Source organism: Brachypodium distachyon, chromosome 1 (genome assembly GCF_000005505.3).
Source record: "Brachypodium distachyon strain Bd21 chromosome 1, Brachypodium_distachyon_v3.0, whole genome shotgun sequence".
NCBI lineage: Eukaryota > Viridiplantae > Streptophyta > Magnoliopsida > Poales > Poaceae > Brachypodium > Brachypodium distachyon.
In genome coordinates, this window is record NC_016131.3 from 28,490,490 (window position 1) to 28,624,411 (window position 133,922).

Consider the following 133,922-nt stretch of genomic DNA (forward strand, 5'->3'; position numbering starts at 1 on the left):
ACCAAAGATAGTTGAACGGTTAATCCCCCACCCAAAAGAAATGAAAGCAAACAACTCATCACGTCATATATCGAAATTGCAAAAGGAAGCAAGTCATTAGTACTCCTAGAGAAATAGAAGGACCACAAGGAAACAGCTCAACAATTCTTGTGAAGCTTCTCTTCGAAATTTCAGATAATTTCGAACGTGAAGCAAGTGGTTAATACATAGAACTCTAATACATATGTAATCCTCTAGAGAAACGAGAGGAACCTCACACAGATAGCTCCTCTATGTATTATTATATTTATATAATCTCCATGCATGTTTTGGCTTTAATTCTCATTAATTTCACTAGTCCTACCTCTCCTTTTTCACTGTAGATCTCAGAGTCTCTTAGCTTTTGAATCAAGAAATTTGCAAATAACTTGTTTGATTTGGAGAGGAGTCTGGAAAACCAGCAGAATTTGGTGGCTCGTGTCATGTTAATTTCTTTTCCACGGTATATCTCCATTTTATTCAAGTTTTTTAAGGTTTTAGTTTTGGGTCGTGTATCAATCAGAGAGAGAATAATTCCCCTTTGGAACTATTTTTCTTTTCTAGCGAGATCCAGATCTTGTGAAAATAAATCCGGATCTTGTCAAAGAGAGAGAAAGTCTTGGTCGTTTGTGTGTGTATAGGCGGATGCAAGGAGGAAGCATATCGGTGGAGGCAACATATGGTGTCGGTTTAGGTATAGGTGTAGACATGAGCAAGATGAGGAAAGGAGAACGTACCATGACTGAAGTAGCTAGATGCCTTACTTAACTCATGCATTAATCTTGTCACTGGCAAGAGGTGATCCACCACGCCCTTAGCCACCTTGGACTCGAAGATCTGGTTGCCATCCAGTTGATCCACCACATGGTCCTCCACCTTGTGGTTGCTGCAGCAGTGACGGGTGGACCGATATGGAACACCGACATCATGAAACAAGGATAGAGGAAGATTCACAGATTGAAGGGAGAAGTTGCTTCACCAAAACTAGGTTGAGGTGCCTAACCTTGGCTAAAATCAGGTCGTCCACCGGAGTTTGGAGCGTGACTTTGGGCTCAAGAAGTGGTTTTGAGAATTGGGGCAAGAATGAGATATGTGAAGGAGACCACAAGGTTACATTGGCCGCAGATGGAAAACAAAATATGTGATGGGACATGACGGCCTTTTAGAATACTTCATTTGTTGTCGCCACACACCTAAGGGGATGTATCAGGTGAAAACCTTCGTTAAGTGAAAACTTGAAAACTTTCAATCCTAGACATTAGATCTCAAATAGACCGGTTAGATGAAAGTTGGAACCTCTCACCACTTAAACACGTTTTATAAAAACCACCCCACTTGATTAGAGGTAAGTTTTTTTTTCATAAAATGCGCTTAAGTAATCTTTCATCTGATCCATTTATTTAGGATCTAACGAGTAGGATTAAAAGTTGCAAGTGTTCACTGAATAGAGGTTTTCACGTGATACATTCCCATATAAGTAAATACCTGCCCACATGTGGTACATATGGACATATTTACTAACTAAATAATTCATGAATGCTAGTCATGTACACATAAAAGGTGTCACCTAAAAGTGAACGTTAACAAGGTGGTTCCTCGCGCGTTGATGCGGAGTCGTACGTGTTAAATCAAATGCATAAATAGATGCTTAAAATTAACTAAAACTAATGGAAAACATATGTAAGTGTTCTTGTTCACATTAAAAACAATCAGACGTAAGAACTATGTGACAAAATTATGTATAAGAAAAGAAAAACTTTACCAAAAAATGAAACATGATTGAGTTGATGAGGTGAGATGGTTTGAATTGATAGATTAATGAAAAACGTAAATGAATACATGAAAAGAAAAGCATGAATGACTTAATGAGATGGCATGCATGATTTGCATGGCAATTGTATGTTGAGAGAAATCATGTAGTGGATCGAGTGCTCTCCTATTTAGACATAGAAGATTCTCAAACGGATGTTCCATATTGGAATACTATGATTAAAATCTTGATAATGCAGAGATCATCATAAGAGTGGGACAGTTTACCTCTCCAACTTGGACTATGATAACCCGAGGATATAACCCTGTTATACCAGATCCTGATCCTGCCCAAAAAGAAAAAGACAATCCATTTCAAATGAAGCATATTTGAAAATGTGTCGTAACCTTGGCAAACTGACGATGAACAAGACAAGCAAAAGAGAATATACCATGGTTGAATGAAATACCTTCCTTTAACTCATCTATCTTGTCACGTCAAGGTGATCCACCATGCGCTTAGCCAACTTAGACTCCAAGATCTGGTCACCATCCAGTTGATCTACCACATGGTTGTCTTCCTTTTGCTTGCCGCAACGGAGACGGGCGGACCGACGCAACACCGAAATCATGAAGAATGGATAGCGGAAGGATGAGGGGTGGAGCGAGGCTGGGAGAAAGACGGCGGCGTGAGGCTAAGGAGGACAGGGGGAGCAGAGGAGAGGCAGCGGCGGATCTGGGAAGAAGAGTGGACAGGGGAAGGGAGATGGGGCAGCAAAGGGGAGAACAAGGTTTTTATACCGCATCCTGAAAACCTAAAGCCCATTGGGCCCAAAATTTCCTTTCCAAGTAGGCCTAGAAATAACTCTTGGCAAACCGTGTCCTCTCTAAAACGCTTGGCAATGTTTTTACTTGTTTCTTTCTTTCTTGAAAGTACCTTGAAAATAATCATATTGATTTGTCTTATTTATCCAAATCTAATATGTACACCAATAATAACATTCCTACTTGGATATCTTAAAATGATTTTTGGCAATTTTTGATAGGCGCGCATAAGAGTGCCATGTTTTTTTTTCTACCGGTAAATGTGCACCTCTCGATGTGGAAATAATGGGCATCGAACCGCAGGAGCAAGAAGGTAAAGCTATATATTCTCTCAAACTTGAGTGTCACAATTCTAGTTATCTATGCACTAATTCCACTAAACAACTTGAAAAACATAACATAATTGATTAAATGCTTGGAAGTAAATTGCAAAGTAGTAAATGTAAAGTAAGTAACAGATGGCCCAATATTGTAATATGCAAGAGGACAATCCGGAGATTTACTCTTATGGAAATAATGAACCTAGGTTCATAGGTTCACTCATGTCTCTCTCAACATCACCAACTGTAAGGCCTCATTTTGGATTTTGAACATGGACCTGAAATTCCTGGTTACGGCCTGGTCACACACTGACCCCATCCCGCCTACTGCTTCGGCAGACCGAGGAGGAGACCCATGTAGCCTCAGTGTGTCAGCAAGCTAGTGAGGTACAAATGCGCTTTTTTGGGGAAGAGAGGAGACTCATATTATGGTTTTTTTGTTTGGGTCGTAGCTTCACGGTGGAGATTCTAGATGCAGCTCTCAAAATCAGCTGGCAGCGGAAAGATTAGAGCTATCTGAAGTCTGTTTGTTTCTGTGACTGGTGCGACACTGTGCGTGCAGCTGAAATGTGCTGAAATATATGACCTGAATGACCTTATAGTTCTGTCGATTGGGTTTAAATGCATGCTTAACTGCCGTAACAGTAAATGACACGTTTAAGACTTGATTTTACTACAGATCACCATTTTTTTACTGGATTTTACGGTTTAGGCAGCGTTCTCCTCTTGGAGTGTGGCTGCATGAACCACCTCCTAGTATTGCACCTCTTATGTTTAATGATGTAACTATTATCTCCAATGAATAAAGAGGTGTTTTACTGGTAAAAAAACATATATGTAACATGAAAATTCCCATCACAAAATCCCAAATCTGCAAAGTTTTTTTTTTGCGGGTAAAAGGGGATGGATTAATCAAGGCATAACAAAACACTCTTGGAGAACCAGATCCACCACAGGCGGAGGACCGGAACCCAGCCACATTTCTATGCCATGCTCAACCCTGGCTAAGTTGGCAAGCATATTGTAGAATAGGAAGATTGGATTGCAAGCACTCAGATTGTGCTGCCGTTTGTATTCATCTCTTATATAGTAAAACATGGGCCACATCATGGGACAGATCGTGTACAAGAGGGAGAGCTACGAGAGGGAAGACTCGGTCTAGACGGTTGCTATACAGGTGCTATCGCATGAAGGGAAAATACTCTAACACCCCGCCGCAGTTTGTATGTCTGGAGGCTGGACAAACAAGCTGGACCGAAACTCCTGGAAAGAAGCCGACGGGAAGCCCTTGGTCATGACGTCGGCGTACTGCTGTGTGGAAGGAACATGAAGGACCCGAAACTGACGCAGCGCCACCTTCTCTCGCACAAAATGGATGTCCAGCTCAATGTGCTTCGTGCGCCGGTGATGCACAGGATTGGCCGCCATGTACACTGCAGAAATATTGTCACAATAGACCACTGTCCCCTTTGGAACAGGGACATGAAGCTCGCCAAGAAGCTGTTGCAGCCAACAACACTCGGCCACCACATTGGCCACACCACGATACTCGGCCTCCGCACTGGACCGTGACACTGTTGGCTGCCGCTTGGAAGACCAAGACACCAGAGAATCACCGAGGAAGACGGTGTAGCCTGATGTCGACCGTCGAGTGTCGGGGCAGCCTGCCCAGTCGGCATCAGAGTAGGCGACGAGGTCCAATTTGCTGGAGCGGTGCAGCCGAAGCCCGTAGCCGGCGGTGCCGCAGATGTACCGAAGAATCCTCTTGACGACGGCGAGGTGGCAGTCCACAGGCGCATGCATGTGCAAGCAAGCCTGCTGCACGGCATAGGTAATGTCGGGTCGCGTCATGGTGAGGTACTGGAGTGCACCTACAATGCTCCTGTACTCCGATTCGTCAGCGACGGGGTGCCCAGAGGAAGAAGGCAGCTTGGCACTCGTGTCGATGGGCGTGGACACCGGCTTGCAGCCGGCCATGTTCGCGTGCTCCAGGAGATCAGCAGCATACTGCTGCTGTGAGAGGAGGAAGCTGCCGGCGTCGCGCGTGACGTGGATGCCGAGGAAGTGGTGCAGCGTGCCGAGATCCTTGATGGAGAATTCTCGCTGTAGTCGATCGATGAGTTGTCGAAGCAGGCCGGTAGACGATGCCGTCAGCACGATGTCGTCGACGTACAAGAGCAGGTATGCAATGCCGGCGGCGTGATGAAGAACGAATAGGGACATGTCTGACTTGGTGGACACGAACCCGATCGATCGAACGAAGCAGGCAAACCGGTCGTACCACGCTCTGGGCGCCTGTTTGAGGCCATACAACGACTTGGAGAGGAGGCAGACGTCGTTGGCGCGTGCCAGATCGACGAACCCTGCAGGTTGTTGGCAATAGACACGCTCATGTAGAAAGCCATGAAGAAAGGCATTGTTGACATCAAGTTGATGCACAGGCCAGTCCCGCGAGCAGGCAACTGTGAGCACGGTGCGAATTGTTGCAGACTTGACGACCGACGATAAGGTCTCGTCGAAGTCCACTCCTGGGCGCTGAGAAAAGCCACGGACAACCCAGCGCGCCTTGTACCGCTCAAGCTTGCCGTCCGGCCGAAACTTGTGCCTGAACACCCATTTGCCGCTGATGATGTTGGCGCCCGGTGGCCACGGCACCAGCGTCCACGTCTGATTGGCCATCAACGCTCGAAATTCCTCCTGCATCACTGCTAGCCAATTGGGATCACGTAAAGCCGACCGCACAGTTTTGGGCAGAGCCGAGAGAGTGTCGGTGTTGGCTGTGAGATTGGTGTAGCGTTTGTTTGGGAGGAAGATCCCCGATTTAGCACGAGTTTGCATCGGGTGGGAGAGAGGCTGGTGGACGGGAGCTGCAGGTGGACTCGACGGGGAAGAGGCGACTGCATGAGGAGAAGAAGCTGCCGCGGTAGGATTTGGGGCTGCCGCGGCAGGAGTTGGGGGTGCCGCGGCAGGATTTGGGGGTGCCGCGGCAGGATATGGGGCTGCCGCGGGAGGAGATGGGGGTGCCGCGGCAGGATTTGGGGGTGCCGCGGCAGGAGATGGGGGTGCCACGGGAGGAGATTTGGTAGGCGCGGGATCTAAGGAAATAGAATCGGCAGGGGAATAGATGGCAGGAGCGTGATCCGAGGAAGTGGGCCCCGCCGGACATGTAGCTGGGTTTATAAGGATAGTAGATATCGGGTAGTTCAAGTCAGCGAGAAAATCAAGGGATTCTGGTTGTTGGGATGACTCGGTGGAGCAGAATGGGAAGGTTTGTTCGTGGAATGAGACATGACGTGATATGAGGACTCGGTTAGTGGAACGGTTGAGACACCGGTAGCCTTTGTGCTCGGGAGAATATCCAACGAACATGCAGGGAACAGAGCGGGGCGCAAGTTTGTGATCGGCGGTGGAGCTTGTATTGGGATAACAGAGGCAGCCAAAAACTCGAAGGCCAGAATAGTCGGGCACAGCACCGTATAAGAGCTGAAAGGGGGTGAGAAGCTGACGTGGTCTACAGGGCGTCTGTTGATTAGGAAGGTGGCTGTGGCTAAGGCCTCGGCCCAGTAGGGAGGAGGCATATGGGCTTGGAAAAGAAGGGTACGGATGGTCTCGTTGATGGTTCAAATCATCCTCTCGGCACGTCCGTTTTGGGGCGAAGTATAGGGGCAGGAAAGACGGAGGGAGATGCCGTGAGTGGAGAGAAATTCACGGGCAGCGAGATTATCGAATTCCTTTCCGTTGTCCGTTTGAAGTGCCATGAGAGGAAGGCTAAATTGGGTGCTGGCAAAGGCATGGAAACGCTGAATCATGGCAAGTGTGTGAGATTTGCGACGAAGTGGGAAAGTCCAGACAAAATGGCTATAATCATCGAGCATAACTAAATAATATTTGTAGCCAGATAAACTTGGTAAAGGAGAGGACCAAAGGTCACAATGTACAAGCTGAAAAGGAAACAAAGATACTGTTTGGGAATGCTGAAAAGGTAATCGAACCTTTTTGCCTAAACGACATGCATGACACGAATGAGTAGACACACTGGAACTAGAGCGTATGGAGCGAAGCACGCGTGACAGGTTTGCGTGACTGGAGTGCCCAAGACGCTGGTGCCACACGTCGACGTGAACTCCGGCTTGAAGGCTGGTGGCAAGGCGTGACGGTGGTGTAAGCGGGTAGAGATCGTCGGAGGAGTCACATCGGAGGAGTTCCTGGCGGGTGCGGCGATCCTTGATAGAAAAACCGAGATCGTCAAATTCAACATTAATGGGGTTATCGCGGGTAAGAGCACGTACAGAAATTAGGTTTTTGACAAGAGAAGAGCAGACAAGAACATTGTTTACATGGAGAGGCTTGGAGGTCGTAGGGAAAGTGGTCTGCCCAACCTGTTCGATCGGTAACGTAGCCCATTGCCAACAACAATACGAGAGAAAGAACGAGACGGAGAGAGGGCTGAGAGATTACCAGACGTAGACGACATATGGGACGACGCGCAGGTGTCGAAGTACCATTCTGTGCCGGCCGGATGCTGCTGCTGAACGGCCATGTTCTGGAGCGCAGTGATGAGAGCGGACTGGTCCCAGGTTTGTGGCGGTGCAGGAGCCGACGGAGACGCGTAGGACACGAGAGGCACTGGTGCAGGCCCCGACGGAGGAGCGTAGGGCAAGGTGGCCGCCGGCGATGGAGCAACGAAAGCAGCACCGGCGTAGGGCGGAGGAGCAGCTGGTCGAGGGCCGAGCACGCCAGCACCTGGGTAGTGCGGGCGCCACTGGAACGGCCATGCCTGGACCATGCCCTGCCACGCCGAAGCGTGGGCGGGCTGAGGTGGAGCTGGGTTGCTGGGGGCGCCGCCACTGCTTGTCGTCTTGCCTCTCTGCCGCCCCTTGTTCTTCAACTTGGACGGCGTGCTGGTGGAGGTGGTGGAGGCTACAGGAGCAGCAGGCGCTGGTGCGTCGGGAGCAGTGGAGACGTGCAGCGCCGTGTCCGTCGGAGCGTCATTGTCGTCTTTGGCTGCCCGCGTCTCCTCCAGCTGAAGGAAGGAGCGGAGGCTTTGGAAAGACGGCAGTGGCACCTCACGCGTGATGATGGGGATGACGTGGCGCAGCTCCTTGCGCAGGCCGCGGAGAGTGCTGTGGACGAGGTCCTTGTCGGGCACCGCCTTGCCCAGCTCACGAAGATTGTCGGCGATCGTCTTCAGACGGGAGCAGTACGCCGTGACAGACATCGCGCCCTGCCGAATGCTGTGAAACTCGGAGTCATGACACACAGCATGAGTCACCTTGTTGTCGAGGAAGAGCTCCTTGATCTTGGTCCAGACGCCGATCGCCGTGTCGTGCGGCGCCAAGATGATCGTCAGGATCTCCTCGCTGACTGTAGTGTAGAGCCAGGACACGATGGTGCAGTCATTCTGAAGCCATGTCATAGAGGGATGCAGTGGGGCGAGCGTGGCGTCGACGTGGTCCTCAACAGCAAACTTGCCGAAGATGTTGCAGAAGACGGTGCTCCACAACGTGTAGTTGGCGGGCTGCATGGACAGGGTGGTGGAGATATGGTGCCGGATGGTCACGTGCTGCAGGTTCTGAGGCGGAGCCGGAGAGGGTGCCGGAGAGGACGCCGGAATGGGCACGGGAGAGGGCGCCGGCGCGACGGGCGGAGCGAAGGCAACCGGCAGAGCTGCTGGCGATGCAGTGCCGTAGTCGCGGAGGAAGGCCGCGAAGAGGTCGACGAGCGCCGGCGAATAGGCCAGAGCAGGGGGCGCGGCAGGGGCTGCCGCAGTAGTCACCACAGCGGCCGTGGCAGAGGCTGCAGCAGGGGCCGCGGGAGAGTGGCCGTCGCGGGATCGACGGTGGGCGGTGAGCATCTCAGCTAGGGCAGCGGAGGTATCCATTGGGAACGCCGAGGCAGACGCCGCGCGGGGGGACGAGAAGAGGACGCCCGCGGATTGAGTGGCGAACGGGCCACGGAGATCAGCGGCAGGTGCGCCTGGTGGTTGACCCATGGGCGAGAGCAGCGGAAGACGAAGATCGATCAGAGAAGGATCGTGGGGGTAACTGATACCATGTAGAATAGGAAGATTGGATTGCAAGCACTCAGATTGTGCTGCCGTTTGTATTCATCTCTTATATAATACAACATGGGCCACATTGTGGGGCAGATCGTGTACAAGAGGGAGAGCTACGAGAGGGAAGACTCGGTCTAGACGGTTGCTATACAGGTGCTATCGCATGAAGGAAAAATACTCTAACACATATGACTAGCACGGTTTTGTGATCTATCCCCTTTCACAAAAGAAAAGCATCTATCTTGAGAAACTAAGGCTCTAATCTCATGAACAAGAGTAGCAAAGCAAGATCTATCGGCCTCACGACTAGTACCAGCCTGTACGACCGAGGAACAATCCGTCTCGATGAGGACCGGGAGCTGGCTCCATTGCACAGCCAGAGCAATGCCTTCCAGACAAGCACACAGCTCGGCCTCCACCGGTTCAGAACAATGAAGGAGCGTCCGGCAGGAAGAGAAGATTATGTGCCCATGGTCATCCCGAAAGATCATACCCGTACCTGCCCCAAACGGATTGCTCTTGAAGGATCCATCAATGTTCAACTTGACCCAGCCCGGTGGTGGTTTACACCACGTCTTCATGACTGCAGGGGTCTTCTTAGAAATCAGAAGCGATTTGCTTCCCTTTAACAGGATCCATCAACGGGTTGATACCAGCAGTGAGGACATGTAGCTATCAAGAAACCGCCGGGAACCTTCAGTGCAGGGTGTGACATTTTCATGGTACCTGTTTTTTGGTAAATTTTTATTTTGGCCCACCAAGGCCCATTATGCTACATTTAGGACCGACATATATTTGCTGGGTTTGGCTAGCATTAAGAATTAGTCTAAGGCTCGCCTAGGTCTAATATGTTTCGCTAAAAAAAACCTAGGTCTAATATGTTGCGGTTAGTGTTAAGTCTTATGAACTCTAGAGAAACGAGAGGACCAAATATAGTCGAACGGTTAATCCCCCACCCAAAAGAAATGAAAGCATATCGAAATTTCAAAAGGAAGCAAGTCATTAGTACATATGCATATTAAGTTATTAACACTCCTAGAGAAATAGAAGAACCACGAGGAAACACCTCAACAATTCTTGTGAAGCTTCTCTTCGAAATTTCAAAACGTGAAGCAAGTGATTAATACATAGAACTCTAATACATATGTAATCCTCTAGAGAAACGAGAGGAACCTCACGCACAAATTTCAGAAAGAGATCTCGGTAGAAATCTATAACTGAGTACAAGCGCCCGTTCTCCCCTTCTCTGGAAATCAAGAACAGTTAATCCAACCAAGGAGGAGGCTTTTTAATTGGACAATCATGAGTTTGTTCAATGCAATGCATCATAGCACAGATATGATGTAGATATATACAGACACGCAAACCAGTGTCTTTGGATTGGAAATCTGTCAAATAATCAGTAGTACTAATGGTGCATCACGGGAGAGAGCGAGGACCATTGGATTGATCACCCTATGCCCTATGGAAGCTATGGCTGAAGAGGAATAAGCGAATTTTCCAGGACAAAGATCTCCCTCAGGCCCGCCTGCTTCAGAAGAATTTTGATTCCGTGGCTCTGTCCAGCTATGGGGAAAGGCTAGGCGAAGCCTTCCAATGCCGCCAGAGAAGTTTTTGGGTGCTAGGCCCTGGGCAGCTGCCCTTTTTTTTTTGTTTGGCTGCCGCCAGAGTGTTGTGCTCCTTACTTTGTACTGAAATCTGTTCATTTTTTTTTGAAGTTTAGCATGTGTACAGTTTCCCAACAATTTTTCTGAAGTGTGCAATTTACTTAATTTTTGTGCCATGCGCAGGACGCTCGATCGATTCCGTTACTCAGCATGATCCGTTTGAAGGCTATCTACGGAGAAGGAACTCGATTTCAGAGTATGATTGTTTATTACCGGTTCCCATGCATGCACAAAGTTTTGAGTGCACATAGTTCTGCCGAAGCACGTAATGAGCAACTCACACCTTCCACAAAACCCAAAGCCCTATAATCACTTTTTGGCAGGAATATTAAAAGTACTCTAGCTTAAAAGTAATAAGATGAATACTAGTGTGCAGACTTTTCCAACACCTACATGCATGCCGCACTAGCAATCTCATAAATTTTCATGTCAGAGCGCGAGAGCCGGCCCGAGAGATAATATAAAGCTTTGTCTTACGAAACTGATTACATGACTTTATCTCTCATCAAACCGTCCAAATTTGTTTTTTGCAAGCTCTAGAGTCTAGACCCCTCCATTATCTCCTTTTTAATTCTTCGAAACATTGCTTTTCCTGCACTTTTTTCAATTAATCTTGACATCTTGTTTTCCTTTGCGTTTTCTCCAAAACCAACACTAACCTCACCGTGCACCCAACCATATCTTCCAGAGCCTTCACCCGGTCCTATAAAACCCTAGTAGATCTATCATCTCCAGCATCGATCGCATCCATTACTACATAGATTTACAAGCAATTAATCCATAGACATGGCTAATAAGCTGCTCGTCTTCGCGGCGATCATCGTGGCCCTGGTGAGTGGTGGCCGCCTCTGGCGCCGAAGACGTGGCCGGCCTGAGCACGGCGCAGTGCCAGCATGAGCTCCAAGAGAGGCCGCTCGAGGCGTGCCGGGAGGTCGTGGTCAACCTGCTTAGCGATATGCCAGACTTCTCCCTGCGGCCGTTAACGCAGTGGATCTCAGAGGCGCCACGGACGTTGTGCTGCAAGCAGCTCCAGGCTGTCAGCAGTTCGTGCCGTGCCGCCCCCAGCCCATCAGCAGCATCGTCAGGAAGGGCCGTGCAATTTCGGGTACCGATGATTACGCCAAGCAGATGCATGCACAAGTTCATCCGTGAGAGGCTGGCGAGGGTGCGGCAGTTCGCGCCGCAGCTGCCGGCGATTTGCGGCTTGGAGAGCAGTGGCAGTGCCTAGCTAGCTTGCTACTCCGCCGGGCAGTGCTACTAGCTTGTCGCAATTTGCATGTTGTTCGGACAATTATAAGCACCCTGGCCTAGACTAGAAAAATAAATAAATATGACCCGTGGACTTTACTGCTGCCTTCAAACTACAATACACCGGTTGAATTTTATTTTTTAGCTTCTAATTTCCTTTTTGCGACAATCTCTCCCATTTAACAAAATTTCTATAATCTATCACATTTAAGCAAACTTGTAAACCTTATTTCTCCTGAATTATGACAGGCCGGGCAAACACGTGAGCCATATGTGTTCCCCCTGGCTTATTCTTTGAGCCCCCTCCCTGACCCGTGATCTCTGCACACCCCCACTGACGCCGATCACACTTTGGCGGGCCGCCACACTCGACGTACGGCCGGCGAGCTATGATGGATATGAGGTACTCCAATTGTTGAAATATCACGTGTATATAAACGCGATAGACATAGATACATCTATATTTGCGTAAATTTGAGACAATTAATATTAATTTGACTAAGGATCGGTGGCAAATAAGAGCACGACCGATGGAGGACCTCGTGGAGCATAAATACAGTGGAGATCAGTTGCATGATTGCACCCGGCCGCCTGGCGAAGCTGCTGTGTCTTAATTTTGTTTGCGACTGCATCATGCCCAGTCTCCTCACCTCTGCTTCTTTCTGACTTCATGTTTTCTTTCTTCTCTATCTTTGTTTCATTGTTTGTTGCAGTACTTCAGATGTACTGCATGCATGTAGTAGTGTTGCTGGTAAGTGGTCACGAAAGGAAGGGTTTGCCAGGCAGAACCGAATTAAGAATGCAGCGAGCGTAGGGAGAAGGACGTGGAAAAGACTAGACCGGGAGAAGGACGTGGGGAAGAGTCAGACCGGACATGTGGGCCCGACCTGTCATCACTTGGAAAAAATAGGAAAAAAAATTAGATGTGGTAATTTGTGTCACACACAACTCACAAGTTTTCTTGTAGATGAGGTCAGTTTATGATATATTTTTTTAAATGAGACATGTTTGTGTCACAAAATTTAAAATAGTGGTTAAAAAAATTCACTCGAATTCTAATTTTGCTCTATCTATTTTTGCATCAGTATAATTATTTCCTAGTTTTTTGCCAGACCGGACCGAGGGTGTGTTCCTTTTTTTGCGAAAAGCCCAAGGCCATATATTAAATTAACCAATACTTACGGAACCATCTTTAAAGTAAAAGAAAATTACACGCAGTGGGTAAACATTGTTGTCTTTCTCCTGCACTCGTCGGTGGCGTGTCATGAGCGAAGCTCGGTGCTGCCTCTGGACCTCCAAACCACGTCGGAGTCAGGAAAACGTTGTTAACGTAGCAGCCGGGAAGTCGCCTGTCGGAGCCAGAAGACGCCGGCGACAATGATCTGAGAGAGAGAGACCACCGTCTCGGAGAAGAAGATGATGAAAATGATTGGATGACCATCCCAGATCCGGCCAGACGGATCCGAGAAGACCTGGCCTCACTTAATCCACGATGAGGTCGAAGATGGCCGAGCCTCGCCGATTGAAAAAAGAACCAATAAACCGAAACACGTAGACTACCTGCAAAACAGAAACACAAACCAGGATCCATCGCTCCAGAAGAATAGCGACCAACCGCCCCGTACTAATCAACGCCACCGGCGAGATCGCCGTCGACGAGGTGGACAAGGAGTTGGGAAAACCTTATTCTTGACCCTCATAGTGATGCCATCACCACCATAGCGCCGCTGCTGGTTAACCAGACCCTAACTTTCACTACTACAGAAAACACCATCCATGATCCCCCTCCAGTGGCGGTTAAAACGGACCAAAAAACACACCGCCACTGGAGGCCTCTCGAGGCATCCACATACGAGGGCCACCAGTGGCGGTGATTATCACCGCCACTCGTGCCTCACCACCAGTGGCGGTGAATATTCTCCCAAAACAAGTCACCGCCACTAGTGGTCCATCATCAGTGGCGGTGATAACCACCGCCACTAGCGCTGCCCATGGTCAACCTAACAGCTACCAATGGTAGGCGTCCAAAAGAACCGCCACAGATAGGTGATCACCAAAGGTGATCACAATACCCAGTCGTCGGTATATTCCGTCAACGGCTGCAGCTCCAACGGAACGGGAAGACACTGACGACTCGGTATCAATGATCGATAAGAGGTGCAGCTGAAGCCTTTTTATGCTGGGAAGGCCATACGTAAAGAACCGAGGTGGGATTAAACCTCAAAATTGCATACCGCAAGAGCACCAGTGGCGGCGAATAAAAGAACCGCCACTGGTAGACCACCCGATACATGATGGTACTACTCAGTGTCAGTGACCTTCCCTGAACCCCTTAAGCACCGCCCGATCACTCGTTTAGAACTCAACCGAAACGGGGAACGCATTGAGCACTGAGTAGTAACCATCGGTAACTGGGCCGGCGAAATCCCCTTTATGCTGGTCGGAACTCATGTAAACTAGCGAGGTGGGACTACAGAGGGAAAACTGGTGGGAGAGCACCAGTGGCGGGTCTAAGGTTACCCGCCACTGGTGAGGCCTCCAGTGGCGGTTTATTTTTCCGCCCGCTGCTGGAGGTCGCCAGTGGCGGTTTATCCGTACACCCGCCACTGGTGACCTTCCTATATATAAGTACTGTGCGAGCCCGAAGCTGTTCGAGCTCGCGCGTCTGTCTGGGACCAGCTGCGGCTCTGCTCCTCACCGGTGGAGACGCCCTGCCAAAATTGATGGCGGGCCGGAAGGTAGCTCTCCCCCCTTCTCCTCCCTCTTCCTCTCCCTTCTTCCTCTTCCTATTCTTCTCCAATTTTGCAAAATGGCCATTAATGGCGCCTTAGCCATCGGCGGGAAATTCGGCCCCGATCTCTCGGTAGCGGCTCCCCCGATCTGCCCCCGCTCTATCCGTGGCTCTCCCGCAGGTGGTGCCGGAGGAATTTACGGTGGCGGTTTGTAGGTCTTCAGTGGCGGGTATTTTACCCGCCATTGGTGATCTCGGTGCAGCAGTGGCGGGTATTTTACCCGCCACCGGTGCTAAAACCTCCAGTGACGCAGAGTTGGTGGCAGGCGTGATCACCGCCACCAACCCCATTTTTTGACCGCCATTGGAGGAGTTTTCTGGAGTAGTGTTTTGAAGAACTACTATAGCATCGAGCGCCTGAGGGGCAAAGAAAGGAGATAGGGACGTGTTGCTTGCCTCCGGCCGGCCGTAGACCGAGATGCGATGGCGCCTAGGGCACGGGAGGCAGGATAAATTATTTTCTTTACCGAGGGTGTGTTCTGATTTCTGAAGTCCTGCACCTTTTCAAAATCCATCCATCTTCTCAACCCGATTCCAACGTCCTAGGAGCTAAAAACGTTCCACACAGCTCCTTCTTTCCTATTGGGCTGGAAGCCCATTAACCTAAGTCGGCCTAGCCAGTTCTGTGTTGAGCCTGTTCGCTTGGGGCGGAGACCGGGTCGGGGCTGCGATATTCTCAAAAAATAAAAAAAAATGCAATGGGGGCTGTGATTGATCTGGCGGGAGATCTGGGATGCGGCCGCCGGACCACTGCTGGCTGCTGGATGGGCGGAGCTCGTGAGCTGAGCGCCGTTAGGAGGAGGCCGGAACAGGACGTGGCAGCAATGGCGGCTGGGGGAGCGGCTCGTCCGGATCGGGTGGAGTGGCTACTAAGGAGATGGAGGCCGTTGCAAGGAATGGCCTCCCGGCAGCTAGGGTTCCAACCTCTTCCTGCCTTGTTTATTTTGTTTGAGATTCCCATCTTTTTTCTGCATGCAGCGTCACGACCTGTATGTCTGGGGCAACGAAGGCCTACCTTATCTTATCTCCCGACCTTTTGATAAGGAATCTACGATACCAATTTCATGTCATATAAGACCCAGTTAAGTGGATCTTCAGTAAATTAGTGGATCTTCTCTGCCAGATCAGTGTGCATCTTCCTGCGTCTTCAGCAACGAAGGGATCCATACATCCGTGAATGAACTGATGGTTTCTCTATCTTTAATTTATCTCTGTTCATAGCATGATCAACAGGGTCAATTAATGGGTGGCGGTACTTCTTCCTTTTAGCTTAGTTGTTCCTGGTATGAACTTGATTGAATTATATATCCATGGAATCTGATGCATAAATAAATAGCAATTTGATTGATAGCCATGGAATCAGAATGTTAAACCAGTACAGTGGATTGATGGAGTATCTAGTTGGAAAACTAGATTCAAAATGAATCATTCATCAATGACAACCAGAAAGATTACTTCATTGAATTATCTATCATTAATTACAACTGGAATCCTTTGGTGCTGGTCTCTTTTTGGTAAAAGAACCACATGATTGAATTATCTACGAGCAATTGATTATCCAGCCACAAGCAATGCTCTTTTACTAGTATATTGACATGGAGGTCTCCTTTTCATTAGTTTGGTGAATTTGCAAGGTACTAAATTTGATTGATAAACAACTTGTTCTGTTAAATTTTAGTAGAATTGGTACTGTTTTTATACAGTTTCTGTTATGCTAAAATAGAATCGGCAACGGCTAACACTTCAGCACCAGCGGCGGTGACGGCTACAACTTCAGCACTAGTGGCAACAACGGCAGAACTTCAGCAGAGGCGGCAAGGGGTGGTTTGGTTAAGATGTTTGTTTGTTTTTTCTGAAAAGAAGGATAACCCCTGGCCGCTGCATTGATTGATGCACAGAACCATATATATATTATTAAAAGTCTAGCGAAACCAGCCCACGAAGCCGAACAAAATTGATCAACGAAGGAACAAAGAAAAATAAAATAAAAACTAGGCCAAATGCCTCACGAAAGTGACTCCAGCATACTACCACTTACCGTCTAGTAAAAGGTCGACACGTCGTGCAATACGAATACGCAAAATTTCATATGCAGAACTCATGGATATGGAAGATAAATCGTTATAAAGCACCATCCAGTTACAACATAATTTAACTAGACCACATCCAGGGGTCCATCACAGCGAATATTGTTTTCTGATAGTACCTAAGTTGTAGCTAGGAGAGAAAAGGTAACCATTTAGAATTTGGAGCCAAACGCTAAGCAGCTTAATTAGTTTGGAGCTAGGAGCGAAAAGCGAAGCAATATAGAGCTAGGCCAAGGACCGAAAAGCTAAGCATTGTAGCGGACTGGCATTACAAGAGATCTAACTAATCAGGTGATAACAATCCACCCCCGAAATATAAATATTCATCAGATGAAGTTGGGGGTGTTGAATAAGTAAGTGCCTGTCTAGTTTGGCACAATTCGTAGCTCGCCATGTGATCCTCCATTCATAGCACCCATAGTCTCAGTGGTACCAGCCTGTCCAAGCTGCTTTTTATCATCACCTTGAAACCTTCCAATGACCACCTGAACATCGGTGCAACAAAGTATAATCCATTAAGAGAAAGCACAAGGTCTTCCCTAGTAATACATGTATATTTCGTCAAACGATGCAAATTATCCAAATAAGAAAGAAGCACCGAATAATGTCCACGTGGAAAACTCAAACTACAGGTGCCCGAACTTATCTCTAATTTTATACCGGTACAATAATCCACATGTAGTTTGTGTAATGTCATGTGGTAAAACACTCTTTTTCATGGCTTTCTCAACACAGGATGCACAGAACCTTGTATTATTCCAATAAAGAGAGCAAGATACAGAAATATGGAAGCTCTCAGATATCTGATATAATGAAATATCTTAATTAGCTGGACTTTTAGAAGCATGCTCATCAAGTGAAAGAGGGTGATTAACCTGAACAGGTGAAGCTGCAATCAGAGGTCCTGCGACTCCACCGCTTAAAAGACGGCCATCGGTGCAAGAAAGTATAATATTGAGTCCTCCTGTACCAGTGCTCACTCCATCTAATTCTATCGGCACATATGAGCCAGATAAAGAGAGAATCTCAAAACGACCCTGTACATCGAATGGAAAGAATTATGACATTATTCAGAATATATAGGAAGCAAATCCTGAGGCTAAATTGCAGCAATTCATTTGAAGAACTACAAAAGGTACATGCTTGCTTGTAACTTCATGTTCTAATTACCAATCCATCTTTCTTGCCAATTATGTATGTTCGATTAATTGGAGCTGAGGTGAAATTTGAAAAGCATACCACAAAAATAGGTATTTCAGGTGTATATATTTCAAGCTTAAACAATCGAGCGAACCTCATATGTAATTGTTTGAGGAGAAAAAGAAGCTGATGCCCGAACTGTCACATTGGATACGGCACCGATGGCAGACAGGATACAAACTGCCCATCCATTCCCAGAAAAGGACATGATTTTATTTGCTACATCCTGAAATCATAGAGGCTTGTTAGCATTTTGAGACACAAAGTATGGTTGAACATAGAACTTATTTTAGATAGTTAACTAGGGTGAGAAGCACAGAAAGCCAATCAGCAAGAGATCAAACTGAAGGAGATCAAATAGTATAAGAGGTTTTAAATAGAAGTTAACTAGTCATACTACGAAGGAAAAAAATTGAAAGAAAAAAGACTTTTTTGTTGCAGAGAGGCAAGCAACACAGTTACAGAATCATGCTAGGATAAAAACATAAATGTGGCCAGCCCAAAAGTAACATATTTTCCCACTTGATTAGAGGTAAGTTTTTTTTTTACAAAATGCGCTTAAAAGTCTGATCCATTAGGATCTAACAGGTAGGATCAAAAGTCGCAAGTTTTCATTGAATAGAGGTTTTCACGTGATACGTTCCCATATAAGTAAATACCTGCTCACATGTGGTACTTATGGACATATTTACTAATTAAATAATTCAGGAACGCTTGTCATGTACAAATCAAAGGTGTCACCTGAAAGTGAACGTTTACTAAGTGATGCAGAACCGTACGTGTTATCAAATGCATAAATAGATGCTTAACATTAACTAAAACTAATGGGAAACATATCTAAGTGTTCTTGTTTTACATTAAAACAATAAGACCTAAGAACTATGTGACAAAATTATGTATAAAAAGAGAAAAACTTTACCAAAAAAATGAAACATGATTGAGTTGATGAGGTGAGATGGTTTTTGAAAGTGGTTATGTGTTACCTAAACAATAATGTTTGGGTTACAATCAAGCATAACTTGGTGCGTCACACAGGATGGCACAGAATCATGCAAAACACCACCAATCGACACACTAATAGACCAACGAGCTATGAGGTGAGAATGCCTGAATTGATAGATTAATGAAAAATGTAAATGAATACATAAAAAAAAGCATGAATGACTTAATGATATGTGGCATGCATGGTTTACATGGCAATTGTATGTTGAGAGAAATCATGTAGTGGATCTAGTGCTCCTATTTAGATATAGAAGATTCTCAATCATGTTTCATATCGGAATACTATGATTAAATCTTGATAATCCAGAGATCATCATAAGAGTGGGACAGCTAGCTTACCTCTCCAACTTGGACTACGATAATCTAAGGATATAACCCAGTCATACCAGATCCTGATCTTGCCAAAAAAGAAAAAGAAATCCATTTCAAATTAAGCATATTTGAAAATGTGGCGTAACATTGGCAAACTGACGATGAACAAGACAAGCAAAAGAGAATATACCATGGTTGAATGAAATGCCTTCCTTTAACTCATCTATCTTGTCACTGTCAAGGTGATCCACCATGCGCTTAGCCAACTTAGACTCCAAGATCTGGTCGCCATCCAGTTGATCTACCACATGGTTGTCCACCTTTTGCTTGCCGCAACGGAGACGAGCGGACCGACGCAACACCGACATGACGAAGAATGGATAGCGGAAGGATGTGGGGTGGAGCGAGGCTGGGAGGAGGACGGCGGCGCGAGGCGACGGAGGACAGGGGGAGCAGAGGAGAGGCAGCGGCTGATCCGGGAAGAAGAGTGGATGGGGGAAGGGAGATGGGGCAGCAAAGGGGAGAAGAAGGTTTTTATACCGCATCCCGAAAACCTAAAGCCCATTGGGCCCAAAATTTCCTTTCCAAGTAGGCCTAGAAATAACTCTTGGCAAACCGTGTCCTCTCTAAAAACGCTTCGCAATGTTTTTACTTGTTTCTTTCTTTCTTGAAAGTTTACCTTGAAAATAATTATATTGATTTGTCTTATTTATCCAAATCTAATATGTATACCAATAATAACATTGCTACTTGGATACCTTAAAACGATTTTTGGCAATTTTTTGATAGGGGCGCGTAAGAGTGCCATTTTTTTTCTACCAATAAATGTGCACCTCTCGATGTGGAAATAATGGGCATCGAACCGCAGGAGCAAGAAGGTAAAGCTATATATTCTCTCAAACTTGAGTGTCACAATTCTAGTTATCTATGCACTAATTCCACTAAACAACTTGAAAAACATAACATAATGTATTAAATGCTTCGGAGTAAATTGCAAAGTAGTAAATGTAAAGTAACAGATGGCCCAATATTCTAAAATGAAAGAGGACAATCTGGACATTTACTCTTATGGAAATAATGGACCTAGGTTCATAGGTTCACTCATGTCTCTCTCAACATCACCAACTGTACATGGGCCTGAAATCACCAGCTGTTAGCATTTTGAGATCAGGGGTGTCTAGCTGTTAGCATTTTGAGACATACAAACTGCCCATCCATTCCCAGAAAAGGACATGATTTTCTCTGCTACATCCTGAAATCAGGGGTGTCTAGCTGTTAGCGTTTTGAGATCGGCAGAAAGTCTGGTTGAACATAGAACTTATTTTAGACAGCTAGGGTGAGAAGCATAGAAAACCAATCAACAAGAGGATCAAACTGAAGGAAAACAAATAATATAAGAGGTTTTAAATGGAAGTTAACCTTGGATACTACGAAGGGAAAAAGTGAAAGAAAAAAGAATTATCTGTTGCAAAGAGACAGGCAACAAAGCAACAGGATCATACTGGCCAGACCAAGATTAACTTATATTCAAAGTTTATAAAAATTCGAATAAAGAGATCATGGCCAAAATATGCCATGCCCTACAACCTAAACAAGCAAGGAAGAACTACTACCTGTCGCTGGCACCTTCGGCCCCTTCCTGCCGGTGGGGCTCGGTGGCCGGCCCCTCTTCTTGACCCGCTGCCTCGAATTCCCTGATCGTGCAGGCTGCAGCGGGGATGACAGGGCTGGGGGCACCTGGGGATTCGCCAGACCAGGGGGCAAGGCAGGGGCAGCACCAGCTGGCTGCGGTGCTGGCAAGATGGCCAGTGGCAGGCTATACTTGCGCGGATCAACGCTCGCGCTTTTGGCCGGCGCAGAGCAGGTCTGCAGCGGTGGCTCCGGCGCCTGCGCGGGGCAGTCGGCCGGGGCGCCGACGGTGGGTTGCAACTGCAGATCAGCCTTGGGCGGGCTCTTGTTCAAGTCTAGACCTAGACCTAAACCAACGCCATATGTTGCTTCCGCCGACATGCTTCCTCGGCCGAGCAGACACAAAGAACCTAAGAGACTCTGAGATCTAATAGACTCTGAGATCTAGGGTGAAAATAAGGAGAGATAGGACTAGCCAACAAAATGGAGAATGAAGAAAGCCAAAACATGGATATCTATTACTACATGCTAAAAGTACAACGGGCAACATATGTTTGTTGGGCTAGCACTAAAAATAAAATTGTTTTCAGACCCACCTAGTCCCATTATGCTACATTTAGGACCGAGATATATTTGTTGGGTTTGGCTAGCATTAAAAATCAAATTGGTCTAAGGCTCACCTAGGTCTAATATGTTTCGCTAAAAAAAACCTAGGTCTAATATGTTGCGGTTAGTGTTAAGTCTTATGAACTCTAGAGAAACGAGAGGACCAAATATAGTCGAACGGTTAATCCCCCACCCAAAAGAAATGAAAGCATATCAAAATTTCAAAAGGAAGCAAGTCATTAGTACATATGCATGTTAAGTTATTAACACTCCTAGAGAAATAGAAGAACCACAAGGAAACACCTCAACAATTCTTGTGAAGCTTCTCTTCGAAATTTCAAAACGTGAAGCAAGTGATTAATACATAGAACTCTAATACATATGTAGTCCTCTAGAGAAACGAGAAGAACATCACGCACAAGTTTCAGAAAGAGATCTCGGTAGAAATCTATAACTGAGTGCAAGCGCCAGTTCTCCCCTTCTCTGGAAATCAAGAACAGTTAATCCAACCAAGGAGGAGGCTTTTTAATTGGACAATCATGAGTTTGTTCAATGCAATGCATCATAGCACAGATATGATGTAGATATATACAGACACGCAAACCAGTGTCTTTGGATTGGAAATCTGTCAAATAATCAGTAGTACTAATGGTGCATCACGGGAGAGAGCGAGGACCATTGGATTGATCACCCTATGCCCTGTGGAAGCTATGGCTGAAGAGGAATAGGCGAATTTTCCAGGACAAAGATCTCCCTCAGGCCCGCCTGCTTCAGAAGAATTTTGATTCCGTGACTCTGTCCAGCTTTGGGGAAAGGGTAGGCGAAGCCTTCCAATGCCGCCAGAGAAGTTTTTGGGTGCTAGGCCCTGGGCAGCTGCCCTTTTTTTTTGTTTGGCTGCCGCCAGAGTGTTGTGCTCCTTACTTTGTACTGAAATCGGTTCTTCTTCTTTTTAAGTTTAGTGTGTACAGTTTCCCAACAATTTTTCTGAAGTGTGCAATTTACTTAATTTTTGTGCCATGCTCAGGACGATCGATCGATTCCGTTACTCGGCATGATCCGTTTAAAGGCTATCTACGGAGAAGGAACTCGATTTCAGAGTATGATTGTTTATTACCAGTTCCCATGCATGCACGAAGTTTTGAGTGCACATAGTGCTGCCGAAGCACGTAATGAGCAACTCACACCTTCCACAAAACCCAAAACCCTACAATCACTTTTTGGCAGGAATATTAAAAGTACTCTAGCTTAAAAGTAATAAGATGAATACTAGTGTGCACACTTTTCTAACACGTACATGCATGCCGCACTAGCAATCTCATAAATTTTCATGTGAGAGGGCGAGGGCCGGCCCGAGAGATAATATAAAGCTTTGTCTTACGAAACTGATTACATGACTTTATCTCTCATCAAACCGTCCAAATTTGTTTTTTGCAAGCTCTAGAGTCTAGACCCCTCCATTATCTCCTTTTTAATTCTTCGAAACATTGCTTTTCCTGCACTTTTTTCAATTAATCTTGACATCTTGTTTTCCTTTGCGTTTCTTCCAAAACCAACACTGACCTCACCGTGCACCCAACCATATCTTCCAGAGCCTTCACCCGGTCCTATAAAACCCGAGTAGATCTATCATCTCCAGCATCGATCGCATCCGTTACTACATAGATTTACAAGCAATTAATCCATAGACATGGCTAATAAGCTGCTCGTCTTCGCGGCGATCATCATGGCCCTGGTGGGTGGTGGCCGCCTCCGGCGCCGAAGACGTGGCCGGCCTGAGCACGGCGCAGTGCCAGCATGAGCTCCAAGAGAGGCCGCTCGGGGTGTGCCGGGAGGTCGTGGTCAACCTGCTGTTAGCTTAATCTTGATCTTTGTATCAGCATGTTTAGATTTTTGTTCATGCATGTAGTTAGGTGTTCGGCGAGCGTGCGATGCATGCGAGCTGAGTCTGGCGAAGTTTTCAGCTAGAAGAACGTGCAGGTGAGATGCAGATGCCCTCGAGCCGTGCGATGCGGTCGGAAGTAGTCACTGGTGCTGCTGTAGGCCGAGCGACTTGGCCGGATAAGTAGCTAGTCGTTGCATGCTACTAGGTGGCTATTTAAGGCATGCAATCGAGATGAAAAGAAGATGAGAAATGAACTGGCTGCGTGTGGCAGCTGGTGGCCAAAAAAACTAGTTGTCTCTTGTGTTCTTTTGTGCATACTACTTGTGAGTTGTGAGAGGCAACCCAAGGTAGAAGAAGGGAGCTCAGAGGTGCTGCTCCAACACCTGCTAGCAAGCGAGATGCCAGACTTCTCCCTGCGGCCGTTAACGCAGTGGATCTCAGAGGCGCCACGGACGTTGTGCTGCAAGCAGCTCCAGGCCGTCAGCGGTTCGTGCCGTGCCGCCGCCATCAGCAGCATCGTCAGGAAGGAAGAGGAGTCGCACTTTTCACCGGGGGACCTGGAAGGGCAGCCTGGGCAGCAGGGGCCGTTCAATTTCCGGTACCACGATGATACGTCAAGCAGATGCACAAGTTCATCCGTGAGAGGCTGGCGAGGGTGAGGCTGTTCGCGCCGCAGCTGCCGGCGATTTGCGGATTGGAGAGCAGTGGCAGACTGGCAGTGCCTAGCTAGCTTGCTACTCCGCCGGGCAGTGCTACTAGCTTGTCGCAATTTGCATGTTGTTCGGACAATTATAAGCACCCTGGCCTAGACTAGAAAAATAAATAAATATGACCCGTGGACTTTACTGCTAAACTACAATACACCGGTTGAATTTTATTTTTTAGCTTCTAATTTCCTTTTTTTGACAATCTCTCCCATTTAACAAAATTTCTACAATCTATCACATTTAAGCAAACTTGTGACACAGATGACCCTATTTAGTAAAAAGGGATTTTTATTTCCGTGCCCTCCATTGCTTAGTTCTACTCAGTTTTGTCCAAGGCTTAAAACGTTGCTCGCTTCTACACTTCATTTTTTGGCAAATGCTCGCAAATGTCCTCACGGCGGACCTGTTAACCGTCAAGGCCTTTGACCGTTACCTCCTGACGGGTGGGGCCTGGTTAAATCTTGCCGAGTAGGGCCAACCTAGCTACTGACATGTGGGGCTAAAGCAACAGGAAAATGATCCCTTTGACCGTAGAAGAAATGATTAATTTGCAAGTGGGTCCACCGTCGGAAGGAAAAATCAGGCAGTTTCTGGCCACTGCCTCGCCGATGCTTTGCCGTCACCGGAGTTGCTCTCCTGCGCGACACAGGCCAGGCAGGGGGTGGGGTGTCTAGCAGGCACAAGACCGCTTCATCCTGAGGTGGCGCTGGAACATCTCATTGCTGAAATCTTGCTGGCCGTGGGCTTGTGCGGTCTGCGGTGGCGGAGGGCGCCGCTAGGAGGTGGGGCAATATAGAGCACGGGAGAGGCAGGAAATGAGGGGCAAAAGAATGAGTAGGTCATCACGAATTTGACGGAGGTGTTGGAAGGGGTGGAGGAGCACTGAGCGAGCACCTCGATGCTGGCGGGTGGCAGGCAGAGAAGAGCAGCGACACGGGGATGACTCGGACCACGCGAGGCTCGATGAGAATCATCGGAAGGTTCAGAGTGATCAAGTGGAGCTGAGGGAGGCGGCGGTGGAGTCCGGAGGTCACCGGAGAAGGAGATCTGCTCAGCGGCAGCAACCGAAAGGAGCTGAGGAAGAAGATGGTGACGCAGCGATTGGAGGCACCTCGGGTTGATTACTTATGCAGGAAGGATTCTCAAGCCGATGCGGGTCTCTTGGGCAAGGTGGTGAGGCTCGTGGAGGACGCTGGCCATTAACCGAAACACATAGACTACCTGCAAAACAGAAACACAAACCAAGATCCATCACTCCAGAAGAGTAGCGGCCAACGCCACCGGCGAGATCGCCATCGACGAGGTGGACGAGGAGTTGGGAAAACCTTATTCTTGACCCACATAGTGACGCACTCAACGAGCTCGTGGGCTGCCGGCCCATAGGAGGTGGCCAGATCGGGGAAGCAGCTAGGCCGGAACAGGACGTGGCAACGACAATGATTTTCATTGTCTGTGCTAAGATGTGGCGATGTGGCTTGTAAGATATCAAACCACAACTATTAGTAACTACTTTTGATAAGGAATCTACGATACCAATTTCATGTCATATAAGACCAAGTTAAGCGTGGATCTTCAGTAAATTAAGTGGATCTTCTCTGCCAGATCAGTGTGCATCTTCCTGCGACCAATAAAAAAATTGGTGGGTTTTCAGTAATGAAGGGATCGATCCATCCGTGAATGAACTGATGGTTTCTCTCTCTGGTTAACCAGACCCTAACTTTTGAAGAACTACTGTAGCATCGAGCGCCTGAGGGGTAAACAAAGGAGATAGGAACGTGTTGCTTGCCTCCGGCCGGCCGCAGGCCGAGATGCGATCTGGGTCAGGGTGGCGCCTAGGGCACGGGAGGTAGGAATTTTATTTTTTACCGAGGGTGTGTTTTGATTTCTGAAGTCCTGCACCTTTTAAAAATCCATCCATATTCTCAACCCGATTCCAACATTCGAGGAGCTAAAAACGTTCCACACAGCTCCTTCTTTCCTGTTGGGCTGGAAGCCCATTAACCTAACTCAGCCCAGCCAGTTCTGTGTTGAGCCTGTTCGCTGGGGGCGGAGACCGGGTCGTGCAATGGGGGCTGCGATATTCTCAAAAAATAAAAAACTGCAATGGGGGCTGCGATTGATCTAGCGGGAGATCTGGGATGCGGCCGCCGGACCACTGCTGGCTGCTAGATGGGCGGAGCTCGTGGGCTGCACGCCGTTAGGAGGAGGCCGGAACAGGACGTGGCAGCAATGGCGGCTGGGGGAGCTGCTCGTCCGGATCGGGTGGAGTCACTACTACAGAAAACCCCATCCGTGATCCCCATCCAGTGGCGGTTAAAATGGACCAAAAAACACACCACCACTGGAGGCCTCTCGAGGCATCCACGAGGGCTACCAGTGGCGGTGATAGTCACGTCCACTGGTGCTACACCAGCAGTGGCGGTGATTTTGTTCACCGAAACAAATCACCGCCACTGATGCTGTAGCACCAGTGGCGGTGACTATCACCGGCACTGGCGCTGCTCGTGGATGCCCCATACGTTAGCAATGGCGGGCACCTGAAAAAACCGCCATTGGTGAGTCCGCACCTGATGAGTTAGCTACTCGGCCAACCGTGACCATCCCTTGACCGCTGCAGCACCAAACTGATCGCGTTTCGTACTCCAGCGGCCTGGGATGTAACCTCCCAAAATTTCAAACTTTTACATGTGCATTGCATCCATGAGCATCATGCCACAATTGCATGTTTGAATTCAAATTTTGAATCACAAAAGGGCTTTAAGAGATTTTGTTTACATCCCTGTAACCTTTGGATTTTCAAACCAATAGGGTTGATGTATAAAAAGGGTTTAGTGCATATATAAACTATCCCATAATTTTTGGATAATTATTTGGAGTTGAAAAAGTATTTTATTTAAACAGATATATGGCCATAAAGGCATTTACAGGGCAAATGTATATTTACATATTTTATTTTGAGGAGAAACTACTTCCAAAAGTTGTATCATGGTAGAACATGATTTTACAAATTTTCTGGATTTTATTTCGGCCAATTTGGAGTTCAAAATCAAAAGTTATCAAAGGATTGAGAAAAAAAAAAGAAAAAGAAAAGAAAAGAAGAAAACCGGACCGAACCGGCCCAGCCCGACCGAACCGGCTCGGACCGACCGCGTCCGACCGAGCCGGACCAGCCCGGTCCGCCCGCGCGCGCGCCCGGGCCGCTGACAGGCGGGGCCCGCCTGTCAGGGCCTTCTTCCCCGATGGAAGGCGCCGCGATCCCCGCACGCTTGCCGTTTTCGCCACCGCGCGCCGTCTCCGCCGCAATCCCCTCACTCCGTCCCGTTCTCGCAGCCCCGAGCGCGTCCCTATAAAGCCCTCGCCCCCGCCATTCTTTTTCCCCTGCTCGCCCCCGCTCGAACGCCGCCAGGCCGCCCCGATTTCTCGCCGTTGAAGCTCCGTCCGCCGCCGTTTTTCCTCTCTCCGACGACGTCGCGGTGAGACACCTTCGAAGCGGCCGCCCTCTCTCTGTTTCCCTCTCTCTCGCGCTTCTTCTGACGCGCGCGCCGACGTTTTTGGTCCACTGCAGCGCCCGCCGACCGCCACTCGAAGCCTCGCCGGAGTCCGCCGCCCGCGCCGTCGCGTCTCCGCCGTCCTAGGCAAGCCCTCCGGCCTCCCGAAGCCGCACCGACCCCGTCCCCGTCTCCGCCGTGCCGCGCTGCGCCGACCCCGGCCATCCCCGTGTCGCCCGCGTCGCCGGAGCACCCCGCGGCGCCGCCGCCCGTGCCGCGCCGTCGCCGGAGAAGGTCGCCGGAACCCTAGGTAAGCCCGAGAGCCCCGTCCGTCCGATCATTGATCAACGGCTCGGATTAGATCGGGTTAATTCCCTTAAGTGAACCGGTACGCGCCTATCAGAAGCTGCCACGTGTCACCCGGTTTCATAAAATAAAAATGTAATTTTAATTCCCCGGAATTAGTAAAAAGGCACTTTTGCAGACAGGCCCCTGTAACTTCAAATGATCACAACTTTAAATCTGTTTGGCCAAATTTAGTGATCCACACCTTTTTGGAATCCTTAGGAAATGTAGAATCTTTTGGCACTGTCCAAATTCAAATTTGAATATTTGAATCACATTCAAATTACAGATTAGGGTTTTATGCCATTTAAATCATAACTAATTATTTAGAAGTCCTTTTTGAATGAAACCAGTGCCCAAAATTTTGTTTTAATGTCCTCTGTCCAATGGGGCAGAGAAATAAATATTTTGAATTAAATTGTTTTGCAGATGCAAATAAAACCTCATTTTAGGTTTTAAACCCTAGATTTTGCTTTTGCTTAAAAAACCTAATTACATGTGTTTAATTCTCAAGACATTGGATCAGCAGATCACCCAAATAAAATAAACCAAACTCATGTCACATGTTTTGCATTGCATCATGACATACATATTCTTTTGCTTGTGTGGTGTGTTTATGTATGTGTATGTTTGCCTGATTGTATAGTTTTCTCGGAGAGCGAACTGTGTGACTATGAAGGGTGTTTGAACTCCAACTACTATCAAGGCAAGTTCACTTTGATCATTTACCCATTATTTTATTATGCACTAGATTTTATTAGTTGCATTGTCAGGATTATTATTGTATCTATGCTAGCTATGATCTATCCTACTAGTATAGGATACCTTTGCCATGACTTCACCACCAATTGCCATCGTAGTAGTAAAATGCTATGCTATGGTAATATACGAGGGTGGTATTATTACAATGTGATACTATTGAATTACAAATATAGTTTTCCTAGTGTATGGCAAAACAAGTAATTCAATGAACCGTCCTGGGTGGGCTGCTTTGAGTTTTCGGATGTCGTGACGTTAGGTCCATTTCTATGGGGCCCGCTAAGTCGTCTCTCCGTGTGATTCGGGAGCGTCCATGGTCGTCTCCCCGTGCAATTCGGGGAGCACCTGCGTCACAATGTGGGATGCCACCCGGGGTAACCAGAGACTGGACTAGTTTCCTGTTTAGTAGCTTCCAGTACAACCACATGGTATTATGGGCTCTGCCAGGATGGATGTAAGAAATATGAACCTGGATCCGAGGTGACATCGGTATGTAGCAGTGTAGGTTGGAACGCGTCCCTCAGGTGGTTTGGGGGAATATGTTCTGAAAATTCCTGTAATCGATGCCGTTGCTACTCTACCCTGAGGACAGCAAGGGATTAACACGTCGATTTCTTGTGGGTAAAGTGTACCACCTCTCGAGAGTGTCAAACTAAGTACTTAGCCGTGTCCCCGGTTACGGACGATTATGAGCAACTAGACATCGGAGCTGTAAGGAAAGTCTCACTCATTCCAATTTCCTAATAAAACGAATGGTTTGAACTGGGTAGGAGCATTGATGTTTCTACTCAATGTGCCTACGATAATAGGAGCATGGGTGTTTCTACCCCGTGTCCAATAGAATTCAAAACTATTTGTCTAAAAATGATAGGATTTGAATAAAGATGCTTTTGTGCAAAATAGCCCAAACCCCACTTAGCCAAACTATGCATGTACTTGGTAGGTCCTTCATAACTCTAGTGAGCTTGCCAATACATTCAAATGTATTGACCACGTAGTGGCTGCAATTAACAATGCAGGTGGATCCGACGATGAGTGAGGTTCGTCGTTTTGTCATGGGTCATGTGCTTACATTCCAACATGCTCTCTCCTCTGGGAGTAGATGAGGCCCCTTTTACTCTACTTTTCCGCTGCAGCTTCATGATACATTGTTGTCATGGTTTTGAACATTATTTGTTTATGCTGGCCTAAGAGGTCATGCAAATTTGTAAGTACAATTTAAGTTCTGGATGATACGATGTAATAAAGTACTTTTGACCTTTGTATCTTGGTATTACATCTTGAACTGTGTGTGCTAGTGAGTCGATTCAGGGACTAGCACAAGTAAGCACAGAGATCGAACCCTTGGTGAAGGGGGATCGCTTCATGGGAAGTCACTGTTGATTGGTTAGCCACCGATAGGATGGGCGGCCGAATCCATTTTATGTTGGTCAGATCGTTTGTAAACAAGAGGAGGTGGGACTAAATTTCTCAACAGTGGCAGTTGTTTCTTTGTCACCGCCACTGGCTGTCTTCTAGTGGCGGGTCCAATAAAATGACCGCCACTGGTGAGTCGGCACGTTATGGGACTACCCAGTCAACAGTGATCTTCCCTTAGCCGCTGCAGCACCAAACTGATCGCGTTTGGTACTTCAGCGCAAGGGGAAGACACTGTTGACTAGGTAGCCACCGATAGGATGGGCGGCCGAATCCCTTTTATGCTAGTCGGATCGTTTGTAAACAAGCGAGGTGGGACTAAAGTTGGGGAACTTGTGGGAGATCACCAGTGGCGGGTATAATCTTACCCGCCACTGGTGATGCCTCCAATGGCGGTTTATTTCTCTTCCCGCCGCTGGAGGTCACCATTGGCGGTTATTCAGTTTGCCCGCCACTGAAGACCTCCCTATATATAACCCCTGTACGAGCGCTAACTTGTTTGAGCTCACGCGTCTGTCTTGGACCAGCTGCGGCTCTGCTTCTCACCGGCGGCGAAGCCCTGCCAAAATTTGATGGTGGCGGCCGGAAGGTAGCTCTCCCCCCTTCTCCTCCCTCTTCCTCTGCCTTCTTCCTCCTCCTATTCTTCTCCAATTTTGCAAAATGGACATTAATGGTGCCTTGGCCGCCGGCGGGAAATTCGGCCCCAATCTCTCTCCGGCGGCTCTCCCGGGCTGTCCCCGCTGTCTCTGGAGCTCCCCCTCACCCTAGTGATGATCCTCCCTCTCTCTCTCTCGCTTTAATTTTGCTCGGATGAGCTCCCTCTCTCTCTCTAGATCTCTCTCTCTAGCTCTCTCTCTCTGCAGCTCTCTCTCTAGCTCTCTCTCTATATATAGCTGGTATGAGGGAGCTTAGCCCCTGGGGGTTAGCCCTAGGGTTAAGTTTAATCTCGGGACCGGTGTACGTGCATGTTCAAACATATTAAATGTGTGTTGACACCGGCCTTCGTGCCGTGTATTTCTTATGTGATGTGATACCGGCCGTCGTGCCGATGTGGGTGGGGGTAATTTGTTTTTGATGCAGGCATCGAATTTCGTAGTGCAAAATGCTAAAATTTTTTTAGCAAAGGTCATGCCGAAATTTTCCATTTTTGTCGAGCAAGTTGATTTGTTTATTTTTAAAAAAAATTGTGTTGTAGCTCGATGGGCCGTGCTTGGATGTACGAGGACAGGTTACGTCTTGAGTGGATAGAGCGGCTGAAGACTTTTGTCGATGCCGGCGTGGAAGATATGCATAGGAAAGGGGGTGATAAGATGTGTTGTCCCTGTGTGAGATGTAGGAACAGCAAGCTGTACGAGGCAGAGGATGTGGAGATGCACTTGCTCATGCGGGGATTTGTGTCAGGTTATTCAAGGTGGACTTCTCACGGGGAGGATGGCATTGAAGCCGATGGCGGCATTGAGATGGAAAACATGGAGTCTGATGACAAGCCTGGTGAAGAAGCATACCGTGGCGTGGATCCAGTACAGGACGTTCCAACCGGTAGGATGGTTGAAATGCTGGACGATCAGCATCTGCAGAATCAGTTGGATGACCCCGAGGATGAGAGGGTGTCCCGTAAGTTCGAGAAGCTGAGGGAGGATGCCGAGACACCGTTATATGAAAATGCCGGCGTGGATAAGAGTGTGCTAGAAGTAATGCCCGAGCTTTTGCGTATAAAGGCAACATACAACATCGTGGACTCGGGATTCACGGAGATTCTGAGTTACCTACGTACGGTACTTCCTCCGGGCAACAAGTTGTCTAAGAGCACGTACGAGGCGAAGAAAGTTACATGCCCACTCGAGTTAGAGGTCATCAGATACCATGCTTGTTCGCTGGACTGCATCATATATAAGGGCGACTACAAAGACATGCACAGCTGTCCAGTATGCAAAACATCCCGATACAGGAAGAAAGACCCCAATCCTGACGGCGAGGAGGAAGAATTGAAGCGTGGTGCGGCGGCAAAGACGGTCTAGTATCTCCCGTGTGGCACCGGGCTGGAGCGTTGGTTCCAGAACGAGAAGGAGGCCAGGTGGTTCATCTACCACGACGCGACTCAGGCGGATATCTATCCTGAGGGCGTGTACCGCAACGATGATGGAGTCCTCAGACACCCCGCAGATGCGGCTCAATGGAGGACTCTGGACGACGAATTCCCCGAGTTCGGCGCAGAGCCCAGGAACATCAGGTTCGGGATGAGTACGGACGGGATCAATCCGTTCGGAAACTTGAGCAGCAAACACAGCACATGGCCGGTGATCCTGTTCATATACAGCCTCCCCCCGTGGCTTGTCATGAAGAAGAAGTACATCCACCTATCAATGCTCATACAGGGCCCTAAGCAGCCTGGAGCTGATCTGAACGTGTATCTGAAACTGTTGAAGGATGAGCTCAAGGAGCTTTGGGAGAGGGTCGAAAGGTTTGGGACGCTCATAAGAAGGAGGAGTTCACCCTTCGAGCAGCTCTCCTGACATGTGTGCATGACTACGCGGCGAACGGGAACTCATCGTGCTAGTCAACACATGGGTACAAAGCGTGCACAAAGTGCGGGGATGAGACAGACGGGTTGTTCCTGCCAGAATCAAAAAAGATCGTGTACATGGGACACCGTAAGTGGCTGGAGATGAAGGACCCGTGGAGGGATGATAAGAAAAGCTTCAACGGGAGGGCAGAGAGGCGGCACAAACCGAGGGAGCTGACTGGACACGAAGTATACGAAATTGTCAGGGACCTCAAAGTCGTGGCCGGGAAAGCACAGCCGGCTGTAGGTCCAGATGGTGGCGGCCTTACGTACAAGAGGAGGTCCATGTTCTGGGACCTGCCTTACTGGAGGTTCTTACAGAGCCGTCACACCATAGACGTCATGCATGTCGAGAAGAACGTGTGCGACAGCCTGTTGGGCTTGATGATGCACCACGCGGACAAGTCAAAAGATGGACCAAAGGCACGGAAGGACCTGCAGTGGATGGGGATAAGGGAGAAGCTGTGGTCGATAGAGGAAGAGGCGCCGCAGGAAAACAAGGATGGTGAACGCACGATATATACGCGATGCAAACCTGCGTGTTACAGTCTGAGCAAAGCCGAGCTGCATAGAATGTGTGAGTGTCTCCATGGCATCAAAGTTCCATCGAACTACTCATCCAGCATCAAGAAACTCGTTGACATGAAGAGCCACAAGCTGGTTGGCATGAAGTCTCATGACTGCCACGTGATTCTCACGCAGCTACTTCCGGTTGCAATAAGAGGCTGCATGGAGCCATGGGTGAGAGAGACGGTCATGAAGCTCTGTGACTTCTTTGACACGATCGGCCAAAAGTCCATCACGGTGGACCGTTGCCTGCAACTGAGGGACGCAATGATACAGATATTGTGCGAATGTGAGATGTTCTTTCCCCCAACGTTCTTCGACATTATGGTCCATCTGATGGTCCACGTCGCCGATGAGATCTTGTTGTTAAGGCCATCGTTCCTGCACAACATGTTTGGGCCCGAACGATACAACGGGGTGCTGAAGCGATACGTTCGTAACAGAGGGCGTCCCGAAGGAAGCATCATGGAAGGCTATCATGCAGAAGAGTGCGTTGAGTTGTGCACTGATTGGTTGGCGGACCGCAAACCCATAGGGGTCCTCGAATCACGACATAAGGGGAAGCTAGAAGGTGAAGGTGGGCTTGGCCGGAAGGAGCTTCATGTGCATGCCCGCCAAAGAATGGACGACTTTATAAGAGCACACACAATGGTGCTGCAACTCACGCCAGAGGTCGAGCCGTTCATCGACATGCACATCGAAGAACTTCGAAACCTCAACCCTAACAGGAATGATGATTGGATCCAGCGAAAACACAATTCTACATTCGCCATGTGGCTGAAAGATCTTTGGTATCCGAGGGCTGTGGCGAATGAAGATGAGAAGATTGTCCAGAAGTTGTCACGGCTTCCCGACCGCAACGTCGTGACATACCGGTCGTACGCAATGAATGGGTATACGTACTACACCAAGGCTCAAGACCGTAAGAGTACGTACCAAAACAGCGGTATAGTGCTCGTAGCTGAGACGGGGACCGACAGCGAAGGCCAGACTGAAGCGTACTACGGCGTGGTCGAAGAGATCTGGGAGCTTGACTATACCTTCACCACCATCGCCATGTTTCGCATCAGATGGGCACGCGATGTCAGGCATGAAGATCATAGGTTCACAACAATGATTCTGCCAAAAGAGATTCCCCGTCATCAGGTGAACGTCAAAAGAATCTCGGCACTGCATGAACCATGGCAGTTTGCTTCCAAATGCAAACAAGTCTTCTTCGTAGAAGACCCGATAGCGAAAAACCGCGTAGTCATGAGGAGAGGTAAAAGGAGCAATGTTGGGGTCGATGGAGTAACTTCACAACAAGACTATGAAGGTTTGCCTGATCCCACGACCAAGCAAGAAGAAGAGGTCGCAAGACGGACGATCCAGACAAGAAAGAAGTCAAAATTACCCACACAAGATGGGGCCTACGCCAGAAGTAGCCACGATGAGGTCCAAACGTATAAGAGGAAAGAGAAGACAACCAAGAAGAAAGACAAGATTGTCCAATAGTTCACTATTTGTGTAGTTTTCAATGTAATTTGAATTCTAACGAGGTTCGAATCTTAACTTGTTCAAATTTGAAAACAAATGCCGTAAATTTGTTCGCAATATTTTTCTACTGTGAATGCATATTTTATTTGCTTGTTTCATCATTATAAAGGAGAAAAAAAAGTTTTTAAGCCCGCCCGGGTCAACTAGGCTGTTCGGGTTCGGGCCCAGCCAGGCGAACCCGGGAGCAGCCTACTACCTACTAGGCCAGAGGGGACCCGGGCCCACAGGGCAGTTAACCAAGCCCACAAAGAACATTACAGGCATCGGGCCCACGGGCCAGGCGAGGAGCACAGGAGACAGGCGAGATGATTAATCGGAAGCTGATGCACAGATGAGAGAAAGCCTTATATGTTGGTTGAAACGCGTGTAAACTAGCGAGGTGGGAGTAAACTCCCACCTCGCCTCGCGCGGAGCCCGCAGAAGGACAGCAGTGGCGGTTATTACAAGGAAAACCGCCACTGGAAGGGGACCGGTGGCGGTTATTACAAGGAAAACCGCCACTAAAACCCGCCTCGGTCCATCTCCACCCGCCCGGCGCATGATGTCTCCGTCGCCGCTTGGCGCCTCACCTGGTCCTTTCGACTACGAGCCCACGGAACGAGACTTCTCACCTGCGGCAGAGTGTAGCGACGACAATGCAGGCCAAAATCCTCCGTCGCCGCCCAAACCCGAAGCCCCGAAGCCATCCGCACCAAGACCCGTCCCTCGAAGAGCCGCAGCACAATCGGCCCCGTTGGAGAGCCGTCCAAGTGCCCCTACTGGGATGCAGGTCCCCCAGAAACCGGACAGTTCCAATTTCCTGAGACGTAGGAAAAACAAAAGGGGGACAGGCGGCAAGGCAAACAAGGGCTCCTCCAAGGAGGCGAAAGAGTCGTCTTCTACGGGAAGACAACCAAAGACCGCGCCGCAGATAGAAGGGATTTGGGAAGAGCGGCCAGACATTCTGAAGATGCCCACCCACCCCCGTGTTGGAGATAGATTGCCTGATGGGTCTTATTTCGTGGACAGGCGATTCTCCCAATTTTTGTTGTTCCACCCCGGACAACCGATGGTGTCCCAGGATGACCTGTATCACCTACCACGGGTGATGCAAGAGCTCCATGAAAAATACATGAACGTGGGATCATCAGGCGTAGACCTAACAAATCTGGAAATTAGGGTTCGAGTGCCAAAGCATTATGGCTTCTTTGACTCCAATACGGGAGAAGTTCAGAAGGAAAATGACGTTACCTTCGGCATTGACTTCCTCGACTTGTGTCACCTCTTCAACCGCAAGTTTCTCGACAATGCGATTTTAAAACTGTGGTGTGTACACTACACGAGGGAGGCCTATAGGGTGAAGCAATATGGGATGGCCGTCGCCGACCCCCTACTCTTCAACGCCACTTTGCTTGGTCCAGACCCATTGAATACCTCACTCAATTCATCTTGAAGCACAGAGACTGCCATTTCGTATTGATATTGTACCATCTACAGTAAGTGTTTTTCAATTCGCGTGAATACATAAATCTTTTTCCGTCGGAAGACTTGCTTGTTATATTATTTGGCTAATACAACGTGCCCTTTTTGTGAAACAGCGGCCATTGGGTGACAATCGCCATCTGCCTCGATATCAGAGGGGTCACATATTTTGATCCACTAAGACGCAAGGGGAATGAACCACAACACGACTTTGGGCCCATCAAATATGTCATCGACTCAGCCTATCGCGACGCGGTGAAATGGTACGGGATGAGTGGCTTCAGCCGCAATCCTGACGCTCCCCTCAGGCACAATTTCAACTTCCCCTGCGAGCAACAGCCTGAAGGATCTGTCTACTACGGTTACTACTGCGCGCACACTATTCAGCAGATGATCAACGACTTCAAGCCAAAGGGGAAGAAGACCTTCGAAGAAGTGAGGTATTGGTTTCTGGCCAACGCCAAGTTAGGGCACAACTCTGAAATTCTCGTGTACAAGATCCAGAAGGACATCGGCGAAATCCTCAACAAGGAGGTCCTCAAATCGAGCGGAGTTTACTACGGCGGCGGGATTGTCGCCAAAAGTGGCTAAATTGTGTGGAATACTTTTATTTGTGGCTCATTCTTTCAAACACTTTGTATACACATGCATGTGACTTGAATGTTTAACTCGTGTGGAACTTTGTCATATATTTGCTGTTATTTCTGTTTCTTTGGTGTTGTATATTGTGCTGCTGTTATTATCTGTGTTGTGCTGTATTCCTGCTATTTCTGTGCTACAAGAATATTTATTTTTATAAATAACTCATTTATTTATTTTCGGGAAAAAATAGTACCAGTGGCGGTTAAGAAGCACCGCCACTGAAAACATAGCAGTGGCGGTTAGGAAGGACCGCCACTGGAAAAAGTTCTAGTGGCGGTGGCCATAGACCGCCACTGGAAAATGTCCAGTGGCGGGTACTTCGCCCGCCACTGATCAGTGTGCATCTTCCGGCGACCAATACAAAAATTGGTGGGTCTTCAGTAACGAAGGGATCCGTACTTCCGTGAATGAACTGATGGTTTCTCTCTCTTTAATTTATCTCTATTCATAGCATGATCAACAGGTCAATTAATGGGTGGCGGTACTTCTTCCTTTTTAGCTTAGTTGTTCATGGTATGAACTTGATTGAATTATATATCCATGGAATCTGATGCATAAATAAATAGCAATTTGATTGATAGCCATGGAATCAGAATGTTAAACCAGTACAGTGGATTGATGGAGTATCTAGTTGGAAAACTAGAATCAAAATGAATCATTCATCAATGACAAACAGAAAGATTACTTCATTGAATTATCTATCATTAATTACAACTGGGATCCTTTGGTGCTGGTCTCTTTTTCGTAAAAGAACCACATGATTGAATTATCTGCGAGCAATTGATTATCCAGCCACAAGCAATGCTCTTTTACTAGTATATTGACATGGAGGTCTCCTTTTCATTAGTTTGGTGAATTTGCAAGGTACTAAATTTGATTGATAAACAACTTTTTCTGTTAAATTTTAGTAGAATTGGTACTGTTTTTATACAGTTTCTGTTATGCATAAAATAGAATCGGCAACGGCTAACACTTCAGCACCAGCGGCGGTGACGGCTACAACTTCAGCACTAGTGGCAACAACGGCAGAACTTCAGCAGAGGCGGCAAGGGGTGGTTTGGTTAAGATGTTTGTTTGTTTTTTCTGAAAAGAAGGATAACCACTGGCCGTTGCATTGATTGATGCACAGGACTTAGGGATTTCCCAAATCTTGTCCAACTCACCAGTGGCGGTGAGTTGTATGAAACCTGCCACTGATGATGATTTCAGAATGCACTATTATAATTCTATTCTATTCTCTGCGTTCCCAAAAAATATAACAGTTGTACTTTTGAGTGTATAGTAATATTGTTTGTTCCCACTACAAGTTTTAGACATTAATTTATAGTATTTCAAACAAATTTCTGTGATTATGTGTGGCTTTGGTGCTTATTTAATTCCATACAATTCAATTTTCATCAAAATGAGCTGAAACTTGGCATGAGAACACCTCTCAGTCTAATGAAGCCACATGGAAAAAATCAAACTCAAAGTTGTTATAATGTTACAATTTGGATGTTGGCTTAGAAGGTATCAGAGATATCTACCTAGATGATCCCAATTTGGTATTCTTATGGGCTTCATTTGGAATTTTGACACCAAACTTCATATACATATTGTTGTGTGAGAAGCCTCCATGCCAAATATCAGACCATTCTAAGCAATTTTGTAATTTATAATAATTTTTAACCACAGTAAATACTACAAAAGCATAAATATTTCATTTTCAGCAATGTATTTAGCATTGAAATCTTTAGTGAGACAAGAAATAATTATTATACACTTGAAAGTACAGGTGTCATAATTTTCAGAAAGACACAGAATATAATAAGAATATAATAATAGAGCCAAAATATTAACTAGTTGCACGTATATAAAATATCACCGCCACTGGTGCGTGCAACAGGCATGTGGTGAACCCTCACTGCTGTTCCAATTACCAGTGGCGGGGTTTCATATACCCGCCACTTGTGGGTCACCAATGGCGGGTATCCGGAAAAACCCGCCACCGGTGGTCTCTTGTACCAGTAACCCTAGGAAGGATCGCCAGTGGCGGGTATCAACGTAATACCCGCCACAGGTGATGTTCCTTATATATATTACAGAGCGCGACTTAGCGAAAAATTTCGTATCCGAAGTGCGCGTCCTCCCTGACCAGCAGCGCTTCCTCGACCTCCCCGATGGCGAAGCGCTGCCCAAATCTCGCGCCGCTGCCCTTCTCCCTCGCCTCCCCTCCCCTCCCTCGTGCCTCCCTCGCCGCCGCCCTTCTCCTCGCCTCCCTCGCCGAAACCCTAACCTAGCCGCCGCCGCCGCCATGTCACAGAAGGACACGAGCAGGGGGTCGCAACAGATGACGAGGAGCGGGACGCCCCTCGCCCCACAGGCCCCGCCATCGGATCCGGATTCGGCGACCCCGCCTTGCCGCCGCCCGGCCTGCATCGCCGGGGGCGCGGCCGGGCCGCCTCGACGCTGCCGCCTCCACTGGCCGCGGCCCCCGCCGCCACGGCGGCCGTCCCCACCCCTGCCGAGGTAAGGATTAGGGTTAGGTTTAATCTTCTTTTAAATGGGATCAAATTATTGTTTAGTTTGAAGAATTTGGTGTTAAATTGGTTCAATTAGATCAATTTGTTGATGTTTCGTGGTAAAATATGGTTCAATTTGATCAAATTGCTGCTGCTTAGTGTCAAATTATGGTTTAATTTGATTAATTTGCTACTAGTTATGGATTTGTTTGATGAAATATGTTTGAATTTGATCCTGACCATCGTGTCGGTTGATATGAGGAATGTGGGCCCGGTCATCGTGCCGGGTCGTTGAGAAGAGTCCGGCCATCGTGCCGAGGGGGTATATGTGGGTGGGAGTTTTTTTTATGCGGGCATAAAATTCGGGTAGACTCATTTGTTGTTTTACAGCAATGGTCATGCCGAATTTTTCCATTTTTTTTAAATTACTTTTGTAAGTGTTGGATAGGAACCTCAGGCTCACGTTGAAGAGTTGCCTGAGCAGCCACCGGTTGTGGAGGGAGAAGTCGAAGAAGAAGCGGGGGCATCTTCCTCGGGCTCGGAAATTGCCATGGTCGAAGAAGGAGCCGAGGAGCAGCTGTTCCTTGAAGGATCTGAGGAGCGGCTGCTCTTTGAAGGAGCAGCTAACGAGGAAGAAGCCCAGGGTGCGACGTCTCAGGCTACGGAGTCGACTACTCGGTCGAAATCCAAGCGGGGGGGCGAATAAGGTGCCGATGGAGTCGTGGGTCGTCACCAAGCTAAATAAAGAAAACTACCCGAAGGAACCGATGGAGGCTGCAGAAAGATTCTCGAACACATGCAACGCCATCGTACGGGTACGCGCTCGGATCTATCAAAGATGGAGCGACATCCCGGAAGCTGTGAAGCAGGACTGTTACGAGGCGGCATGGAAGCGGTTCGTGCCTGCAAATGATGAGATCAGGAGACAGTTGGAGTGGCGGATGCACCAAGTCATGAGGAAGGGCCAGAGCACATGGCAATATAACTGCAGGAAGCTCATCGGCAAAGACTGGAAGACAAAGGTTAACAAGCACTGGAAGGGGATCTCGGAGGAGGACTGGAAGAGGTTCAAGGTGTGGGTCAGGTCAGATGAATTCAAGGCCAGCCAAAAATGGTACAAGGAGCTTCGTGAGAAAAGGCCCTTCGACCACCGCCTTGGCAGTCGTGGACGCCCCGGAAAGGAGAAGGTGTGGGCGAAGGAGGACACCGCATTGGACCAAGCCGGTATACAGCCGAGGGTCCCAACTTTGCTTCGCGGTGAGCGCTCCAGCAAATGGCTGCGGTCGTCCATGACCCCAAATCAGTGGGCGGGCCTGGAGCCTATGTTAGAGAAGCAAGAGGCTGCACTCATAAGGCCTCGTCCTAACATCTTCTTTTATCGGTTGGGCTTCTTATACTCACATATAAGATTAACACCGAGCATGTTGTTTTTTGTATACAGGGTGCAATGGCAGAGTGGGAGTCGGATGGCTCCCACTCGTCTATCAACCAATAGTGGGATGATGCCATCAGCTACGCTCTGCAACGAAATGAGCACGGGGGCCATATGTGAGGTGTCGGTTCCGGGCCCTTTCACAGGCAGATGGCGAAAGAGCAAGGTTCCCGCAAACGCAGAAGGGCATCCAGCAAAGAACAGAGCTCAGAGGAATTAGATGAGAAGATCCGGGTGTTGGCGAGGGAGAAGCTCATGCGGCATGCAAGGGACCAGCGTGACGTCGACAACTTCATTGATCATGGTGTTCCCCACCGGCGCCCATCCAACCAACCCCAACCACACCGGATCCGTCCCCGCTACCCAATAAGAGCACCTCATGCTCCAGTACCGAGTGCCAGCTTGACCCGCTTGGGCCACCTGACGAGAACCTCACGGTAAGCGTCTTTCCGTGCTACGAAAAATAGTGAAATACCACTATCCTGCTCCAATATATTAATGATGTTGCCATGTTTGTCATGCGCAGAAGGGCGTCAAATGCCGGCTACACATGCCGACGGTGGGGAATCCTCTGGGCGCGCGCGGGTTGCTGATGCCGCATACGGCCGTGGTGCACCACGTGACCCTGCGAGACGACTTGGTCATGGTGCAGGTGGACTCCGTGCTCAAGGGCTTAGAGGACGAACCGGTCCCTTATCCTCCGCACAAAGAGGCGACGACCCTAAGTGATTGCGTCAACTCCTACCTCATCTGGCCTACGAGGTTGGTGTTCCTCGCTACGGAGCCGTCTCCATCTCCGTCGCCCCGCCTCGGTCTGTCTCCACCCGCCCGGCGCATGACGACTCCGTTGCCGCTTGGCGCCTCACCCGGTCCTTTGGACTACGAGCCCGCGGAATGAGACTTCTCACCTGCAGTGGAGTGCGGCGACGACAATGCAGGCCAAAATCCTCCGTCGCCGCCCAAACCCGAAGCCCCGAAGCCATCCGCACCAAGATCCGTCCCTCGGAGAACCACAACACAATAGGCCCCGTTGGAGCGCCGTCCAAGTGCCCCTGCTGGGATGCAGGTCCCCCAGAAACCGAACAGTTCCGATTTCCTGAGACGCGGGAAAAACAAAAGGGGGACATGCGGCAAGGCAAGCAAGGGCTCCTCCAAGGAGGCGAAAGAGTCGTCTTCTACGGGAAGACAACCAAAGACCGCGCCGCAGATAGAAGGGATTTGGGAAGAGTGACCAGACATTCTGAAGATGCCCACCCACCCCCGTGTTGGAGATAGATTGCCTGATGGGTCATATTTCGTGGACAGGCGATTCTTCCAATTTTTGTTGTTCCACCCCGGACAACCGATGGTGTCCCAGGATGACCTGTATCGCCTGCCACGGGTGATGCAAGAGCTCCATGAAAAATACATGAATGTGGCATCATCAGGCGCAAACCCAACAAATCTGGAAATTAGGGTTCGAGTGCCAAAGCATTATGGCTTCTTCGACTCCAATACGGTGGAAATTCAGAAGGAAAATGACGTTACCTTCGGCATTGACTTCTTCGACTTGTGTCACCTCTTCAACCACAAGTGTCTCGACAATGCCATATTAAGACTGTGGTGTGTACACTACACGAGGGAGGCCTATAGGTGAAGCAATATGGGATGGCCGTCGCCGACCCCCTACTCTTCAACGCCACTTTGCTTGGTCCAGATCCATTGTTGGCCGAAAGTAGAAGGTTGGCGATTAAATGCCTCATTCAATTCATGTTGAAGCACAAAGACCGCCGCTTTGTATTGATATTGTACCATCTACGGTAAGTTGTTTTCAATTCGCGTGAATACATAAAAAAAATTCGGTTGGAAGACTTGCTTGCTATATTATTTGGCTAATACAATGTGCATCCTTTTGTGAATGGCCATTGGGTGACAATCGCCATCTCCCTCGATATGGGAGGGGTCACATATTTTGATCCACTGCGACGCAAGCGGAATGAACCACAACGCGACTTTGAGCCAATCAAATATGTCATCGACGCAGCCTATCGCGACGCGGTGAAATGGTACGGGATGACTGGCTTCAACCGCAATCCTGACGCTCCCCTCAAGCACACTTTCAACTTCCCCTGCGAGCAACAGCCTGAAGGATCCGTCTACTGTGGTTACTACTGCGCGCACACTATTCAGCAGATGATCAATGCCTTCAAGCTGAAGGGGAAGAAGACCTTCGAAGAAGTGAGGATTTGGTTTCTGGCCAACGCCGAGTTACGGCACAACTCAAAAATTCTCGTGTACGAGATCCAGAAGGACATCGGCGAAATCCTCAACAAGGAGGTCCTCAAATCGAGCGGGGATTACTACGGTGGTGGGATTGTCGCCAAAAGTGGCTAAATTGTGTGGACTACTTTTATTTGTGGCTCATTCTTTGAAACACTTTGTATACATGCATGTGACTTGAATGTTTAACTCGTGGGAACTTTGTAATATATTTGATGCTATTTTGTTTCTTTGGTGTTGTATATTGTGCTGCTGTTATTATACGTGTTGTGTTGTATTCCTGCTATTTCTGTGCTACATGAATATTTATTTTTATAAATAATTCATTTATTTTTTTCGGGAAAAGATAGTACCAGTGGCGGTTATAAACCACCGCCACTGAACATATAGCCGTGGCGGTTAGACACCACCGCCACTGGAAAAGGTTCTAGTGGCGGTGGCCACAGACCGCCACTGGAAATGTCCAGTGGCGGGTACTTCGCCCGCCACTTCTGTACTCCACGTACTTTTCAGGTGGTGCCGGAGGAATTTATAGTGGCAGTTTGTAAGTCTTCGGTGGCAGGTATTTTACCAGCCATTGGTGATCTCGGTGCAGCAGTGGCAGGTATTTTACCCGCCACCGGTGCTAAAACCTCCAGTGACGCAGAGTTGGTGGCGGGCGTGATCACTGCCACCAACCCCATTTTTTGACCGCCACTAGAGGGGTTTTCTGGAGTAGTGTTTTGAAGAACTACTGTAGCATCGAGCATCTGAGGGGCAAATAAAGGAGATAGGGACGTGTTGCTTGCCTCCGGCCGGCCGCAGGCCGAGATTCGATGGCGCCTAGGGCACAGGAGGCAGGAGGGGGGTTTTTTTACCGAGGGTGTGTTCTGATTTCTGAAGTCCTGCACCTTTTCAACGTCCTAGGAGCTAAAAACGTTCCACACAGCTCCTTCTTTCCCAGCCCATTAACCTAAGTCGGCCCAGCCAGTTCTGTGTTGAGCCTGTTCGCAGGGGGCGGAGACCGGGTCGGGGCTGCGATATTCTCAAAAAAAAATGCAATGGGGGCTGCGATTGATCTGGCGGGAGATCTGGGATGCGGCCGCCAGACCACTGCTGGCTGCTGGATGGGCGGAGCTCGTGGGCTGCGTGCCATTAGGAGGAGGCCGGAACAGGACGTGGCAGCAATGGCGGCTGGGGGAGCGGCTCGTCCGGATCGGGTGGAGTGGCTACTAAGGAGATGGAGGCGGTTGCAAGTAATGGCCTCCCGGCAGCTAGGGTTCCAACCTCTTCCTGCCTTATTTATTTTGTTTGAGATTCCCATCTTTTTTCTGCATGCAGCGTCACGACCTGTATGTGAGACCTTTTGATAAGGAATCTACGATACCAATTTCATGTCATATAAGTCCCAGTTAAGTGGATCTTCAGTAAATAAGTGGATCTTCTCTGCCAGATCAGTGTGCATCTTCCTGCGACCAATACAAAAATTGGTGGGTCTTCAGCAACGAAGGGATCCATACATCCGTGAATGAACTGACGGTTTCTCTCTCTTTAATTTATCTCTGTTCATAGCATGATCAACAGGTCAATTAATGGGTGGCGGTACATCTTCCTTTTAGCTTAGTTGTTCATGGTATGAACTTGATTGAATTATATATCCATGGAATCTGATGCATAAATAAATAGCAATTTGATTGATAGCCATGGAATCAGAATGTTAAACCAGTACAGTGGATTGATGGAGTATCTAGTTGGAAAACTAGATTCAAAATGAATCATTCATCAATGACAAACAGAAAGATTAATTCATTGAATTATCTATCATTAATTACAACTGGAATCCTTTGGTGCTGGTCTCTTTTTCGTAAAAGAACCACATGATTGAATTATCTACGAGCAATTGATTATCCAGCCACAAGCAATGCTCTTTTACTAGTATATTGACATGGAGGTCTCCTTTTCATTAGTTTGGTGAATTTGCAAGGTACTAAATTTGATTGATAAACAACTTGTTCTGTTAAATTTTAGTAGAATTGGTACTGTTTTTATACAGTTTCTGTTGTGCTAAAATAGAATCAGCAACGGCTAACACTTCAGCACCAGCGGCGGTGACGGCTACAACTTCAGCACTAGTGGCAACAACGGCAGAACTTCAGCAGAGGCGGCAAGGGGTGGTTTGGTTAAGATGTTTGTTTGTTTTTTCTGAAAAGAAGGATAACCCCTGGCCGCTGCATTGATTGATGCACAGAACCATATATATATTATTAAAAGTCTAGCGAAACCATCCCACGAAGCCGAACAAAATCGATCAACAAAAGAACAAAGAAAAATAAAATAAAAACTAGGCCAAATGCCTCACGAGAGTGACTCCAGCAGACTACCACTTACCGTCTAGTAAAAGGTCGACACGTCATGCAATACGAATACGCAAAATTTCATATGCAGAACTCATGGATATGGAAGATAAATCGTTATAAAGCACCATCCAGTTACAACATAATTTAACTAGACCACATCCAGGGGTCCATCACAGCGAATATTGTTTTCTGATAGTACCTAAGTTGTAGCTAGGAGAGAAAAGGTAACCATTTAGAATTTGGAGCCAAACGCTAAGCAGCTTAATTAGTTTGGAGCTAGGAGCGAAAAGCGAAGCAATATAGAGCTAGGCCAAGGACCGAAAAGCTAAGCATTGTAGCGGACTGGCATTACAAGAGATCTAACTAATCAGGTGATAACAATCCACCCCCGAAATATAAATATTCATCAGATGAAGTTGGGGGTGTTGAATAAGTAAGTGCCTGTCTAGTTTGGCACAATTCGTAGCTCGCCATGTGATCCTCCATTCATAGCACCCATAGTCTCAGTGGTACCAGCCTGTCCAAGCTGCTTTTTATCATCACCTTGAAACCTTCCAATGACCACCTGAACATCGGTGCAACAAAGTATAATCCATTAAGAGAAAGCACAAGGTCTTCCCTAGTAATACATGTATATTTCGTCAAACGATGCAAATTATCAAAATAAGAAAGAAGCACTGAATAATGTCCACGTGGAAAACTCAAACTACTGGTGCCCGAACTTATCTCTAATTTTATACCGGTACAATAATCCACTTGTAGTTTGTGTAATGTCATGTGGTAAAACACTCTTTTTCATGGTTTCTCAACACAGGATGCACAGAACCTTGTATTATTCCAATAAAGAGAGCAAGATACAGAAATATGGAAGCTATCAGATATCTGATATAATGAAATATCTTAATTAGCTGGACTTTTAGAAGCATGCTCATCAAGTGAAAGAGGGTGATTAACCTGAACAGGTGAAGCTGCAATCAGAGGTCCTGCGACTCCACCGCTTAAAAGACGGCCATCGGTGCAAGAAAGTATAATATTGAGTCCTCCTGTACCAGTGCTCACTCCATCTAATTCTATCGGCACATATGAGCCAGATAAAGAGAGAATCTCAAAACGACCCTGTACATCGAATGGAAAGAATTATGACATTATTCAGAATATATAGGAAGCAAATCCTGAGGCCAAATTGCAGCAATTCATTTGAAGAACTACAAAAGGTACATGCTTGCTTGTAACTTCATGTTCTAATTACCAATTCATCTTTCTTGCTAATTATGTTTGGGTTACAATCAAGCATAACTTGGTGCATCACACAGGATGGCACAGAATCATGCAAAACACCACCAATCGACACACTAATAGACCAACGAGCTATGAGGTGAGAATGCCTGAATTGATAGATTAATGAAAAATGTAAATGAATACATTAAAAAAAAGCATGAATGACTTAATGATATGTGGCATGCATGGTTTGCATGGCAATTGTATGTTGAGAGAAATCATGTAGTGGATCCAGTGCTCCTATTTAGATATAGAAGATTCTCAATCATGTTTCATATCGGAATACTATGATTAAATCTTGATAATCCAGAGATCATCATAAGAGTGGGACAGCTAGCTTACCTCTCCAACTTGGACTATGATAATCTGAGGATATAACCCAGTCATACCAGATCCTGATCCTGCCAAAAAAGAAAAAGAAATCCATTTCAAATTAAGCATATTTGAAAATGTGTCGTAACATTGGCAAACTGACGATGAACAAGACAAGCAAAAGAGAATATACCATGGTTGAATGAAATGCCTTTAACTCATCTATCTTGTCACTGTCAAGGTGATCCACCATGCTCTTAGCCAACTTAGACTCCAAGATCTGGTCGCCATCCAATTGATCTACCACATGGTTGTCCACCTTTTGCTTGCCGCAACGGAGACGGGCAGACCGACGCAACACCGACATGACGAAGAATGGATAGCGGAAGGATGAGGGGTGGAGCGAGGCTGGGAGGAGGACGGCGGCGCGAGGCGGCAGAGGACAGGGGGAGAAGAGGATAGGCGGCGGCGGATCCGGGAAGAAGAGTGGACGGGGGAAGGGAGATGGGGCAGCAAAGGGGAGAAGAAGGTTTTTATACCGCATTCCGAAAACCTAAAGCCCATTGGGTCCAAAATTTCCTTTCCAAGTAGGCCTAGAAATAACTCTTGGCAAACCGTGTCCTCTCTAAAATGCAAGCAAAATACTAAGTCCTCTTGTATGAGTGCTCAGTCTGTCTCTTTCTATTGGCAGATATGAGCCAGACAAAGAAAGAATGTCAAAACAACCCTGTACATCAAATGGAAAGAATTATGACATTATTCAGAAAGGAAGCAATCTTGAGGCCAAACTGCAACAATTTATTTGAAGATCTTGTAATGCCATGCTCTAATTACCACTCACATTTCATTTTTCTTGCTAATTATGTGTGTTCGATTGGAGCTGAGGTGAAATTTGAAAAGCATATCAGAAAAATAGGTATTTCAGGTGTATATATTTCAAGCTTAAACAATCGAGCGAACCTCGTATGTAATTGTTTGAGGAGAAAAAGAAGCTGATGCCCGAACTGTCACATTGGATACGGCACCTATGGCAGACATGATACAAACTGCCCATCCATTCCCAGAAAAGGACATGATTTTCTCTGCTGCATCCTGAAATCAGGGGTGTCTAGCTGTTAGCATTTTGAGATCGACACAAAGTCTGGTTGAACATAGAACTTATTTTAGACAGCTAGGGTGAGAAGCATAGAAAACCAATCAACAAGAGGATCAAACTGAAGGAAAACAAATAATATAAGAGGTTTTAAATAGACGTTAACCTTGGATACTACGAAGGGAAAAAGTGAAAGAAAAAAGAATTATCTGTTGCAGAGAGAGGCAACAAAGCAGCAGGATCATACTGGCCAGACCAAGATTAACTTATATTCAAAGTTTATAAAAATTCAAATAAAGAGATCATGGAAAAAATATAAGTAAATACCTGCTCACATGTGGTACTTAAGTACATATTTGCTCATCAAATAAAATGAAGGAACACTTATCATGTACACATAAAAGGAGGCTACGTTAATTCTCAATCGGATATTCCATATCAATCGGAATTCTATAACTCTTAAAGAGTGAATTCTATTTTTTACCCGTAGTTTGATCTTTTTGACACAAATTACCCCATTTAGCAGGAATTCTCCGATTTTACCCCATTTAGTGAAACATGTGCCTATTTTTACCCCATTGAATTTTTTGGGTTAACTATTGACTGACTGGGTGGTCGTCCTCGTGAGCTCGGATAGTTGTTAATCGCGGAGCAGCTTCCTGGCTAGACGGACAATGAGATCACATCAGTTGTTGATTCCGTCCATATATGCGCACATCACAGCAAACATTAGCGGACCATTTGCCTTTGCTGCGACCTTGCCATGCGTAATGGCCGGGAGGCCTTCGTGCCTGCCGGCGTCGCCGACACGGGGTTGGGGTGAGGGGGGGCTCTGGTATATCAGGCCACTGGAGGAGGGCCAGTATAGTGCTGTAGGAAAATACGTACGCCATCTTGAACCGTGAAAAAAAATCTGAGTGGGGTAAAAAATGGCACAAGTTTCACTAAATGGGTAAAATAAAAGAATTTCTGCTAAATGGGGATAATTTGTGTCAAAAAGATCAAACTAGGGGGTAACAAATGGAATTCGCTCATAATTAAATCTTGATAATTCACGCACATCATCATAAGTGACAATGTTACCTCACCAGCTTGGACTATGATAACCTGAGGATATAATCCAGTCACACCAGATCCTGCCCAAAAAAAAATCCATTTCAAATGAAGCATATTTGAAAAATGTGTCATAACTCATAACGCTGGCAAAATGACGAACTAACGCGCGCTAGCTGAGCCAAGCTATATGATCTGAATGCAATGGAATATTTTAGCATTTCAGGAATTGAACATGATTTCAACACTTATTACTCCATCCCCCAAATCTTAACCAAACAAACATCATAGAATTGTCAGGGCATAAAGGTAATTACCCAAAATATGCCATGCCCTACAACCTAAACAAGCAAGAAAGAACTACTACCTGTCGCTGGCACCTTCGGCCCCGTCCTGCCGGTGGAGCTCGGTGGCCGGCCCCTCTTCTTGACCCGCTGCTTCGAATTCCCTGATGGTGATGGCTGCAGCGGGGATGACAGCGCTGGGGGCACCAGCTGGGGATTCGCCAGGCCAGGGGGCAAGGCAGGGGCAGCACCAGCTGGCTGCGGTGCTGGCAAGATGGCCAGTGGCAGGCTATACTTGCGCGGATCAACGCTCGCGCTTTTGGCCGGCGCAGAGCAGGTCTGCAGCGGTGGCTCCGGAGGCTGCGCGGGGCTGTCGGCCGGGGCGCCGACGGTGGATTGCAACTGCAGCTCAGCCTTGGGCGGGCTCTTGTTCAAGTCTATACCTAGACCTAAACCCACGCCATATGTTGCTTCCGCCGACATGCTTCCTCGACCAGACACAAAGAACCTAAGAGACTCTGAGATCTAAGAGACTCTCTCAGATCTAGGGTGAAAATAAAGAGAAATAGGACTAGCCACAAAATGGAGAATGAAGAAAGCCAGAACATGGATATCTATTACTACATGCTAAAAGTACAACGGGCAACATATGTTCGTTGGGCTAGCACTAAACATAAAATTGGTTTCAGACCCACCTAGGCCCATTATGCTACATTTAGGACCGAGATATATTTGTTGGTTTGGCTAGCATTAAAAATCAAATTGGTCTAAGGCTCGCCTAGGTCTAATATGTTTCGCTCAAGAAAAAACCCTAGGTCCAATATGCTGCGGTTAGTGTTAAGTCTTGTGAACTCTCTAGCTAGAGAAACGAGAGGACCAAATATATAGTTGAACGGTTAATCCCCCACCCAAAAGAAATGAAAGCATATCGAAATTTAAAAGGAAGCAAGTCATTAGTACATATGCATATTCAGTTATTGACACTCCTAGAGAAATAGAAGAACCACAAGGAAACACCTCAACAATATCTTGTGAAGCTTCTCTTCGAAATTTCAAAACGTGAAGCAAGTGATTAATACATAGATTATGTATTCTTTCCCATACCTAAACAATTTGCTTCTCTCCCATTCTTATATGTTTGCTCGTGAATAATTATTATGCCTAGTAATCGTTTCTGTCCAGTGATGTTTGCATAAACGAAAATACTAAAAATATTGCTTTGTCTGTTACAAATTCCAAAATCAGTTTGTGTGATCTAGCTTTAACCGAGCATCGTTGTCGTTGCCTAGTCCCTGTAGAGAACCTCGACAAAAACTGCTATATTTGCTTTGATCAGAAGGCAAACCAATCGATCAGTGCAGAATAAATCAGCAATCACCGTTTGCATGTTGAGCCACTCCGTTCGCCTGTTGAACCAATCGTAATGGCTAGTCGAAATTAAAGGTTGAGTAAAATACACCACAGGTCCTAAAACTATCGAGGTGTGCCAAGTGAGTCCTAATTCTATCAAAGTGCATATTTGGATCCTAATTCTTTGTAAGTTGTTCACGTGTGGTCCTATTCAAGCTTGAACCGCTGCTGACCGGCCAGGTGGCAAGTTGACTACCACGCTGGCTAACTATTAGGGTCGCTAGAAATTGCAAATAGGCCCAACATTACAATTTTACTCATTCAACGGTCCTTTCCCCGATTATCCCTACCCCGCTCGTAGCAGAGGCGACACGGCGGAATATTCTAGGGTTTCCCCTCCGGCGAGCTTTGAAGGGGGCCGACGACACGGGCGGCTCAAGAAATGGGAAGAAGAAAGATAAGAAGGAGAGAAAATTTGCAAACTGCAGTCTCCGTTCTGTATAAGGGGGTTTCTGCACAATTCCAGACCATGGGCACAGCGGGAAAACTCCCGTCCAACGAACTTGGCCGACGTGGAAGCAGTCAACTTGCCACCTAGCCAGTCAGCAGCGGCTTGGGCTCGAATAGGACCACGTCTGAACAACCTACAAAGAATTAGGATCCAAATATGCACTTTGATAGAATTAGGACTCACTTGACACACCTCGAATAGTTTTAGCACATGCGGTGCATTTTACTCTACATAGAACTCCAGAGAAACGAGAGGAACCTCACGCACAAATTTCAGAAAGAGGTCTCGGTAGAAATCCAGAACTGGGTGCACACGCCCGTTCTCCCCTTCTCTGGAAATCAAGAACAGTTAATCCAACCAAGGAGGAGGCTTTTTAATTGGACAATCATGAGTTTGTTCACTGCAATGCATCATAGCACAGATATGATGTAGATATATACAGACACGCAAACCAGTATCTTTGGATTGGAAATCTGTCAAATAATCAGTAGTACTAATGGTGCATCGCGGGAGAGAGCGAGGACCATTGGATTGATCACCCTATGGGAGCTATGGCTGAAGAGGAATAGGCGAATTTTCCAGGACAAAGATCTCCCTCAGGACCGCCTGCTTCAGAAGAATTTTGATTCCGTGACTCTGTCCAGCTTTGGGGAATGGCTAGGCGAAGCCTTCCAATGCCGCCAGAGAAGTTTTTGGGTGCTAGGCCCTGGGCAGCTGCCCTTTTTTTTTGTTTGGCTGCCGCCAGAGTGTTGTGCTCCTTACATTGTACTGAAATCTGTTCGTCTTTTAAAAAAGTTTAGCATGTGTACAGTTTCCCAACAATTTTTCTGAACTGTGCAATCTACTTAATTTTTGTGCCATACTCAGGACGATCGATCGATTCCGATACTCAGCATCATGCCCAGTCTCCTCACCTCTGCTTCTTTCTGACTTCGTGTTTTCTTTCTTCTCTATCTTTCTTCCATTTTTTGTTGCAGTACTTCAGATGTACTGCATGCATGTAGTGTTTTCCTTTGCGTTTGTTCCAAAACCAACACTAACCTCACTGTGCACCCAACCATATCGTCGTGGCCCTAGGTGGGACTCGGAACTCGACTCGCGTGGCTGGCCACTGCGCTAGGCGCAGGTATTTGGCTCTTTTGAATTCGACTCTTCTATTCAATTCATTTTTTCTATCATAGGTCCATGAGGTACCGTGTTTCGATGATTTTTTGTACTGTGATTTTGTCTGCTATGAGCTCATGTATACGGTCTCGATATGACGAGTTACTTTAAATTAAGGTACATGTGACTTACCATCATGTACCCATGGTACATGACGAGGTACTAATTTTTGATAATTTTTTGTGATGTGAATTTTTTCTTGGTAAGGGACGTACAATTATGTGTTCATGTACACATTATTTACGGACGATGTACTAAGTTTTGATGAGTGGGTACTCGTCATGTACCTTAATTTATTTGTCGTGTACCTTGATGTACCCGTCATAATCTGACACGTAACACAAATTGATAAAGTACTTATCAGGTACAAGAATGTACTCACAAACGAACCGGTACAATAGTTGGAAGAAAAATATGATCGCATGCGAAAAGGAGCCAGCCTGTCAAATGCAAAATGTTAGAGAGAAAATGAGAAAAAGGGAGGCACAAAAGAGAGAGAAACAAAAGGAGAAAAGTTGTGAACGGTCACATCAGAGAGAAGAGACAAGCAATGCTTGCTATCTTAATCATCTCTCATTAATTTAAGACACATTAAATGTGTGCTTCCATGTGCGAAATGAGTGACCGGTACGGTGGTGGTAGATACCCTCGGGGCTACATAGAGAACCTGCAAGGAACCTAAACGAACAGATCCTAGTGGCGGGCACGGCAGTCTTGGCTCCGAAAATTCACAGAGTAGCAAATCTCGTCAAACCAGGTCGACATCCGTCAGTGGAGCGAGCTTCTAGTGCTGAGATCAGTTGCCTTCACACACGATGCTGAAGAAATACTAAATACTACAGCTAAGTCTACCAAATCATGACGTGGGAGATTGATTAAAATGCACCGTTAGTCAATGAGTTTGAGTTGGCGGTGCAATCTAGTCCTTATACTCCGAAAATGTTCGTTTGAGTCATCGGACTAAAAAATACGATGCAATACGATCCTATACGACCGAAAGATACGTATTTTGCTGATGTGACGGCTTTCTGACGACAAGGCCCACAAACTGACAGATATTGGGTAAGGAATATTTTTACAGAAATCTCCCAAGAAACTGTCTCCTTCGAGCCAAATCCTATATAGTCGCGGCGGGCCTGCTTCCTAAATTTGCTCCCGTCTCATATGAATTGTCCAGATTTTTTTTGTCTAGCCCGCCGCTTCTTCTTCCTTGACACCCCACGTCTTCTCTCTGAGAAAGCTTTTATGGAGGACTGGAGGTCACGTCTTCTTCCCCTACTCCACTGTACTCGCCATGGGCTGCAGTTACGCCGTGGCCAACGTTGCCGGACTCAACAGGCACGGCCACGCTGTTGACCATCCCTGCGGCCACACGTTGTTTGCGCAACTGCCCTGCCGCACACCCGCATCGGAGGCATGCATCCGTCGGGTTCCCAACGGGCAGTGCGCGCGCCACACGCCGGAGAGGCGGAGACTGTGTTGAACACACCTCTGCCATCAGAATCTCCGTCTCCCGCGCACGACCTTTGCCTCCGCTCACACCACGACTCTTGGGTAACTCACTTAAGCAATTGGCTGTAGATAGCACGTAAACTGTCGGCTTCGGGGATAAGGGGGTATCCCGGGACCGCCTTCCCAGGAATGGTCTTTCCGTGAGCCCGGTGTCTGTTCTCTCCTTTCCCAGACCTGGAGCCGCAAGAATCCGCGTGGGCGCCTGGTCTGATCCCGGGGAGAGAACATGTCACTGCTTACCTCAGCCGGTCCAAGGCTCCCACTTTAGCGCCCACGAGCCAGGACTGGTACGAATCTGCCCGTTCAGAGGCGTTCTTGGGACTGTCCTGCTGCGGTGTAACGCTCGTCGGCGAGGATTGCAGGCTGGGTGTGGCAGGTTCACTTTTACCTTTTGACTAGCCAACTTACATGTCGCACGTCTATCACCGTTTTGGCCCAGACAAGTCCGACTTCCCAGCGTTCCGTACCGGTACAGATCACTTTGGACAGAAGCCACACAGTAGGCGGACAGCTTCACATTCGACTTGTAGCGAGGATGTTCTTCTGTAGCAGCACGCATGCCGTGTGCCCTAGTTCGCCACTATGGTGTCCCCTTGAACTATAAAAAGAGGTCCATGGCTTCCACCCAAAAAAGGTTGGCATCAGGGTTAGTCCAGACATAGGGAGCTCAAGATAGGAGAAGGGTTGGGGTTCCGACCGCCGGAGAAGAGCACCGTCTGCTTCTTCCTCCTCCCCGGGCCGCCGTAGTTTAGGCTAGAGCTCGCCGCTCCGAGTGCTTCTTGTAACCTTTCCTTGATCCAGCCACCACCATCAATAAACACTCAAAACAGGATATAGGGTATTACACCTCCGGGTGGCCCAAACCTGGGTAAACAATTGGAGTCAAGGTACTACCGGTGAAGTTCGGGGCGCTTCTCGCGCCACTCTACGTAAACAAAAAAGGGGGTGCTTGCACTCACGGTGTCCATGCCCGCACACGCGACATGAACTTATTCAAGCAGTGATTTATCTAGTAAGACGAGGAGAATGTCATGAATTAGTTTTTCTTGGATGAGAATTAGTAGATGGTCATTGGGCCGCCTTTCCCGACATCCTGTGCAGGACGACGATCGAAAGGCTCCTGCTGCCTCCGTCGCTCGGCTCCTCCATCCACTCCCGCCTCGTCGACGATGATGAAGACCGGCTCCTGCTGCCTCTGCCTCCACCGCTCGGCCGCTGTCCAACGCGTGGTACGCTACGCCGGCACGTAGGCGGAACTGGATGGGACACGGCATGGGTGGAATTGCGGCAGCGTGGGCAGGGGTGGCTGAGGGGCTGCCGGAGCGGCGGCACAGGGAGGGGGTAGGCAGACGCGGTTGGTCAAGGCGCGGGCGGGCATGGGCGTGTTCTGTTTACCGTTTGTGGGCCAAGTATGTCAGAGAACTGTTACGTCAGCAAAATACATATCTCTATGTCGTAAATGATCGTATTGCAGCGTATTTTTTAGTTCGATGATCCAGACGAGCGTTTTTAGAGTATAATGACTAGATTGCACGGCCAACTCAAGTTCAAGGACTAACAGTGCATTTTACTCATTCCAGGGGCAAGTCAAGTTCATGAGTAACGGTGTATTTCACTCTGGTAGATTTCCATGAAGTGAGAAGTGCACACCCTCGATACCATTCATGAGGGCGATGTCGATACGGATCCGTGAGGTAAATCAACCCTACCCGTACGAGCCACGAGAAGCTGGCCTTAAACCAGAGAAAAGGGAAAAAAATATTCCCAGTCCAAATCTGAACCTGGATGGAACGAACTGAATGAATATAGACAGCCCAAGCTAAAAAGAACCCGATATAGCCAGCCCAGCAAAAAGAAAAGACAGCCCAGCTAGGCCAGCCAAAAAATCAAACTTATTCCGTGGGCATTATTGGGCTGGCAGTGGCAATCAACAATTGATGGGCAGCAAAACCCACGCACATTACCTCTCCGCATCGATTTGCCATCGATCCCCAAATCCATTATCCATCCGGAGTTCCGGACCCCGATTCACCTCGCCGCCCGGCGCACTTCACCCCCCGGCGCATCCCGTCCTCCGTCGTGCATTCCCTCCCTTGCTCGCCGCGCGGAATCAGTTGCGCGATGCAAGTGTCAATCTGTTCTCATCTGCTCACGTTTTACCACCTCCTGATTTGCCTTACAACATCGAGGTTTCGTCAAATCGGGACCCTTCTGCTGCATTCTTATGTGGACAACACAGCCAACCAGGTAAAGTTTATACTGATTTTTCAGCACTTAATATATATTTTCCCCCATGAAAATACATACTGGTCTGTATTATCACTATTATTATCATCATTGAACCTGAGAAAATAAAATTGTACTTTCTGTTTGTTGCCGATCGATGTGGGGCATTACGATTGAGCCTTGCACGAGACCTTACTAGTTTCTTACTGAGCATTTTGCATTTACTTTTTGGTATCGAACTGCAAGCATGAGCCTGAAGAGGGTGCAGAGAGCCCTAAATAGAAGAAACAAAGTGTGTTCTCGAGGTCTTTTGAATGCACAAGCTTGTTTATAAAGTGGCTGGAAGCAGAGGCCCACAGTAAGTCATTCTGACTTTGGCCAGTTTGGTTAGAAGTCATCGTAATGGCTAGAGGGTTGGTGCTTCTAATCATTTCTCATCCTCTTATAAGGCATATGATGGTTAGTTCAGCTCACTTTATCAGATCGAGGTGTTTATCCCACCGAAACAACGTGCCAATGGGAAGGATTTTATAATTTAAACTATAATTTTCTATTTGCAGTATTAAGAATAGTTTACGTTGTATTTGTCCAGAAGATAAGATTATTAATGACCTCACGTGGGGAAGTGAAGCATAGAAACAAGGGTAGCAGACTTGATTGCAGAGCTTTAAGCTGTCACTTGTAAAATCAAGAAGGTATGGTGGTCAATTTCTCTTAATTTTGGTGGGAATCTTGTTGGTATGAACTTTTATGATGGATATGAAGAAACTCTTTTCCTGCCAAAGAGTAAGATTGTCAGCTTTTTAAAGAGAAAGATGGGTGTCCCACTGGCCACTACCATCGGAAAGGTATTTATTTTCTGTTTTATGTCTCAATTCTAATTGGGTTGGCATACACTTATTCCACTAATCCACTAACTTACATTGAAACAATCATGTTGGCTGACAGAGGATTGAATCATCCTGAGGACATACAAGGAGGGTGGAAGGAAAATATGTATTCTGTATTCTTTCTTTTTCTCAATGCATCTTGTTTGTGGTAGCACATCTTGTTTATTCGACTTCGAACTTACATTGAAAAAAAAATCAGATAACAGGTGGTCCGTACGTGCCTGACACACATTGGTATCACTGTATACTTGAGGTGGATAGGTGGGCCATGCCCAACCTTACTGGAAGGACTCTCCAATAGACATCACTCATGTTGTTGGAGTAGAATTGTGTATCATTGTCCTCCTTGTTCTGCCTATCTAAGCAAGAATCTGATGGACTTGTAGTTCCGGGTTTATTGTATTGTGTTGTCTAGCAAGTATTTGACAGATCTGTATAGAATACATGCAAGTTAGACTGGTCTTAGCGTTTTTTTTGTTGGAAACGTGAGCTTTATTACTTTTAATTTTTATTGGCTTGACTGTTGTCTTTTTTTTTGTTGGAAACGTGTACTTTATTATTAATCTAAAACACCAAATTTGTCAACTGAGATATATTTTCTCTTGCAAGAGATCCAGTTCTTATGAAACAATGCCGACAACATGCATATTCTTCACTGTTACTTATCTTAGTTGGAAGCTTTGAGGGCAAGCGTCTAGGGTGGGCATATGCAGTATAGTATATACATAGTGCGGTCACCTGAATATTGATCTTTAATATTAGGCGGATCACACTTTGTCCAGACTGCACCACACATGTGTTGTTTCCTACCAGCACCATAATTTTTTGTTCTTCATATTAGCTTTTCATACCTACCTATGTTGGAAGTGTTAATATATAATTTTTGTAAACCTTGCAGCTGGCTCTGTTGGCCTCGGTGAACAGAGATCCCCTCTTGGTAGTATATCTAGTGTTGAGCCACATTCCACAAGGAATCCAGGTAGAGCTACCTTGACACTCTCTAAGATATGTGCTCAATCTCATGCTTGTTTTCAACCACATGCGACTATTGATCTTTTTTTTATTGGCATAGTTGGTGCCTCGTCCAGACAAAACAATATCTAAAACTATCAAAGGCAAGTCAAATTATTTATTATTGCATAGCAGTCTTTAGTTTATGGATATGTATCTAAATCAGTGGCACCCTGTGCAGACTCTATTTTAACATGGGTACAGAAATCCATTTTTTCCCTTGCTTGCATAGAGTACATCTTTCATCATTTAAGTACAGATTACCTTTCCTGTGTCTGTGTGTTCCCAGGCCTTTTTATTCAATATACCAGATTGATCATTTTGTTCTTCCTTTTCTTTTGCATAGCCATCACCTCTGGATTTTAAAGCCAGCCCCATACTGTACATCGGTGTAGTAAAGAACTGAAATCTCCCGATACCTCTCTTTGTGTTCAAATTTCATGACTGCAACTTGTGTTTAGCTCTGTTGCTAAAGTTGAGCATCAACTTTTCATAGCATGCTAAAATTTCGGAACTTGAGATCCCTGTAAAATTGCTAGCACATTGTCATCTATGATATTAGATCATTACATATTCACAATAGTCTAGGCTTGCTGGAATTTGATCATTACAACAGCATGGTGTTATAAGTTGTTAACTGTTGGTATCATGCAGCCTTTCTGTGTGGTGCTGGTCGTTATCATGAGGAAATCTCTCTGTTTGCGGCTTTGCTTATCCCTTATCCTTATTTTCATGGACAGTATTCAAACATGGGAGATACAACATTCAGATTCTGTGCGTTATCAGCTTGATATCATTATACTGATGATTACTGAAACAGCTTCACCTGTTTATCTGAGAGCTCGAGGTGATTCGCTTAATTGAATGGCTAAACTTAGTGTGTTATGTAACACTGAAGTAATGCAGGGGGCTTTGCGGACTTGCTTACAAGGGAAGAAATGTGTTGCTTGCGCCATATTGCCATCTGAATTTATTGTAAGGTGCCACCGCGCTCTGGGGGACAATGTCCTTGTCCTCTGCTGTTAGTGCATCTATGTAGGGATTGGTGCACTCGTTGTTGGTCAACACAGACCTCTTCTATTTTCTTCTATCTTTATATTTGTTGCATTTTGTCAAATAGTTCTTGGTATGCAGTTAACTCAGCACTGAACGTGCATTGTGGATTGTTAAGAAATAAAGGATGTATATTCTCAAATTCTGTGTTGTCTGGACAAGCAAAGGTAGAAATGCTCCTTTTCTCAATTCTTTTCAACACTTGTGCAGATAATTCAGTTCCATAATAGGTTTTTACTACTAGTATGTTTTGAATAAATTCTAGACCGTGTTTCTTAATTAATTGGAAGGAAAACATGCTTATTCTGTTCCATCCAGACTCCTAGAAGCCACTTGAGAACAACAAAAGATAAGCTTATTTAAGTTAAATGCTAAATGAGTTTAAATACTTGACTCCTGTTTGGACAGATAAAGGATGTCAATGACCAACTGCAATGCTCTTCTTATATTACTGTGATTGTCACTAGAGTTATCGTTATGACCTCTTTATAGCTATTTCATAAATATTCAGAGCTAATTTTCACTTCATGTCAATTTCTTTACTGAGTTGGTATATCCCCTGGTATGATCATGACTACTTTGAGTACGGATAAAAAAAAATCTAATGCAAAGCATAATCTTGACTGGTCCATCTTAAAAAATAATCTTTTCATAAAACTTTGGAAGCATACAAATGACTTGACATTACAATTACATGTGTGGTTTTTTTTCCCAGATGCTGTACATTTTGAAGCTTCATCTCAAGAGCATGTAAAACCATTTCACCACACTCCACCGTTGAGACTTGTCTTGCACGTGCATGATTTCTAGTCTATTGCTAACCGAAATTGAGAAGTTCTGGTTTTCTTTGTCAAAATTCTAGACAGTGCGGGGCTTAATCCCAAATGGCAAATGTGTTCAAGCCTGCCAGGATTCCAATTATTTGTCTTTGATCTCTCCCGAGGATACACTAAGAAGACAGCTGGGCCTGCCCCCTTTCGATCGGTTTGACGGTTGCGCTATCCCCAAAACTGGTTAGCTAGGCTGATCCTAGGCTCTAGCACGTCATTCTATTTCTTGAGTTGGAGACATGGAACAGTGCTTCCGTAAGGGTTTGTCGCTTCACTCTCTTAACCTTGGATCTTGGCCATGTGGGCGTCAAGACCATAACCTAATCCCAGTAGGAGTAGCACTGCTGTGGCAACCTTTACAAGGTTAACCGGAGCATAAGTACAAAAAAACAGCCCCATGGTGATCTAGCCAAGACGGCTAGGTCACATTGGATTTTCTGCTGGTCCTCGAACCCATTTTGTTTCTGCTGCTTATTCTCTCATCAGTAAGACAATGTTGCTTTCGTTGAACTGCCGTATCAGCTGAGCAACATCAATTTTGAAGAGTTGTCGGCTTCATCTCTATTGCTTCAGACCACCACTGGTAGGTACCAATCCAATACATGGCCATGTCAGCAGCAGGACATGCTTGCCCATGGTGCTTGCTTGATTATAGCGTGTTTTGAGTTGTTCTTTAGCTAGTGGTGACGTGGTATGGCCATTGCCATCGCCCGGCAGAGGCTGGTGTCCCCGTTCTTGCCATCCAAAAATGGGGTCGGCTCGCCTGGGCCTACTCTTGGTTGTGGGCTTGTGGCCGGCATGGCTGGGAAATCGTGTAGGCAAGCAATCATGTTCTAGACAACTTTTTTTTTCAACTGCCTAGAGATGACTGATATTATCTTGGGAAGGAATTGGAAATACTTTAGAGAAGGAGGTACATGCATGTTCATACTTCAAATATAATGCTATCATATATCACAAGTTGGAGTGGTCACTTCTCCATTCTACATCCAAAGAGAACCTATCACTGTATCAATAACTAGCGAGGAGCCGTGCGATGCCACGGAACAACAAAAGCTGAGGTAACACGTGTCAAGATCTAATAGGGCAAGCAGTGGGTGAAGTGTTTAACATGTGATTGACCAACATGTTAAATTTGAAACATTATGCAATATTTAAAAGCTGAAGCCAATTTCTTATTTAATACAAAATAATAGTTTGTTTCTCATTTGCCATTTCATACCAAACATTACATATATCATACACCCAAATAACCCCCAATGCTATAATACTAAACCCCTATGTACCAAAATCACAAACATGGATTCTCAAATACTCCCTCCGTTGAACTAAAACAACAACAACAATTTAGAATCATTGGGAGTAACTGCATGGATGTTTGCTTTCTTATAGCCGACTTGTCATCAAAGCTAATATGCTCCTTCTCTGCTGAAGCTCTTCCAAGTTAGCTGACATATCAACCTGACATCATGCAAATAAGAAATGGATACGAAGCAACAAAGTTCAGATAACAAATACTATTACCATGTAAAAAACATTTTTTTAAAAAAACTTGAGCCTTCTATCTTATTACAGCTGTAATCTGAATAGTGCTAACTGCTAAGACTTTGTGATCCAAAATCCTCAAAGTAGTGAACATGTACATGAAGCTCTATGCTATAGCTGCTTACAATGACAGAGTAAAGATTTATACAGTTTGCACAGAAAAGAAATTCATAAGACAAACCTTCCCTTATTCATAAGACACACCAACAGTCCAAGGTGATGGAAGATTTTGAAGGAACTTACACTGCAGCTCTACCGGTGCATGTTCTCTTGGGCCCTATTCCTCATTCCCATTTACTCTGTTGCAGGATCATTAGTTCAACATGTGATGTTATCAATTTTGTTAGAATCATAGAAAGATTGCCGAATGATCTAACAATGAACCAAAGCTGTTAGGAAATCACAACCACATAGAAGTATTAGGATTAAAACCAATTGCCTAGCTCACAACTGCATATCAACGAATATGTCATGTGCAAGATAGTGGGATGTATCAGATTAGAATAGTTAAAGTAATCACACAAAAATTGGACAAAAACATTATTTTACATAGAGAATGGATACATTTTCTGTACCAAATGGGTCTAGCACAGGAAAAAAAATAGTTTTCCGTCAGTCTTTTGTTCTAGTACTGATATGATTGAGATTTACATAATGGTCAGTGGGACTACCACAAAAAAAATAGTTTTCCTTGAGCCTTTTGTTCTAGTACTGATATGATTCAGGTTTACATAATGGTCAAGTTTACACATTGGAGTTGGTTACACATATAGTCTGTAATGTAATGCCGTATGTCCATACTAAATAGATACTGCAATCTAACAGCTATCGTCACTGTACATATGATCAAAACCGAACTAAGAAGGATCGGACCATGTAAAATTCAAGTTATTGCAGAAGCAATCTGCTGTCATTGTACTTATCAGAACAGACAATCTTCAAACTCATGATAATTCAAGTTAATATAGAGACATAATACAGGACAAATTAGATCAAAACCGTCAAATAATTTATATCAATTGGACAAAAACTCATGCTGTGAGTGCATAAAAAGCATAGAGTACCAAACCAATGCAAGTAATGCAACAATCAACTCCAATTAGTTTGGGTTCTGACACCCAGATTTGAGATACAAATGCAGGCTTGCAGCTCTGCTCACCCAGGATCTAATTTTGGCTCCAAGAATCCTACCATACCATAGAAGACCCAAATCAAATCTATTGTCTGCAGCTAAATTAAATTGGCACGCGATGCAGGAGCACCACCACCGGAATCAGCATCAGCAGCATAGTTGGGTTGGGTTGGGTCTAGTAGGGCAGCATGAGGTGGGAGATCTTGCCCTCCTTGCCGGGCGTGGTCGCCATTCGGTCGGTGGAGCGGAGCCAGATGCAGACTGCGAAGAAGCTAAGGACGAATGGACGTGGGGGTTGACGAAAGATTGGACGAATGAGGACGGACGAACGGCGGGACCGCCTCGCCCCCGAGCACCAGTTCCCCGCCGCCGTCAACAACGCCGCTGCCGCGCTCCTCTGGCTCGCCTTGCAGTCAGCACCGGTGGCGACCCATGGGCGTGGGCATGAGGGATTTGGGATCGGGGTGGAGGGGAGTTGTTTTTCTCCGTTACGTATGTGATTAGTGTGCGTCGGACGGACTCGAGCGAAGGAAGAGCCGAGCGAGGAGGGCGCACGACGTACGGCCAACGTGCAGTAGAGGTGACTGGTGGGGGTGGATGCGGCGCAGAGGGCGGAGCCCACGGCCATCGTGAGGGTTGAGGGGAGACAGTGGTCGCGACAGGAGGAGGGGGAGAGCCGGAGAGGAAGTGGCGCAGGCGCAGGGGTGGAAGGCAGGAAGGAGAGGACTGCAGTTATTTTTCTTTGGTGGCGGGGTGTTTCCTTCGTTCGCTGCGCGGCTGTAATCTGAACGTCGGTGTAGTTAGATCGGACGGTGAGCCATGGGTAAACTGTGTGTTTATAGTAGTAGAGATTGTTGCATCGAGATGCGGTTCGATCGATACTGGCTATTGCTCGATCCAACCGTGAAAACAAAATTCATAGTCAAGAGGTCATTACTGAAAGATAACTGCATGTTTCTTTCAGTTTTGACAATTACGATTACAAAGTAGGATTATCCTTTGTTAGATTAAAACACTTCGGCTTTAGTTTTGACCATCGATCTCTTCATTGAATTAGACAAAACAAGCATTATATCTAACTTCTTTTATAGCATGGAAGAGGTGAACACAGAGTAGTTGTCTTCTGCTACGAAAATGAAACCAGTACCTTATTTTGTGTTGCTTTGCCTTTTTTCTACTTCCTCCGTTCCTAAATAACAGCGACAAGTATTTAGGAACGGAGGGAGTACCAATTATGACAATGCCACCACCAAAGCTAAAATGGAAATGAAAGAAAAAAAAACATCAGATAGAACATCACCTTACTATCATATTACGCAATAAGTTTTTTTTTACCGCAACACGCAATCAATTAAAAAGTGATAACTAATGTAAAATTTAATAACTCACAAAATACATGTTGTTATAAGAAGTTACGTGAAATAACCCAAAGAACAGGCAAAGATGTCGTTAAGTGTATCGAATGTAAAGTGTGTTGAAATGATGGCTAATACATGTTTTCACCCGATGGACACAAAATGCAATATGTTACAAAACAATTAGCCAAAACAAAGTTTTTTAGCGCCTCACAAAATATGCAAAACTAAAGTCGCAATGAAGAGCCAGCGAAATGGCATCTTGCCAAATATGTGACAGATTTCGGTAAAGATATTGTGAGCAAATGCGATTTTTTTCCTTAAAGGGTACATCATAAATATGGATATATAGTTGTTGTCTAAACTTTCTATCTAAGCATGGGACTGAGTTATCTCTTGCGGCGATGAATGCAATTAATTGACCAACTACAGCAATGACGAGAGCATCGTCACCATGTCGTTAGTCAAAGAGAAGAATAATGAAAAGTGGCACAGAGTAATGTGGCTGGCATGGCTGGCATGGCTGGGAGCCTGGGATCAGATCGATGGCTATAATGCTGAAAGTAACATGGTGAGATATGGCTTCAATTTTGTTGGTGATGTGGCTCAACCACATAGTGCTGCTTCCCTCCCACCCATATTACTTGTCTCAAATTTGTCCAAATATGGATGTATCTATGTTTAAATTATAGATACATCTAATATTTCGACAAGTAATATGGGTCGTAGGGAGTATCATTAATTGCAGAAAATGAGGATTCTTTCATATATACATATATACGTACGGTATAAACTCTACATAAGAGGAGCTCACAAGAAAAGAAGAAGGTACATATTTGCTCTTTATATGCATGATAACCTTAACACCTTATTTGGGCTTCCAAATGCTAGACCCGGATTCGCAGAATTGGAATCGAATTCCAATAATATCTATGTTTGGCCATCTGGAACTTTACCAAGTCACCCCTCTTATTATGTACTCCCTCCGATCCATAATAAGTGTCAACCTACGACACATATTATGTATTGCAGGGAATTAATATGTGCTAATGATATATTGCATAATAAGAATCTATGCAAATCCACGACAGTTAATTCGGGACGGAGGGAGCATATGTTAATGAAATTTTTATGATATATCAATGCAATTTTAAGAATATGCTGTGGATGAAACAGTGATGTGTTAATTAAATAATGTTCCAAAATAATAATACCAACTGATATAGAATTGATGATTAATTTCAATGAAATAATAAAGTATGTTAATAAAATATCACGTTTTTGTGAAAAATATGAATGAAATCAGAATAAAATATCAATGCAATTAATGAAATATCATTGCGGTTGCCGTCAAAAAAATGAAATATCATTGCAGATTGTGGGTGCATTTTAACAATACTCAAAGGTGTAAACGCAAAAATAATTGGATGAAAAAAATCACATCCTAGAGAAAGGGATGGAGTGTTGGCTGATTCCAAACAAACTTGGTCTAGGTGAAAAACTACCGAATGATTTTCATCTCTCTCCACACATCTTTGATCCAACGGTTAATATTTTGGTTTGCATGTTTCCATGAGAAAGATGGTTTCCACCTGGTACTTTCTCGGGGGATAATTTGAAGAAAAGAACCGTGCAAGTTGTGACTAGTACCAAATGGCAAATGCATTAAGGTATCTGGATGCTATGCAGACCTATGGATGAGAGAAATTTCTTAGTGACCATGCTAAGGGAGGGAATGAGACTAAATGCTAAGGCCACATACAAAGCGCCAGCTCAGCACCTTATTAATCGTGAGATAATTAAATATTTTTATTAGCTACTGCATATGAAATTTAAATTTAAATTAAAGAAAGAGAAAGCCGGTCTGCTTATCTTAACGTCTAAGATGGAAAATGGGGTGCTAGGGACAACAATGCTCTTCTGATGTCAATTTGTCTTTGATCTCTCTCGATGATATGCCAGGATAGACAATTCGCGTGCTCCCTTTCGGCCTGACGGTTGCGCTGTCGCCAAAACTGGTTAGGTTGATCTAGCACACAATTCTATTTCTTGGGCTGGAGAAATAGGATAGTACTTGCACTACCAGAATGGAAAGTGACTGAGAAAAATGAATAGACAGCGACTGAACTTGGAAGACAACCTGCAGACATCTTTCAGTGGCAATTGGCATGTGATCTCGTTGTTCTAATCCCTTAATTTAAGTTTGGTCGTGTGCACGTCAAGGTCATCTTTTAATCCCAGTAGCAGTAAGCACTGCATGCAGTGGCCACGTTTACAAAGTTAACCGGGGCATGTGGTGGTTAACCGAGTACTACCAATGAATCAAACATCAATCGACGAATCCCGTGCGATGTTACCAGAAGCCATATACTCATATTCATGTGCATGTTTATGAAAAATCCATATATAGTTAAATTTATCACTGAGATCGATCACATAACAGTTTGACCAAAGATCAGTTTTGAAGATGCTTCATCCTGCTTCAAACACGGGTAGAAGTTACCAATCCAAATCATGGGCATTACATGAGATCCCTTCGGGACAGGTAGCAAATTAAGCAAGCATATAAGCGTTTTTCACTCGCTAGGTATATAGGTAGTAATTAAGGTTTATAAGCAGCAGCTGCAGGAGGAGCCATCGCCCATGATGCTAATAAGCTCCCGGCCAGCGCGTTAGGAGTAGTTGTTCTTCTCGGCTAGTGACGGGCGACGGCATTGGCGCCATCGGAGGTGGCGTTGCCGTCGACGACGACCTCGGTCATGGCGACGGCCTTGCGCTTGCGGGCCTCGAGGATCTGCTGCGTCGACTTGTAGTAGATGGCGTACAGGATCACCTGCCCCACCGCGAACAGCACGCCCAGCCCATTCGGGATCTGCCAAACCAAAGCTTGTTTAACCATCCAGCTTAACCAACAGTGAAATGAAATGACACTAAACAAGATACCGGTTCATATGCACAATTGCTGAATTTCGGTATGTGGCACTTACCATCCAATTAAGCTTAGTTAGTGGTGTGGCAAAGGCGGGACTGATGGAACTAGGATCACATTCATGGTCCCGGAAAGCAGGAGCCCTGATCCGAGGGTCACTGAATGATGTGTGTTCATATGGACAGGACAGGACAGGGCAGGATAGGACGGGACGTATCCTCGTGCGAGTGTGGTGCACCGTGTAGCGGCGGTCAGGCAGGCCAAGATGATACACTGATGAACGCAAAGGGCAAGTGCGGCCGTGAGAGGCCATGACGCAGACCTGAACAAGACATCTGCATCAGGCGCACCAGACCAGCGGGCGGTGGCATCTGGCTGACTAGGCTCCCATGCTCGTCATACATACATACCTCACCTACCGGCCGCCTCTGTTTCATTTCGGCTTTACTAATTTTGAAGTCCAATATAAAAACAAGATATGTTTGCAAATTCACCTGTGTTCCTGACTAGGACATGGCCACACGGGCCTGTGTGTTGTCGTTAGCTTAAGGACTCAACAGAGACAACCGTCAGCGTCGGCCCAATCATCAACAAACCAATGTCAATATTACAGTATCTCTCTGTTCACGCATGTCACGGTCGTTCGGTTCACTCGCCTGCCGGTTACTACATGCACAGGAACGAGAGCCCAGATTCGATACGCTTTTGATTGCTGCGGCTCACCGGCCATCTGGTCCGATATTGTTGACCACAAGGCCTAGCTATATCCAATCCAGATCTCGTAGGGCCGGATATGCATGATCATGTATATCACTATATCGGTCCGTTCGATCTAGAAGCCAGTCAAGAAGAAAAGGAAAAACTGGTGTGCGCGACTACATCTACACAGGGCCTTGGAGTCTCCGCCCCCTACGCATGATCCTATCCTATCCAAAATTGCTCAAATCAAAACGAGTGTGCCCACCAGCTTTGCGTACAGCCAATCTGGGGTGGACCAGGAGAAACTCATGCGTGCAGTCAACTGGCCGGTGCGTGCATGTAGGTACTACGAGCTAGTAGCAGGACAGAAAGGTCCAAGGGGGGCTGCCTGAGCTGCACGATGCCACACCAACTTGCTACTATGGGACACCCGGACATGTAATGTGCAATGCAAAACTGGCCTACCTAATAAGCTGCTGCCCGTGACGCTATGGAATTGTTAATGGCGATGAGGGCAGGGAATCCAATCAATAGGGTGGATCTCCTGAGCCAGAAACATACTCCCTATGGTATATGTCACCAAATGCATTCATGTACTTGAGTTAACAGTAACTGCAGCCTCAGTTCTTTTGATAGCACTACTAGAACGTGTGGAATTCACCACTGTAAAATCACTGGTACTGTATGCATGGCCGTAGTGCTAATGCTTGAATGGATAAGAAAGCATAAGTGAAACGTGATCTGAAGCCTTACAGTGATGTAAAGGTCGAAACGGATGAGCGCGTAGGCAGTCCAGCAGATGCCGTTGACGAGGGAGGCCAGGGACAGGAACAGGGGCATGTACTCCACGCTCTTTGTCTGGATCACCATTTTCTGCAGCACGAGCCAACATACAGGAATACAAATCTTAATATCTCAGGAAACAGTTTTTTCTTTTGCGGGGATCAGGAAACAGTTCCTTTTCTTTTGCGGGGATCAGGGATCAGTTCCTGACGTGGTAGTACAATAACTAGTCTAAAAAACATGAACAACCTTATATGGATGGGGCATCAAAAGCATGAATAGAACAAGAATCAGAGGAAAACGGGAAAGCGACTCAGCAAGGATAAATTGACACTGCTCGTGACTAAATTCAACGAACTAATCATTTTTTGAAGTGCTAGCTAGCCACAGACACACCTGCTGGGAATCAAAGCACATACATATCTTACCTACGCATGTCCGTTAAGGAGGACAATAAAGAAACGACGGGATTTACGCATGCGTGCGGGCATATATCCCGCAGAGCACCAGGCTTGATGTTGGTCAATCAAATAAGCCTAAACTAATCATCAGTTCGTTTTCTATGCTTATTCTGATTCCCACCGCGGTTAAATTAACCATTCTTTCTTGACGCCGACATCTACCTGCTAGTAAAATACTACTCCACCAATATAGATCGAATAGAATAGCAACCACCAAATCTCACTCTGTACTCTACTCACACGTAGTAGTACTACGCGTCCGACCCGTACTATGCCTACATACCAGAAACAGAACAGGGAATTAATTAAAGAGACTGGGGGTTGTACCATGACGGAGAGTGGGGCGGCGTACATGCCGGTGCCGAAGAGGACGCAGAGGATGCCGACGATCATGGAGCGGCGGTTGTGTGTGTGCGCAAGGTTGAGGACGAGCGCGGCGACGGCGGCGACGAAGGCGACCTCGGCGGCGAGGATGAGGAGCACACGGCGGCGGGCGGCGCCGGCGGAGAAGGCGAGGAAGAGCGCGACGTAGGTAAGCTCGATGGCCATCCCGGTGCCGTTGATGGTGATGACGAGCATGCTGTTCGGGTGCACCGCGGGGAGGCCGTAGAGCACCCACATCATGCAGTTGAGGAGCGTCGCCAGGTACGGCACCGCCGAGTACTGCTCCACCGACCGCTTCTTCCAGATGCGGTAGAACGTCGGCCTGCACCAATTAAAGCCAGCAGAAATCAGTAAATCATCATCTAATTGGAAGCACTGATCCATTTTGTGCCTTATTTTAGGAGGAATAAACTAGAAGCAGTTGAATTGTGATTAAATCGGTTCTTACACTGGGGACAGGAAGAGCACCAGGGCGGTTCCATTGCCTGCAAAGACATCGAAACAAAAACCAAAATCAAAACCAGATCGATATTTAATCACCCGAAGCAGCAGGTGCAAGCACAACACAACAAAAGCCCGAGAGCGAGAGAGAGAAGGAAGGGGGAAAACAAAAGTTGCCAGAAAAGAGCCCAGCACCGCACATGACCGTGTAGTACTACCAACACACGGCATTCGTGCTGCTGCGAACGAACAACGACTGCAGCGAACGAACACGCGGCCGGATCATGGTTCACGGATGGATGCAACAGCGTTTTCGAGTTCGGGACGCACCTATGACGCCGATGGCCGTGCGGATGGTGTCGGGCGAAACCATGGCGGCTTGCTTCCCGGCGGGCGAGTTCGCAGAAACTGGTCTAGAAAGCGAGATCTCCGAAGCAAGGGGGAGGCGAGAGATGGATGGGAAGAACAAACAAGGAAGGAAGGGAGCGAAGAAGAGATCAGAGAGCCGCCCCCTTGAGACGAGTAGAGAGATGGATGATGAATGATTGTTCACGAGAAACCACCCAAGGCAAGGCGTGCTCTATATAGAGCCCGAGGGGACCGCCCGCCCTGTATCGGTGTATCCTCGCCCCGCTCTCTCTCTCTCTCGGCCGCGTTTCTTTGCTCACAGACGCTCTCTCTATGACAACCGGGGCCCAGGGGAGTATAAATGCAACGGGCAGGGGCGCCCAGAGCGCCCGGGGCGAGCTGTGTTGGCCATATTCCGGTCGCATTTGATTTCTCCCCTTGTTTCTGATATACGTATATCTGTACCACTGTTTTGGTCCGAATACGGTGTCAGCGCCGCGTCACGGCAAAGCAGCGGTGTCTGCTGCTGCGTGCTTTTGCGCGTCCAGGGGTTCTTTGTCCTCTTTCTCTCGTCAGATTTGACCACGGCCAGAACACGACACGTGTCGGCGCGAATCTCAAAGCAGTCCTGTCTTTGTTTGTTTGTACTGCAGTGTAGGTAACTTTCTTTTCTTTTTGGTTCTCTGCCGGGTGTACAGACAGATGGCAAATCCGGGCACGACAAATGCGTGCTGCTGCGTTGCTCGGGCATATGTTCTTGCCAATCAGTCACCACCTCTAGCTCGAATGGTTAGCATCGGGGGCGAACATTTGGGTAAGGATTCGATAGACCGGAGCCTACACTCGTTATTTTTTTTATTGAATTGATGATGTTAGTATATATGCTTCATTTTTCATGTGACGGAAAAAGAGATTGGGAAAAAAAAATAAAGATACAGCATGGAGCCGTCTGCAGCAGCAGTGCCTATTTCGCTGTCATGAAGGCTGAAGCAGACGGCAATTGGGCTTAAACGCGTACGTGGCCCAGCTATCTACCTTGTGGGCTTCGCTTGCCCATGGTACACGAGGTAAAGCGGGAAGAAGAAAAACGCAAGAAGGGAGCAGGCAGCATACGTTTTTTTTTCTCTCAAAAAGAACAAAAATACGTACTGCTAGCTTGCGGAAGCATACGTTTTTTTTTCTCTTTTTGAGGAAGCCAAAAACCAGTTGGTAGAATGCTACTGTAGATACTATGGCATCCACGTTGCAAAAAAAAAAAGATACTGTGGCATCCAAGCTTTCAAAAGCGATGAACATTTGCCTAAAGATCGAGCTGTAGACTGCAGTGTCTCGCTGGTGTAAGCTTGGTGCAGGCAAATGTAGATCTACAGTCTTATTATGGTTTTTTTTAATCAGTTTCTATCTTTTTTTTTTACGCAAACCAAATTTTGCATGTTTTTATCTGTATTTTCTATAGCAAAATATAAAAAGTTTCAGCACAACGAAGTTCCTGAAGCACAAGCCAAAACTTTTTAGGAAAAAAACACTTTGCCAGTTACTAAATAAGACGTTGTAACTTTGTCCTAAGTCAAACTTCTTAAAGTTTAGTCAAATTTATAGAACAATCTATGAAAATCTGTAACTTTAAATTAGTTATATTAAATATATCACGATATATATTTTTATAGTGTACTTATTTGATATTGTTTATATTATTATATTTTTCTATAAACTTGATAAAAAATAAAGAAGTTTGACTTCTGGCAGATCTTTAGCCTATATTTAGGAACGGGGTAATAGTAATATTTAGCTTGGACTCGAATTCGGACACTCTGAGGTGAGGCAAAAAAATATTCTAAGTTGAGCAAGCAACAATGATTTATGCTAACCAACTTCACACTACAACCCCCTCTTAAAATTAACCCTGGACACATAATATATTTTTTTCCTTCTAAAAGGTTATTTTTTGGTCCAAAATTGGTCAAATTCAAGTTGGAACTTCAAAAACTAAGTCAAATGGGAGTAATTTTTTGAAAAAAAAATTAAAGAGGTTAGTTGACAAGAATTCACTAAATTCAATTCTAATAGAACCATCGGTGGATGATAATCGATAGGTATTGATGTAGTTATGAGTCTAATAATGGTATAAAAGACAAAACTCGAAAAAATATTTTTATGAGAAATGCAGCTACTCATTAACTAGGAGGGAGGAAGATGGTTCATCAAGCCATACGCTCTCATCTCATCATGCCGGGAATTTCTTGTCGGTGCGCCCGCCACATAATTTGTCTTCGTTGGACAATGTCACTCGCGAATTCCTTAACCACTACTCCCTCCGTTCACAATTTTTTTTTCATAGTTTTAGGTCAAATTTGAACTAAATCCACGATAAAAATTTAGGAACAGAAAAATTGCCGCTGCCGTTCCAATTGTTCGGGCCCCGTTATTTGCCCGGGTGATCACCATATTGTCTGGGTTAACAATAACTCGAGAATGTTTATTTACCACGTGTTCCACGACATTTTGATTATACTCATATTAGCCAAAAGGTGGGGAAAAAAAAGAAAAGAAAAGAACGAGTAGGTGGCACGGCTTGACTGGCTTCTGGGCCACTCCAGGGATACCGACTGGGCTGTTTGACACCACAATCCCCCGTACACCAGATCTCGAAAAGAAAAAGGAAACAATCCGCGTAGGATTCCGTCCAGGTTCACCGCCGTTCCTCCTAACCGCCGGCGACCGGCGTCTCCGCCGCCGCATTCATTAGCCCCCACTCGAACACAATTCGCCCTGCCCATATCTCCCTCGCTATCCCCTTCCGAAAGAAACCCCCACCCCACCCAGCCTCCAACAATCAGCACCACCAGACGCCCACGCCTTATCAGCCACCGCCACCGCCACCGCCGGCTCGCACCGGCCAGAGCTCGAGCTCCCATCCTCCCCCAACTCATCGGCCGCGTCGTCCTCGTCATTTTCCTGCCTCCCCTCCACCCCGTGGTCTCGCCTCATCCGGCGCGGAGATCCAACTCGGGCGCGGCGTGGGGAGTCTGATCGTTGACTCCAGAGCGAGCACGGCGCGAAGGCGGCGGAAGCAGCTGGCGGACAGAGAAGGTGAGATGGCGGGAGGGAACTCGAACTCTCTCTCCCTGCGGCATGCCGCTGGCGGATGGGATTCGCTACGGCGTCCATAGATTTGGGGAACTTGGAGGCGCGAATAGGGAAGCTGTTAGTACGGGGAACGGCTTGGATCACTTTTTTTTCGTCTGTTAGCCAAATTTCGGTGATGAGGAAGCATGTGGGGCACGGGTTGGAGTTTCTCTTAGAATTGAATTAAGTACACTACTTGCCCTGAAAAAATCGTTAGGAAGGGCTTACTGATTTTACAGCATAAACCTGGCATGAATTGAAGGTTGTTGAACCAACTGTTGTAGGTTACCCTAACTTTCGGATTTCAAATTATGCCTGTGAATTACTCGCTGTAGCCGCAATCCAAGTTCCTTCCAGGACTAGATTACTAGAGCTGTACTGTCCTCATCGAATTGTTATTCGAGGTATCATGCTGATGTTAATATCTTTTTTCTCTCTAATAGGAAACATGGAGTCTGTTGATGACCCTGTGAGCAGCAGCAGCTGCAGCAGGAGCAAGTGGGCCAAAATGATGAGCGCAGACTCGTGGAGGTGGTGTTTAGGGTTGATTTACATCGTTGCTATTGCGGGTATATGGATTGCTGCAAGCTACATCGTTCAGTCTGTCGTGGATGGCGGTGTTTCTCCGTTCTTGATTACCTACATATGCAATTCTCTGTTTGTTATCTATATCCCGATAGTTGAGGTTGCTCGGTACTTTGAGGATTCTGTCAATAACATGTGGGCAAAGTTTAAAGACAAAGATGGTGCAAACCTGCAGCAGTCCGCTGACCTAGAGAGCGTGAATCTTCTACATAGCAGCAAGCGGGAGGCCAATGCAGCCTCATCTGAGCCACTGGAATCATTGCCTGAGGACAATTTGGCTTCAGACACCAACTTTCCTGGCCATACAGAGCTAGGCGTTGCAGATTGTAGCAAAGGGTTGGATGCAAAAGGGCGCTGGACACGTGCTCGTACTGCCAGAGTCAGCATGCTAGTCTGCCCGTTTTGGTTTCTTGCACAGCTTACATTCAATCTGTCTCTAAGATACACCACTGTTACGGTAAGTGATACTAAGAAAAGCTGTATACCAGTTCCATATCAACATCTATTGTACCTCAATCCTGTACTAATTGGTCTATGATATATGTCCTTGTTTCTTTGTTCTTGCAGTCAAACACGATCCTGAGCAGCACGTCAACCCTCTTCACTTTCCTGGTTGCATTAGTATTTCTTGGAGAAACATTCACATGGGTCAAGCTAATCAGTGTCCTTCTCTGCATAGGAGGAACGATAATAGTTAGCCTGGCTGATTCAGGCACTACACTGAATGCTATTGCCACAAATCCTCTTCTTGGAGACTTCCTTTCTATTGTTTCAGCTGGCTTATATGCTGTGTATATCACGTTGATACGGAAGAAGTTACCTGATGAAAAAGAAGGTCAAGGTCAAGTGAGCATGGCTCAGTTTCTGGGATTCTTGGGACTGTTCAATATGTTATTTTTCCTTCCTGTTGCGTTGGTGCTGAATTTTGCCAAGCTGGAGCCATTCCACAGACTGACATGGGAGCAAGTTGGTCTCATTGTTGGGAAAGGTAGATTTGCTCTTTACACATTAATATGTTGCTACTGTTCATGCTATGCACTATCAGTGCGTCAAATATGAATAGAACTTTCCTGCCATATACATGGCATGGACACGAGCCATATCAGAATAGTTCATATAGCCACTTGGAATTGCCACTAATTTGTCAGCTGTTATATCCCTTGCAGGTTTGTTGGACAATGTTTTGAGTGACTACTTGTGGGCAAAAGCAATCCTTCTCACAACAACCACTGTTGCCACAGCTGGTCTCACTATCCAAGTTCCAATTGCTGCCATCGTGGACACACTCACTGGTCATGCTCCCCATCTGTTGAACTACATCGGAGCTGCTGCTGTATTAGTTGGTTTTGCTGGCATCAACATTCCGTCTGATACACCGCAGCCTCCTCAGCAAGAGCAGGGAACTCCCATTGTTAGCATGGTGGATGACCCCCTTCGTTTGCCCAGTGATACAAACTCTACCAATGCCGTTTCGTAGTAGCAGCCTGGCTTGTTTGGAGTTTTTTGTGCAGTGTAAATACCAAGCAATGTAATTGTTTCCCCTTGCCATGGCACAGTACAGTCAGTGTAATTGTTTCCCCTTGCCATGGCACCACAGCAAAAGAGATGCACGTGGATTGAAGTGAAGCTTCGCCTGTTCGGTTTGGAGCAACTGCCCTGCGGCCCCTCGTAGACTCGTAGTACTATACCTACCTATGTGTGTACCAAATCATGTATCCCATGCTTCATAGAGGAACGGAATTTCATTTGTGAATTGTGATGCGTTGTGTGGCTTCAAGGATAGGTGCAGGTAGTTTTTTGTTGTATAAGGTGAAACGATGTTGTTTTTGTGCCGTCTGTACCAATGTTCATACGGAGTACAAAAACTATTACAGTTTATTCATGTTTGTATTGTTCACCTTTAAGTTTCTGAGGTTGTTCTTCCTTTCTTGCAGTAGCATGGTAAGGAAATATGCCTTGAAAGCTTTTGCCTTCCATGTAGGTCGCCGCCTTCCTCTAGAATCTTTTTCGACCACATGTGTATTGTGTTTTCTGTCGCCTCCAATCGCTGGATTATACTGCTTGCTTTATTTGTTTTGCCCATCGAGTGGAGAATAATACGGAGTACAAGCGAACATACTAGCTGGTGGACCTGTCAGTGCAAGATCCTCTGCTTGCTTGGCGAGGCTTTAAGCCACATCATATGTGATGAGCCTATCATATGGTTATGTGCAAAGAATTGCAAAATGGTGGTTCTAAGCAATGTTGTCCCCAAGATTGTGTGGTCTATGTCATGGGAGATTATGCAACCCTTGATTATCATAACATGACATGCATGTTCATCCTAATGAGTTTCGTGCAACAACTTTCTCGAGAAGTGGTAGTTTTGTTCAATAAATTTTCATAGTGATGGTTCCAACTAACAGTGACCCTAAAAGTGGTGATTTTTGGACAATTAATTCGTGACTCAAACTTGTTTTCGCAAAATCTAGGTGAAGTTTTTTAATAATCCAGGGGAAATTAAAAAGGTAAGTTTTGCAGCTAAAAGTGGGCCGGCCCACATGAACCCGGGACGGAAAGCCTAAGCCAAAGCATTTCTTAATTCGGCCTGTTGGCCATTTTAACCTATTGCCAAGGCGGTAAGCCGTAATGGGTCGGCCCGCTGTATTCGCACCCCAGGAAGAAACCCTAGAAAGATTTGCTCCCCTATAAATTCCCACCAACGCCGTCACCAAACAACAGCAGTCCGTCGGCCGGCCGCCGCTATCCTCCTCCTCCTCCTCCTCCTCCATCAGCTTCTTTCACATTTAGTTCGTTTCGATTTGCTTCTTCTTGCGATGGTTGATCAGAGATTGCTGCGGTGATGACACATTGTGGACTAGAGTTTCTGATACTACCTCTTCAGTAGTATCTGAAGACAACCCCTTGGCTGTCTGAGCTCCCAGATCTCGTTTCATCGGTTAATCTGTTCTTGCTTCCGTTGTTTCCGTGTTAGTTTCTTATTTGCGGCGGCTGATTCGGGTTTTGGAAGAGCGGTGATGATTCTATGTGGACTAGAGTTTCTGATTCTGCTACTTCGGCAGTATCTGCAGACAAACCCTTGGCTGTCTGAGCTCTTAGATTTTCCCCAATCGATGCCCTTTACCTGTAGATTAGATCTAGTTTATCTTTGGGTTTCATGCGTCCATTACCAATTCCGGAGGATGATTTTTGTTCCTCACGGTGTAATGGCTCGGACGCGACATGATATTCTCTCAGATGTGTGGTATATCCTGATTGGTGGCGTTCTCGGTGCCAAGCTGATCCTGGAAACGCCACATATATTCACATATCATTTGTTGTTTCGTTTTTGGGATCTAGATGATGCGAATCTTTGAAAGGGAAAGCGCCTTGTGGCGACCATGTCAGTTCTTTCGTAATTGATAGGAAGATCTGATAGATTCCTTAAACTGTGCTAGTATTTATATTTTTTTATGAAGTATTGTTGGTAATTACATTGTGGATGATGAGATCACAAGTAAAATACAGTTATCCCTGTCTTACTTCTTCGGAAGGGTGCTGAGAATACTTTGAATCTGACACATCTAGGGTACCTTGATCAATCTATTTATGTGCTCTTGTTCTAACTTTTTTATTTTTCTCAATTGTTCGATCTGTAGCCAGTGATGATCTGTAATTGGTTGCTGAACAGGCACATTGATTGTCTGCACTCTGTTGATATTATGCATGAACTAGGACGGTCTGAGGCTATTGATGATCCGTACTTGTTTGCTTCTGGTGTTTACATTAACCTGTTTTGAGCGCAGCATCTGGCATTATTACATTGCGATACTGATGTAGATAGCTTTAGATTTCCGTGCACCTTGGTTAAGTACAAAGCTAACGTCGTTTATGGGTTTTGCAGATATTACATCTGTACCATGTCGTAAAACATTTTGTGCTACCTTCTAAATTTGTTAAGTTGCATCTGGTGATGGCAGTGACGACTTGCTAATATTCAAGCTCAACAGACCAAATCACAGGTCATCTCTTCAGAGTATGATCTGTATGCCGAGTATCCCGCTGAACTGAGCCATCAAATCTCTTTCTCCGTTCTCCTTTTTGTTTGGTTTAAAATCTTTTTCCTAGATTATCCTGATCGTGTTAAATTTTGTAGGCGCATGATGATTAGCTACATGTTGGAATTACCATCAGATTTTTAGTGATGATAATATTTGCGGCTTACTGACGCTCATTCTACTAAGCGCATCTGCCTTCTATGGTATTTACGTTGATTTCCTTCTTAGTGTGATCTTTGTAGGGTTTTGTTCGACATTGATTTATTTACTTTTTGCTTGGAAAATTATGGTGATGATGATGCATTTAAGGCTTGTTTCTCATAACATTCGCAGTTGCCGCCTAAGAACTTTCGCCTTGCCAGGCTTGAGAGTTGATGCTGCTAATTCCTTCCTTGGATGTCTGAGCCAGATGTTTTCCTCGCCTGATTATTTCTTTGCTTTGCCTGTGTTTTTTAATGAATCTTTTTGGTTCTTTCTGGAGTCTGGACAATGATGAAAAACACGATCAAAACACACCATCTTTCGGGACTGATTGGCGCGCTCTGCGTTCCATGCTGTCAGATCTGCAATTCTGATGTCCAGACCACCATTTTTCACTTTTCACGTACATAGTAATATTAGCCACTAAGTGACGTTATTCTTATACAAATCAAGATTACTATATTCTTAGTGTAGACCTGTGATGAAAAACTTTCGGACTGATTGGTTGCTATGCAGCGCTATGCCAAGCCACTAGAGATTCTTTCTGCTGCGCCATGCCAAGCCAGAGCCAGACTGCCAGAAGCTGCCCTGGCAGTGAAAGCGATGAAGGGGTAGAAGCAAGATGGGTAGATGAAGCTCTGATGAGAAATCTGTCCAATGTATGATCTGCAGTTTTTTAAAGATAGAAGTGCAAGAAGGTTGCCAACTTGCCATGCGATCAGATTGTCTGAACTCTGAACTTGGTGCATAAATTCAGATAATCGAAGACAGCAAGTCAGTGTCAGCTACTGTGTGTGTGTATTTCTTTTGTCTTTGTCATTCGGTGGTGTGATGAGCTAGATTAGCTATCCATCCGGCTTGCAGCGACTGGCTCCTACTATACTGCTGAACAAAATAGAAGGTGCCTAAAACCGAAAATGCCGAACGACGCTCCTTTTGCTGTGGTGAAAGACACCATCTTCACAAAAGGCGATGCATGGAAGCATCAGCCCATTTCCTATTCAATCATGTGGAATCCTTGGCGAACCTGAAGCAAAACTCTACCTCCTATGCACACCGCGCTGTTCAAGCCTCCCGTGCCTAATATCATTCGCCCTCAGGCTTGAGAACCTCCTCCGTGCTTCTCTGTCAATCTGAACGTTGACACTACATTTCAGTTGATACGATGAAGCCTTTTTAGTTTTGTTCCTTTATCGGTTTTCGTTGTTGTTTCGCTCGTTAACCTTGTGCTTGTTAATTGGACCTCGTCTTGCGAAATGGGCCCATGCTGCACGGGATTTTGTTTTTGGGTTTAGACAGACCAGCGCTGGGGTTAATGTGATCCGGGGAGGAAATTGCACGGTGGGTACCATTAATTGGCACCGATGTTCATTTTATCCATTAACTCACAGATTTGAAAAGTGAAGCCATAAACTTGGCAAGTTGGTTCAAATTAGTCTAAATTGACAATTCGGCCAAAACTATGCCACGCTGGCTGCCGGCTTGGGAGGGGTCTTTCGCTTTTTATGTTTCTGTAAATTTGCATTTATCCCAGTGGAAGCAGCCTGGTATCCAACCCGCGCTCCTGTCCTGCCAAAACCTTAAATCCCTAACCTTTCTCATCCTCTTTCTCGTCCTGGATCCCCCAAATAGGATGTAAAATCCCGAATTCCCCAATCTTTCCCATGTTTCTTGTGAGGCAAGCGCGAGCCTTCGAAGCCGTCGTTGTCTTTCGTCTACGAAGCTTTCTCGTGAAGACACGGCACTGCTAGCATCTCCTGACCAGGAGACGTTGAGGAGAGCAGCTCTAGCTTCCAGTTGACACTCATCCTTCCTATTCATCTCCTTTCCGTTGAGTTTTCTCCTCCGGATAGACGAGCTAAGATTGGTAGGGGTTAACTGCAAAGTTCAGTCGGATGCAAATTTGCGAATAACAGGCCGAATGGCCGCATTGGTGTTCAAGATATCCGAATTCAAGGGAACCCAACAAGAATTGCCTATTCGCATTTACTTTCTGGAATCTACGTTGAATTGAGCATAACCGTAGATAAGTATCTACGATCAGCAGCTGCTAGTACTTTTCTTTCTTTTGTTCTAAGATAAGAAAAGATGGGTTCATTCATATAGGAGTATTGTCTTGTACTCCGTATGTTTTAGCTGGTCATGCATTAATTGTACGTATTGGAGATCTCTTAATATCTCAATATGTAATAACCATTGAAACGTGTCGTTGGTCCCATCCTTAGTCGGGTGGCTTCTTTCATCTGTTCACGACATTTATAATGGTCGAGTTATTATTGACTCTTCACGTGGACTAAACTATTGAGTTTTGTTTTCCAGGAATGCCAGTCTAGAGTCAATGGCATGTACTCCCTTTGATCCTAAATTTTTGACACAAATTTGCCCAAATATGAATATATCTATTTTTAAAAAGCGTCTAAATACATGTAATATTTTGACAATAATTTAGGATCGGAGGGAGTAACACATATAATAATGTGACGTGTTTTTAAACCAACTCTACACGACCTGTTAGTATTAAATTCGATGTTGTCCAATGGTAACGAGATTGATTTAGGTAAGATCGAGTAGGCTATGTTCTTTCTCTACTACTCCCTCCGTCTCATATTAAGTGACTCAAATTTGTTTAAATATTGACGTATCTATATACTAAAATACGTCTAGATACATGTAATAGAAAGTCAGTTAATATGGGACGGAGGGAGTAGCTGACTAGCTCCAACTAATTAATCTCCAAGCACGAACTTGACATTTTTCCTAGCTGGAGCCAAATCATCTCCATTTTGCTTTTCCTTTCATACCAAAGAACATTTTCATAAACCTCCTTTGCTTGGGTAATACATGTCTGCCAAAGGTTTTCAAAATTTTCCCAAAGGTAGTTGACATGTGGTGGTACAAATATAAATTGACTTTTGCTATAGCGGGCAAGCCTAGATATATACTTTAGCAAACCTAATATTCCCACCATTGAGTTGAGTATAACAACAGCAGGTATATGTCTTAGGATATTGACTAGGCTAAATGGTTCGATCATATATATTGAAGGGAGTGACACAAGCAAAGGGGACAAAAACTAATATGTACACATGAAAATAGCCATTTTATCAACATAACATGCATATTATTCAAACATAATAATAGGTATAACATAAATATGGGTTCAACATGATAAAGGAGATGTCGTAACCACGTTCATCTACTCGTCAGTGTAACAAAAGGAACAAATAAATAAATACAGAAATTAGATAAACTCAAAACAATATAAAAACTATATGGTTGGATAGATCTCACAATTATATAAATTTTAAAATACGTTTGAGTATATTTGGACTTGTGATATGAAAGTTATGAACGTTTGAAATTTAACAGAAACTGGTGAACACCCACTGCTTACCTTTTCAGTTTAAACAGTACTAGAAAAGAGGGTGCTACGTCGAAGAAATACGCCTTTCTCAGAGGAAAACGGGTCTAGAGGAAAGGCGTGAATCTCTGAATACCTGATGGGTGGGACGGGCTGTCGGTGAAAGAGATCCGACAAGATAAAACAAATAAGAAAAAGAAAATAGAGGGAGCCTAATTGGTGGGGCTGGGACAACAGAGAGATGGAGGAAGGCATGCCAAAAAAAAGAGAGAGATGGAGGAAGGCGTGCCAGAGAGAGAGAGAGAGGGAGAGAGAAGTGGCCGGCCGGCGTTCTCACAGGCGGCATGGATCCGATCGGCCGCGCTCGGTTTGTACAGGGAGTCTATCGCCGCGGAACTCACAGCGCATAGCTTGTACGAGAAGTAGGGATGGAGCTGCGGGGGCGGCCGGAACAGAGCGGCAGCGGCGGAGGCAAACGCGCGGGCACTTCATCGGCGAAAGAGCTCCGAGAGAGAAGTGGCCAGCCGGCGTTCACACAGGCGGCGTGGATCTGATCGGCCATGCTCGGTTTGTACAAGGAGTATATCGCCGCGGAACTCACAACGCATAGCTTGTACGAGGAGTAGGGATGGAGCTGCGGGGGCGGTCGGAACAGAGCGGCCGCGGCGGAGGCAAACGCGCGGGCTCTCCATCGGCGAAAGAGCTCCGAGAGAGGTCGGGAAGCACTACGCCAGAATGGGTTACTGGCGCACGAGCTCCAGTGGCGGTACAGATGGTCCAAAACATTCACCGCCACTGGACGTCGTTGGAGGAATCCAAAACGAATACCAGTGGCGGTGAGCAACCACCGTCACTGCTAGTGGAGCACCGGTGGCGGTGAAAGCACTCGCACGACCAGCACCGCCACGGGTGCTACGCCACCGATGCTCTAGCACCCGTGGCGGTAGTCATTCACCGCCAGTGGAGCTGCTTAGTAGTCATCGGCGCACGAGCACTAGTGACGGTTAGAGTGGTCGAAAAAACAAACCGCCACTGGTAAGTCGTTGGAAGAATCTGAAACGAGTATCAGTGGCGGTTAGCTTCCACCGCCGCTGTTAGTGGAGCACTAGTGGCGGTGCCAGCACTCATGCGGCTTTCACCACCACTAGTGCTCCTAGTTCTAGTGGCCGCATCGGTTACCCGCCACTAGTGCTCCTCGGAGATTCCCATCCCGTTTACCAGTGACAGCAACTGCCACTGGTAAGTTCTGTATAAAGCAAAGTTACTGTAGCTTATCTTCCTCAGCTTGCGCGTCTCTGGACCAGCTGCGGCTCCTGAACACACAGGCGACGGCGAAGCTCTGCCAAAATTCCATGGCGCCGGCGGCCGGAAGGTTGCTCCCTTTCCCTCTCCTTCTTCTTCCTCTCCCTCTCGTTTCCTCTAGCTCCTTCCTCTCTTCTCTTCTTCCTCGATGTGGCTGAAATGGCGCCGGCGGCCGGGAGAGCTTGATCTCTTTCCAGGAGCTGTCCCGGCCGGCCCCCTTGCTTGGGAGGTCCCCCACTCTTCCCCTAGCTCCGTTTCTCCCTCCCCTCTGTCGTCTCTCTGGTTGCTGCGTGCACGCCCCCTCCCCTCTGTCTCTCTGGTCCCCTCTCTCCCTCTGCTCCCCTCTGTGATTAATTAAGCTCCTCTCTCTCAATAAAATATGTGTTGAATGTGCATGTTCCGCGGCCATCGTGTCGTGTTTGTGAATTTTTTTGTTTGTACATGTATACGGGCCATCGTGCCGTTTGTGTTCACATGTGGGTGTGGGTGGGTGTTTATTTGGCAATTTTTTGCAAAATTTGTAAATTTTATAGCAAAGTTCATGCCGAAATTTTGTGTGATACTATATGTAACTTGATTTATGTTTGTTTATCGTGTTTTAGCTCGATGAGCCGTGCTTGGATGTACGAGGGGACAAGAAATTGTGAAGAGTGGATAAGAAAACTGAAGGACTTTATTGATGTCGCCATGGAACATATGCTGAGAAAAGGGGACGACATGACATGTTGTCCATCTAGCAATTGTCGTAACACAATGATGCTTCTGTCAAGTGATGTGGAGTTGCACTTGCTCCTACACGGTTTTGTGTTGGATTATTCACGTTGGACTTGTCACAGCGAGGATGCCATTGACGTTGAAAGCAACTCAGAAATGGAGAACATGGAGCATGATGATTCATCCGACGAACCATGCCGTGGCGAAGATCAAGAAGTTCCGCAAGGCAGGGTGGCCGAAATGCTAGATGACGTGCACCTGCGTAAATAGTTAGATGGCGCTGACGATGAGTTAGTGTCCCGTAAATTCCAGAAGCTGAGGGAGGACGCAGAGACGCCGTTGTATGAAAATGCAGGGCCGGACAAAAGTGTGCTGGAAGTAATGCTCGAACTTCTCCGAATGAAGGCAAAATATAACATCGTGGACTCGGGATTCACGGATATTTTGAGTTACCTTTCTACAGTTCTTCCTGCGGGCAACATGTTGCCTAAGAGCACGTACGAAGCGAAGAAGGTTGCATGTCCCCTCAGGTTAGAGGTTGTCATATACCATGCTTGTCCGTTGGACTGCATCATATACAAGGGTGACTACAAAGACATGCACAGCTGTTCAGTATGCAAAACATCCCGATAGAGGAAGAAAGACCCCAATCCTGAGGGCCTCCCGGAGGAAGAAGTGACTCGTGGTCCAGCGGCGAAGACGGTATGGTACCTCCCGTATGGTAGCTGGCTGGAGCGTTGGTTTCAAAACGAGAAGGAGGCCAGGTGGTTCATCTTCCACGACGCAACTCAGAAGGATATCGATCCTGATGGGGTGTACCGTAACGACGATGGTGTACTCAGACACCCTGCCGATGCGGCTCAATGGAAGACCCTGGACGAGTAGTTTCCAGACTTCGGCGCAGAGCCCAGGAACATCAGGTTCGGGATGAGTACGGACGGAATCAATCCGTTCGGAAACATGAGCAGCAAACACAGCACATGGCCGGTGATCCTGTTCATATACAACCTTCCTCCGTGGCTTATCATGAAGAGGAAGTACATCCACCGATCCATGCTCATACAAGGCCCTAAGCAACCGGGAGCTGATCTGAACGTGTATCTGGAGCTACTGAAAGATGAACTTGCGGAACTTTGGAGTACGGGCCCAAAGGTTTGGGACGCTCACAAGAAGGAGGAGTTCACCCTTCGGGCAACTCTGCTGACATGTGTGCATGACTACCCTGCGAACGGGAACTCATCTTGACAACGCACACATGGGTACAAAGCGTGTACAAAGTGTGGGGATGAAACGAACTCACAGAGGCTGCCAGTTTCACAGACATCAACCAAAGATGGACCGAGGTGCCGCAAAGCGTAAAGGAAGATTGTTACGCCAAGGCATGGGAGAGGTTCGAGGTGCCTGATCCTGCGCTCCGTGAAGAGGTATTCAGAGCGATGAAGACCACAATGCGTAGGGGTCAGAGCAATTGGGGTACCAAGGCCAGGAAATTTTTGAACAAAGATTGGGAGATGGTGATCCATAAGAAATGGCTGAGGATCACAGAGGAGGAATGGGAGGAGTTCAAGGAGAAGGAAAAGGACCCAAACTTCAAAGCAACCCAAGAGTGGTACGCGGCGCTACGTGCCAAGAGGAAGTTTAACCACCGCCTTGGCAGTCGTGGTATCAAGGGAAAGAAGCCGGTCTGGGAGAAGGAGGACCGCGAGCTTGCGGCAAGAGGGATAATGCCTCCTGTCCCAACAATGCTCCTTCATGACCGGTCCACCACCTTCGTGCGGAGTACCATGACAAAAGAACAGTGGGCGGGCCTTGAAGCCTATCCGCAATGACCAGAAAGTTTTAATCGTAAGGCCTCAACCTCGACTTCTTTTTCAGTTTAGCTTCTAACACACTCACTTATAAATTGGCGCCGACTTTGTGTTATTTCAGGACAAGGTCGCCGAGTTCGACTCGGAAGGCTCCCATGACGAGCTCCGTGCACAGTGGGATTCACCACTAAGCTATGCTCTAGGAAGAAATGAGCACGAGGGCCATCGAGCCTTAGGAACCGGGGCCCTTCGCCGCAAAGTCTTTCCTCAAGAGAAAAAAGCCCGGAGCCGTAAAAGAAAGGCCGAGAAGCACGAAGAAATAATAGAGGTGGCGAAAAGGGCGGCGAGGGAGGAGTTTTTCGGAAAAAAGCAAGGGACTCCGGCCAGACTATGGAGGAGTTCGTTGCTACATATGATGGCAACCGGGGCGCGACACCGAGGCCACCCACTCCGCATGATCATCAATCGACTCCGAATCCTTCGCCGCCACCGTATAAGAGCAGTGCTGGCTCCGGTACCGAACTCCCGAGTGACCCTGATGGCCCATCTGATGACATCCCGGTAAGCTCCTTACTGGTACCATAGTGTATATACATACTTAATTACGTCATTCTTCACACCATAACACTAACGTACGTATGTTAATTTGTTTGTCACGCACAGAAGAGTATTAAGTGCCAGATATTTTGATGCCATCCACGGGGAATCCGTTAGGCGCGCGTGGTCTGGTGATGCCAAGAATGCCGGTCGTGCACAACACGCCCATGGCCCCGGATCATGTCAGGGTGCAGGTGGACTCCGTGCTCCCGGAATTTGACAAGACGCCGGTCCCTTATTCTCCAGAGGAGGAATCAGTGACTCTAGGGCAATGCCGGGGCACGTACATCAAGTGGCCCAGGAGGTTGGTTGCCCTCGCTACCCAACCTTCTCCCTCTCCGTCGTGTCCCGGAGCGTCTCCACCGGCTTCCGCTCGACGACTTCCCTCTCCATCGCCCCTTGGCCCATCCCCCAATAAGCCGACACGTTCAGATTCACCAACGTCGGGGCAAGGAGGCTTCGATTTCAAACCAGTGCAAGACTGCAGCGATGATGACGCTGCACCGGCTCATGTGCCGTCACCTAATCCGTCGCCGCCCCACCGTAAAGACAGCCAACCCTCACAACCTCAAGGAGCAAGAGGAGGCCGAGTTTTTGAAACGCCGGCGCACCAATAAGAAGGGGTCCAAAATCAACAAGAGATCCAGTGACTCAAAGAGTAAAGAGTTGGACTCAACGGGCAAGCAACCCAGCAATCCGCGAATAATCGAAGGGAATTGGGAACACCGGCCAGATATTTTGAATATGAAGCCCCCCCCCCCCCCTCTAGCTGGTGATTTAGTCGGTGGAGCCTACTTCGTGGCCAGGGAATTCGAAAAAGTGCTGATGTTCTACCCTGGACAACCGATGGTCAGTCTTAAGGACCTAAGGAGCCTGCCGCGAGAGATGCAAGAGCTACATGGCTACTACATGGCAGCATCAGCTAATTCTACACAACATGGCCAACAGATGAATGTACTAGTGCCAGAGCATTATGGCTTCTACGATGCCGAAACGGGAGACCTGCAGACAAAGGATTTTACCTTCGGCGGGGACTTCCTTGACTTGTTTCATGTCTTCAACCAGAAGTGCTTAGACAACAACATGTTAAGACTCTAGTGTGTATACTTCACAAGGGAGTCCTTCCGCCTGAAAGAACCACACGTTGCCATTGCCGATCCTCTCCTGTTCAGCAAAGCAACCATCGGTTTAGAAGAATGGAAACGGGGTTCGAGAGAGAAGGCAACTTCATACCTGGCTAAGTTCTTCGCAATGCACTAGCAACGCCGTTATGTTCTTACACTCTACCATTTAGAGTAAGTTGTTCTCACGACCTTTGCTTTATTTCTCGTTCCACTAAGTTGTTCTCTTTTCGGTTATAAATGTGTGTTCTTTTTGTAAACAACGAACATTGGGTGGTGGTGGCCTTCTCATTCGAAGGAGCTTCGGTGACGTATCTTGATCCACTCCGACGGAAGAAAGGCTATGAGCCACGCGACTTCAAAGACGTCGGAACACTCTTCGAAGAGGCGTGGATAAAGGCGGTGAATGACTATGAGGTGCCAAGCTACGGCAGGAAGAAAATGACCTATCACAGAAACTTCGCATGCATACAACAACCGCAAGGGACGGTCTTCTGTGGATACTATTGCGCGTACATCATCCGCAATTGGGTCACCTCTTTCAAGCCCAAGATGGCGGATTACTTCAAGACCGAATCAGAATATGGACACAACCCAGCTGTTCTTGTGTTCGATATTTAGAGGGAGCTAGTCACCATTCTCAAAAAAGAGGTCCTGAAGGAAAATGGCGATTTTTATGCAGGCGGGGTTGTGCCGATGTATTGAAACTTGATGTACAATGTTAAATATTGAATATCTATCATGGATGTAATAAGTATTCGTCTTATTTTTGTAATAAGTTTTGTGAACGGATGCTGTTATCTTCATGGATGCGTGATTTTCTCATATATATTGTTGTTATCTATTGCTGTGCTACGATATATTGCTATTACAGAAATGTTCTAATATAAAAAAAATATTTTAAAAAAACCGGAAAGAACAGTGGCGGTTCATGTTCACCGCCACTGGTACTCTACCGGTGGCGGTGACAGAGAACCACCACTGGTGCTACGAAAGCATACCAGTGGCAGTGAGGCATAATGGCCACTGGTACATTACAGTGGCGGTGCTTCCCACGGCCACCGGTGCACTTTTTGAGCTCCCCTACGGATTACCAGCGGAACCGCCACTGGTGCTGGCTAGCACCGATGGCGGGTATCATCACCGCCACTGGTGCTCGTTAGCAACAGTGACGCAGGCTTAGTGGCGGTCCGGGTTACCGCCACCGGTGTGTAATCCGGACAGCCGCTGCTAACCTTTTCCGGAGCAGTGAATGATCATAAGTATAACGACGTACTCCCTCTGATTCTAAATTCTTGACTCAAATTTGCTCAAATTGGATGTATTTATTTTTTTTAAACGTCTAGATAAATGTAATTTTTCGACAACAATTTAGGATCGGAGGGACGAGGGAGCATATGACATTGTGTTGCAGATCCTGGGTGACGGCTACGGGCGGAAGACGGTTGGGATGACATGCGGCGGCAAACGCGGTGACGCTGAGAGCATGTACAATGCAAGATGCCTAGGTGGGTGCTTAGAAAAATTAACCGGTTTTTGTTAAGCACTGATGTTTATTTACACTAAACAGATGCCTAACTTGGCACCTCCTCTGTACAAATAAGCACTAATGCTTAGAAAAGTGCTTGGTTTCTTTCCGTAAGCACCTGTCTTAGCACCTTACATTGTACATGCTCTGATAGTGTCATAATGCAGGCGCGGTAGAGGGCTTGGGTCCTGAAATAGAGCGATGTGAAATGCGCTTGAGGGTGGTGTGCTTGTGTCTGACAAGGAACCGAAGCATAAGGGGCCGAGGCGGTCGCCATTGACGACGAAACCGCGGCGGCTCACCTAGCCGGAGCCGAGGAATACGGGCGCGCAGGGAATCAAATTAGTGGCTCGGGGTCGGGGAGTTGATGTGGCGCGGTCTACGGCGGGCGCGACTGACCGTGATCCGGGATCTCTCAGCTTTGACGTGGTTATGAAGCCTATGCGGGCACATCTTTTTTCAAATTTCTGGGCAGTTGACATTAGGCACCCCTGCACAAGCGCAGCAGGTGGTATTTTTTTTATTATCCACTAACGCATGGCATAGAAAAATTTAGTGTGTGTTTGGTCCATGTTCAAATTTGGGCTACCAAAAAATTGGCAATATATATTATTTTGATTTTTTTGTTGGTATCCAACAATTTGGTTGCCAAAAAGATCCATGTCCAAATTTGTGCTACCAAAAATTTGGGAACATATATTATTTTGGCTTTTTTGTTGGTAGCCAACAAATTGGTTTCCAAAAAATCTTGCCAACTTTTGTCAAATCAGGGGCCAACATATCCTTAAACAATTTTTTGGCTAGCCAATGATTGTCAAAAATTTGTAAACATACATATAAGGCCAAGAACCAAACACGCCATTAATATGCCTCGTGCGTCGCCAAAAAAAAAACTTGTTTCAAATGAGGCACCAAAAGCACGTCAAAAATTTGGACGTTGAAAAATTCATGTTGTTTTGTTCCTTCCGCAAGGGCCATGCGTTTGGTATACTTGATCGTCCACAAGTAAAGTGTACTTATAGGTTTTGTTCTAGGTCAAGGTTTTTTTGGATTTGATCAACTTTGTTAGAAAAATAGTAAACATATGACATCAAATCGGTAATTCTATTTATCAAACTACATTTCACAACGAATGTAATGATACTAATTTAGTGTCATAAGTGTTGTTACGTTTTTCAGTAAAATCGACCAAACTTTAATATTTTTTGGCTTGGAATAAAATCTAGAAATACATTTTGACGGAGGGGGGTTATATCAAACGAGAAAAGTATCCAAATCTATCCTTTGGTGCTCTTCTTATTGCCGGTCCTAATTGTTCTACTAATGTAGATACACACAATGGGGTCTAAAAAAAGCAAAAGGAAAGTAATGCTAGTAGCTGGCAATAAAAAAAAACGAATTAACTGATGTGGCCGGAGGGAGTAGATAAGACGTACTTCACCGGCTGCAACGACGAGCAACACCACCGGCTGCTTGGGCGTTGAACGCGCGATAAAAAAAAACTGCCGTTGATGATCTTACGTACTCTCTGCTGGAATAAAAAACGCGTAGCAGGGCCCACCTACGTTGTTAGCGCGCGACTGAAACAAAACCTGGCCTGAAGGGCTAATTAGCAGCAATCTCGATGGGAAAGATCCAACGGCTGCATGTGGGTGGAGCAGCGGATCCACCAAGAGCCATCGGACTAATTCGTCCTCGTACCGCTCTCCCAGCTTACGTCGATCTTCCAGCGGATTCAAGTTTCTCTCTCTCTCTCAGTCATCTTTTTGTAAAACAATCCAGCGGTGCCCACCTCCACACATCGTCGGTATATTAACAAGGTGAAGTCTTTCCCCGCAAAAAAAGGGTATATTAACAAGGTGAAGTCCGTACGTCCCCGCAAAAAAGGGTTTATTAACAAGGTGAAGTCCTTGACTCGTTATAGATCTTTGATTTCCCCGCAAAAAGAAGGTTCTAGAGCTGCCAAAAAAAAGAAGGTTTATAGAAACCCAAGTTTGACTCGCTACTGCTCGATCTTTGATTGCTTATCGCGATACAAAATTAGAGTTAAAACCTTTTTAAATTATTTGCAGAGTGCTGAAGCGTCTGGGGAGGCCCTGATGTCGATAAATTCGATCAGAAGGATGGACAAGAAGGTGAGTCGTGCTCCGTGGCAAGTCTTTTTTTTTTTTTGGAAATTGTTACTCCAAGCTAGCTCGTCCAGACGTCTATGTATTCATGTTCATGTTCATGTTCGTGGGCGTGTTTGGCTGGGTAAAGGCAGCATTCGGGCACAACATGCGTATGGAGGCCGAGGGAAGGACACTCTTCTGTACGACTGAATGTGGCTCGTCTTCTCAGGCTAACATGCAACGACTGTCAACAATGGAGGCCGCAGCGTGTTGGAATGGAAAATCTGTTGGGTGAGTTTCTGATGGACGCCCAGGAAACGAAAATACTCGTACGGAGTAAGCTGTCGAAACACACAGGTGAAACTAAGATATTTGTGAAAAAGAAACCACAAAAAAGAGATGACTGTGTTACAGAATTGGGGAATTACCTGCAGCTCTACCGCCGGGAGGGCCTGCATGGGTACCGGTGAATGAAATATGGAAGCCATTTGATCATCAGTCAAACATTCATACATTGGGGTTCCGTTTTAAATGCCTTGAGAAATGAAGTAGAAAAATCATGTTAAAAACAGCAAATTGTATGTTTGTTCATGTAATTACCAGGACACAAAAAATAAAGAAGCCAAGAATAATGGACCTGGCCGGTCGCTGGAGCTTCGCCATCGTAAATCGATACATCCTCGGAAGAAATTCCAGCAATTGATGCTATTGTTTTCAGGAAATGTTCCATCATCTCAAGGGCACGTACGCTTTAATATGAGTGCATTTCAACGTCATGAGGAGTTCTAGAATTTTCTCCTTCCTTTCTGGTTCAGGAGCAGTAATCGCTAACATGAACTGGGTGTTCTCATCGACACTGGAGATGAGTTCCCTTTGTTGCTGAAGCTGAAGAACTTGTGTGGCGGCATCAACAATCTGCAGTGGTGGTACAAAAAGTGCTTTAGTGGCATGACTAAGTTTATTGGAAGGCCTAAGAGAATACATCTTTCTCTCCACTGAAGGGCTGAGAATACCACACCAAAAACCAAGCTTTCCAAAATGGCATCACTATTCACTTTTTTGGTTCCACAATACCACCACCGTGAGTCATCGTGAGTCAAACCGTCAAAATCGTGGTCAGTTTTTCTCTTATACCCGATTTAACCTCAGAATTACCCTCAGCCCTCTCCTTCCCTAACCCAGACGCGACCGAGTCTCTCTTCAGTCTCCTCCCCCATCCCCGATCCATGGCGGTGGCCCCCACATCCTCCGGTCCCGCGCCCGCTCGGCCGAAATGATGCGGCCACTCCCACACCACAACGCCGCCGGCCGTGTCCGCGGCTCCCCCGATCTCCGTCCCCGTGCCGCTCGCCCCCTCCGCTGCCCCCGTCGCTGCACTGCACGCCTCCCCTGCCGACACTGCCCTGCACGCCGAGCTCGCTGACGGGCTCCTCCACGAGGCCACGCCTGTTGGAGCGGACAGCGGCTCGGCCCAACTACTCATACGTGAGCTGATGCCTTACCAGTCCAAGTCCACACGAGCCCACAACATATAAGGCCTTGAGCCTAATTTAACCCAAAAGACCGATCCAATATGTGAGATTTGCTCCACCTTATATGTTGTGCTCCCCCACAGTCAATTTCCGATGTGGGACTAAACCCAACATTCTCCCCCGTCACACATTGGGCTGAACGGGCTCCCCCATCATCTGGAAATGTTAGTTTTTTTTTCAACCATGGGCCTTGATCTCCCGTTATTAAGAGATCAACCACGAGGCTCTGATACCAATTGTTGGAGCGTACAGCGGCTCGGCCCAACTACTCATACATGAGCTGATGCCTTATCAGCCCAGGTCCACAGGAACCCACAACATATAAGGCTTTGAGCCTAACTCAACCCAAAAGACCGATTCAATAAGTGAGATTTGCTCCACCTTATATGTTGTGCTCTCCCACAGTCAATTTCTGGTGTGGGACTAAACCCACCAACGCCGCCATTTCCTCCAACGACCAACAGCAGTAGCAGCAGCCGGTTCCTCACTGCTCTCCATCTCCATTAGATTCACATACAACAAGGTAATGGCATCCCATCTCCCTAAGTTATTGACTCTAGCTTCGATTTGAGATCTCTTTCGATTTTTGTTACGGCGACGTGCAGCAAATTTAGAATTTTTGTTCGAAAAGTATACCGAAAGGGCCAAACATGGGAGTTTGTGGCTGAAATGCTGCTTTTTCTGTTGTTTGCTGCTGTAATTTGCTGTTTTGCTGCTGTTAATTGCAGCTATGAAGAACTGAAGATGTTGTCTATTTGAAGAGGTATAAGAGTATATGTGTCCAAGTTTGTGGTTGTTGAGGTCTGTCAAGGGCTGTTAGTCCACGGTGGTATTTTGGAGTGAAAAACTAAGTTTTAGTAGTATCTTGGAATGCATGACTTTTTGAGTGGTATTTTGGAGTCTTAGGTTTCTCTTAGTGGTACTGTGTTAATTTTTTCAGAAATCCTACAGACAGGATCGTCCACATCGATGTTTTCTTTTAGAATCTTTAATTATTTTTTTTAGAATCACGCCCACGTCGATGTGTTCCGTTCCCCCTTCTTGGTTTGTTCTTGGGCCTGGCTGGGCTGTCGGCATTTCATGTTCTCCGGTGGGCCTTTCTGTTTCACTGGTGTAGTTTCGGTGTGTTTGTGCGAATATTACTATTGGCTCTCGGGATCCAGCGCTCCTTGTATTTGGTGCACCCATTTTTTGATCCGACGGCACACATGGACAGGTCCTTATAAGTATAGGAACACCCCTTTCTAGTATGGCCCGGTATTTCAGGCAGCCCATTTAATTCTCTTTTGACTTCTTGGTCCAGGACAGCCTTGCAGATACATGGGCCGGATCATGTTTCCCCACACAATGAACGTTTGCGATTTTTTTTGATGTTTTCTGCTGATCCAGCCCATGTCGGCGCCCGAATTTTTCGACTGGCACAGGTCACAATTTTGGAATGGTACAGGAAGTTCAGATGGGCCGGAACATGTCCCGGAGGATGATCTTTTCTTTGAATCGGTCCATGCGTGCAGTCACAATTTTGAAATGGCACGGGAACATATCATGGGCCGGTACATGTTTTCCAATTTCGTTTATTTCGTCATTACTATTTCCATTTTTACCGGCCGGGTTGTTTTTGTATTTTTTTACAACGGTCCAGGTTAGTTGAGGACCAAAAATCATTTCCGATTCGTCAACACTTTTTGCACCATTACATGATATTTGCCAAAAAATTTACCTTCTATAAATGCTGTTTCCTTTGCCAGCTCATCAACCATCTTCATGAATCATGTTTCTGTTTCATGAGTCGAGGGTAATCATCTCACATCGGCCATGCAACCAGTTATCCATCCACATTTCTTCTTTTACTTATACAGTACGTTGCAGCTTCCGCTAACTCAATCCACAGCCGCAAGAACAGATCCACACAAATTCTCCAGAAATCCCCATGGCCGGCCGGAAGCACTCGCTGTACTGGTGGCTTACAGGCGATGAATCGCCAGCTCCACCAAGGCCGGCGCGTCATCGTTCAGTCAGCCCTCGCTCCTGTTGCATGCGCACGCCGCCGCCTCCAACCCACAGACGTCCACCTGCCGGCAGCGCTCCTCCCCAAGACAGAGACGAGGAACTGGAGGCCTATTTCCAGTCTGTCATGGAAGGATCGGAGGACGATTTTGGGCCAGCTGAAGACGAAGACGACGGGGGATTTCTCGACTGCCCCGGTGTCAACTCGACCACCGATGACCGCATCATCATCGAGATTTCCTCCGATGAGGAGTAGTCACTCAAGCAAAGGAGTCTAGTTAGCTCGTCATCTTTTATTTTAGCCATCCTCTGTCACTTCATGCATGTTATGTGTCTGTCGTTTGTCATGAAATAAATCATCCTTTTCTTGTGTTACGAACACTGGATCGATTTATTTTATTGCCCGATTGGTCCTGTTAAGCAACAACAAGCACAAATAAAACATTCTGTCGCTCACTGCTCTAATCCAGAATGAAAACGCTAAACTAGCTCTTGTACATCAGTACAGCAACTGGTACAATCAGCAAGCAAACTACAACTTTGAGCATTTCAGATATCTCCTTTCCGATGCCCACCAGGGGCCTAACTACATTGACTAAATCTTCAGATGCATCCTTTTTTTTTCTTTTCTTTTTTTCGAAAAGGAGGACTTCCCCCGGCCTCTGCATCGTTCAGACGCATCCTGGATAAGCCTCGAGTGGTTGTCTTCAGCCATCCCAGCATCTACCACAACCCACCCCGTAGGAATCAGCATAGGCGATTCTTGTGGAACTGTTCCAGTTTCACACAGAAACCCGGCATATTCGTCAATCCAATACCAGAAATCGCATCCTCCATCCTTTGGCTGGCAGAGAATGTTGTTTGGTTTTCTATCAGTTTGAACAGTCGAATGATTTTTGATTTAGATTTGGTTTGAACGTGAACTTAGATTGTGATTCATTCACTTCATGAAGTCGCACCCCTTGTTCATCCATGTGGTCGCTGTGAACCGCCGCACCCGTCGCATCTTGCAGCTAGTGCACCTCAGCAGCAGCAGCGTCCTGGGAGCCATCCACCGGCAGCTCCGGCATCAAATCGCCATCCCCTTCAACGATACTAGGAATCAACCAATCGAAAATAGACCAGATCAAAACGAGCCCTGTAAACCGCCACAAAGGAATACAAATCAAAAGAGAAACCAGATCTGAGACGATTGGACACCCCTAAACACCGACGGCCGCGTCAGCTCCTCCAGTGGAAACCACGACGAAGTTTCAATCGTCGCCTCAACAGTCCGTCCACCCAGATCATCGCTTCGTTCTTCCCCGCCGCCGGGCATGGCTTCGCCCACCGATGTCATCTCTTTTCTCTATTCTCCTGTACCCACCTTCAGCCGTCAGTTTGCGTCCTTTTTCAGTCCAACCTAGTGAAATACGGGCCAGCTAACTCATTTGCCATTGATTCGGTATGGTGGGACATTTTTTATCGGTACAGGTACTTCGAAATGGCACATGAACAACCAGTACCTAGTTTTGGACTGGCCCACAATCCCAAACAAATCCCTTGTGCCACCCCACAGCCCGAATTTTTCAAACTTACCCAAGTCCAGAAACCTGGACGGTCCAGTATTTTGACTATTGTTTTATACATCATACTGGGCCAACACCTGCGGGCTGCACTGCCACCAACCACCAAAGACAGCAAGCTGATTGGTCCAAGTTACAGAGAGCCCTGGCTCCCATGAGCCAAAAATCCGCGTCCGTGTTCGTGTGTCTTCTAGTCATCTAGAATCCTCCGTTCTGCAGGCGATTGGGGTCGGTGTGGTTCTCCTGTGTGGCCGGCTACTGGTTGCCGGTTGGTTGTCGCGCCGCTTCCGGTCGTTTGCTCTCGGCGGTGGTAGGGTTGCGTGGAGCTGGAGGCAGACGGGTTCGTCCTCCGCTTTCCAGCGGCCTCGGCAGCTTCGCCTCTTTTTCTTGTTCCGGTCGCTGGCTGCACGGCTCGATCTGCTCTTCCTGTTTTGTGCCTGCGTCAGTGCGTCGCCTCCGCCGCGTAGGTTCCGGACGATTGCTCGTCGCTGGTTGCTTGCAGCCTTGCGCCGCCGGATTTGGGGATTTGTTTCGCCCTCGCAAGGTATTATTTCTTCCGTGGTTGTTGCCCGTTCGATTTTGAGTTGAGTTCTTTCTGTTCTCGTGGTTAATCTTTCCTGTGGCTCACCGCCTGCTACTCCATTGCTGGATCTCCTAAGTTTTGATTCGCCGGCGCTCTCCTGGAGGAGTGACGCAGGCACGCAAGCATGTTGCTGCCGATGAGGTCGCTCTACAAGAGCTCGATCGCTTGCGGCGTCCAAGTTTGTCAGGCCGTGGACAGCGAGCCGGACGTGCAGAGGGAGGCCCATGCCTGTTTGGTTGCTACAACTAGCTTCTCTGTGACCCCCCAAGACAAGCTCTTCTTCTACCTTCACTCGCCATCAGTGAGTACTTTCCTATTGCTCCCATTGCTTTCTGATTCCACCATGTGCTTGATTTTGTTGCCTTTTGTGGTTGCTGTGTGGATTGCACAACACTACAGGTAGAACGCAGCCACGCCTGCTCCTCAGTAAAGGGTTCCTTGATGGCTGCAACGACCAAATTTGGCTACAGCCCTGTATATCAGGTAACATGGGGCTTGTTCCATGCTTAAATCGTCTGTTGTTCTTGATGATTTTTGCTTTCTTGCCATGCTTAATTTGTCTGCTATTACTGACTTATTCTCTTATGTGCCACGGTTGATGCTTGATTAATCAATCTGTGTTACGACAAGGTGGCGGTGACGGACCCATGATAAATTTAAAGGTGTGGCGGATTTTACACAACAAAAGATCATATGCAATACAACTATGCAAAAGCTCACTATAATACTAAACATAAATTCTTTGTGTTTAACAAGTATAGTAAAATCCAAAAGTAAGATATTGGAGCTCAAAATACCTCAATAGATGAAACTAACATGGATGACCGATCACCAATTTATAATCTAGTACTCTCTCTGTTCCATAGTTCTTGTCGAAATATTACATGTATGTAGACGCATTTTAGGAATAGATACATCCAATTTTGAACAAATTTGAGACAAGAATTATAGAACGGAGGGAGTATTAATTAGAAAAACATATGAATGATCTGCAAAAGATTGAAACCCTACAAAAAAATATATGAATTGGTAACTATACTTTCATATGTTTGCTCTTTTTCTTTGCTCTTAATGACAAGATTTTCTGTGTGCACGGGCCTACACAACAGTAGAATTACGGAAACTACGTCTCCATCCGGGCAATACCTAAATCATTTCCTTCTGTAAATAACACATAACAACTGCATCGGATCGACAATTTTCCATGGCGCAGCAAAGCGCGCTAGACCATCTAGGAAGATTGAATTCAGCGGGTGGATCATTTGATGGGTAGATGTTTGGCGGATTGGAAAGCCTAGGAGAATACGAGCCCGTTTGGTTTGGCACTTGGCCTCCGTGCCTGAGCAAAATCAATGCCTGAACATAGCCTGGAAGTCACGATTTTTCTGCCTGGTCAGGCATGCAGTGTGTACGTGTGCGAACAGTTTGGTTCCGAACCTGGCCTGAAGAAAGCTTAGTCTGACAGCAACACGTTTTGCAGAAGGCAACAGCTGGTTGGAGGGAGATTAGTGGCCAGGCTGCTGCACAGGCACGTCCAGGTGACCGATTCTCAGCGCCTGAGCCAGGCTAAGCAAGGTGCCGGACTGACGGAGGTCTCCAGGCCAGGCTGCTTGTTCTTCTCCAGGTTGGCAACCAAACACTGCTGAGGCAATTCTTAGGAAGGCTTCCGGCCAGGCGCGATGTAGCCAGGATGCAAACCAAACAGATGCTACATCCCCAATGGAAGGCCTAGGAGAATACGGAGTACATAAACTCTTGTGGGTGCGGTTGCAACCGTGTGGAGACGTTTGTATATGAGCGTGTACTCGTCTAGAATAAGGGCAAAAAGCTGATAACAGGGGAATGTCATTCCGTCCAAACATGGCATTTTCAGTGGGGTCTGGGCCGTGGTAGATTACTAGGTCCAGTTGGGCGTGGAAATTTATTTCACTGAAACAGTAAAAAGGTGCACCGTGGTGACTTTCTAGGTTAACACGTCACCAAGTTTGGAGTGCTATGGACCAAACGTTATCAGGTTTGTTAGGTTAACTAATGTGAATGATTGTTCGTTAGGCAACAAAGCCATGTTCAAGTTTCGTGTCAAAAAAACAAAAGCTGTGTTCAAGTTCTTTTTTTTTAGAGGAAGCTGTGTTGAAGACTGGGACCAACCTTTGGTCCAACATGTGCCATCGGCAGGGAGAAAATGCCCATTGCAAACTTTGGTCCAACATGTCCCAATTAATCCTCGCAAATTCTTCTCTCTTATGAAGGCTTTGTACGGCAGCAAATTTTTGTTTTTGTTTTTTCTCAAATAAAATATGACTTGAAGCATATTCTGTGTCGATTTTAACTTTATCAAATTCACCGTCGCATCAGTTCCTTGACGCGGGGCACATGTTGGACCAGATTGTACGAGGAAAGGAAATCTTGGACCAAAGTTTCCGACAGAAAGATGTTGGACCAAAGTTTCCGACGGAGACAAGAATTATGGAACGGAGAGAGTAGTTTGTAAATATAGTGGTGTGGTAAGGAGTACCAGAGAGATCATTTTACATTGTTCTTTGTAGTTTAAATTTGCTGCTGGTTTCACCAAGACATTTGGCTTGTATTCAATACCAAGAGCACATATTTGGCTTGCTGAACTTTGTCTAATTCTGCTGAAGTGCTGGTCAATCATTTTCTGCAGTTGAGTCCATGTTTATGTTCATACATTTTGACTCGTAGTATGCTCTGCAACATGAAATCGTTCTCCTTGAACTTGGCAAAAATACACACAATAGACGTACAGTTATACAAGATTTCAGTTTCTTAAATACAACAGAGCTTTCGTTTCTCCATAATCCTAATGATCATCTCCTACATCAAGCCCAGACACAAACCACAAGCCTTCACGTCCTTCATGCGCGACTGCAAAAGCAATCAAGAAGACAAGAGACATCAATCTTCCACCAATAACTAATTGAGCCATTAACAACAGAGGATGCAGAGCAAAGCAGCCATGAAATGAAAGCAGAGTTCAACCGACCGGGGACTGACTGACTAGCCAACCATGAAATGGAGAAAACAAATTCCTATTAGAACAGGGCTGAAAGTACAAGACGTGAACATTGCATCTGTTTACTACCACAAGCCACAACACATGTCCTCTCCTCAAGCAGAACAAAATTTGGGCAGATGTAATTGATTTCCTATATATCTTGGCTGACTACTTAAACATTTATACAAATATATACACAAAGGAAAAACAAAATTAAATATTAAATATAACTTCATCTCAAAACAAATGTAGCTCTGCTGCTTTCTATATAAGGAAGGACACAAGTACACAGCAAGATTGATAGCTGAAAAAGGTCATGCTAAATTCGCAGAAATTAGCTAAGATCCATTGAAATCCATCATAGAGATTAATGGGGCTATTGCGCAATTAAGAATTTTGCTCCTTATTTGAGCACGGGATTGGGCAAAGAAATCCTTTCAGTTCACCTGATTAGCGCTCATGAGATACAAGTGAAATACTGAGAGGCCACCAACGAACCAAACTGCAATGAACATGTAGAGATAGACCAGGGGTCTTTGCCATTGCCTTCCATATTGTTATCTGCTCAGAGTTTCTGATCTTAACAATGTACACCCAACAGAATCTGAAGACACAAGAGGCAGAGAATAGTTGTTCAGACTTGAGAATACAGACATATAAAAGAACCTGTAATTCCACTGAACAAATCATACGCGTAAGCTGATGAAATCAACTCCAAAAGTATCTTAATTTTCCTGGATTTGGTGTTACATAAGAGGGGAGAAGAACACTACAGGAAGGAGCACTGGATTTCTTCCGTTAATTCCAGATCCTTCTCCTCTGCTCTTTTCTTATCCTTGTACAGTTTACATTTTGGACCCTCTAAACCTTACTAATCACAACTAACACCAACACTCCCCCTCAAGATGGGGCAAACACATCATATAGGCCCATCTTGCTACAAAATGTGGAGAACTTCTCTGGTAAACCTTTTGTAAATATATCTGCTATTTGACTAGATGATGTCACATATGGCATGCAAAGAACTCCTCTGTCAAGATTTTCTTTGATGAAGTGACGATCAACTTCAATATGTTTAGCTTGATCGTGCTGTACCGGATTGTTTGCAATATCAATAGCTGCTTTACTACCACAGTATAACATCAAGGGTTTTTTCTTGTGCAATTTCAACTCAGATAGAAGAACCTGCAGCCACAATGGCTCACATATACCATGAGCCATGGACCTGAACTCAGCTTCAGCAGTTGACCTGGCGACCACATTTTGTTTTTTACTTCGCCATGAGACTAAGTTTCCTCCCACAAAGGCACAATAACCAAATGTGGACCGCCGTCATCAACGGAACCAGCCCAGTCTACATCGGTATAACACTCTAATTGTAAAGTTGCAAGTCTCCTTGCTTGGTGTAAAGAAAAGTCCTCTCCCTGGGCAGCCTTTAAGATACCGCAATATTCTATTAACAGCATCTAGATGAGCAGTTCTTGGATCGTGCATGAATTGCCTCACTACACTGACAGCAAATGCAATATTTAGGACGTGTATGGGAAAGATAAATTAACCTTCCCACAAGCCTTTGGTAGCGTTCTCTATCAACCGGGGTTCCTGCATCACTACTTAGCCTACGATTTTGTTCAATAGGTGTAGCAACAGGTTTTGATCCATACATGCCAGTTTCTTTGAGCAGGTCAATAATATATTTTCTTTGAGATAGAAAAATACCTTTTGAAGCGCGTGAGACCTCTATGCCAAGAAAGTATCTCAAATGTCCCAAATCCTTCACTTCGAATTCCTTTGCTAGATAGTGCTTCAGATCACCAATTTCTTTAGTGTCATCGCCTGTCATTACAATATCATCAACATAGACTATCAAGATTGCAACTTTATCATTAGCATGCTTATAAAATAATGTATGATCAGCATTGCTCTGTAGATAGCCTCGGAATCTGTCGAACCAAGCCCTCGGTGATTGTTTCAGTCCATATAAAGAACGACGCAGGCGTAACACTTTTCTAGCATTGTACTTAGATTCAAAACCAGGTGGAACTGGCATATATACTTCTTCTTGGAGGTCACCATGGATAAATGCATTTTTTACATCCATCTGGTAAATGCTCCAATCAAAATTTGCAGCACAGGATATGAGAGTCCTCACGGAATTCATCTTTGCAACTGGTGCAAAGGTTTCTTCATAATCGATACCATAGGTCTGTGTGTACCCCTTTGCTACAAGGCGTGCTTTATATCGATCTACTTTACCCTCTGGATTGTGTTTAATGGTAACAACCCATTTACATCCTAAAGGTTGCTTACCTGGCGGTAGATCCACGAGCTCCCAAGTTTTATTTTTTTCCAAGGCTCTCATCTCATCTATCATCGCTTCTTTCCGTTTTTTATCCTCTAAAGCTACTCTCCAAGGTGGTATCGAAGTAGAGTCTAGTGAGGCAATGAAACTTTGGAAGGATGGACTACAATGCTTATAGGAAATAAAATTGCAATGTCATATCTATGGCCAACATAATCTTTTAAGATATTCGGGAGTGTGTCGTGTTCTTGTTGATTTCCTTAAGGCAATAGGTGGGTTATCACTAGATGGTTGATTATCAATCTGCTCTGCGGTGCTAATAAGAGCTATAGAACTAGGGAAAATAAAATTGGTACCTGGATCCTCATGCATAGTAGACTCTGCCCTTTGAGATGGAACTGATGAATCTGCTATTGCATCCTCATTGTCTTCATGAGAAGAATCACCATGTGATTCCTCCCCCTGGATTGAAATATTATCATTTGAAGTATCATTTGTATCAAGAGTTAATGAACCTTGTACACCACCTGAGGTGGGAACAAGAACAGGATACTGAGATCTTTCATTTTCATTCTCCCTCTCTTGTCCCACTTCAGGTGGTGATAGAGCAATACCAGTACTACTAGATGACCCATAATAAGGTTCACATTCCCTAAAGGTTGCATCCATGCTGAGAGATGTTCAGGACACCAACATCGATAACCTTTTTGAGAAGAAGAATAACCATAAAAACACATTTAATGCACGAGGATCTAATTTGCTCTCTGAGTTTCGATAATCATGCACAAAGCAAACACACCCAAAAACTTAAGAAGGAACAACATAGTCATTTGAATCTAATAAGCACTCAGCAGGAGTTTTATGATCAAGAACACGGAGAGGCATACGATTTATAAGATATACTTCAGTTTTAATAGCCTCAACCCACAAAAACTTGGGGACATTCGTTGTAAACATAAGTGAACGTGCAACTTCAAGTAAATGTCTATTTTTTCTCTCTGCCACTCCATTTTATTCTGGGTATCAACACAAGTTGTTTGATGTTCAATACCATTTGTTGCAAGAAATTGACTAAAATCTGTATTAATATATTCAGTACCATTGTCTGAACGAAGTACTTTAATAGTCGCTCCATGCTGATTTTTAATGAGAGCACACAAATATTTAAAAATAGAGAACACTTGACTCTTATGCTTCAAAAGATAAACCCATGTATATCGGCTAAAACAGTCAATAAAAGTAACAAACCATCTGTGTCCAGATATGGAATGGACCTCACATGGTCCCCAAACATCAGAGTGGATCTATTATATATTAAAAGTACATGACGAAGCAACCAGAAAAAAGATAGACCTCTAGAAAATCCCACAAAAAAGCAAAATATCTGGCCGTCTAAACACACAATCAACGGATTAGATGCCTCCTATTGGGGCTCCACACGTCGCACATCTAAAAAACAGACAGACTGTTTCGTTCCAAGCGTTCAAGGATCGATCCCCGTCCCTCCCTAAAAAGATAGATTTAAGGATGGATCCACGTTACTCCCTGTAAAATCAGTTTGACGATGTATTTTGCCGGAAAAAGATCAATCTCCATCTCCTCTTCATCCTTGCATTGAGTGGCCTACGGAGATACTCCATCGTTACAGCTGGATCTCGATCTGGGTACCTGGGCAGAGCCGTCCATGGCATCGCCAAGGCACAAGGCTAGGACAACGCCATCCTCCAGCGTGCACACGTGGAGCACGGGTGTTGCCGGTGACGCTCGCGTTCCGCTGATGATGCTTGCGAGCAGAGGCCGTACGGCCAGCCCCGACTACCAACCCCTCATAACCAAATAACCAAACCCAATGTGCCGCCATAGAATTCCTTCCATGTGATTGCAGTTCGATTTGAAATTTTGCCTCTGAAAGGTCGGTAGTTGCTCCGATCCAGTTCTCTTTCTGCAGGTGAGTGCAGTTCGATTTGAAATTTTCTCATACCACAGATAGGTTTGTAAGTTGCAAGAACTCTGCTGCTCCAAACAATGTACTCCCTCTGTTCTACTTTGCACTAAAACCACGACAAGTATTTAGGAACGGAGGGAGTAGTTGGCAAAACAAATTGGTGCAATTGGGTTTTTAACTGCGCATATAATAATTGGATATAACTATTAATAGATAAACGAGAAAAGATCAATAACTCTCCCCTAAAGAAATACTCCCTCCGTTCCATATTAATTGGCACAGATTTTTAGTACAAGTTTGTATGGTGTTCACTAATCAAAAAAATTGTAAGGAGAAAGTCTTCGTTGTAGGAAAAAAAAACAACACGAGCCCAATACAACAGGGGCACCATCACGATCGGAAAGCACAAGATGAAAAAGTCATAAACCGTGTGAGAGGGCTAGATTTCTACCCGTCGGGGTCTATGCTCATTTTTTAATCGGGTCAGCTATATTTTCCGTATCAGCTGTGATAACATAATAATCTGAATAGGAAGAAGTAGAGAGATAACTTGGTTACTTTACATGATGGTTATACGTTTGTGTGTTTTACGTACATGAAAATTGATTATGTACACAAATATATATACTGAGAACTTATGGACTTCTAGATAATTTTGTAAAAAACACGGAAGTACGATACTCAAGTGAATTGGAACATTTATGAGCGTCAGCACATCGAGATGAAACTCAAGAAATCCATAGTCCATACCTCTTATTAGATCGACCCCTTATTAGGTGTATAAAAAAAGAGTGAGAAAAAATATTTTTGGCTCCTCAAATGGTAGCAAAGTCTAGAAATGGTCACCGAACACAAAATCGCATACATTTGGTTCTTCAATTAGCAAAACATGATAAAATTGGTCCTTCTCCCAGATCTAAACGGTTTTGACTCCACATGGCGTAGTTGAAGGGACTAAAAGTTTTTGGTTTTGTTAGCCAAGGGACCAAATATTTATGATTTGAAGTTGAAAGACCATTTCTAAATTTCGTTGCCAACTGAGAGACCTAACATATGCTTTTATCTATAAAAATAAGATTATTCTTAGCTCTTACGGATGATGCCCTCGCATTTGCAAGGGCCATGATGCTAGTTATTTTTAAAGGTTCATTACTTTTTAAACTAACATAACACTAGGATATGAACCCCTAGTATGCTTAGCAAGTTCACAAGCATCACATGGCAAGAACTCTCTAGCACATGATTTAAACAAAGTAGGGTAAATACAAGACAAGACAGCAAACGATAGGTGTCCTAGCCTGCAGTGATGCAGCAACAACTCTTGGTGAGGAGACAAGTAGGATGCAAGAGCAACTTCGTCACTTCCCTCAACAAGGTAGTAGAGTCCATCATGCACGGTATCAGTCCCCAAAAGTCTCCCTGTCTTCAGCTCCTGAAAAGCACAGCAAGTAGGATCAAACCAACCTCCACAGTTAAGGGATTTTGTAATTGAACTAACTGACAAAAGATTAACTGGGAATTTAGGAACATGGAGGACAGGCGATAAGGACAATGTCGTAGAGCATCTAATGGATCCGCGTCCTACAACAGGTGACATGGATCCACCAGCTACACGTACTTGTCCTTACCTGAACATGGTATATAGGAAGTAAATAAATTTGAAGCTCCTGTCATATGGTTGGTTGCTCCTGCATCTATTATCCAGGAGTTTGCTGGAGTAGAAGAGGTATGGGCCTGATGACATTTCGTAACTTGACGAGAGGTGACAAGAAGACTAGAGTTATCTTTAGAGGAGTTATGGATTGAAGACAAGTCTTCAGAGAGTTTGAGCTTGGATTGAAACTCCTCAAGAACTCATAAATCTACCACCGGTTGCTCCCGTATGGATGTAGTGTGGTTGGCTTGCTTCCTGTTAGCTTCGTGAGCTCCCCCTGGCTGAGGCCTTCCTTTGTCCCACCATGAAGGGAAACCATGCAAGTCAAATCACATATCCTTGGTGTGTCCACTCTTCTTGCAGTGGTCACAATAGAGTTTACTCTTATCCAGTCTTCTATAAGGTCTTGATGCATGCCGTGATTGCATTGACAGGGCTGCACGATCATCTGCAACTTTTAAATCATCCTCCTTAGGCTGAGCCAACCGTGTTTCTTCTTCAATTACACTCGAGATAATATCATCTAGACTGGGCCACTCCGGCTGAGAAAATATAATCTGTCTCCGAAGGTTAAATTCCCCATTTAAACCATCAAGGAACAATTTGGCTACAAGTGACTCAAACCATTTGTGGTGAATAGTCATATCATTCTTATCAATAGGCTGGAATGGATGATAGTAATGTAAATCTCTGTATAACCGTTTCAGTCTCCAACATACTCTGTTATTGTCTTTGTGCCTTGCTTCAAGGCACCGTATCCTGCGCATCCGGGAACTCTGTATCCGTGCATCCATCTTTCCTCCATCCTCTGATGTAAATCGTACGGACGACGTCAAAACGCTGACTATTTTGCACATACACGCCCGCACAAACAGCTAAGTTACTTCCTTTTGCAATTAAATCCCTAGGAACGCTTATGCCCAGTCATTGATGAATTGAACAGATCGATTCAATACCAGACCTGCAGACAGCGCGCCTTGAATTAGATTGACGCACCAATGAAATCGCTCTCCTAAAACCATGCATGTTTGAGGTAAACGGGGGATTCATCTCAACTTCCGCGCTTCCATGAATTAAAGGAGTGAATCTCGCAGGTTGAAAGCTCTTCACTGGAGAGAGTCAGAAAGTTACGAGTCTTCTTCAGAGCATTGGGTGAATAACTGAATGGTGATTACTAGTTTGCCACCGGCTATTGTGTTGTGTAGCCGCTGGCCGCTGCCGCCCGCCGCTGTGTTGGTCGTCCGTCGGCGTGTTTCCCATCCCATGGCAGAGAGGCCGGATCAGGGATGCATCCACGGACCGGCTGACTCGCAGATCGGGGAACATTACGAGTCGGCGACGCTCAGGCTTTTTCTAGTGCAGACTTGAACTTTGTTGGGCGTCTAGATGCAAAATATCCTAATTAGAATGCCGTGCCTGCGATCGGATCGGATGGCTGGGAATCGACGGATGCACGGATACACACGGCCACCCGGATGCACAGGATATGTTGCCTTGCTTCAAATGGGTAAGCTCCTCCATGATACGAGTGGCCTGTATTTTATTTGACTTCCCAGCAAACTGCATTTCCAAGGCTGTCCACAATTCAGATACAGTAGACATGATCTCAACCTGCTGCCAAACCATTGGATCCATACTTCCCAACAGCCACAACAATACCCGATTATTTGTCTGCTTTGCAGCAATGTCTCCCATCATGTGTTCCTTCTTCACCAACAAGCAGATTATCATAACCATGAGAGCTCAAAATCAGCTGAGCATGGCGTGCCCAGATAACATAATTACTTGGGGCCTGACAACTTCACTGGATTGGGTTCCAGTGTGTATTTCACTCTTTCAGAAATTGCCTTCGATTGCTGCTGCTGTTCCATCATCTTACATAAAAGTTCATATAACTTGTCAACACTAGAGCCCCCTATTTTCTCTTTACTTGGATCCATATTGCAACCAAGGCTCACAAGTTTAGACAAGTACTAGTATTCACAGCAAGTACTGACACGGTTTGTTCTCAAATGCACACAGGCAACACTAGCAAATTATGAATTCTTTAATCCGGCCACTGAGCAACAGGGATGCTAATTCTTAATCTCACGTAGAGCAGCAACAAATAGCAATACGACAAGTGCCTTCTTCAACTGACAGCGACACAATAGCAAACAAAGATCGCTTTGATATGGACTGCAGTTGTAGGTACCTGGGACAAGAACAACAGCGACTTGGGGATGAACACAGCTTCGTCGCACACTCCTTGCGACCAATCGACGGTGGCACCGCAGAAACGGCGTCCGAGCGGACCTTGGCAAGATCACACAGGATCTGCACTCAATCGAGGCTCCACCACCGACTGAGACAAAACCGGCCGTGACCTCCACAAACAGTTGACACAGCACCTCGGCGACCAGTTCTTGCTCAAAAACGCGAGGAGAATACACAAGTATCGTCCCGCTCTGATGCCATGATGAAATCAACTCCAAAAGTATTTTAATTTTCCTGGATTTGGTGTTACATAAGAGGGGAGAAGAACACTACAGGAAGGAGCACTGGATTTCTTCCGTTTTATTCCAGATCCTTCTCCTCTGCTCTTTTCTTATCCTTACATTTGGACCCTCTAACCTTACTAATCACAACTAACACCAACATAAGCACTTTAAAGCATTTCAAAATCTATCAGTTAAATAGAATTGGGCATGTTTGAACACGAGAAATGCTCTAAGCATAAGCAACTGCATCAAGCTAACACGCATATGCATATAGTACATTGAGAGATGAAATATGGCAAAAACATAAATAGAAAAAGGTTACACAAGATCTCATCGAAAAATCCTTAGAACAAATCATGAACATAACATGCATAGAAGTCAAACTATGTAAGAAAGTAGGACATGCTGCTACTCATGCATGTGCGTGTTTTCAGTTAATGATCTCACAAGTCCTATGCATTGCCTACCCATGGGCAGGGATGGTCAAAACATATAAAAGAACCTGTAATTCCACTGAACAAATCAAAGGAATCCTTTCAGTTCACCTGATTAGCATGCAGGTATCACAGTATTTTGTCTTTGTAGCAGTTCCATTGACAACATCTTTAATTCAGGGCAAACGCAACAGTGGAGTCTGGTAAGCTCCAACTTCAGCATTGCCTTCAAAACCTTCAGGTTCTGGATGTGCATTCCAGGGTATGGTACCTGGATCCCTCCCAGAAGTGAGAAGTAGAAGAGACTAAGAATCAATGAAATGCCTAAAGCAGTAAGTGAGGAGATATTACAGATCAAAATATATACACTTTTCTTTTACCAGCACTACCACAAACAAAAACAACGTTGTGTGTGTATCCAGTTTGCAAGATATCAGGAATAGACGCACCAAAATATAGTAGTTCTAGTAGCTAGCAGGTTCGACGGTGCAGCAAGTTGAATGGTCCTCTTCTTTGATACCAAACTCAATTGCAGTTATAAAATCAAGATCAATTGGTCAATAAACACATAATGCATGATAAAGAAAGGTGCCAGAGTTTAGTATAGCAAATATTAGTTCATATCTATATTATCTGGAACACATTGGCTAATTAATGAACCATTCATAACCAAGGCTAATGTAAGAGTCTGTACTCCCACTCATATGTTTCTAACATTCTACTGTATGGATATAAGATCACAAAAAAAGGCCAGAAATAGATTTTGAACTTGAAAAATTGCAGGCTGCAGCTAAATAAGGTTCCTCCTACAGGCTGCAGCATCTCTTCTCTTCATCTGTCTTCTTCCGGGAGATCCAATGACATACCCGTTTCCTCATTATACTCTCTGCACGCCCCTCTCGTTTGAGACAGTCACGCAGGAAGACACCTCTGTTGGGATAATAGGAGGAAGGTGGGCTGCTAGAGTGAGCTGAGGCACAATTATTGGTATGTTTTGGAATGTGTCGGGATTTTCTATTCTTTTTCGTAAAGAAGAAACAAGAACCAAAGAACACACTATCAATATGTACAAAGGCCGTATTAGAGTTGTGCAAGTATCTGGTGTATGTCAGGGGCCGGATCCAGGATTTGAACTTGAGGGGGGCGAAAAAAAGGATCTCGCAAAAATTACTAAATTACTAATATAGCATTGATCTTAAACCATATGTGTCTTTGTATGCGATATAGCAGTTCAAATTATTGACAACTACCAAGCTCTTCCAACAAATCAAAAATATCATTGGAGACATAAAAAAATAAACACAATTGATTGCTCAATTATCTCATATGCAATTGTATTAGTTAACCTATTTTACATGTTGTACTAATTTACAAAAGAAGTACTACCTAAATCAAACAATAACCTACAATATTAGTCGACAAAAGAAGTATCAACTAGACAACTAGTGCCCGATCATATCTGAGAAGCAATCTTTAGAATTGAGGAGTTGATTTTCTAAAAAAAAAGAAAGTATTGAAGGCTTGATTAGATAAAAATACATACCCTCGTCTGGTCAGAAATAAATACATAAGATTAGTTGTATTATGTACGGTTATGCAAGAAAAAAAATACAGATCTGATGAGTGATTTGAAAATTGAATGATGAATTGGTGATCTAATCTTCTAAAGAATTAAAGAAATGAGTTACCTGAGCTTTGCAGCAGGATTGCGCCGTCGTCCGATGACTCGACGAGACAACAAACAAGATTTAATAATAGCAACTACCTGGCGCCTGGAAGCTGCAGCTTTGCAGATGGCGATCTGGAGTAATAATGAACGGAGGAAGATGCTAGACGAAGGGCGACGAAAGCAGAAGTTGAACCATCGCCTAGGCTGCCGAGCAGCGCACGCAGCCAACTATTCCCTCTGTCCCTAATTAATTGGCGCCGGCCTTTTTGCAAAGAAATCCTTGTGAATTTCCGAAATAAATCTGCAGTCTACATCTTCAATTAAACGTGGACTGCGCGTTAATTTCGAAAATTTACAGGGTTTTTTTCGCAAAAGATCCAATAGAACGTGGACTGCAGGTTTATTTTGAGAATTTACAGGGATTTCTTTGCAAAAAAGCCGGCACCATTAATTAGGAACGGAGGGAGTACTGATGGGCTTTCTTTCTTTTCTTGGGCCCTTTCCTCGTTACATCTATATCCTGCGTCATTAGCACCTGATCTATATCTCTACGGACTGAAAATCCATAGGGGGGGTGAACCATTAGGGGGGGGGGGGGGGGGGGGTCTGACCCCTGCTCGCTCCCCCCTAGCTGCGCCGTCAGGGTACTGCTGGTACAGCAAGTCTTAAGGAGCATCAGTACTTCATGGATGGGGTACAAGCTTTGCTAGGCTACAATTTCATGCACTACTACCACCTTTCAGAAGGACAGTAACCCTTGAGTCCTTGCTTAGGATGCCAGATATTGCTTGTACACCCACATGCCTAAATTGCATCATGACATTAATATGGTCCATATAGATGGCTCAACATGTAGGACAAGTAGAAAAGGTAGATAGCAGAGATATTTTGAAGCTTTGAATTAAACATTACATGGCATAAACAGATGGAAGTTTAATAAATGTTGTCTAGTTCTTTCTACTGGTTCGCTTACTTTTAACATCATTGACCAATTTCACTTGGCAGGCTTGTTTTTTATTCAAAGTTAGTAAAATCCTTTCTGTGATAAGTATAAATTTTATTATTTATATCCCTAGACACTCAATTAACCTCTTACCGAACATCTGTAGTTATCAGATATTAAGAAACTATAGCCAATATTGGTTCATTGATCCACAATGGTTTTAAAAATATGAGCAAAAGATGATTATATAGCATAATTTGCAGACTTGCAGTTCAAACTTATTTTGACTATAAGTGAGAGACTTGCAGTTCAGGATTTGAATACTTGAATATTTGCAGCATTGTAGTACGGACAGAGGTGGCTACTTACATGCTGAAACAACAAAAGGAGCTGGGAGAAGAAATCACCAGCTTTCTTGTAATTTGTCACACTATTATATTCTTATGCCAATCTAACATAAGTCTTGAAATAGGAGAAATCTTTGTGTTTAGTCTAAATATTGGCACATTGTGCGAATTGGGAGCGATGCATGGATGGAACTGACTCCAAGAGGTATACCATGCTACGAAAAGGATAGGTAAACATCAAACCACTTTAGGCCCAAACGCACTAAATTCTTTGAAGCTAAGCATGAAGCATTACAGGAAGTCTAACATCAAGAGAAGCTATTGTATAAGCATAAAAAGCAACACTATGGGATATCTTGCAGTGTAGCAATAGAAAGCAGATATCAAACATGATAATACAAGGAACAAGGAATAAAAGAATTCACCTCGGTTTGTACATGCCGCAGATCAGAAACACATATGGACAGCAACATATTCAGAAGCAGTGACGGTAATCAAATGTTTAAGCATGAAAACAAACATAAGCTTCCATTCATGGATTTTTGTTGAGTACTGATTTGCTTCTCTGTTGAAGCATGCATGCTTCTTTCCAACGGAAAAAGTACACTATAAGCATTGATAAAAGGAAAGGAGCAGCTAATCAAATAAACACCATGAAAGTTAACTATGCTCTATTGAGTGACAATTTAGCTTGATGCATTCTATAATAATAGAGGAATGGACAACTAAACTATAGGAAAGATTTTTAAGTTAACATTCAAGGAGCAGCAGTCTAGCCAGATGGTTATAAATAAGGCAGGAAGCAGGATGACAAAGGATACCAAAAAAAACAGTACAAAAATTCTCATAACCGCATAGAAATATCTAGATCTGAAGTGATGCAACTGCCATTGTTTACTCCCCAGATGCGCTTCAGAATCTGAAATAAAAAAGTCCATACAAAATTCTTGAAAGCTATGAAGGTGCATCAGTGCCTGCACCAGCAAATTGGCTACGGCCAATATATGAGCACCAAGGAAAATATGCATAGACCTAGAAAGCAAAACCTAAATCCAAACCAATCTTTTGACCACGGATAATATTAATATTGACCAGGGATTTCGAATCTAATTGATTCGTCACACCTAAATTAGAGCAGCACGAACACTATAGCTGTCCTAAAACAACTATATCAGTAAAAAGCAATCTGTTTAAGTGTGATGAAATCAGAGCCACGAAAAACACATTTGTAGTAAGCAACCTCAACATGTTGTAGATAAAAATGCCCACAAAATCTTTTACTATTAAGTACTAATCTTAATTTCCTTACATTTTTACTTTTTCTTTGAGGGAATTTCTCTACATTTTTACTGCCTTACGCACAGCTCTTCATGTCTATTTTTGAGCATATCACGCAGCAACCCACAGGGTGTGATCTACTTTTCAAAATATTGCTAACTGACTGGTGGTTAGTTGACATGATTCACAGCGGCCAACTTGTCATAACCATCCAGCTTACATTACCTTCAAAACAGGTCTTGTTGGCTTCTTAAAGCTCATGAATTCATCAGTGTCCACGGTCCACCGGACCATCTTGAGAAAATCCATGTGATCTGAATGATAGCTTGCCAATCTGTCCAGTGAGAGAACACAACACGTAGGAACCAGGCTTTTGTGGAGAAATGGCGAAGGTGGTAATATTTCTACCTGGTACAAGAACACATGCATCTGAACTCTTTATTGCCTGCATGACATGGCATCATTAATCGATTACGTGACAGCAAAGAACTGATGCAATATACTTCGCAGTGATGAATCTGAATTTGAATTGGAAACACTAGTATATCAGACTTTATAACAAGTACACATTGCACAGGGGAAAAAAAAGCAATTGGTAATGTAATAGATTAACTGTACCTTAAGACCTTCATCCACACTAGGAAGCTGACACACTTAAACTGAGAGACTCGAGCGTGATGTCATCTGGGAAGCCACTCCAAACTCTACAGATAATGTACCAGGATCCCCATCACATAATTCTAGAGGTGGAGCAGGATTTCCAGCAAAAGTAATTAGTGACAAAACATCAAGGGGCACAAGATGCTTCATTTCGCTACGAGCAAGCTGAACAACCTCTGATTGGAAAGCTTGCCACTCTTTAGACAAAAACAAGTTACTCTCTTTAGAGAAAGTAACTTTACACAGGAAGCCAGATAACCAGCTTAATCATTAAAATCTTCAGGCATTCCTCAAGATCAGGAAGAGCATCTGCCAACAGCTCTTCCCAGCCTTCTGCGGAAAAAGAGCACAAACTTTCTTGTACGATTTTGCAGCCAAACCATAACTTCCATGATTAAAAATATAGCTGCAATCTCTCCATCAAGAACTCCATGCCTTTTCCACCAAGAGCGGTGCTAATTGTCAGCTTCACCGTTAGTAAGCTCCTATATATATTCTGGTGACAGAAAAATAATTGCTGTTGCAGTTTATTTATCTATTGCTTGGGAAATTATATAAATAAAATAGCATTCAATCAAATGTCTCTAAAATTAATTAGTTAGACAAAACAATGAAAAATTAAACTATCTGATACGTGAAGGAAAAAAAACAGCAGCAGCATAAATATACACACTGCCGCAAAAAATCAGCAGCAAAAAAGTAAAGAAAATTTAAGGTCATTCGAAAACATATAAGGAACATTTAAAAAAATTAATGGGACAGTAAAATGATTTTATTATGATGAGCATGGTTGAATAAATACAGTACCTCAAATTCTTCTGGTGATGAAAGTGATGCCATAAAATCAGGATTAGATATCATCTGTTTAATGCATGCTCAGCTGCAACATATATTTCTGACAATCTCATGGGCCGATGGACTGAAAGAGAAGTCTCCGAGGTTGCTGGTCCGGACATAGTTATTATCAATTATCATAAGTTAGAAGAAGATTTGTTGGAAGGAAGTTTAGAATGTGCATCTAAACCTGAACTGCCCAGATAAAAATAAACACAAATATATAAATAAAACAATCCATTACACAGTAATTCACCCCAATATAAATGCATTACTAAGTGGGAGAAATGGCAGCCCTTACCCATCAACTGAATCATATAATTCAGACCTTTTTCCAATAGAAACAAAAGCTCTATGCCTGTTAGCCTCACGCCCTCACGTAGAAACAAAAGGTTCTAGTCACAGTGGTTTCCTCTGAATGCTGAAGAGCTTTTCTGTTGGTTTTGCTCGAGGAGTTATCTGCATCAGGAAAAGGTTTTCCAACTTTGGGCTACAATTAGTATGCAATGAGCAGTCAAATAGTACAAGCAATCCAAATCCGATCGTCTCGGTCCGGAAACGAACGCGACAGAGATCGCGTTCGATCTGAGCATCAATGGATTTGGGCAGCACAGGGCGGCAGTATCTCGAGTCAGCGTGGACGCACCTGGTAGAGGACGCGGCGGCGGAGGGCGAGTTCCCGGACACCGCGTCGAGCGCCGCTGCAAAGCCACCATTGTTGCCAGCTCCGCTCCAGCAGGTGGAGGCAGAGCTGAGCCACGGGGTGGCGATGTTGGGGTCATCCTGGTCGCCCTGCTGGTGGAGCCGAGAAGCAGGGGTTGGCGGCAGCGGAGCAGCGAAGACGACCTTACTACTGCCGCCTCTGCCTGCAACACTAAACCTCCAGTTTATTGGTTTATTACATGGTTTGGGTCAGCACCTCGATCAAAGGTTTATAAGACATAACTAGAAAGGAATTTATCTAGACGACAACACACACATAACAATGAACAACACTGATCATTGCATATATTACCATGTTAAGCTTCATTGGAATTGTTTGTATCATCCTATATATTTCTGGCAATCACCCGACATGGCCACGAAGATCGATCATACAACCATAGTGCTCAATCTTGGGTGTTATTCTAGACTAGCAGGTGTGCCCGTGCATTGCTACGGAACCCGGTGGCTGGAATCAGCTGCAAGGGGGTGCGCAGGTGGTTGGCAAAGGCTGGGAAGGTCGGGACGCTTAGGGCGCTGGGGGATGCGGTCATGCGGCTGCACCGGGTTGCGAGGTCTAGTGAGGAGTTGACGCGGCGGGCAGAATGGAGCAAGCAGCTCATGGCGCCGTCAAGGTCGGCCGTCTCCCACGAGTCCGGCAGTTGGCGGCGGTGGAGGTGGTGGGAGAACAGGTGAAGCGGACGGCGACGTGACGGCTTTGCTTGGAGTGTTGTGGCGTCGGTTGGCATCGGTTGTAAGACGAAGGAGGAGAAATCGGGCTGGGGGTGGAGGGGGAGGCTCGGGCATGGGCTCACGGAGGAATCGTGAATAAGACGGGAAGGAAAGAAGATAACGGGAAGTGGCATATTTGTTGTAATTTTAACAAAGTTGACCTACCACGTCCGTGCCAATCACCACCAACTCCAATTTAATAGATAGTAATAGACTAGACCTTAAGACGGCCCCTCATTGAGCAAACAAGGTACTCCTATTCACCCCAATTCCATGAAGGCTCCAACTCATCAACATTGTACGTATCAGATTTCAAACGGAAAGTATCACATAACATCCCCGAACCGAGCAGAGAACTACTCACCAGTGACGAGATCGGCCGTCGAGGGATGTGCGGCGGCCGCCGCGTCACGGAGGCGGAGGAGCGGGAGCACGGAGACGCCGACCAGAAGAACCACTCTGCTCCGCGTGGCTGCTCACGCCGACAAGCGAGCGCCATCGTGCGAAGCAGAGGCGGTGACGGCCCCTCGTGGCGAGCGGGAAAAGAGGGCGAGGCGCGGGGGTGGCGGCTGCGCCGGCGGCGAGACGACGATGAGGTGGTGGTAACCCATGCCCGTCGCCTGGCTAATCTACGAGCCCTAGAACCCACCCTAGGCGACTGCACTACAGTACGACACTTTAATATATTGGTATAGATTAAAAAATCTCAATCGCCGACCACATATTACCATACGCCGTGGTATTGAAGTTAATTTTTCGCATGCAGTGGGCTCAAAGCCTCAAAGTAATACTAGCAGGTGTGCCCGCGCGTTGCTACGGGTCAACAAAATCACAAATTATTTAATTTTATTTTCTGTGTAGGCAACTCATGGCGCCGTCGAGGTCGGGATGCGGGTGTGGTGGCTTCGGTTGTAAGACGAGTAGGAGAAATCGTGAAAAAACTGGAGGAAAAGAAAATAACGGGCAGTGGCATATTGGTTGCAATTTTAATGAAGTTAACCTACGGCGCCCGTGGCAATCACCACAAACTCCAATTTAATACTCCCTCCGTTCCATATTATAAGGCACACACGCATTTCAAGATTTTGTTTTGACCACCAATTAGACCAACAAAATGTGAATTATGTATTATAAAAATTATACCGTCGGAAACTTCTTTCAGATATGAATCTAGTGGTATAATTTTTATAACACATAATTCACATTTTGTTAGTCTAATTGATGGTCAAAGTTGGACCTCGAAATGCGTGGGCGCCTTATATTATGAAACGGAGGGAGTAGATAGTAATAGAGGGCCGGTGGAGCGCGTGAAGAGGCGGTGGGCAAACCAGCCCCGAGAGAGAGGGGAGATCTAGATGGTTCGAGGCCTCGAGCCTTCCACAGAAGACGGGAAAGTGAGAACCAACAGCAGAGACAATGCCAACACATAGCAGCAAACCCAGCGAGCAAATCAACCCAGGAACCTGCCCGCCTCCACCATCGCCAACCCCGCCGCCGAACAGAAAAAGGAAAGAGGCGATCAGGCGACGCACCTGAGACCCAGGCAGAGAAAACGCGGAAGAAAACCAGACCCCGCCACCGAACAGAAAGAAGAAAGAGGCGACTCGCAGCCTCGCAGAGGCAACAGAGCCTTCTGGAAGGCACCCGAAGGCCCAGAAGCAGCAACACCAGAAATCAAACGGGTCGGCCCCCACCGAAAAAGAAAACGCTGGGCAAGCCCACGAAATCAAGAGCACGCAGCGCAAGGAAAGAACCAACCCGATCGATGACGTTGACGCAGCCATCGAACGAGAATTCTCCACCCTTTCATAGGAGGAGTGATATTGAAAATGCTTCAAGAATCTCTAGTAATTAACTCGGGTAGCAATGCAAAATTTAGTGGTAGAAATGATAACCAGGAACAGAGATCAGTGCTGCCCAGCAAGTTTTGTGCATACAAGCACAACAGAACCAGAACGTGACGTTCAGGATTCGCCTCTTTCTAGAACAGCTCGATCAAGTTTCCTCATTTTTACTCTACTGTTCTATATAAAATGCTGCCTACATGAACAAAGGAAACCGAAGAAGCGCTATTTCATGAATCAAGCACATACATAAACAAACAAGAAGATGAAGTGAGAATTGGCATTGAAAATTAACTAACCTGACCAGCAGCCATTAGAAATGCTGAGATTCTTGGGATCGATATACCAAATGTTGTTTTGAAAATTCCCTGGACAATCAGAATCCGGAAAGACCACAGCAACCAGTACCTGCATATATGGATAGGGAGATAACATCAATTGGCAAGAAGGGTTCTATTGGGGAAAAGGGAGGGGGTGAGGGAGGACATTAACCTAAGGAAGAACCATAAATGCTGCGTGCTGTTGCCGAAGGAAGTAGCAAGAAAATGCCAAACATAAAAGGAATGAGATATAGTCACTATTTATCACATAACCAGGCAGTGTTGTTTGTGTACAAGTATATATTCCAAGTCATATAATCACTTTTTGTGACGGTGTGGGAGCAAAACAAGTAATGCAATGGACACGAACGATGTAACAGAAACATGTTCATGGACCCTGCTATCACAAGTGTAACATCACCTATTTGAGCACAAGAGCATGGAAATAAAAGATAGAACAAATAACTCATTGTATTATCAAAAACTAATACCATGGCCGTCGTCAATGAATCGCCTATTTCAGTATGAGCATGAAATAAAAAAAATAGAACAGACCACTCATTCTATTATCAAAAACTAATACCACAGTTGTCGGCTATTAATTTCAAAATGTTGCTCTGTTAACATACGATGTTCTTGCTTCTTAGCCTTTCAGAACAACTTTTTTGAAATGAGCACACCAGGGCCATTTCTAATTTCAACATTTACATATCAAGATCAAAGTAATAAATAAACCTATCTCAAATATCAAAAGCACTCTTCATGATGAACTCCAATGTCTACAAGAAACATAAGGAATTCATAAAAAAATTCTAATTCATAATAAATAATTCTAGAAGGGGGTAAGCAATGATCGTAATTTGTGAAAGAGATGTACAATGATAAACTGGGGTGAAAATCTAAGAAAAAATATAATAGCTTCATAAGACAATTGATGTGCATGCCGCTACACAAGTTAAAAAACAATATTGATTGTACTAAAAGATTTATTGTCCAGCTTGACCAATCACCAAGTTCAAACCAATTGCATCTAGCTTGTGCATATTACCTGTTCATAATATATCCATACTCTAATTAACAAAATAAATTATTTTCTGAGATAAACATCCTCTTAAATCCTAACCAGGGAAGATATGGCTCAACCATTTTTGTGGTAGTAACTTAAGAGTCCCAAGAAGTAGCACATAGTTATTGTTAGGAATTTAAGTCTTGAGAGTCCTAAGAAACACACTGATTCATTAGCAATTAGCACAATAAGAATACCATTTTGCATCGACTCACACAGACTGATGTGTAAAATCGCTACATTGCATTTGGTTCACGAGAATGGGCTTAATCCGGGTTTTCTTTTAAGAAAGATTAGTTTGCTCTTTCGGCATATCCTTCAATACAAATGGCTAAATTGCTAACATCTTAAGGATTTTCTTACTTTGTTCAGAAGAGTTTTGATTAAAAGGCATGACACAAATTTCTAGTTGAGTCATTTGCAGTAACAATTTGGAACCTCCGGGCACAAAATAATCCTAATAACTTATCAAGTCTCTGAAGGAAAATGAAGCTAGACAAAGTATTTACCCATATTACTTAAGGTAGAGTTAAGGCATCTCAAAATCTCACTCTTAGCGAGGCATTGCAACAAAGATGTTATGGGCAGGTGTATCAATTAGCTAGGCATTGCAACAAACATGTTGTGGGCAGGTGTGTCGCACATATATGCCATGCACTGGACTGGTGCTGCCAATCTCCACCCAGGCTTACTCCTTTTTAATGGGATCAGAAGACACCTAATAAAAGCAAAGGCATACACATACCTTGAAGAATGAAACTAATCCTTAATTAACAAGTCAAGTCCTAATGATCCAAACATACATCAGAAATAAAGGGGATGACATGAAGAGATGGAAAGCTGGACAAATCGGCATGGCCTTGCACAGCAGCCAGAACAAATCATGAGCGTTCAGAGACCTCACGCAGCAACCTGAAGTCCAAGGCACCAAAACCAAGTAATTAAATCTCCCACAGAGCCTACAACTGAATAGGCTATGATTAATAGGTTGCAGAAGGAAAAGGCTGCAATGCACATGGAGGGAGTGCAGTATCTCTGGATGATTGAAGAGCAGGCTGATCATTACGAAGAAGCAAATTCTTTCTAGAAGTGGACCCAGAAGCAATTGAAAAGATAAATGGCTTGCTTACAGAGAGAAATAAATACTTGATCGTTCTAACTTTATTTGCATGTCCCAGTTGCACTTCTCACTGATGGTGCTGATAAGTTTTAAAATGACCTTTTCTAACCTTTATCAGATCCATTGGCACTGTCATTTGTGTGCAAACAGACATGTCATAGAAGTGCATAAATAAAAGAAAATCATGCAAACCACGCCCTAATGTGCAAATAAGTCTGACTTCAGTGGCTTGTGTCTTCATATTAGAAAGGTGCATACCATGAAAACCTCAGATTGATTTTTCTTATTCAAGTTAAAGAAATATACTTGACTTCAAATCACTTACATTAAAGGAACTATCAGTAGTGCACATAGTGTGTGCTAGCACGTGACTACTTTTCCATTGGACCCAAAAACAAATTACTTGGCAGATTACATGTACTGGATAAAGGACAAGCAATTGAATATATGGTCAAGCTACTATTAACATCCAAATAAAAAATTAGCTAGTTTGTCTATCGTTAAGCAAGAGACTGAGGTAACCTTCTAGATAAAAGATCAGATTTCTAAAGCCGGAACATGGGTTCTAATTAAATATGGGTTAAGAATAAATGTCTGCTCTATTTATGCATGTGTTTCTCTATTTTATTTACACACCGCAAGCATTACATCTTAGTTGCTGATTTTATTTTTTTTGTGAGCTGAGAGTAACAACGTCTGTGTGCCTATGCAGTTTCTAAACTTGCAAACAAGGATCATTTAGAACTACTGACAACAAAAAGATGACACCCAACGTAGCATTTTGTAGTGAATTATTTGTAGGCAGCAATATTTAGGCAGGATATTTATAGGCAGCAATATATAGGCAGGAAATACACTATACTCAGTACACACTTTAGGGGAAAGTGTTCTGGAACACAACAAAAAGAATAGAACAGTGAAAATAGAGGCAGAGAAGATTATGACTTCAGCCCAGGTGGATTACAAGAACTCGATCTTTCTCTTGTGTTTAGCCCTACACATGCAAGCTCAACATTAATAAACGAATGATGCAAGAACAGCATACCCCAATAAACTGAAGAATGTGTGATGAAAAAATGCAAACGAGGATAAAGAGAACAACCCGAACAACATACATCTGATGCAAATCAATGTACTGAACGCTGAGACTAAGAATGGGCATAAAAACCGTAATAATCTCCATATTGCACCAAGCTCGTCGCCTCACCATGCACCGTCTTCTCATCTTCCCATCGACCGCTAGGGTTTCACGAGAGGGGGAAGAGGCGAGCGGGGTCTGGGAACGGGGAAGAGAACGTATGCCGCAGGAAATAGATGGGGGAGCGTTGCCACGGCGCTGGTAAGGGGGAAGAGAAGGGCCGCGAGGTCTTGATGAAGAGCGAGGTGGCTTGATCAGGCGGCAGTTCTCGCGCGGCCATGGGCTACAGCGAGGCGGCGGCATCTTGGAGGAGGGCCTAGGGCTAAGCGTCGTGAGCGAGGTGGCGAAGGAGAAGGGTCTGAAGGGGATGGAAGTCGTCGGGTCCGACGGAGGAGTTGGGCACAGGTGAGCGGAGGGCGGCAGCGGCGCAAACCCCAGACCGGGTGACGGTGCTTCCGGGGGCTGTGGAGGGGAGCTACGCGTGGCGTGTGGGTTCGGCGCCGGTGAGCGGGGCATGCGGCGGCCGTTGTGGATCCGGCGGAGGAGGTGGATGGGATGGGAGGGGAGGGAGAGGGACGCAGCGGTGCTAGAAGGGAGGAGGCGGAGGGCAACTTTCGAGCGAGGGGGAAGATCGGGGGTTTTTCTGCCGTACGAGGAGGGAGGCGGAAAAATTTAAGCGGTGGCATGGGTGGTAATTTTCATAAAGTGACCTGCTAATACGTACTCCCTCCGTTTCATAATTCTTGTCAAAATATTACACGTATCTAGTCACTTTTTAAGAATAGAAACGTACATTTTGGGACATTTGAGACAAGAATTATGGAACTGAGGGAGTACTCCATCCGACCTAATTTTTTAAAAATAATACAAACTATTAGGTGTGCCCGCGCGTTGTTACGGGTCAACAAAAACACAAACTATTTTATTTATTTTTCTGTGTAGCCAGCTCATGGCGCCGTCGAGGTCGGCATGCGTGCATGGTGGCATCAGTTGTAAGACGGAGGAGGAGAAATCGTGAATAAGACAGGAGGAAAGAAAATAACGGGAAATGACATATTTGTTATAATTTTAACAAAATTGACCTACGACGCCCAACCATCACCACCAACTCCAATTTAATAGATGGTAATATATTATTTAATCATTTTCGACAATAATACGCGTTTTAAAGAAAATCAAAAATAATACGGCCTCAGCCTGGCCCTGGCCCACTGTGGGCCGCCAAGGCCGATTATTGTTGTCGAAATATCGTATGCGAATTGAGCCTAACTCAGCTGGTCTGGTTCCTTGTGGTGGAACCAGCCCACCCAAGTTTAAGTCCCAGACTTGGCGTAGGTGTCACGCTAAAGGTTCCACCCACTGTCTTGTTAATCTCTGCAACCGTGTTTTAAATTTTGATTAGCCGAAGTGCCCGTGCGTTGTGTATAACTTTTGACCTATCAGGATAAATATTTGTTTCATTCTCCAACTTCCCTTCTCTCTGATTGCATTTTTATTGCTAATCACGTTTGCCACATGGTAACTTCCCTTCTCTCTGGCAACCACTATGCATCTCATCTCAGCCAGTTACCTTCCTTGAAGCATACGAAGTAGAAAATACCTAGCCCAAAGTACAAAATAGATCTTCTTAAAGCATACAAAGCTATAACTGACAAACATGATAGGTGTACCTCGGCTTCTAGATAGAAGCACGTTACGATAACTATGATCAGAATCAGGAGTAACAAGCACATACCTTTGATGATTCGGCAGAATGAAATCCATTAGGATTGTTGGGTGTTTTAGCACCGTTTCATGAACCATGATCAGGAATTGTCCAGTTAATACCCAGCAACTGATAAGGCTATGTTGGAGCAGCTAGCTGCTGCTGCTTGTCTTCTTCCTCGTCTGCTCCAGCCTGCAGGTTTTCTGCCGCGGCAGGAATCTGCAACCCCAGTTCTTCTTCTCTGTCGCTGAAGCTCCCTCTCTCATGATATCTCTTTTCTTGGCAACACCATGAACATAAGGAAGACAGGGTCTGGGCCTCGAGGCTGCCTCTCACAGCCCGAGATTTTCCCCTTTCCTATTCTTCTTTCTGTTTCCAAAAACAAGATTACAAAGCATGCCTTAAATAACAGCCAATCTCAGGTCGTTAGCCCCTAAACTCACGCTATACGTGCAACTAGCCGAGATGTGCCTCTCCTGAAATCACTCCCACAACTCGGCCAACTCCTAACAATCTTTCCATACTATCCTGAAATCTCTCCAAGAGTTGCCTAATGCGTTGGGCCATCTTCTGAACTCAATCGATTGATGCTTGATTGAATATTTGCTTGTGGGCGAATGTTTCCTCGGAAGGGGTGGGGGGACCGGGTTTTTCAGAAAAAAAAATTCGGTGGGGGGTGGGAGGACGTACAGTAACCACGGACGTAACTGTGACTTAAGTAGTAGTAAAGATTCATGATGCGATAACATTTTCGTGATCGATTCAAGATTTTGTTAACTCAAAGTTTTTAGTTATTTTTTGTCAAATTCATCACACAAGATGAAATGTTTAAAGTTCCTTTGACCACTAGCTAGCTTCGTCTCCTCGTTCCACGCTACTCTCACGTTGTGAATTTTAAATTTTGATTGTCATGACAACGTGGTTATGAGCCGTGAGCTTGTGACACGTGCTTGTCTCTTTGTGCGCGCCTTTCTCCATCCACTTATCGAGTGCTCTCTTAATCATCTTTTTTTGGCCAGTTCATCGGTTTATGATGATCTCTACACGAAAAAAAGATGCATGACGACTTAATGACGATGTGATTTCATTGCGGTAATCAATTTTGAGTTTTGTTTGCTATAAGGTCTACTATAACTCCTCAATCTCGTGTTTACGTTTGGAGTTTTTACATCGATCTCATCAGTCATCGTACTTGTTCGAGCGTTTCAAAATTCCTTTGAGCGACCACTAGCTTTATCTCGTTGTTCCACACAACTCTCATGTTGTAATTTTAAAATTTCAAGGGCTGTACGTACGTAGACGAAGTGGTTACGAGTTATTTACAAGTGCGATGGTGTGGTGTAGATACAAATAGGATGTAAGTTCACCGTGTTTAAGAAGAGGTGAGAGCAAAACCATCAGAATGGACACCCGAACTTAATTTGCATCTGGAGCTCACACATGTACAGGCAACCAAACAACTTAACCTGCACACGTTTCTACTCTCGTGCAATACAGGCAACCAAACGATGTGCTGGTTCAAGCTGTCCTCTCCGACATGCCAATCTACAACATGCTTTAATTTGCCCTTGATCTGCCTTCCTGGGTGAGCAAAGCAACTGACAAATTCCGGCGGGGTTAAGTTTCCTGTGGATGGGTTCTATCGATGCTAAAGGGCGGCTGCTGCCAAGATCGCCGGCGAGTGCCTGGCCGAAGTTCGTGCTGCGTCCACTTCCCGCTCCCTCCTCCACGCCTCTTGCTCTTTCTGGCGGGACAGGTGGCTGGACGGGGAGTGCATTGAGGATCTGCCCCCCTCGTTGTTCTGTCACGTCGATCCTTTCGGCCTTGCTCGGGGCGCGTGAGTATCTCGCTCTGTGGGCTATGTTCCTCGGGTCCATGTCCGCTAGCTTTGACACCGTCTGGCGTTCCTAAGACCCCGCTCAAATTTCAAATTTTTGCTGGACGGTCTTCAGAGATCGTTGCTGGACCGGTGAGCGCCGGGTGTACCACGGCCTTGCTGAGGATGAGACCTGCCTCCTATCCTATGTGATCAAGAATTCGAGACCATCGACCAGAAAAGTTGTTCCTCTCTTGGCCCACTAGAAATCGCAAATCCTTCGATGGCATTGTCCTCCCTGACCCTGCGCTCGAGAGTGCCCTAAAAAAATTTGGCTCCAGAGAGAACGCCGCATTTTTCAGGACTGTGGCGTCTCGGTTCGGTGGAGAAGCTCTCACACGAAATCGCGGACGAAAGCAAGAGGTGGAAGTATGTGGGGCTCCTGAGAGAGTAGCTCCTTAGGGGTGTTCTTTCTTTCTTTTTCCTTTTGTTTCAAAAAAAAAAAGGCACACCTATCTCGTGTGGTTCCTAAAAAAAACGTGGCTTTAAGCTTGTACGCGGCAAAACTTGCTCCATAGGGCCAGGTTGCCAGCATTCAGGAAATCGACGCAAGACTTTCACTGAATTAGTACTTTAGGACAAGAGTTTTACTGGATTAATACTCTATTTATAGTTCAACGAGTCAGACTCCTGCATTTCAGGAAACATGTAGTTTTTTCTACTTGAGACGGCATTATATGTAATTGAGATAATTCTTGTGTTTGGTCGTAACAATAGAACCATTTGGTTCCTCAAACAGAAATGTTCCTCTAATATGCCTAACCATCTAATTTTTTTTAAAAAAAAAGGAAATTAGGAATCACTTGGTTCCAAATGAAACCAGTGGTTCTAGGTGTTTGGTTTAGAACATAGAAAAAATAGAACATTTCCATTCCATTCCCGTAGGAATAGAACCGTTACGTTCCACTCTCCAACCATGTACTCCTTCCGTCCCAAAATAACGGAGGGAGTAGCTTATACGATGCAAACTCAGATTCCAACAGTTCAACCGCATTAGAGGCATTACAGGATTGCTCATTTCCACCTTCCTCTTTCATTAGAGGCATATCATCAGTTTCTGGAGTTAATGAACACCATTGATCAGCTTGCTCTTGTAGATCGGAACGGGTAGATAGCTCTACTGTGATACAACATGGCATTCGGGATTGAGAGAGAGAGAGAGAAGGAGATGGGTACCTTCCCCTTGGCTGCTCAAAGATGCCGGCGTGGACGACATGACGGAGAGGGAGAGTGACGGCGGCGGGGGGCGACGGCGTGGACGGAGCTTCCCGTCGCTCTCTGCGCAACCCTAGATTGGTAGGGGTATTTCGGTGGGGTGGTGGCAACGCGACAAACCTCGTAGTGCCTGCCCCGGCCCCCCACCTCTTTATATAGCGCAGCGCGACAGGGGCCCACCAACCATATTGGGTTGGCGCCCTCGATCAGGACGCGTCAGATCTAAACCCGATGGGCCGTTGGGCCCACACGGCTGGGAGATCAACCCTAACATTCTCCCCCTTCATCTCTACTTTCTTTTAACTGTATACCTTTTGCTTTACTTGTTTCACCACCGATTAGTATATAGAGCATGTTTCATCGTCTCAGCTCAATTGCCGATAGAATCAGACAGTACGACATACCTTTCCATCTTGAAACAAATTCTGTTCTTTTCGGGCTAATCTTTATCCAGGAATCATAGGCTTTCCCTTAAACACAAGCCGGCTCAGTGTTCCTTGAACACACTGGGTGGTAGGCCTTTCGTAAGCGGATCCACAAGCATATCCTTTGTCTTTATATGCTCGAGACTTATAGTGTGATCCTGGATTTTATCTTTCACAACATAATACTTTATCTCTATTGGTTTGGTAGCATTACTCGACTTGTTGTTGTGAGTATAAAACACTGCGGGCTGATTGTCGCGGTACATCTTTAGTGGTTTGTCAATACAATCCACTAATTTCAAGTCGGGTATAAATTTATGTAACCATATCGTCTGCCCCGTGGCCTCATAACATGCTATAAATTCTGCATGCATCGTGGATTATGCAACTATTGACTGTTTGGAACTTCTCCACGAAATAGCCCCGCCTGCAAGAGTGAATACATATCCAGGCGTGGATTTTCTATCATCTTTATCTCCCGCAAAATCTGCATCTGAATACCCTTTTATCTCTAGGTAATCAGATCTTCTATATGTTAGCACGAGGCCTTTTGTGCCTTGCGCGTAACGCAATGCTTTCTTTACCATTTTCAAGTGCTCTATGCCTGGATTTTCTTGATATCTACCGAGTACCCCGGTGATAAATGCTAAGTCAACCCCGGTGATAAATGCTAAGTCAGGGCGAGTGCACACTTGTGCATACTGTAGGCTTCCAACAGCCGAAGCATATGGAACCGCTTTCATTTGATCGATCTCGTATTGACTTTTGGGACATTGAAATTTCCCAAAACTGTCGCTCTTGACTATAGGAGCAGGTGTGGCATTGCTCGCATGCATATTGTATTTCTTTATAATCTTTTCTAAATATGCCTTTGCGATAGTCCTAGCACCCCATTTTTCCTATCTCGGTGAATTTCTATGCCCAAGACATATGAAGCTTCACCAAGATCTTTCATATCAAAGTTTGAGGACAAAAACTTCTTTGTTTCTAGTAGTAGACTGACATCGCTGCTAGCAAGCAGGATATCATCCACATACAGAATTAGGAAAATATATTTCTCACCTTTAAACTTTGCATAAACGCAGTTGTCCTCAACATTATCTTTAAACCCAAATTTCTTAATAGTCCCATTAAACTTTAGATACCACTGTCTAGAGGCTTGTTTTAATCCATAAATAGATTTCTTTAGGCGGCATCCCATGTTTTCCTTGCCTTCCATGATAAAACCCTTGGGTTGTTTCATGTAGATCATTTCTTCTAAATCCCCATTTAGAAATGACGTCTTTACATCCATCTGATGTAGCTCTAAATCAAAATGTGCCACCAGTGCCATTATTATTCTGAAGGAATCTTTGCATGAGACTGGTGAAAATGTCTCATTGTAATCTATTCTTTCTCTTTGTGTAAATCCTTTTGCCACGAGTCGTGCTTTGTATTTTTCTATATTCCCTCTAGAGTCATATTTGGTTTTGTACACCCATTTACAGCCTACCGTTTTGGCTCCTTTAGGAATTTCATCTAAGTCCCAAACTTCGTTGGAACTCATCGATCTCATCTCATCTTCCATGGCCTCCAGCCACTTCGATGAGTGAGAACTACTCATGGCTTCTTCATATGAAGTGGGATCATTCTCCATATGAACTCTTTCTGTATTATAAATTTTATAATCTTTTGGAATGGATGACTTTTTAACTCTTTGAGACCTTCTAGGGCCTCATTTTCTGGCACGTTCTGTGTCTCTACATGTGGCGCATGTTCGGGCTGCTGCAGCTCCCTTTCATGTGCAACAATGGGTTGAGTCGGCTCCTGAAGGACAGGCTCCGGACCTTCACTCATTGTTGCCATGTGTGGAGTCGCAACAGGTGTCGGCACCACAATCTCAGGGATTGTCGGTGCGGCATCAACAGGTAGTGAAAAGAATGGCTCCTGAGTCTTCGGATTAGGTGCATGCACCCTCTTCTCTTCAAGATCAACTTTTCGAGCTACCGTGCTCCCCCTCATCATTTCGTCCTCTAAGAAGACGGCGTGTCTCATTTCCAAAAACTTAGCGTATCTGTCTGGACAGTAGAAACGAAAACCTTTTGATCTTTCAGGGTAGCCAATGAAATAGCAACTTACTGTCTTGGTATCCAACTTTGCAATATTTGGGTTAAACACTTTGGCCTCAGCTGGGTTCCTCCACACCCGCAGGTGTTGTAGAGAGGGCACTCTTCCTGTCCATAGCTCGTACGGTGTTTTGGGGACCGACTTGCTTGACACTCTATTGAGAATGTGAATGGCGGTTTTTAATGCCTCCATCTACAATCCCAACAGTAATGTGGAATAACTCATCATACTGCGCACCATATCCATAAGGGTACGGTTACGCCTTTTAGCTACTCCATTTTGCTGAGGCTCGCCCGGCATTAAATACTGGGCAACTATTCCAGTCTCCTGTAGAAACCTTGCAAAAGGTCCAGAGACTTGGCCATATGGGGTGTGCCGACCGTAGTACTCCCCCCCCCCCCCAGTCAGATCTTACTATCTTTATCTTTTTATCATGCTGATTTTCAACTTCAGCCTTGAATATTTTAAATTTATCCAATGCTTCTGACCTTTCTTTTATTGGATAAATGTAACCATAACGGGAGTAGTCGTCTGCGAATGTTATGAACGAGTCATAACCATCCACACTTTTCACAGGAAATGGTCCACAAATGTCAGCGTGAATAATTTTGAGTGTGCTGGTGCTACGTATTGCACCCTTTTTATTTGTTTTACATACTTTCCTTTAATGCAATCTACGCATTGCTCTATTTCTGATAACTCTAATGGAGGAAGAATTTCTGTTTTAACAAGTCTTTCTATTCTCCCCCTCGAAATATGGCCTTAACGACAGTGCCATAATTTCGATGATTCATTAGTCTTCTTTCTTTTCTTTTGTACTTTCTCCGACGCAGCAACATGTTCATTCACTTTACACACAGAATGTACTTTTTCACGTATGGATAATAAATAAAGTTCATTGTGAAGGAAGGCAACACCCACACAATCATTATTAAACCATATGGCACACTTGCCATGTCCAAAATGACATTCATAATCAACTTTGTCCAAACGTGATATACTAATCAAGTTTCTGTGTAATGAAGGAACATAAAACACATCTTTAAGATGGATCGTAAATCCATCGGGAAGCTCCAAGGAGATGTCGCCGACAGCCTCTACGTCCGCTTGCACTCCATTTGCAACTTCAATGCATCTTTCGTTTCTTTGCGTACTCCACGTCAAACGGAATCCCTGTAAAGAATTTGCAACATGAACAGTTGCACCAGAGTCAATCCACCAAGTAGATTTCGAAAAGTGTGTATACAAGGATTCATTTACAAAGGAAATGGAGTTTATACCATTCTTTGCCATGATTGACTTTAGCCATTCCGAGCAATTTTTCTTGTAATGCCCGGTCTTGTTACAATGGAGGCATGTATCTTTGTCCACTGGAAGAGTCTTTTGCTGTTGCTGATGTTGCATGCGAGCTTTACCATGTGGCTTTGAAGGAGAAATTTGATTGCCTTGAGCGAAGTCCTTTTTCTTATTATCCCTCACATAGTTCAGCGAACCACCATACGAGGATTTAATTCTATCCTCCTCTTACACACACATGGCTATAGTATTTTCAATATCCCACCGCTCTGGTTGCATATTGTAGTTGACAACAAAAGTGTCAAACTCTTTTGGCAATGAAGCCATAATGATATGAACAAGCATTGCAGGCTTAATCTTTAGATCAGCATCCATGGGCTTCAACTTAGAAGCCATGTTGCTCATTCTAAGAATATGCTCTCTTATGCCATGTCCCCCTCTTGTGTACTTTTCTGTCACCAGCTGCTTCAGCAGCTGGGTAGCATATGTCTTTGAAGAACCAGTAAACTGGCTCTTTATCTTTTCAAGATACTCCCCTATGGAAGCACATTCTGCAATTGAGCCCACAATAGCATGCTCAATTGTGTTCTTTATGAAAGCCATGCATTTTTTATTGGCGGTGAGCCACTTTTTGTTCTCGAGGGTGTATGACATCTCCAATGGAGTATACTCCCTCTTCTTTTTCTCCCAAGCATCATCATCATCTTTTGCATCCCTGACTGGCTCTGTAGGCTTTGGTGGCTGTGGAGTGTCAACCACCCAGTCCACCTCGGCACAAACAAAAGTCAGGTCCACTTTATTTTTTCACTCAGTGTAATTGTTACCCCCGAGGGTTGGTACGTCCTTGAGGCATCCCATCAAGTAGTACCCTCTTGAAACCACAATGACGTGAGAAGATAACAACAATTGCAGGCATTAATCCAACGTTGGTCAAAATTGATACATACAACTGTTTGTGCAATTTAATCTATATCACCATTGGGCAGAAAATAGAATTAAATGCATACTTTAGCCATTAATCATGATCATGCTATTAATGACGTTGGTCAAGAAAAATTAACACAGTCACAATTAACATAATAAACACTTTTAATCACGTTCTTTTGATTTAAACAATACTTTTAAAATATTTGCAGCGGAAACTATGAACAAAAACTATAACTCTATACTTTTCAGAAGCATCATTTTGCACTCCCACCTAGGGCACCCGGCCCAACCAGGGGGCAGCCACGCCAGCTTCCTCCTCAGCCGCCCGATTCAATCGGACGGCTGAGCTTGCTTTTCGCCCGAGATAAAAGATCTGCCGGCCGAAACCCTAATCAGTCACCAAAACCCTAACCAACTTTTCCCCACTGTTCTCTTCTTTGCGGCGGCGGCGGAGAAAATCTTGGCTGGAGCCGACCGCCGGCGACGGCGAGCTTCGCCGCCGGCCTCTCCTCCCAACCTCCTCCTTACCCTTGCTTGCGGCGCCCCCCTGGCCCCCTTGCCGGCGCGCGCGTGCACTCGAAGGTGCATGCGTCGCCGCCAAGATGGGTCGTTGGGCCCACACGGCTGGGAGATCAACTCTAACACCTCCGTCCAAAATAACGGAGGGGGTAGCTTATACGATGCAAACTCAGATTCCAATAGTTCAACTGCATTAGAGGCATTACAGGATTGCTCATTTCCACCTTCCTCTTTCATTAGAGGCATATCATCAGTTTCTGGAGTTAATGAACACCATTGATCAGCTTGCTCTTGTCAATGAGCCTGATGTGTGGACCACTGTTGGGGCCAAAGAGGCAGATTATATGATTCTTTGGTTGATCATGTTGATATCCATGCTGCTTTCAATTGGAATTGGGACTCCAACTGTCAGGTCAGACATAAGATCTTCTGCTGGCTGCAGGGGCGGGCAGACCTTGAGGCAAAGGTATTCAGCTGAATACCAATTATTTTCGTCAAAAATCAATATATAGATAATATATAGTAAAAGAAAAAAAAATCATAATAACAAAGTATTCAATCAAGCCCACCTTTTCAGCTACCTCCTCCCTTGGCCCAGTGGCACAATTTGCAATCTTAACTGAATCCAATTCAGAATTTCTCAATTTTAACTGCAAACAACATATTTTTTTTCTTTGGTTTCAGAATTCGAATACCAATTCTCAAAACCCTGGGCCCGCCCCTGGCTGGCTGCTGCTCATTGACAGGCTATACACCAGAGACATGCTCCTCAAGAAGAATTTCCATTTGCCATCTTATGATTGCATCCTCTATCAGCAGTTGCACCCAGAGACTAGAAATCATCTCTTCTTTCACTGTCCTTTCACCCTTGTGTGCTGGCGCTATCTTTGCCCGCAGTTTTCTCCGCGGGCAAATGTTCTTCACTGCATAATGGATATCAGGAACCAGCTAAATCTTCCTTTTAGTATGGATATTATCACCCTGGCCTGCTGGAGCATCCGGAGAGTTCGTAATGATTTCATTTTTAATAATGTGCAACCCTCTCTCTATATAGATGTAGACGTATGTTCACGGAGGAGCTGAACTTAGTTTTTCATCAGGCCAAGAGAAAGCACCGTCACCCCATGAGCGAGTGGCTTAGGGCCTTTCATTAACTTTGTAACATTATATATTACATCTGTAAATATTTAGCAATAAAATTTGTAGATCATTTGATCTACAGTTTTTCCCTAAAAAAAAGAACAGTTCAACTGCACGACGACGACTCCCGCTGTTGACATGAACGAAGTTCAGGGGAATTTGATTTAATACAAGTACAAAGTTCCTCACAACGTCATGAAGCAAGCACTGTTAGCTGTGGCTGCCTGTTAATACAAGTTTTTTTTTTGGTTAAGCTGTTGCCTTGTGACCATGAGGTCACGGGTTCGAGTCCTGGAAACAGTCTCTTGCAGAGATGCAGGGAAAGGCTGCGTACAAAAGACCCAAAGTGGTCGGACCCTTCCCCGAACCCTGCGCAAGCGGGAGCTACATGCACCGGGCTGCCCTTTGTGAGATCGAGATAGGCAATCAGAGGGGGGGTGAATGATTGCGCGGAAGCAAATTAAAACTTTTCCCAAAAGTTCAAACCCTAAATCACCTTTCTGTCCGTGATAGTAAAACAGCCGTAACTTTTGATTGGATGAACCAAAAAATACGTATGAGTATGGAAAAGAAAGGTATTAAAATTATCTAACCAACGCAACAAGAATCAGCTCAATCGGACTTACAAATCAAAAGATATGATCAAAATAGTAACATCTGACAGAAAGTTACGAGGATTAATCTAAAACCAATTTCGAGGAATAACAAGAAAGATGAATTAATTGCAATTTTCTCTTGATCTCGTGATAAATCTGCAGCAAAGTATTATGAACTTGTGATAAATCTGCACCAAAGTATTAGAAAGATCTAGCACGAAGATTTCACGAAGATCCAAGAAGAACAGAGATGACACCGCCAACGAATCTCTTTATTGCAACGATGTCGATCGATTACAAAAGATGCAATCATGCATCCAAGAACTCTCCAAAAATTGATCTAGATCCAAAGCTTTGAGTTCCCTCACGTCCTTGCTAAAACCCTAGCTAGGATGCCCTCTATTTATAAGGGAAAATTCGCAACCCTAAACCGAATCCGAATCCAACACGGACTCCTCTGTCCCGGTCAGTATTTTGCCCGTGGGGCCCGCATACGACCTCGGATTGAGATGACTCCAAAAGTAAAGTTGTTCGTATCGACGACGCGCACAACTTTCATGTGGATCGCTTTTCCATCCGACACCATCTTGATGACGCTACTATTTAATCTTTAAACAACTCTCATCCAGCCACGGCTGGACCTACATATCTTGACCTTGATGTCACTTCATGCCATCAACTCTTCTTGTGATGTCTTCAAAACTCGACCATCACGTATCGAATATCTCCAATACCGTACATCTCCGGTATAAACAACATACGACAAACCGGTGCCCTCCCGGATCATCGTAGCCTTCACTTCCATTGTTCCTTCGCACGAACGTCCCGCATGACCTTGATCCTCGACCTCAGCTTCCCAAGCTTCGTCTCTCGATCCCGTCATCGACCACGTTCTTCTAGCTCCGGCAACACCTAAAAGTGAACACACAAATAACCAGTACGAGCACAAGTCCACGACTTGACTCAGGGTAAGTTTCACACAACTCACGCCATGTTTTCACATAAGAAACTAATGGATCAGCACACCACTAGCAAAGCACTAAGTCCAAACAAGATACATGTCATCACTTAAATATCCATATTATCCAAAGTATCCACATCAATGTTTCATCTAAAACACTTGCCAATGTTACACATCACATATGATTTCACACCCTTTTATACAAAATACATGCAAGATTTTCTTAATTGAATATTTCATTGGTATCTTCCTGGTTCTAACGGAAAGATTATCACATCCCATAGTATTCTGTTTCTAATCCAGATGTGCCCCGAAGATAACTGTTATAGCCTTGAACCGCTCTTCCTACTCCTGGAACTCGGACTCGTCTGCTGTATTATCTTAACTAGCAAAAGACCCGTGCGTTGCTACGGAACAACAGAAAATTGTATCAAAACGTTAAATCAA

General features: G+C 45.4%; 8 protein-coding genes, 2 long non-coding RNA genes and 9 other non-coding genes across 40 annotated transcripts; 13 read left to right on the top strand and 6 right to left on the bottom strand.

Annotated features, from left to right (window-relative positions):
• Nucleotides 1-6,839: 6,839 nt before the first annotated feature.
• Nucleotides 6,840-8,904, bottom strand: LOC112269980. The gene is made up of 2 exons (XM_024457566.1): nucleotides 7,371-8,904; nucleotides 6,840-6,853 (listed from the first exon to the last, which is right to left on the bottom strand). Exons 1-2 carry the CDS (start codon nucleotides 8,902-8,904, stop codon nucleotides 6,840-6,842), a joined length of 1,548 nt encoding a protein of 515 aa, XP_024313334.1.
• Nucleotides 8,905-17,125: 8,221 nt separating this feature from the next.
• On the bottom strand, nucleotides 17,126-21,284 carry LOC112269981 (atherin-like). Its single transcript, XM_024457570.1, has 3 exons — nucleotides 20,901-21,284; nucleotides 17,741-17,797; nucleotides 17,126-17,245 (listed from the first exon to the last, which is right to left on the bottom strand). Exons 1-3 carry the CDS (start codon nucleotides 21,282-21,284, stop codon nucleotides 17,126-17,128), a joined length of 561 nt encoding a protein of 186 aa, XP_024313338.1.
• Nucleotides 21,285-45,486: 24,202 nt separating this feature from the next.
• LOC104582117 (AT-hook motif nuclear-localized protein 2) lies at nucleotides 45,487-47,318 on the bottom strand. The gene is made up of 4 exons (XM_024457975.1): nucleotides 47,187-47,318; nucleotides 47,024-47,082; nucleotides 46,358-46,519; nucleotides 45,487-45,968 (listed from the first exon to the last, which is right to left on the bottom strand). The coding sequence occupies exons 2-4, from the start codon at nucleotides 47,066-47,068 to the stop codon at nucleotides 45,849-45,851; spliced, it is 327 nt and encodes a 108-aa protein (XP_024313743.1). The 5' UTR covers nucleotides 47,069-47,082; nucleotides 47,187-47,318; the 3' UTR covers nucleotides 45,487-45,848.
• An 8,591-nt stretch (nucleotides 47,319-55,909) lies between these two features.
• Nucleotides 55,910-59,329, top strand: LOC104581402. Of its 18 annotated transcripts, none has more exons than XM_024457710.1 (4): nucleotides 55,910-56,207; nucleotides 57,975-58,055; nucleotides 58,149-58,191; nucleotides 58,994-59,329. In XM_024457710.1, the coding sequence occupies exons 1-4, from the start codon at nucleotides 56,082-56,084 to the stop codon at nucleotides 59,053-59,055; spliced, it is 312 nt and encodes a 103-aa protein (XP_024313478.1). In that variant the 5' UTR covers nucleotides 55,910-56,081; the 3' UTR covers nucleotides 59,056-59,329. The 18 variants fall into 18 exon arrangements, 2 of the variants coding, with proteins under 2 accessions (XP_024313478.1, XP_010227204.1); XM_010228902.2 differs by having other exon boundaries at nucleotides 55,913-56,207; nucleotides 58,828-59,329; XR_002962360.1 differs by lacking the exon at nucleotides 58,149-58,191 and adding an exon at nucleotides 57,135-57,182 and having other exon boundaries at nucleotides 55,916-57,034.
• Nucleotides 59,330-66,384: 7,055 nt separating this feature from the next.
• LOC100845269 (bidirectional sugar transporter SWEET4) lies at nucleotides 66,385-70,280 on the bottom strand. The gene is made up of 5 exons (XM_003563379.4): nucleotides 70,030-70,280; nucleotides 69,707-69,743; nucleotides 69,202-69,580; nucleotides 68,384-68,503; nucleotides 66,385-66,874 (listed from the first exon to the last, which is right to left on the bottom strand). Exons 1-5 carry the CDS (start codon nucleotides 70,070-70,072, stop codon nucleotides 66,698-66,700), a joined length of 756 nt encoding a protein of 251 aa, XP_003563427.1. The 5' UTR covers nucleotides 70,073-70,280; the 3' UTR covers nucleotides 66,385-66,697.
• Nucleotides 70,281-72,756: 2,476 nt separating this feature from the next.
• Nucleotides 72,757-75,655, top strand: LOC100845570 (uncharacterized vacuolar membrane protein YML018C). The gene is made up of 4 exons (XM_003563380.4): nucleotides 72,757-73,137; nucleotides 73,617-74,215; nucleotides 74,326-74,746; nucleotides 74,925-75,655. Exons 2-4 carry the CDS (start codon nucleotides 73,622-73,624, stop codon nucleotides 75,233-75,235), a joined length of 1,326 nt encoding a protein of 441 aa, XP_003563428.1. The 5' UTR covers nucleotides 72,757-73,137; nucleotides 73,617-73,621; the 3' UTR covers nucleotides 75,236-75,655.
• An 806-nt stretch (nucleotides 75,656-76,461) lies between these two features.
• On the top strand, nucleotides 76,462-79,105 carry LOC106865927. Its single transcript, XR_001405649.2, has 2 exons — nucleotides 76,462-77,773; nucleotides 77,894-79,105. It is a non-coding gene; the product is annotated as an uncharacterized LOC106865927 (long non-coding RNA).
• On the top strand, nucleotides 76,589-76,682 carry LOC112270278. Its single transcript, XR_002962673.1, has one exon. It is a non-coding gene; the product is annotated as a small nucleolar RNA Z157/R69/R10 (small nucleolar RNA).
• Nucleotides 76,764-76,857, top strand: LOC112270277. Its single transcript, XR_002962672.1, has one exon. It is a non-coding gene; the product is annotated as a small nucleolar RNA Z157/R69/R10 (small nucleolar RNA).
• On the top strand, nucleotides 76,927-77,063 carry LOC112270299. Its single transcript, XR_002962694.1, has one exon. It is a non-coding gene; the product is annotated as a small nucleolar RNA snoR80 (small nucleolar RNA).
• Nucleotides 77,232-77,323, top strand: LOC112270257. The gene has a single exon (XR_002962656.1). It is a non-coding gene; the product is annotated as a small nucleolar RNA R38 (small nucleolar RNA).
• On the top strand, nucleotides 77,396-77,485 carry LOC112270292. Its single transcript, XR_002962687.1, has one exon. It is a non-coding gene; the product is annotated as a small nucleolar RNA snoR20a (small nucleolar RNA).
• Nucleotides 77,710-77,814, top strand: LOC112270288. The gene has a single exon (XR_002962683.1). It is a non-coding gene; the product is annotated as a small nucleolar RNA Z107/R87 (small nucleolar RNA).
• On the top strand, nucleotides 77,892-77,973 carry LOC112270291. The gene has a single exon (XR_002962686.1). It is a non-coding gene; the product is annotated as a small nucleolar RNA snoR77Y (small nucleolar RNA).
• LOC112270337 lies at nucleotides 78,083-78,203 on the top strand. Its single transcript, XR_002962729.1, has one exon. It is a non-coding gene; the product is annotated as a small nucleolar RNA SNORD14 (small nucleolar RNA).
• On the top strand, nucleotides 78,280-78,375 carry LOC112270361. The gene has a single exon (XR_002962752.1). It is a non-coding gene; the product is annotated as a small nucleolar RNA SNORD96 family (small nucleolar RNA).
• A 15,407-nt stretch (nucleotides 79,106-94,512) lies between the features above and the next one.
• On the bottom strand, nucleotides 94,513-95,224 carry LOC112269848. The gene is made up of 2 exons (XR_002962025.1): nucleotides 95,037-95,224; nucleotides 94,513-94,921 (listed from the first exon to the last, which is right to left on the bottom strand). It is a non-coding gene; the product is annotated as an uncharacterized LOC112269848 (long non-coding RNA).
• Nucleotides 95,225-95,635: 411 nt separating this feature from the next.
• LOC104581415 lies at nucleotides 95,636-98,894 on the top strand. 5 transcript variants are annotated; one of them, XR_001405595.2, is made up of 5 exons: nucleotides 95,636-96,186; nucleotides 96,302-96,526; nucleotides 96,625-96,708; nucleotides 96,856-96,887; nucleotides 98,581-98,889. XR_001405595.2 is itself a non-coding variant. In XM_010228934.3 (3 exons), the coding sequence occupies exons 1-3, from the start codon at nucleotides 96,350-96,352 to the stop codon at nucleotides 98,707-98,709; spliced, it is 390 nt and encodes a 129-aa protein (XP_010227236.1). In that variant the 5' UTR covers nucleotides 96,302-96,349; the 3' UTR covers nucleotides 98,710-98,894. The 5 variants fall into 5 exon arrangements, 1 of the variants encoding a protein (XP_010227236.1); XR_729439.3 differs by lacking the exon at nucleotides 96,856-96,887; XR_729440.3 differs by lacking the exon at nucleotides 96,856-96,887 and having other exon boundaries at nucleotides 98,611-98,889.
• Nucleotides 98,895-112,467: 13,573 nt separating this feature from the next.
• LOC100827833 (MICAL-like protein 1) lies at nucleotides 112,468-121,256 on the bottom strand. Its single transcript, XM_024457192.1, has 7 exons — nucleotides 120,740-121,256; nucleotides 117,365-117,473; nucleotides 114,434-114,653; nucleotides 114,089-114,246; nucleotides 113,761-113,982; nucleotides 112,912-113,449; nucleotides 112,468-112,738 (listed from the first exon to the last, which is right to left on the bottom strand). Exons 1-4 carry the CDS (start codon nucleotides 121,223-121,225, stop codon nucleotides 114,243-114,245), a joined length of 819 nt encoding a protein of 272 aa, XP_024312960.1. The 5' UTR covers nucleotides 121,226-121,256; the 3' UTR covers nucleotides 112,468-112,738; nucleotides 112,912-113,449; nucleotides 113,761-113,982; nucleotides 114,089-114,242.
• Between the last annotated feature and the right edge of the window lie 12,666 nt (nucleotides 121,257-133,922).

Excerpts from the sequence above, each read along its gene's own strand:
- LOC104582117 (XM_024457975.1), bottom strand. The coding sequence starts at position 47,068 with ATGACTGGGTTATATCCTCAGATTATCATAGTCCAAGTTGGAGAG. Across the intron at positions 46,520-47,023 it reads TCATAGTCCAAGTTGGAGAG|GGTCGTTTTGAGATTCTCTC; the intron begins GTAAGCTAGCTG and ends TTCGATGTACAG. Across the intron at positions 45,969-46,357 it reads TTGCAGCTTCACCTGTTCAG|GTGGTCATTGGAAGGTTTCA; the intron begins GTTAATCACCCT and ends ACCGATGTTCAG.
- LOC104581415 (XM_010228934.3), top strand. The coding sequence starts at position 96,350 with ATGTTGCTGCCGATGAGGTCGCTCTACAAGAGCTCGATCGCTTGCGGC. Across the intron at positions 96,527-96,624 it reads TCTACCTTCACTCGCCATCA|GTAGAACGCAGCCACGCCTG; the intron begins GTGAGTACTTTC and ends ACAACACTACAG. Across the intron at positions 96,709-98,580 it reads GCTACAGCCCTGTATATCAG|TTCCTTGACGCGGGGCACAT; the intron begins GTAACATGGGGC and ends CCGTCGCATCAG.
- LOC112269980 (XM_024457566.1), bottom strand. The coding sequence starts at position 8,904 with ATGGGTCAACCACCAGGCGCACCTGCCGCTGATCTCCGTGGCCCGTTC.
- LOC104581402 (XM_010228902.2), top strand. The coding sequence starts at position 56,082 with ATGCAAGTGTCAATCTGTTCTCATCTGCTCACGTTTTACCACCTCCTG. Across the intron at positions 58,056-58,148 it reads ACATTCCACAAGGAATCCAG|TTGGTGCCTCGTCCAGACAA; the intron begins GTAGAGCTACCT and ends TTATTGGCATAG. Across the intron at positions 58,192-58,827 it reads AATATCTAAAACTATCAAAG|TATTCAAACATGGGAGATAC; the intron begins GCAAGTCAAATT and ends TTTCATGGACAG.
- LOC100845269 (XM_003563379.4), bottom strand. The coding sequence starts at position 70,072 with ATGGTTTCGCCCGACACCATCCGCACGGCCATCGGCGTCATAG. Across the intron at positions 69,744-70,029 it reads CACGGCCATCGGCGTCATAG|GCAATGGAACCGCCCTGGTG; the intron begins GTGCGTCCCGAA and ends ATGTCTTTGCAG. Across the intron at positions 69,581-69,706 it reads GTGCTCTTCCTGTCCCCAGT|GCCGACGTTCTACCGCATCT; the intron begins GTAAGAACCGAT and ends TAATTGGTGCAG.
- LOC100827833 (XM_024457192.1), bottom strand. The coding sequence starts at position 121,225 with ATGCCCCGCTCACCGGCGCCGAACCCACACGCCACGCGTAGCTCCCCT. Across the intron at positions 117,474-120,739 it reads GCAATATGGAGATTATTACG|GTACTGGTTGCTGTGGTCTT; the intron begins GTTTTTATGCCC and ends CCATATATGCAG. Across the intron at positions 114,654-117,364 it reads TTCTAATGGCTGCTGGTCAG|GCAGAGGCGGCAGTAGTAAG; the intron begins GTTAGTTAATTT and ends TTAGTGTTGCAG.
- LOC112269981 (XM_024457570.1), bottom strand. The coding sequence starts at position 21,284 with ATGTCGGCGGAAGCAACATATGGCGTTGGTTTAGGTCTAGGTCTAGAC. Across the intron at positions 17,798-20,900 it reads CCGGCAGGAAGGGGCCGAAG|GGTCGTTTTGAGATTCTCTC; the intron begins GTGCCAGCGACA and ends TTCGATGTACAG. Across the intron at positions 17,246-17,740 it reads TGCCGATAGAATTAGATGGA|GTGGTCATTGGAAGGTTTCA; the intron begins GTGAGCACTGGT and ends ACCGATGTTCAG.
- LOC100845570 (XM_003563380.4), top strand. The coding sequence starts at position 73,622 with ATGGAGTCTGTTGATGACCCTGTGAGCAGCAGCAGCTGCAGCAGGAGC. Across the intron at positions 74,216-74,325 it reads TAAGATACACCACTGTTACG|TCAAACACGATCCTGAGCAG; the intron begins GTAAGTGATACT and ends TTGTTCTTGCAG. Across the intron at positions 74,747-74,924 it reads TGGTCTCATTGTTGGGAAAG|GTTTGTTGGACAATGTTTTG; the intron begins GTAGATTTGCTC and ends TATCCCTTGCAG.